The 105670-nt window shown below is 58.4% G+C and overlaps 8 protein-coding genes across 25 annotated transcripts; 1 reads left to right on the plus strand and 7 right to left on the minus strand.

Moving 5' to 3' along the window:
* Positions 1–479: 479 nt before the first annotated feature.
* Positions 480–5363, minus strand: RHBDL1 (rhomboid like 1). Of its 2 annotated transcripts, XM_075059369.1 has the most exons (8): positions 5169–5363; positions 2787–2945; positions 2317–2541; positions 1799–1947; positions 1596–1708; positions 1244–1344; positions 853–913; positions 480–751 (listed from the first exon to the last, which is right to left on the minus strand). In XM_075059369.1, exons 1-8 carry the CDS (start codon positions 5205–5207, stop codon positions 480–482), a joined length of 1119 nt encoding a protein of 372 aa, XP_074915470.1. In that variant the 5' UTR covers positions 5208–5363. The 2 variants fall into 2 exon arrangements, with proteins under 2 accessions (XP_074915470.1, XP_074915471.1); XM_075059370.1 differs by lacking the exon at positions 2317–2541.
* A 2861-nt stretch (positions 5364–8224) lies between these two features.
* RHOT2 (ras homolog family member T2) lies at positions 8225–22031 on the minus strand. Of its 3 annotated transcripts, none has more exons than XM_075018312.1 (19): positions 21919–22031; positions 21345–21403; positions 20070–20151; positions 19902–19945; positions 18543–18596; positions 18058–18110; positions 17396–17504; positions 16831–16932; positions 16278–16376; positions 15716–15824; positions 15312–15432; positions 14357–14441; positions 13090–13235; positions 12901–13001; positions 12698–12828; positions 12156–12236; positions 11826–11948; positions 11518–11720; positions 8225–10129 (listed from the first exon to the last, which is right to left on the minus strand). In XM_075018312.1, the coding sequence occupies exons 1-19, from the start codon at positions 21953–21955 to the stop codon at positions 10012–10014; spliced, it is 1857 nt and encodes a 618-aa protein (XP_074874413.1). In that variant the 5' UTR covers positions 21956–22031; the 3' UTR covers positions 8225–10011. The 3 variants fall into 3 exon arrangements, with proteins under 3 accessions (XP_074874413.1, XP_074874415.1, XP_074874414.1); XM_075018314.1 differs by having other exon boundaries at positions 20070–20169; positions 21919–22029; XM_075018313.1 differs by having other exon boundaries at positions 21345–21398; positions 21919–21988.
* Positions 22032–22106: 75 nt separating this feature from the next.
* On the minus strand, positions 22107–54329 carry WDR90 (WD repeat domain 90). 6 transcript variants are annotated; one of them, XM_075018299.1, is made up of 43 exons: positions 54140–54329; positions 53489–53688; positions 53205–53381; positions 52784–52922; positions 52115–52285; positions 51023–51146; positions 50181–50248; positions 49977–50086; positions 47976–48206; positions 47666–47728; positions 47284–47352; positions 46527–46637; positions 46271–46416; positions 45907–45964; positions 44219–44337; positions 43840–44001; positions 42924–43054; positions 41664–41780; positions 40893–41128; positions 40289–40428; positions 39590–39720; positions 38229–38359; positions 37575–37736; positions 37162–37290; positions 36476–36609; positions 36343–36380; positions 35741–35860; positions 34549–34728; positions 33598–33698; positions 32565–32667; positions 32029–32150; positions 31504–31663; positions 29845–30035; positions 29400–29568; positions 28934–29045; positions 28195–28366; positions 27307–27429; positions 26928–27108; positions 26331–26461; positions 25162–25305; positions 23875–23994; positions 23260–23344; positions 22107–22500 (listed from the first exon to the last, which is right to left on the minus strand). In XM_075018299.1, exons 1-43 carry the CDS (start codon positions 54186–54188, stop codon positions 22268–22270), a joined length of 5793 nt encoding a protein of 1930 aa, XP_074874400.1. In that variant the 5' UTR covers positions 54189–54329; the 3' UTR covers positions 22107–22267. The 6 variants fall into 6 exon arrangements, 5 of the variants coding, with proteins under 5 accessions (XP_074874400.1, XP_074874402.1, XP_074874403.1 ...); XM_075018302.1 differs by having other exon boundaries at positions 22108–22500; positions 29400–29571; positions 53489–53580; XM_075018298.1 differs by having other exon boundaries at positions 22108–22500; positions 29400–29571.
* CFAP70 (cilia and flagella associated protein 70) lies at positions 54317–78014 on the minus strand. Of its 6 annotated transcripts, XM_075018303.1 has the most exons (28): positions 77823–78014; positions 77140–77275; positions 74899–75085; positions 74480–74575; positions 74157–74236; positions 72931–73107; positions 72358–72540; positions 71810–71901; positions 70619–70718; positions 69524–69658; positions 67744–67911; positions 67426–67506; positions 66843–66934; positions 64722–64782; positions 63467–63658; positions 62685–62816; positions 61931–62056; positions 61230–61363; positions 61016–61131; positions 60670–60861; positions 59590–59697; positions 58767–58855; positions 57905–58057; positions 57045–57206; positions 56500–56589; positions 55329–55430; positions 54991–55038; positions 54317–54625 (listed from the first exon to the last, which is right to left on the minus strand). In XM_075018303.1, exons 2-28 carry the CDS (start codon positions 77269–77271, stop codon positions 54470–54472), a joined length of 3384 nt encoding a protein of 1127 aa, XP_074874404.1. In that variant the 5' UTR covers positions 77272–77275; positions 77823–78014; the 3' UTR covers positions 54317–54469. The 6 variants fall into 6 exon arrangements, 5 of the variants coding, with proteins under 5 accessions (XP_074874404.1, XP_074874407.1, XP_074874405.1 ...); XM_075018306.1 differs by lacking the exon at positions 69524–69658; XM_075018304.1 differs by lacking the exon at positions 59590–59697.
* A 678-nt stretch (positions 78015–78692) lies between these two features.
* MSS51 (MSS51 mitochondrial translational activator) lies at positions 78693–81877 on the plus strand. Of its 2 annotated transcripts, XM_075018315.1 has the most exons (6): positions 78701–79088; positions 79435–79590; positions 79819–79943; positions 80169–80732; positions 81234–81327; positions 81406–81877. In XM_075018315.1, exons 1-6 carry the CDS (start codon positions 78721–78723, stop codon positions 81680–81682), a joined length of 1584 nt encoding a protein of 527 aa, XP_074874416.1. In that variant the 5' UTR covers positions 78701–78720; the 3' UTR covers positions 81683–81877. The 2 variants fall into 2 exon arrangements, with proteins under 2 accessions (XP_074874417.1, XP_074874416.1); XM_075018316.1 differs by lacking the exon at positions 81234–81327 and having other exon boundaries at positions 78693–79088; positions 81328–81708.
* A 1-nt stretch (position 81878) lies between these two features.
* LOC142025688 (cytoplasmic phosphatidylinositol transfer protein 1-like) lies at positions 81879–89207 on the minus strand. 2 transcript variants are annotated; one of them, XM_075018321.1, is made up of 9 exons: positions 87822–89207; positions 86379–86527; positions 84847–84935; positions 84653–84660; positions 84307–84378; positions 84108–84203; positions 83850–84005; positions 83701–83764; positions 81879–82793 (listed from the first exon to the last, which is right to left on the minus strand). In XM_075018321.1, exons 1-9 carry the CDS (start codon positions 87867–87869, stop codon positions 82528–82530), a joined length of 948 nt encoding a protein of 315 aa, XP_074874422.1. In that variant the 5' UTR covers positions 87870–89207; the 3' UTR covers positions 81879–82527. The 2 variants fall into 2 exon arrangements, with proteins under 2 accessions (XP_074874422.1, XP_074874423.1); XM_075018322.1 differs by having other exon boundaries at positions 82650–83267.
* Positions 89208–91357: 2150 nt separating this feature from the next.
* On the minus strand, positions 91358–93136 carry LOC142025687 (myeloid-associated differentiation marker-like). The gene has a single exon (XM_075018320.1). It carries the CDS (start codon positions 92485–92487, stop codon positions 91621–91623), a length of 867 nt encoding a protein of 288 aa, XP_074874421.1. The 5' UTR covers positions 92488–93136; the 3' UTR covers positions 91358–91620.
* Positions 93137–93350: 214 nt separating this feature from the next.
* SEPTIN12 (septin 12) lies at positions 93351–104033 on the minus strand. Of its 3 annotated transcripts, none has more exons than XM_075018309.1 (11): positions 101567–101700; positions 100322–101416; positions 95713–95913; positions 95222–95350; positions 95019–95100; positions 94786–94923; positions 94559–94676; positions 94385–94480; positions 94170–94266; positions 93862–93913; positions 93351–93760 (listed from the first exon to the last, which is right to left on the minus strand). In XM_075018309.1, the coding sequence occupies exons 1-11, from the start codon at positions 101667–101669 to the stop codon at positions 93616–93618; spliced, it is 2256 nt and encodes a 751-aa protein (XP_074874410.1). In that variant the 5' UTR covers positions 101670–101700; the 3' UTR covers positions 93351–93615. The 3 variants fall into 3 exon arrangements, with proteins under 3 accessions (XP_074874410.1, XP_074874411.1, XP_074874412.1); XM_075018310.1 differs by lacking the exon at positions 101567–101700 and adding an exon at positions 103964–104033 and having other exon boundaries at positions 93352–93760; XM_075018311.1 differs by lacking the exons at positions 100322–101416; positions 101567–101700 and adding an exon at positions 98750–98767 and having other exon boundaries at positions 93369–93760.
* Between the last annotated feature and the right edge of the window lie 1637 nt (positions 104034–105670).

Below are 105670 nucleotides of genomic sequence, written 5' to 3' on the forward strand. Positions count from 1 at the left end.
TATTTATTTTGGCATAGAAAAATAAATCGCTCCTATTTTGGCACTAGTCCTTCGTGTGAAAGTGCAGGTCCTGGGGGGGGCAACCAGTCGGCCCCCACCCCGGAAAGGGGGTACAGGAGCAAGCGGGGGGGGGGGGGGTCGTCCCCCCCTCCATGGCTCCTTCCCAGGGGGCACATCCTGAGCCCTGCGGACACCCCGGGGGGGTTGGCGATGCCGGGGCAGGGCTGAAGCATCCTTTGGGGGGGGGAGCACAGCACGGGGGGGGGGGGTTGCCAGGGTACATTTGAGGGGGGGGACAGCCCATGGGGGGGTGGGCGGCGCGCTCGCTAGCACCAAGGGGGCAGGGGGGGTTGCCTGTCCCCATGTCACGCGCGGGGACCCCCCCCCCTCACCCTCCACCGGGCTTGGCCAGCGATAGAAAAAAAAAAAAAAAAAAAAAGGCTTGGGGGGGGGTGGGGTGGTGAGATGGAGGGGGTAGGTTATGGCGGGGGGGGGACCTGTGCCCCCAGCAGGTCATAGGCAAAGATGTTCCAGAAGACGGCGAAGAGGAGGAAGGTGCCGTAGGAGAGGAGCAGGACCCACCAGCCGCACTGGTCCTGCAGGCTCTCCTCGTAGCTGCGCAGGATGGTCAGCCCCATGCTGATGCCCACGATGGCCCCTGCCAGGTGGGCCATGAAACTGGGCTGGGGGCCCGAAGCCGGTAATGGCGGGGAGAAGCGGAGCCAGACGGCGCGACCCACCTCCGAGCTCACTGTAAGAGAGCGTCGGGAGGTGCTCAGCTGGCCCCCACCTTCCCCTCGGCCACCCCCAAAACCTCCACCCCCGGGGTGGGGGGCACGGCCGGGTACTCACTGCACACCAGCGCCAGCACCATCCGCAGCAGCTTGTAGGGGCAGCGCATCCCGGCCCAGTTCTGTGGGTGGACGGACAGACAGATGGACGATGCGCCGGCACCGGTGCTGGGGCCCCCAGCGTGCCCCAGCGGAGCTGTGCCCTGGCCCCGTGGAGCCCCACCAGGTCCCTGCTCCCCCCCATGATGCCACCCAAGGTGGTCCCCCCTCCCCAACGGTGCCCACCCCATGATGCCACCCAAGGTGCCCACCCCCTAATGCCACCCCACAACATTCCCCCCCCAATATCACGCCCATGCTGCCCACCCTACAATGCCACCCACCCCCTGGCATCCCCCACCCAATGTCACACCATGCTGCCCACCCCCCAGCACCCCCCCGATGCCGCTGACCATGACGACGTTGGCGAGGTGTGCCGAGCAGAGCGCGTAGACCCCCCCTGAGCCCCCGACCAGGGGGGCCCGCATGTCCGTGATGGAGACGGTAAGGGAGCCTGCGGGCACAGGCAGGGCTCAGTGTGGGGCCTCGCCCCCCCTATTAATTAATTACTGTCCACATTAATTAATTACAGGCTGCATTGCCCCCCAGGGCAAGTGATGCTGGCAGTGCAGGGTGGTACCCAGCGGGCAGTGAGCGAAGCCCCACATCCCCATCAAACTCGGAGTGCATCTCCCCGTGCCCTCCCCGGGGGCTGGTGACGGGGACCGATGGGGACACCCCCTACCACCCCGGGCACGCACCCACCTGCCAGGACACCGGCCAGGTAGAGGAAGCTGATGCGCAGGATGCCGTGCACCATCTCCAGGGGCACCCCGATCATCAGCTGCAGGAGGGCGTTGAACCCCAGCTGCTCCAACCTGCCCGGGCACAGGAGGGGGACATGTGGTGGCTCAGGTCGTGCAGCCCCCCCCTTTGTGTCGTCCCCCCCCTCCCCAGCGGGGACCTACCCCACGTGCATGAACATGTAGGTGAGGAAGCGCCAGGCGCGTGCCCGGTGCCCGGGGTGGTAGACCAGCGGGCTCTTCATGTACTCGGGGTGGTAGGTCTGCAGCACCCACTTGTTCAGCCGGGCCCCGTAGCAGAGAAACACGATGATCTGTGCCAAAACCCATGGCCGTCATCCCCGGCACCGCCGAGACCGCCCCCCCTTGCGTCCTTCTGTCCTGGGGCAGGGTCACCTGGCCCCTCCACCCCAGGTCTGAGCCCCCCATGGCCACCAGGACATCTCAGCTAGAGCCATCCGTCCCCTCTGCCCTGGGTCTGAGCCCTCCCCATGGGCACTGGGACACCACAACAGGGGTCACCCATCCCTTCACCACAAATCTGAGCCCCGCTGTGGGCGCCAGGACATCACAACCAGGGTCACCCACCCTGTCCACCCCAGGGCTGAGCCCCCCAGGGGCACCGAGACACTTCAGCCAGGATCAGCCTGGGCACCGGCCGGCCGCATGCCCCTGCCCCGTACCTGGGTGAGGGTGACGGCTGCCATGAAGACAGGAGGCGGACACGTGCGGTGCTGGTAGAAGTACCAGCGCCGGTCCATCTCACAGGGCAGGATCTCGTAGGCCACGTAGCGGACGAAGCGCTTGTAGAAGCCCAGGCCGGTCTCGTCCAGCAGCACGTCTCGGGGCAGGGCTCGCTGCCCGTTGGCGATGGCGCGCTTGAAGCTGCTCGAGCGCTTGCTGCTGATCTGCGGAGAGAGGCCGTGCCCACGGGGGCCGCAGGGGCAGCTCGGGCCAGTGGGCTTGCGGCCACCCCCTGCCCATCGCCGTCACCCCATGCCACAGCCCATGGGGTGGGACGGGCTGGACAAGCCACCCCAAGGGGACCACCAGTGTCTGCCCCCCTCCCCAGGGACACAGGGAGGTGCCCAGTGCCCGCCCCGGGCTGGCACCCGGCCGCTCGCCCCCGTCCCCGCGGCCCCCCGGCACTGACCAGGTCTACCAGCTCCTGATAGCAGACCTGCCCCTCGTCGTTGCCCTGCGCCAGGGCCACCAGCATGTCCAGCTTGGCGGGGTCCAGGGGCAGCTCATGACTGTGCACGAGGCTGGCGAACGTCTCCACCCCGATGAAGCCGGTGTTTTCGGGGTCGAGCTGCAGGGCAAGGCAGAGAACAGCACCTGGATGCCAGGGCTGTGGCTCCCTGATGACCTGGGGAGACCTTCTGGTGCCCCTCACCGTGGTCTCAAGCCTGGTGGTATCACGTGCTGCTCCATGACAAGAGCCTCTGCCTCTGTGGTGGAGGCGACAACCCACAGGCACCCAGTACCCTGCACTGCGTGGGTGCCCTGTGCTATGTGGGTGCCCCGTGCCGTGCGGGTGCCCCGTGCCGTGCCGGCGTCCCCGTCTCCCTGCGGCGCAGCCAACACTCTCCCACTCAGTTATTTCTTGCCGCCAGCAGCCTGCCAGCCAGGAAGCCACGAAGCTAAACACACGCGCAGCCCTGGCACCAGCCTCCTCCTCCTCCTCCTCCTCCCACTCCTCCCGCACACCCTCGCCGTCGGGTGCTGGGCTCCACCACGCTGGGCACCCTGCACCATCCCCAGGGCTCCCAGCACTGACCAGGCACCCTGAGCCCTCCAGGCACCGTGCACCATCAAGTACCCAGCACCATCGGGCACCCAGCACCATGGGGTTCCCGACATGGTCCTGCTTGCAGAGACGAGGAGCCTGGGGTGGCACAAGGAGGATGGAGACAGGGAGAGGGGACCGATGGCTGGAGCACAGCTCGAGCCCTGCCGAGGGTGGTCGGGACCCTGCACCCCGGAGAATCGCCCTGCAAATGGTGTTGGGTTTGTTCCTTTCTTGGGCAGGGAATGAAATGCAGGAGAGGAAACTCGTCCTCATGGGCCGGGCAGGAGAGGGAGTACTGGGGGCATGGGATCGTACCTCAACTCCGGCATGCACCCCATCCCTCCAGCCCTGGCAGGGAACAGCCAGAGCTGCTTTCCCAAGGGGGGGTCCGGCTGCCTGGAGCCTCTGCCTGAGGCAGGCGTGGGTGCAGGGTGGGGAGCAGGGTGGGATGCAGGGTGTGGGTGTGGAGTGCCGGGTGCTGATGCGGGGTGCAGGCAATCCTTCCATCCTCACAGCAGCCCATGAGAGCAGCCCCAGCCATCGGGGTGCAGGAGCACCCCGGCGCTACCCGTCCCCCATGCCCCACGTGCGTGTGCCACGCCGGGACCTGGCACACGCCGTCCCCACGCGCTGGCGCACGCCGAGCTCACCGGCCCCCAGAGAGCCACGGCAGCAGGCGGCAAGCCTCTCTCTGCTTTCAGGGTGCATTCTCCCCACACCCCCAACCCCACTGGCCCCCTACAGCCCCCCGGAGGGACCCAGTGCCAGCACCCCCAGCCCCTCAGCCCTGCTGGATTCTCCCAAGTCCTGCTCTCTCCCGGAGAAGATGCTGCTCATCCCCGAAGGGCTCGGAGGCGCACGGAGCCCCCGCACCTGAGGGTGGGGTGACACGGGGGACGGCACCGCAGCTCCCGGGCAGGGGAGGCTGGGGGACTCGGCCAAGGTCACGGAGCCACCCGGGGGGTGAGGGGGGACCGTTAATATTCCTGACCCCCCAATAAATTCCCTCCCCATCCCCAGGGGAGAGCTGCCAGCTGGGCCCAGGGCGGGTGGGGATGGAGGGACGAGGCGGCCGAGCGCAAGGGGAGCTGCTCGGGGCCGAGCACCGGGCAGGGCCGGGGTGCAGCGGGTGCTAACGCATCGGGGCCTGATCCTGCCAACGGAGCGGAGCCCAACGCTACGCAGCGTTAATGCTCCACGGCCTGATCCTGCAATCGGGTCACGAGGCTGGATGCAGCCCCCCATGAAGGTGAGAGCCTCGCCGGGGTGACCGAACCCCACGACAGCCCCGGGTCCCCATCCTGCACCCAGCGCTGGGGCTCGGCACCACCGCAGGCATTGGGGTTCGGCTGCCCAGCACCCCTCGTCCTTGAGGGTGCACCCGGCAGGATCCGACCCGGGGCCGGACGGAGCGGAGAGCGCCGGGGCGAGGAGGAGGCCACAAGTGAGCTGAGTTGCGGGGTCTCAGCGGCGCAAGGGGGGACCCGGGTCCCCCGGGGCAGTGATGGGGGGGTACCGGGGGATGCTCGAACGCGGGGGCAGCGGCCGCGGTAGCCGCCCTGGGCAAAGGCAGCGCTGCCCGGTGCCTGCCAGCCCCGCGGGCAGCCCTGCCCGCTGCGCGGCAGCCGTGCCCGGTGCGTGCGAGCATCCCCCCCCCCCCCCCCCCCGACCCCGCCACCTCCGGTAGCGCTGCCCGGTGCCCGGCGGTGTCCCCCGTTCCCCCCCCCCACCCCCGGTTCTCACCTGCTCCTGGATGAGCTGGAGCAGGGAGCTCCTGTCCATGCACTCGGCGGGCGGCGGGCTCCGCCGCTCCCCCGCGCCCGGGGCCGGCGAACCGGGCAGGGGAGCGGCGCGGGCGGCGGGGGCGGCGGGGGGGGGGGCGGCTCTCCCCGCCAGCCCCGCGTTGCGGCGGGCCCCGGGAGCGAGCTGCGAGCGGCGGCGCCGGGAGCCGCCGATGGCAGCGGGGCGGCGGCGGCGGCGGCGGCGGCGGGGGCGGGAGCGGAGCCGAACGGAGCCGCCCCCGCCGCAGCGCACGGCGCAGCGCTCCCCCCCCCCCCCCCGCCCCGGCTTCCCCCCCCCCCTCCGCCTCCTTCCCCCCGCTCCCGCCGCCGCACGGGGAACCGGGATCCGCCCCGCTCCGCCCCACCGGCAGCCCCGGCCCCGAGACGCGGCACGGGGAGGGAACCGGTACCGGGCACCGGCAGCCCGGGACGGGACCTGCATCCCAGTACGGCTACCTGCATCCCGGTACTGGTACTCGTATCCTGGTATGGTACACGCATCCCGGTACTGGTACCCACATCCCGGTATGGTACCTGCATCCCGGTACTGGTACGGACATCCTGGTACGGTGCCTACATCCCAGTATGGGTATCTGCATCCTGGTATGGTACACGCATCCCGGTACTGGTACCCACATCCCAGTATGGTACCTGCATCCCAGTACTGGTACGGACATCCTGGTACGGTACCTACATCTCAGCATGGGTATCTGCATCCTGGTATGGTACAAGCATCCCAGTACGGGTACCCGCATCCTGGTACGGTATGGGCATCCCACTACAGTACCCGCATCCGGGTACAGTACCTCCATCCCAGTACTGGTACCCACATCTCAGTACAGTAACTGCATCCCAGTACTGGAACTCACATTCAGTTTACAGTACCTGCATCCCAGTATGGCTACCTGCATCCTGGTATGGGTAGCTGCATCCTGGTACTGGTACTCGTATCCTGGTATGGTACACGCATCCCGGTACTGGTACTCACATCCCAGTATGGTACCTGCATCCCAGTACTGGTACGGACATCCTGGTATGGTACCTACATCCCAGTATGGGTATCTGCATCCTGGTATGGTATGAGCATCCCAGTACTGGTACCCACATCCCAATAGGGTACCCACATCCTGGTACAATACCCGCATCCTGGTACGGTATGGGCATCCCACTACAGGTACCCGCATCCCAGTACAGTACCTCCATCCCAGTACTGGTACCCACATCTCAGTACAGTAACTGCATCCCAGTACTGGAACTCACATTCAGTTTACAGTACCTGCATCCCAGTACGGCTACCTGCATCCCGGTATGGGTAGCTGCATCCTGGTACTGGTACTCGTATCCTGGTATGGTACATGCATCCCGGTACTGGTACCCACATCCCAGTATGGTACCTGCATCCCAGTACTGGAACTCACATTCAGTTTACAGTACCTGCATCCCAGCACGAGTACTTTCATCCCAGTACTGGTACCCACGTCCCAGTGCAGTACCTGCCTCCCAGTACAGTACCTGCATCCTGGTATGTGTTTCTGCATCACAGCGTGGTACCTGCCTCCTGCTACAGGAATCTGTATCCTGGTGTGGTACCTCCATCCCAGTATGGATAGCAGCATACCAGCACCAGGTACCTGCTGAATCTGGCACTGGCGACTGCAAACTTTACCTCTATCCCAACCCTGGCACCCGCAGGCCAGCACAGCTCTGGGCACATCCCCCATGGGTCCCCAGTCCCTCCAGCACTGGCACCTGCCGCAGCACAGAGCACATGCTTACCTTGCACTGGCACCGCTTACCTTGAACTGGCACCCTTTACGTGACGTGCACAGCGGCACTCAGGCCAGGCGCTCTGTCCCACAGGGTGGGGTGTCCCCACTCCCCTGGGCCACAGCTCAGCCCCACTCTGAGTGCCAGGGGAGCTCTGGGCTTCACAGCCCTGCCGTGGCATGGGGCTGTCCCCACACCGGGGCAGAGGAGCTGGGAGGCAGCAGGCAGGGCCCTGTGCAGGCCGGCGATGCCGTGGCGATGCCGGCTGGCACGGGGCAGGCAGAGATGCCCAGCAGCGGGGTAATGCCCGGCCTCCTTCCTCAGGGATTGCTTGCGGCCATGGGTGACCTCCCACAGCCCTGCCATGTGCATTGCCTGCCCCACGCCCACCCTGGTACAGCTCCGGCACACCGGCACTATTAATATGCACCGCGGCACCTGGCTTGAACTCACCAGGGAGCACCGTGCATCCCGTCCACCTTGGCATCACCTCCTCCGCCCTGCACAACGGCACCAGCCATGCTCCTTCCCGGTCCCTGCCCCAGCACCCCTGAATGCCCCGGTTTGCCATAGTGGGAAGGATCTCTTCTCCCACCCCGGAGGGACCCCATCGCACACAGGGGAGCAGTCTGGTCCCATCCTGCCTCAAAGCAGAGGCCCTGGAGAGGTGCTGGGAAAAGCCTTTTCCCCAGCTGCGCCTGCGTTCCCAGTGCCCAGCGCCCGCGGCTGAACCTGCAGAGACAGAAATAGCCGAGGGAAAAGCTGCCATGGGTAAACAGGAGCAGGCAGGGGAGGCGGCACAGCCCCGGGAGCTGCAGGCGTACAGCAGGGGGAAGGCAGCTGCAGGGAAGCGGGGACCCCCTAGCCCCACATGGGGATGGGTACACAGAGCCACAGCTCCCCAGGGGCACAGAGGCAGCCAAATCTTCCACTTCCAACTGCCTGCGAGATCCTGCCAGAGCGACACAGGGAGCCACCACCTCCTTCCCTGCCTCTCCCCGCTGGCTGGCACTTGTTGCAGAGGCATCCATGTCCCCTAGCACCAAGGATCCCTGGGCCAGTCCTGAGCCTTGGCCCCCAGGACCAGGCTTCAGCTCCTGTCCAAAATCCCTGTAACTGCCCACAAACGGGATGGGCAGCCCGGGCCCTTGGGTTCTCCTCGCTCACAACGCAGCCAAGGGAGGCCCCAGGCTTTGTGCAGCCCCGGCAGGGGCAAGGGGTCCCGCTCCCCAGGAGACGCAGGAGACGGTGTGCAAGCAGAAGGTGTGTAAAAATTTATTTTGATGTAGAGAACAAACCTCCTAAAACGGTATGGCTTTACCAGACATGGACTGGTGCCGGGAGTGGGGTCAGACCACCAGACACGGGCCTGGCTAGCAGAGCCACGCGTGGTGGGCTTGGGCACGGAGAAGGGATACAGGAACACCAGAGATGTGGCCTTGGCAGTGCCATGAACCACGGGCCAGCAGCGGGTGCCTGACTGGCAGAGCGGCTCCAGCACAGGCAGGGACCCCCTCATCCGGCCAGCGCTGGGGACCAGGCACCGGCAGGATAGAGGCACCACCCTGGGACTGCCCCCATAAGATGCTGACTGCTGCCCAGCAACTTCTCAACCCCCTCACTGGCTCCAGGCCACAATAAAAAGTTTAAATAGACAAAACATAGAGAAAAGCAGCTCCAGCTGTTACCTCAGTGCTGCCCCACCAGCTGCCTGCAAAGAAACCTACCCTGAGTGTGCTCAAAAAGCCTAAGAGCTACTGTTACTGAGCCAGGACCTGACCCGGGCTCCCCCCTGGAAGGATGGGAGCCCAGGGATGGGTGTGAGCTGTGTAGGGGCCAGCACAGGCTGGCCTTACTCTTTGGGACTCGGAGACAGGGACATGGTGGGACTCTGGCCCCAGATTTGCGCTGAGCTGAACTCACAGCAGCTGCCTGGCAGCTAATGCCGGCTCGGGGCAGGGGACAGGGGAGGAAAGAGCTTCCAGTCGTACCAGGAGATGCAACACCCAGAGCCTCGCACTCTGGGACAGCCTCAGTGCGGCCAGGGCGCTGTGGAGGGGACAGCAGGACAAGGGGCATATGCCGGCGTGTGGCACAGCGTGGCACCAGCTCAGGGATGGCACTGCCAGGAAAGGACTGCAGCCTGACACCCTCACAGCCCTCCCCAGCTTACCAGGGCTCCTGGGGCCCTGAGAATACTGGCGGCCGTGAATACTGGTGACGCAGGGAGGGGACAGGCCACGCAGCCAGGCAGGGGAGGAGGGCAGATGGGCCGAGAGACTAGCACACTGCAGGACTCCGAGTATTTTTGTGCAGAAACAAGAAAGAGAAGGAGCCTGGGACAAGACCCTGGTATCACTCCCTCCCCTTGCAGCCCGGGGCTGGGGGCTGCAGCCACAGTGTCCCAGCAGGAGGGGCCAGGAGTGACTCCAAAAACACAGGGGCTTTGGGGGGGGTCTAAGCACCTGGCCCTCCACGGCTGCCTTTCCCAGCTCTAGCTGAGGGAAACAGGGACAGGGGATGGAGGTGTGCCCCAGGGGGGTGAAGCCACGAGCCCATTCGACAGCTCTGCTGCTGCTGGAGGCACGAGGGGCTGCGGGAGTGCTGCCCCCCAGAATTGAGGGCACCAGCACAGCCCTCCGGGGAAGGGATGTGCCCGGCCCAACAGATACTGAAACACTCAATGTTTGAGCTTAAAAACAAACGTTAAAAAAATTTAACAGAATAAAAGATGAGGGTGATCCTCCAGCTGCCGGTGAGGTGGAGCCCCCAGGCAGAGCTGCCTGGCCCCTGCTGCCACGGCTGGGCAGGAGCCATGTGGGTGAGGAGGCTGCAGAGGCCGGCAGGGTTAGGCTGGCCAGTGCCGGGGGATCTATCCTGCTGGTGCTGGGAAGTCCGGTTTCACTGGTCCTGCAATCCAGGCTGGGGGAAAAGGAGGATTTCCCACCAGGGACCAGCTTGAGGCAGGGCCCCTCACCGGGTCGTCATTTGGGACGGGGAGGCTGGTGTCACAGGGAGGACGGGGTGGAGAGCGACTCTCATTTGTTCTTGGCTAGCACGCGGTACAGCGTGAACCCTACCAGAGCAGTCACCGTGGCCCCCAGAGCCACCCGGAGCCAGAAGGATGCGGCTCCCAGCTCCACGGCGTTCAAGTGGCTGCAAGGAAAGAGAGAAGAGGCCAGTGAGTGAGGTGGACAGAGACGGCTGTACAAACGTCAAGCTCCCCCACAGCCCAGAGCGCTTCCACCCCAAGCAGGGAGGTTGGGGTGTCCCTGGGGGGATGGACGGTGACCACAGCACAGCTCCAGGCTGGGGGATACAGCCCGGCTGAAGGTAGAGAGCCCCAAGAGGCTCCCCGGCCCTGCAAGCCAGAGCACCCACTGCCCAGCATCATCATCAAACCAAATGAAGGCTCCCTGCCCTGCTGGTGGGACGGATGTGGCTTTACCCTCCTATGGTATGGAAATAGCACACCAACACCTAAATAATTAGTACGAGCAAGGAGGTATGTATCTTCCTTTCTAGGTCAAGCTGCTTTTACAACTCCAAGTGCACTGAGACCCAGAAGTGGATGTGGGTGGAGACGCTGGCACAGCCAGGGACACCGACCTAAGGGCAGTAAGGGAAGGGGACTAGTGCTGCCCGAGCGTACACATTCACTTCCTAAACACACGCTGTCCTGCATCAACGTGCTCCTCTCCAAGGAAGAAAGACATATCCATTATTCATTCTCCACTAAATCAGGGGAGAACAGCCAATCCCTGGCCCTCCATTACGCTGTTATTTATTTATACCACATACCCTAAGATATATTAAGAATATTTAAATTTTAATACTGCAGAAGAGAAAAAAAAAAAGTGTCAGCTCTAAAAATAAAGTTGTTTATTGAAAAGAAGCTAGAGGGAAAACCACTCACTAGTAATCCCATCCTGTCTTCCAGCGCACCCACACGTTCTCCCCGGGAGAGCTCTGCCCCCAGCATTGCATCGACCCTCAGCTTTCAGCCCCCTTCGCCCCTCAAGCAGAGCGATGCCACATGCAGACATGTTCTCCTTCCCAGATGTCCCCTCACTGCCCATGACCAGCCTGGCTGCCTCCCTGTCCTGTTACCCAGCCCCTTTCAGGTGCTGTTCCTTCCCAAAGGGAGGCTGTGCGAACAGAGGTCTTGCTTCACTGACCTCTTTTTCAGTCTGATCCATCTCATCAGGAGAAAATAGCTGCCACCCCGCCTCTGCAGGCCTCGGCAAACTAGGCTGGCTACTCCCCTTCAGCATTTTTTTATCTTAGGCTTCAAAAATAAAAACTCCTGTGGCAAGATCTAATAAATCTGCCAGAGACACACACAAGGCAGAAGAGAGCCTCCACCCTCTCCAAGCAGGGGAAGAAGTGGCCTTTTTGTTTCAATTACTTGCATGAGCAGATGACACCAAGAGCTACAGAGAAACCAAACCAAAAGCAACGTGGCAGAGGCACAGTTCGGACACAGCCCCCCTCCCCAAGCTCTGCTCCCAGCCAAGAGCCCCCTCCGCGGGAAGGATACTAACGGGAAGGTGGCGGCGGTGGCCAGCTTGGTGTAGACGGTGGTGCTGGGCGGACCCTGGCTGTGGCAGGAGAAGAGGAAGGGCGGCGGGAGGCAGTGCTTGTAGCAGAACTCAGCAGGGGAGAGTCCAGGCTGCTGACTTGCTTCTGGCAGGTCTGTCTTGGAGGCCACGAAGACGCAGGGGATCTGGCTGTCCATGTAGTGTTGCTGCAGAGACAGGGAGAAGTCCCAGAGAGGAGTAAGCAACCAGCCGCCGGGAGATGCGGGGCTGGCACGCGAAGGCTGAAGTCCCATAGGGCCCCTGCCAGCTACCTTATAAATACTGGCACAGTAGCTGAAGGATCTGGGGTCACTCAGGTCATAGATGAAGCAGGCGACATCGCAGGCTGTGTCCGACGGCTTCACAAACTTCGTGTCGGCACTGACCTCATACAGCTGGGGCAGGAGGGGAAAGGATGCGTGGCACAGCACCGTCTCAAGGAGACTGGCTGTTTCTCACACCAGCACACAGACTGTGCCGGCGTGACTGGAGCCACAGCCCAGCCCAGGGTGACGGGATGGCACTGCAGCAATATGGGGGGACACAGCCCTGCCCTGCTGCGAGCCAGACACAGCAGCGATTCCCTCCTCTCCCTGACTTACTATAAGGTACTTTTCCTGGCCGTTGACCTGCACCGTGTTGATCACGTAGAGGGATGGCTCTCCTGGGTTCTCCCTCTGGGCCTGCCACCGAAAAAAACACTGTCTCAGACAGCAGGGAGCGAGAGCAGTGCTTGGGGGAGGGAGAGCATTTCACACTGCCCCGAGCGCCTGTGGTGTAACAGCCACCTGAAGGCCAGCTGGTGCCTGCCACGAAATGCGGGGCTGTTCATAAGAAGCAGGGAAAGCCAGCATCACCTCAGGGAGATACAGCTGCCCAGGAAAGGCATAGACCCTCCAGATCCTCGGGACAAGCTGAGGGAGTGGGCATGCTGCCTTAGGCAAAATTAAGGATGCAAGTGCCACAGCAACCGGCACCACTGGCATGGAGTGGGGTGTGAAGCCCTTTGCTGGGACGCTGGGGCCTGGCCATGGGCAGGGAGGTGCCATCACGCGGCAGATCACTCAACAGCCTCACGGCTCTGCCTCCTGCTCCGCCAGGACACCCTGCCGCAGCGTGGCCGGAGAGGGGAGCAGCGACTCACCGCGAGGCTCCTGCCGAGGAAGGCCTGCAGGAAGGCAGACTTGCCTGCACCCCTGGCTCCCAGCACCTTGCAGAGGAAGACGTTTCTCTGGGTCTGGCCTTTCTCCAGGTCAATCCTCTTCTCCCGGGTCACTGGCAGGAGAGAGGCTGGGTGAGTGAGAGGAGGGACCTGAGCCGTGACAGGAGGGGAGGGCATGGCCGTACCCGTGAGGGCTTGTGTCTGGGAGTCCTGCTCCGAGAGAATGGGGTAGCCCAGGTAGCCCAGGCACTCCAGGCAGTGCCGCACATCCAGGTAAGCCACAAGCCTGAAGAGACAGAGTGCACCGGGAAGCCAAAAAGGTCAGCAAGGGCTAAGCGATGTGACTACAGGCGAGGGAGAGGGACTGAGCTTACGTCCACTGGCAGAGGAATCCATGCAGGGAAAGCAGGCCTTTATCAGTGGTGCATACCGTGTTGTAGAGCTCGGGGCCCCAGGGCACACAGGGGAAGACACTGAAGAAGTTCTGCAGCTCTATGGGTGACAGGGCTCCATCCTGGTCCTGCCGAAACAAAGGGGAGTCAGCAGGTGAGGCAGGACACAGCCCGTGATGCAGCAGTAGCTCTCTGCAGTCATACCAAGGATCGGGGTCCAGAGAGGGTCCCCGGCACACAAGCCACCCTGCTCGCTGCTGCAGAACGTCACAGGGATGCTTTCAATGGCAGAAATCAATTGCGAGCAAGCCCAGAGCTGCATGAGTGTGCAGAGAGCCTGTGCCCCAGGGACTCCCATCACTGCACAAGAGACCAGCCAATCCTGCTCTACAATTGCAGTTGGAACCAGTGCCAGCCCTGCTACCGGGCAGGTCCTGTCCACACTCACCCTGCAGCCCTGAGCTTCCCTGGGGCCAGCCACCCCGCACCAGCCTGCATCGATCCAGCCTGGCCTTCCACACTGCAGGGTAACTAACCCAAGGTCTGTGTGTGGCTGCCGGGCTACTGGCCGCCAGCTAGCAACATGCCAAGTCAGCATCTTCATGCTGGTGTGCCACAGGGCCATGACACAAAGGATCTGCCAGCATCTGGGCACACAGGGATGGGCATCAACTCTGTGCTGCAATTCCCTGTGGCCACAGAGTTGCCGTATCCCAGGTGCACACCAACATCTGAATAACTAGTCCAAGCAGGTGCATGCTGATCCAATACATTCCCTTCTCCCACTCTCCAAAGAACCAGAGTATGGCACTAATCAGTTGCTTTCTCTCCCTCTCTCCAGCCTGGCACCCCCTCCACAGGGCTGGCAGCCGTGCGGATGCTTGTGCTTGGTCATGGCTGCAGGCCAGCAGCTGTGCCTGCTTTCCCTGCCATCCTGCGTGCTGCAGCCAGGCACTACGAGGGGCTACGCTGGTTTGATGTTAACTCAGACCCATCCCCTGAAGGCACAAACTTATGGGCTGCCCTTTGGTCAAGGGTAGTGACCACAACCCCATGCCCTCGACACCCTGCTACCATCAGACCACGTACAGCTCGCTGTGACCACCTGCTGCTCCCAAAGCCTCAGCAAGAAGCTGCAAAAGGAGCGCTCCCTGGAACAGAGGGGCGGACAGGAGAGCAGCTACGCCCAAGCATGCAGCCCTAGCAGAAAGTGTCCCCTCTCCAGGCAGCTCCACCGCACACTGCCTACCTTGTCATGCTTCTCAAACAGCCGCTGCAGGAACTGGTAGCCCAAGTGGTTGAGCTCTGTGGAGCAGCCAGGGGGAAGGCGGAACCTGTTGGAAGAGACCCAAGTGAGCCTCCTGAAGCCCCGAACAAAGGGCAGTGTGTGAGTGGGTCTTTGGCCAACCCACATCTCGCCCAGAGGACAGAGCTCCCCACTCCCTCCCTGCTCAAGGCCAGCAGTTGTCTGCAGGCCTGGCTATTCCTTGACACAGCCCCCTTGTTTTGGGGAGAAGCCCTCAAGAATGCACAGTGGCCTCTCCTTGGTACATCCACACTGCCCAAGAAGCCAGAGAGATGATGTAGCCCTCGCTCTGTCTCGTGCCCAGGGCCTCAGTAGGGCACAGCACTACCCCCGGGGTGCTTTCCACCAGCACGGGTCCTGTCGCCTCCCCATGCAGCCTTCTTGCTGCCTGGGGAGAGGACGAGGCAGCTCACAAGCCAAACCCTTTCATTACTGCCAGATCACCACCTCCAGGGTGGCAGGGAGGAGAGAAGAGACAGCAGCTGCAGAATCAGCCGGGAGGGCTATGCTGACAGCTCGTTGCTCCCAACAGAGTCATTCTGCCTCAGCTCAGGCAGAGACAGAACAGCCTTCAAAAACCCCTTGCTGATGTCAAGGGAAGTCAGGGACAGTCCTTCATTCCCCACCTCTTTGCCCGCCTACATCAGAGCCAACAGCACAGACAGCAGCTCCAAGGCCCATTGTATTCGTCGCCAACCCCACGTGTTAGCTTCTGCCCACAGGGGAAGATGAGGAGCATGAACCTGACCATGAGCTAAGGGTGAGGATTCAGCCTCAGCTGAGGAATGCAGTAGACCCCAGGGTGCAGAAAGGAGCCAGCAAAGGTGCTGGGGAGCCCAAGCTGCACACCACAGGGATATCACACCTTGCCCGCCCCACTCCATGGCAGGATACGCACTGTGGGTAGAGATAGTCATCTGTCAGTGCCAGCTCATCATCGTAGCCAAAACGGCGAAGGATGGTCCAGGTGGTCTCGTGCCGGCCCCTCTGGATGAAGAGTGTGTTGAGGAAAAGGAAGCCTGCAGGAGAGATCAGGCGGCTCAGACACAGTGGGGCCAACCAAGCACTCAGCCTCAGGGATCCACTGCTCAGGACCACGCTTTCCCTGGGAAAACAGGCTGCTTGGACAGGGAGCTCTAGTAGCCACAGCAGGCTCAGGCTTGCTTTGACAAGAGGGACTAATTAGGCTTGGAATGAGAGCCGAGAGGCTCTGCCCAAAGACAGGGCCCCTCACAATGTGCTGAAGGAGATGGGTCCCTCCATCCCTTGCTGGGAAGGAGCATGGAGCCCTTGTGCCATTACCATTCAATGTCAAGCCGTTGTCCTGCACCCCGTCTGTGGTGTTCTTCCACACAACCATCTTTACGTCCTCTAGGGCTTGGGGAGCCAGTGGGTTTCCAAAGCAGGACTTCTACCTCCCAGAAGAAAGAATGTCATTGTCAGCAAAGCATATAGACAGCGCAACTCTCTGTCTCTGCCAGCATCCCTCTCCCCTGGCAAGGAGACAGCGTTTCTAGGAGAGAAAATCCACCCAGCTCAGGGATTACTTCCTTAGACCCTGACCAAACTCCTGTTCCTCAGCATCCCAATGAAGTATGACTCTCAACATCTCCAGAGCCTCCTCCTCTTCCTACAGCAGAGCAAACTCGGCCCAAGCTTAGTGAAAATGGAAGACCTGTGGATCCCCACATGCTCAGAGATGCACTCTGTGGTGCTTCAGCTGTGCAACAGCAGATGTACTGAATGCAAACAGGACAGCTGTGCCAGGACAGGGCAGCCTTTCTGCCTGGTATTGGAAGGAAAAGGGACCCCAGGGGCTTTCCACAAGGGACTGGGGAATACTTAGCTCCGCAGCCAGCCCTACCTGGAAGTAGTTGAGTTCATCATCGCTAAGGATCTGGTTGTTATCTTGGTCCGAGAGGTTGAAAATCCGGGTCAACGCTCGTGCACACGCAGGTTTCAGCTGCAAGGGACCAACCACGGTGACAAAAACAGGGCATCACCTTCAGCCTGGCTCTTCCTCCTGCCTCCTGAAACCCCATGCGCAGAGGGGTTCCCTTCCTGCACTGGCTGGGAACACAGTCCAGCTAGGCCAGTACCACAGCCACCTTGGAGGTGGGAGTCAGAAGCAGGACAGCCCACAGAGAAGTTTTCTCCTGGACCCTTCCCACCATGGCTAACACATGGTCTGGAGCATGAGGGCTTCTGCCCCAACGTGCCCCCAGTCCTTGCAGATCTCTCTGGCCTGGATATGCTCGCTGGCTGCTCTGAGCACAGGAGATGGGTGCTTTCGCCTTGTTCTGGCTGCATCGGCCCAAACTCTCCACCCTCCTACCCAGGGGCAAAAGCACAGCAAGAGACCAGAGCGCTGTGAGGGGAAGGAGACTCCTCCAGGGGCTGTGAGCAGTGCTTCCTACCTGCTTCTCCTCTGGGTCGTAGAGGGGAGCGGTGGGGTGCAGCACTGCTTTCTGGGCATAGTAGAAGAGCTCAGAGATGTTCTTGAGGTTCTTGGCAGAGCACTAGGGATTCAAAGGAAGAGACAGCCCTGTGAGTGGGGACACGCAATGGTCTTGTGACAAGGGGCAGAAGGAAGATGATATGAGCTCCCTGAGTCAGACAAGTTGCTCATCAAAGCACAGAGCAATGTCTGTCCACCATTAGGAAAAAACAAAACGGAAATCTGCTCATGCTCTGGCTTTGCTGTGCCTGTTCCACAGCCCCAGACCCAACAAGGGCTGCAGGTAGCTCCAAGACCAGTTACAGCTAGAGAGCCAGAGTGGGCAGACACTGAAACCCACTCCCTGCAAGGAAGGCAAAGGACAGAAAGCCTAAAGCACAGGCCTTCAAGACCCAGACAGGGGTTCTTCTGCAGAGTGCCATTAGCAGGGCAGCTCTCCACAAGCACAAAGGCTCCCTGGCTTACACCAGACAAGTGCTCCTACCCCTCAGGAAGGCTTTGCAGAAACCCTCCAGTCCCCTCACCTCCACACAGGTCTCGATCTCTGAGAACTGGTTCATGATGGGCAGGATGACATCCATGGAGCTCCCCACCTGCAGGTCAGACTTGTTTCCCACTAAAATAATGGGGATCCTGGGGAAGAAAGACAGTGTCAGAGAGCACGAGTGAAGCCACCCCTCTCTCGATCTCAGCGCTGCCCCAGCCACACATACTCCAAGGTAGCAGGCTGAGGAGCCTCCCCACCCTCCTCCACAAGGTCCACAGCAGCTTTCCTGCCTCCCACGGCTGGGAGCATCCATCTGGAGAAACAGACTGCCTGATCCCGCTTACGCTTTCACCCAGCAACAGTACGTTCACAAGCCTTTAATCCAGCACAGCAGCCTTCTGCCTAAGTGATGCACACAAAGATTATGGCTTCTGTACTCCCGTATTCCCTGGGCAGCTTCCTCTCCCTGCCTGGCTGAGAAGTGTACAAGGGAGGAACAAACCCTCTCCCATGGCCCTCTGCCTTGGCTAGATCTGCAAGGGAGAAAAGTCCCCATGTTCTTCTGCTACAAGTGGTCTAGGCACAAGCCACAAAGTTGGTTTGACCTCAGTAACCTCAGGAGGAGGCAGGGGTGGTGGGCACCCTGTGCCCTCCTAAATCCCCCAATTCTGCATCCACAGACCACGCCGCACACGGTACCTGGAGCCCTTTTCAACTCCCCCGTTCACCATGGGGATCCACTTTGTGCGAATCTGAAAGGCGAGCACAGGAAAAGGCCTGTCAGCGCAGCCTGGGGAGGGAGAGGCAGCTCCCAGCACAGCTCCCAGCGCAGGCGCCGCAGCAGTCAGCAGGGCCCTGCAGCCATCTGCTCCCCGGCATTCCCCCGCACCAGCAGGCAGAGCAGACCCAGGGATGCTGGATGCCAGCAGAAAGATGTGACAAGCCTGCTGCCCCCCAGCACGTGACGACAACAGCCGACGTGGCAGCAAGCTTGGACTGCGCTCAGCCTGCCTCTGCTTGCAGGGGTCTGGAACCCCAAATCCTCTGCAGGGTTGGGGGGCATCAGTACTCGCCCACACCAAAAAACCCAGGCAGCCAGTTAGGACCCAGCGCTGGGAACCTCTTCCCCTCTGGTGCTGCTGCCGGAGCGGAGCTGCTCAGGGCTACAGTGGGGGACCCATTACCTTCTCGATCGTGGCCTCCTTGGTGACATCGTAAACCACGCAGACCACGTTAGCCTGCAAGAGAGAAGCGGCAGAGTTTGGTGAGTGAGGGTCCCTGTGGTGCACCCACCGCAGCGGGGAGGCAGTCTGAGCCTGAGGCACAGCCCTGCCACAGCCATCAGGCCGGCCCCGCGGCCAGGCAGCTCCAGCCCCACGTGCCGCTGTCATGCTTGCACTGAAACCCGGCAGTAGCGGCTGAGCGCGCGTGAGCGTGCACACGTACACACAGCCCTCCAACAGCAACGACTCGCCTGCTGTCAACACGAGCTCTACAACGGGCTGCTTGAAGCAAAGACTAGCTCCTCTGCTTCCGGAGCTGCCACGAGCACATCTGCCTCCACGCCTGACACCCCGGTTCGCCGCTCCCACACCTCACTGTCCCCCTCGCGATGGCTCTGCCCGTGCCCTGTGCTGGGCCGGCGGCCGCTGCCCTCCTCCCCTCCCTGACCCCGTGCAGACAGCGCTGACACCAATGCTTTATTTGAAGCAGACAGGAGGGATCACTGGCCCTTTCAGGAGAGAGTTTAGTGCTAATCCCGACGACACACAAGGGTTTAGGCAGGATTTCCCGGAGCCATTTTAAGCTTCTGTATACTCTTACTGTCTGGGTGGAGGGAGCAGGACCCCCGTGCCCACCAGCCCACCTCCTTGGCCCTTAGCCACCGAGGTGGAGAGATTAAATAGCTTTGCTCCCATGAGATGCACAGAGGAGAGACAGTTTTATTATCCACAATCAAGAGGTCCTCCTCTGCACAGACCCGAGGTTAATCCCACGGCAGAGAAGAGCAGCTGGGTCCACCACAGCCGGACGGCTGGATTATTCCTCCATAGCTGCTCTGAGGGATGTGGGAGCCCTCATCCCTCCCTGTCCAGCACTCCAGCTTCCAAACCAACTCCTCTGTGCCACTGCTTCATCAGGCAGCCACAGGGACCTAATGTAGGGAGCAGGGGGGTCTCGCCCAAGCTCAGCAACTGCTTCTCCCCTCTTCTGAGCTTGTTGGGAACATCCCGAGGCTAAGAGCACATCATCTGCTCAGCAGCCTCCTCCACCTCCTGGTGGGCAGCAAGCTGCCCCCCACCGCTCTCCTTCTGGAGGCTCCCCGGAGGACCAGGACAAGCCACATACAACAGCTTACAAGACAGAGAAGGATTAAACAAACCTCTAAACAAACCGATAGCACTAATCCACAGATAACCAATTGCCTGCACATCTCCAGGCAGCTAATGGGGAGTGCAAGAAGCCACACGTCACTCACTGGCTGCAGGGCTACAGGCACCATAGCCTCCTGCCCCGCAACACCCCCGTCCAGCCCCACTCACCTTAGCGATCTCCTCCTGCAGCTCATCCTCCGTCTGCTCTGACTCTGGATGGAGAAGAGAGCTGTCACCAACCGTCCCCAGCAGCGAGGACCCCTTCCCGTTCCCCTCAGCTAGGGAGAGAAGGGGAAAAACGAGGCCGGCAGGGAGCGAGGAGGGACAGGGCCCTACCTGAGTAGTCCACTATGTGTGTGGGGACCTTCTCAGGGGTGACATCAGCCGGGATCGTGATCTCCTCTGCTCGAGGAGGCACCTGCAAAGCCAGCAGACTCTGGTCCAGCCAGCCGTGCCAAACGCAACCGAGAGGATGGGTGACAAGGGACTTCAGATCCCAGCATGACCACTACCCGGCACCCTCCCCTGCCAGGGTGGGATGAGCTCCAGACCACAGATCGCTCTTGGCCCACTGGGCTGCAGCCGCTGCTGTGGCTCACTACAGTATATCCAGCGTCCCCGCGGTGAAACCTCCAACTGCCTCCCAGCCCCAAGCCCCTCCTCGAGACAGAGCTCTTGATGGCACCAAGTCCTGCCGGGGTAGCCATCTTTCAGACAAGTCAGCGCTGCCGCCCCTGCTACAGCTCTGGAGATAAGCCCTCATCACTCCCCCAGCTCTCTGGCCTGACCTCTTGGCAGCTGGGAGAAGCACTAAGCTGATTGTCCAGGCTTTGCTGTGAGAGCACGGGAAGGTGTGTGGAGCCGATCCTCCCCCAGGCGCCCAGAGCTGATGCTTCCCAGTGCAAACGTCACAGAGGGCACCATCTGCTCATGGGCAGCGGGAGAAGCCACCTAACAGCACAGGGTAAACATGCCCAGCCAGACCAATCCCATTTCCCTATCCAAACTATGATGGGACTGTGAGCCACTGAGATGGAGGCTCCAAAGGGCATGCGCAGGCAGGCTGGATGCTGCTCCTCACAGATAGCCCAGCTCAAAGCACCAAGCCCATCTCCAGATGGGCACAGAAGGGCAGGAAACTTGGCTCAACCCCTTCCAAGGGCTCTGTGCCAATACCACTGTAGCGAGGCCAGAGCTGGGGAGCAAACGGCCTTGCCGTGCGAGGCAAGGCTGGGCCCCACGGCCCCGCTATGCTGGTGGACACAGAGACCCCCAACTGCAGCACGCTGGCTGCGGCTGTGGGGAGCAGGGCCCTGGGAGGTACCTACGCCCCTTGCCAGGGCAGACAGGGCCCCAACTCAGGGACCAAAGCCCAAACTGGAAAAAAAACCATTTCAGCAGAAGTTCCACATGGTCCTCACAGGCTTAAAATCACACGAACCAGCCCCATGCCTGTCACCAGTCCCCAGGGAGCTGTGTGCACCTCCCAAACACCTCGCCTCTGGGGTGCCACTCGGGACAGAGCTGTCCCACAGATGCCTGGTCCCACAGATGCCTGGCCGGGCACTCAGCGAGGGGGCACAGGTGTGTCTTCGTCCCCCTCACACTCACCTCTTCAGGAAATTCCTCGCCCACCAGAGCCATGATCAGAGATGTCTTCCCCACCTGGGCTAGGAAAGTAAGGGAAGACGTTGGCACCGGCTCGGCAGAGCCTGAGCGGGCCGCGGGCAGTGGCCGGCCTCAATCACACCCGTGGAACCCGGGGCGGCTCGGTCCGAGGGTGAAGGGGATGTCGGTGTCCTTGCCCTGCGGGAGACCTCGGGGCGGAGGCCGGTAAAGCGGTACGGCGCTTCAGCCCGACTCGCCCGCGGCGAGGAGCCCGGGGCTGCTGGAGGGAGCCCACGGCAAGGGCCTCGCCCGCAGTAGCCGCCAGAAACGGGAGCCCGCGGGGCTGGCAACGGCGGCCGCAGGGCACTGCCACCGTCCACAGCGGGCGACACGTCTCCCGCGCCGCCAGCTCCCGCGCCGCCAGCTCCCCCCCCACCCCGGGGACCGGGACCACGGGCAGGCCCGGCCGTTCCCCCCGGCCTCCCCCGCAGGTGAAGCCCTCCCGGTGCCCGGTGGCACCCTACGGGTCCCGGGCCGCCCGGAGGGGCACAGGAACCCACCCCCCCGCCCGCCTTACCCTCCCCCAGCAGGAGGATGCGCACGTCCCGCTTCATGGCGGCGCCGCCGCCGCTGCTCCCGGGGCCGCCGCCGCCGTTCCCCCCCCCCACTTCCGGCCACACCAGCGAGCGGCGGCGCAGAGCGGCGCGGGGAGAATAGCGCCCCCTGCCGAGCGGGGGCGACGCGCAGCACTCCCAGACCTCCTGCCTTCCGCTTTCGATGTTTTATTAACAAGAAACAAAAACAACAAAAAAAAAAACAAACCAAAGGGAAAAAAAAAAAAAAATCCGCATCCCGCAACCGCCCTGGCCTGCGGGCCCGCCGCCGCGTCCCGCCCCAGCAACCCGCGGCTGGGGCCTGGTTGAGGCCTAAGCCGGGGCCTTGCCTAGGAGCTCGGGCCTGGCCCCAGCCTTCCTCCCGCGCTGGAGAATTGCCGCTGGTCCAGGGGGGCCTGCGAGCTCCCAGACGAGGACGGCGCTGTGGGAGGCCGTGAGGAGTCGGCGGCCGGAGGGGGAGAAGCGGCAGAGGTGGACTGCGTCATCATGGCCAGCGTAGTCCTGTGCATCGCTGGCGGGGCAGTGCAGCAGCCTGAGGAGCCGTTCTGTGAGGAAAGGAGGCGGCTTGGTGCCAGGGGAAGGAGGCTCCACGGCCATGGGGCTTGTCCCTGCCAGGAGCACCATTCCCAGTTATGCCCCTGGGCCCTCTCGCCCCTGCTGAGCTGCGAGTCAACAAGCTGAGCAACAGGGGACAGTTTCTTGCCAAAGCAAGCAGGCAATTAACAGCAGCTCTGATGTCTCACACCCACCCAAAGCACCTGGTCCTGGGCTCAGCAGGTGCCCCACAGCTCTGGGGCAGGTGTGGAGCTCACCCTGCTCTCGAGAGCCGCTGTCAGAGCAGGATGGACATAAGTGCTGCCTCCCCAGGCAGACACAAACAGCTACAGGAGCAAGATGCCCTTGACAGAAGGGTGCTGATTGTCCCCGTGCTGTGGGAAGGTCCCTTCTGCCTCTCAGGCTGTAGCTCACACAGCCACAGAGATGAAGACAGCCCATAACCCCAGGAAGTCATTCGAGTGACAAATCCTGCTCATTGACAAACACGATTGAGCTCATGCATCTCATTTCTGACCTATGAGTCTCCCGGAGCTTTCTCCTTGCCTGACACATACCCTGCCCACAGTCCCAGAACCACAGCTCCCAGGGTCCAAGGATATGGGCTGGTGTGTGTGCACATTAAAGGAAAAAGTACACTTGGTTCCCACCCCCACTAGCAGGAAGAAGGGGAGATCCCTCCCAACCAAAGGTGACCTGGAGACAAGGAAGCCTGGGCAACAGAGCCCACGGCACCCTCCAGTACTCACCGCCGAAGCCGACAGCCATGAAGCGCGCTGCCGGAGACAGGCTGAGCGATGTGGCAAAGTACGGCAACGAGATCTTCTCAACTACCTATGCTCCAGCAAGAGATACACACCAACACCTCAGAAATGAGAAGGTGGGAGACCAGAGCTGCTGCAGTGACAGTTGTTAGGAGGCTAAAGGGCTCCTCTCAAAGGGGAGGCTAACATGCACAACACGCCTCTCAGAGCTCGGAAACCTGCCAAAGGCATTGAGTTTCCAGAGGAGACTCGACTCAGTGATTTAGAGACTGTTAGTGCTCCTGAAAGCAAACGCCTTCCCTTCCAGTCGGATGGAAAGGCAGCAGGGCAGCAGAAGGGACTGGCAGCCTGCCCAGACCCAGCCAGAGGCAGGGGCAGGGCCCTGCCGCTCACCAGTTACCTGGGCTAGACTCTGGAGTTTCTGAAATGAAAAGCTGTTGCCCTGAGCAGCTGCTTGCCTGAGCCCACCCCAAACCTTCAGGCTTGGCTTTACACACAGAGCAGCACTGCCTCCCCTCCACTGCACCTCGTTGGACTTGGCCACAGCCCTGCAGCGGCAGAGGAGGGTTCGCACCGCCCTGGCAGGGCACAGGCGAGTACCTGTTTCTTGCGCAGACTGTAAAACAAGGCTTCTTTCTGCATCCCAAAGCCAATGTAGACGAGGGTACCGTGTTCCCAAGGGCAGAAGGCAGCCAGGCTGGGCGGGAGGCTGCCGAGACCCTGGTGGGGGAAACCAAAGGGGACAAAATTGAGGCTAGCTTCTGCAGCTCGACCCAACAGTGAGGGACAAAAGGACAGCACGGAGGGACACCAGCCCTTAGGCTGCAGGTATCAGAGCAGTGGCAAATTAGTATGATGGAGGCTGTTTCCTCCCTCTTGCATTGCCATCTCAGACGTGGTCATGGAAAAGCAAGGAGCAACCACACACTGCCATGGAAACCTGAAGCAAATTGTTTGCTGTCATAGGAGCACAACACATGAGGGTCCAACAGGCTGAATTTCCACCGAGGCATTATTGCTACGTGGGCCTGAAGGTGAGATTGGGTTATGGACTGGTTTAACACAAGAGAATAGGGCCCAGAAGATAGATCTTTAGTAGTGAATGCAAGATCAATCCTTCCCCTGTTCACTGTGGGGAGACCTGTAGTGAGTTTTCTTCATGGAGAGGAAATCCATCGTTTTGGAAACAAACAGAAAACCGTTGACAGAACCCAACTGCTGTATGGGCCTGGATGGTGCTTGGCCTTGAGGGTGGCAGGCTGAGGCACCACTGCTTGCCCCCCAAAAAGACCCAGCTCCCTTCTGCATGCCATTGTCATGTGTACTGGGGACCATCTCCATGTCCTCTCCGATACAGACCCTCCTCCCTTTCTAGCAGATGTCCTGCAGCCCAAATCTCACACCTGGGTTGGAGCCAAAGAGTTTTGCAAAGCATCACAGATACACAGGGCTAGAGTACTTGGCTCTATGAACCTGTCACTGGGCTCCTGGCTCTGAATATTCATGCTCTTTGGGAGTGTCAAAGTTAGCAGCGTGCTCATAATTAGGTCTCTCTTCCGCGTACTGTGCTCACTGCTGCCTGTGCTCTGTTTTGCATAGCACAGGGGTGTCAGCTCTTTGCAGATGCAGTTTTTGACTCCTCACACTTACAAAGTCAGTGCTTCCCAGTGGTAAGGCATTGCTATGATTCCCGCTGCCTTTCAACATGCAAGAAGGTGCATTAACAAGATACTCTACAAGCAGCAGAACTAACGACGATGACTTTCCTAAGCACACACTTTGTCTTTGGCCCCGTCCCACTCAGAGCCTTGAGGCATCCTCTTCCAGCTCAGCTAGTGCAGAGACCCATGCCACAAGCAGGCAGGGGCTGGCAGGTATCATGCTCACCTTGGGGCCAGCGGGAGCTGGGAAGCTGAGCCAGTCAAGGAGTTCGCACTTGTCCTTCAGCCAGTCGGAGGCCCAGACGCTGACCCGCCGGTCTGAGCTGGTGGCCAGCCAGAGCTCACCTCCTTCCACCCCAAAGTCACGGTACTATGGAAGATAAACGCAACACTGTGACTCTGGCAGTACAGAAGCTTTAGAGAAAGCTGCCACTAGAGCTAGTGTGGGGCAGGAGCTTGTGGGAACACAGGCCTTATGCCATAGGGGATCGATGCCAGGATTAACCTCCATTTGGACAGTGCTTAAAGTCACTTATCACAATAAAATAGGACAAGGAAGCTGTGGTACCGGAACCAGTGGCACGCTCCAGGCTGAAAGCCTCGGTGGAAGAGGCTGCTGGGGGAGGGGTGAGTGCCTAGCCTGAATGACACAGATCTCTTCCCTGGCCACCCTCTGGATCTGTACATCTCCTAGGGGAGTGCTTGCAGATACTACATGTCCCCTAATGATGTCCTTCACCTACAACCAAGGAGGATCTCCTAATTCTAGAATTACCAGGGAACATAGCCTTGCAGCGTGGATGATTTCAAAGCCCGAGAACTTTGGCAAAATTATTCTTATTTCTGCTGCGCAAAGGAAGAAGACTCTCCATGAAGAGAAGGACAAAGGAGATGCTAAAACCATCACACTGCTGCACAACCAAGTCTTCCTAGCTCCACAGAGGAACTGTACAAAGAGCCAGATACACAGGAGGCCAGGCTGCCAAGGACCAAAGCAGGGAAAGCACACTGAGCCCTTTCTCAGGGTCACAGGGACTGAAAGCTCAAAGCCTGAGCTGCTCTCAAGGGATGCTGCTCTCCAAGAGCCTGCGACACAGGCATACATCACATCTGTGTGCAGTGCAGTGTGTCTACAACAGCCACCAAAGGTCCCCCCGCCCACAGGCACAGCCTTGCTCAGGGTTGCACCTGCAACGCCTGCGGCTTTACCCCACTAAAGACATCCCTAGAAAAACTGAACAGAATTTACTGGAGGGGACGGGGGCCCGAAGAGGAAAACCAAGGGACACAGAAGCAAACTCACTGAGCGACCCAGGCATGCTGCTTCCCACAGCTGTGCAGTGACACATGGGGACTCGCTCCTGCACAGCACCAGGACAGAGGGTGAGACCTCACCTGCTTCCTGGTGCACTGGAGAACAGTGATGGGGGAGCCTTTGTGGTCAGCGAGGATGCGGATAGTCATTCCGGTTCTAGGGCTGCTGACAGCAACAAGCCCATCCTTGCCCCCCGATAAGATCATTTCTCCTGTGGGCAGAGTAGAGAAAAGAATGGGACACTTCTTGTAGGAGAAGAAAAAGCCCATAAAAGAAAGGTCCAAGATCATGGGATACCAGTGTCCCAAAACACCCTGAAAGGCTGGGACCATCTCAGTCAAGGGCTGGGTAAGATGAGATGCCTTAGACACTCACTAAAACACCACACCGAAGAACAGCCACTGCAGATTGTAAGCAGGAGGACACAAAGGAATGATGCTTGTACCTGAACCCCTTTGCTATACCATTACCAATATACTTCCCGTGTCCCATTTACCACATGCTCAGCTGGCAGAGCTACCAAAGCTCATCAATACGAGTTCTCTGGCTCTCCCTGGCCCCAGGTTTTCAGGCAGGTCACCAATACGCAGTGTGGCTGGAGGTCAGGGTAACCCAGGCACAACCAAGCCATGCTCCCTGAGGAAATGTCTCCCTGCTGTTATAACAGGCAGCCTCACCGTCTGTGGAGTAGGCAATTGCCGTCAGTGCAACGGCATGGGGGTGCATTTTCAGCTCCATCTCTGTCCTGGAAATGCTGAACACGCGGATGGTGCCATCGCTGTACCCTGCCACTACATGCTGGCTCTCAGCTCCCCACATAACGATGGGACGAGGCTTCCAGGCCAGGCACTGACAGCTCTGCAAAGGAACCAGGGCAGAGACCAAATGACACAGTGAAGACAGCAGGATTGTGCAATCGAGTGCACCAAAAGTTCCACCTGCAAGTATTTCTCCAGCTTTAGTCTACTCTGCGAGGACACAGCAGTCCTTGCAATCCCAAGCAGTGGACTGTGCCCTCTGCCAAGAGGAAGAGATTGACATACTACAAACAATTACCTGGTTGAGCACCTGGAACTGTACCACCAGCTCCATGCTGCCCAGAGACCAAATCCTCACACTGCCATCTTCCCCGCATGTTGCGCAGTGAGTCTCGTCAGGACTGAAGCACACTTCGGTCACCTGCACCGAGAACGGAGATGGGGAACAGCGGCCCTACAAATGCCACAGCCTAGAGGATATCAGCTCCTCTGCCTTCTCATCCCACAGGACCCCTCTCATGGGAGACACCAGACAAGAAGCCCCAGATGTAAAGGAAGGTGGGGTGCTTCAGTTTTGTCCTTAAATCTTGGGCTGACAACTAGGCTTGTAATGGAAGCCAGTAAACCTAACCCCAAAGCTAGGAACCAGGCACTACACAATGTAGGTGTAAGTAAAATACCTTCTCCTGTACCATTTGAAATCTTTTTTCTGTAGCATAAAGATACCCCAAAACAACAGCAAAATTCGAAACAGTCATTCTTCACCTGTTTGGTTTGGGGTTTTTTTTAGGCAAAGAAAATATTATCTAATATGAATGCCCAGCTAGCAAATGGAAGGCAGGCAGAAGTCGCAAGCACTCAGGAATGAAGCCTTAGCGATTGCAAACCACATTCTTCTGCTCCAGCAGAAAGGCCCACAGCTGCTCCCAGACTGAGGCTGTTAAACACCTAATGCTAGAGTGGATGAGCTCAGACTTCTTGATGTTGGACTCCTCAGTGTGCACATTTCTCTCTATAATCCCCCACGTCATCCCATCAGCGCTAGCGAGGCCTGCAGCTCCCTGACCTCTCCCATGGCCAGACCAGGGAATGCTTCTGCAGCCCACACATGTTTCCCAGGGCATGGACAGCACACACAGCACTCGCTGCTCTGTGGGACAAACCACTCCAGCCCAGCCCCTCTAACCTTGTTCTTGTGGCCGCTGATTAGTCGGATGCTTGTGCTCTCTGTCCAGTTGATGTACCACAGGGTTCCTGCCGTGGTGCCCACAATTCCCATTTCTAGAGAGTCATCAAAGGCTGCACTGACTATTGTCCCGTCAAGGGTGATCTCATATTCTAGCAGGACTGAGCTAGACCTGGAGGAAAGGAGGATGTGAGAAGGACTGGCTCAACTGTTAGAACAGCCACTCTGTCTCCTTTAAATGTAATTTTCTAATGAGCCCAGTCATATATTTGCAGCTAAATGGTACAACGAGTGGCTCCTGTACATTGAACAGTGACTACCGTTGCATTTGCACTGCAACCATCTTTTTATAGGAAAGAAAGAAAACGGGATGCAATAGCGCAAGAAACAAAGGCAATGTATTTTCCCCAGTTCTCTTAAAGGAGTTCCTACAAATCACTGACACAAACTTCAGGCATGATAAACTCCACTCATTTCCAGTATTAAGAGGGTTCAGCTACCTGTGGCAAAAATTCAGTAAAAAGATCCAGACAGAAAGAATCAGTAGTCACAGGATGGAGAGGAAAGCTAAGGATGAAGAGCAACAGGAGCAGCGTGGTTGCAGGCACAGCCGATGTCTGTCCATGAAAAGCCACCTCTCAACAGGTCCTGGGAGCTGCCAGATGAGGGGAAGAGCATCTCAAGAGCACGGTGAGATGGGCGCGAGCACAGCGGGTACACTGGGGCCATGACCTCCTACCTGGCATCAGGACCTTTCAGCCTCAGCTCCTGCACGGCGGCCACTGCCCACAGGCGGATGCGTTTCGTGTTGCTGCCGCTCACCAGCCTGTTGCGCCGACACACCAGCACACCTGGGAGGCCACAGGGGAACATGAAGGGCACCCATGAATATCCACCGCTCTCAGCCACCACCCAAGGTGTGCTCCTGACAGCCAGGCCACTGATTCATTCGGGCAGGGCAGTCAGGGTCTTCTACAGCCCCATACCCAGCGTTTTTACAGACTAGAGGTAAATGCCCCAGGAAATCCAGGACACCAAGGAAACCCAGGTCACAGATCCATTGCCACCCCATGCATCTTGCATCCAACACAGCAAACTGGTTTTCTGAGCACAGCTGAAATCAGAGGTCTGCAAGCTCATTGCTCGTCTTTCCTAATGAGTTCCCTGTTACAGCCCTGACAAATACTCAGGGCATCTGCACCTACCAATCTCGCCCTCGTCAGCCTCCCACATCATGAAGCAGCAATTAGTCTCAGTGTCCCACACACAGATCTGGCCTGAGTTGGTGCCACTATAAAGAAGAGTGTCGGCACCATAACAGAGAGAGGTCAGCTCCACCAGCCCTAACATGTCCGGGGCAGGGGCCTGATGAACCTGCTGGAGCACATAAAACAGAAATGTCAAAGAGAATATGGTGCTTACCTACCTCAGAAAAAAAACCAAACCCTCCTCCTACCCTCAATTCATGCAGTTAATGCCTCAAATACAACTGAAAGCCACTCACAGCCAGCCAACATCATCCCACCAAGAGAAATCATCAGCTCTTACAGACCTGCAGGGGCAGAGCCTCCATTGTACTCACCACGGGCTTGGAAAAGAAGTCAGAGATGCTGAACAGAAATTTTAAAAGAAGGTAAAACTGAGGTTTACCTTGAGGTTGACATCAGATTCCTGCTGCTCCAACAGCCAAAATATCACGGCTCCCTTCCCCACACAGGCCAGTTCTCTGTGAGAAAGAGGACTAAAAGCCACGTCATGGACTGGCTCCGAGATACAAGTCGATGACATGAGTTCATAAGTGTAGGTATTCCACAGAGCAATGGTTTGATCACTGTAGTCCCCTAGGTAGAACATGAAAGACAGCAGGAGGAAACTCTGCAGCCTCAGGATGCTTGCAAGCATACACACTACACACACACATCAACCGAATCACTCCCTTGTCCAGTTGTTTGGAGACAACTGCGGTGAACACCATCCCAGGCATGGACATGGCTCCTTGCACGCTCAGCAAAAGCTGCACACGATGGGTCCTCATCTGAGCTGACATAACTGGCCCAATGCTTCATGCTAGAGGTTGTAGCAAATCTGGCCCTGCAGCGGGGTCTGCAGCCAGTGTTTGGACCAGCCAATGGCTGGCATGGTAGGGATTTCAGCAGGCAGAGCAGGTTTTCTGCTGTTTCTACATCCTTAGGTGCTACTGCAAACCTCAACTAACACCCCACACAAGCCCTCCAGTGATACCGTGCACTCGAATAAGGAAGGGATGTTACCTCTGCTGAGGTCAAAGCTGAGATGGGAGCTGACGTTAATGGAAGCCACCATATCTGGTTGGCAGCAGAAGGCACTGGCCTTGGTGATGGCAAACATCCCCAGCTCCCAGATGGCTCCAGAGGACAGTGCTGTCCTGCTGCCTTTCCTAGGCTCCACAAGCTCAGTGGAGACTTTCAGCTTCTCTCTTCTCTGCAGCCCAGACCGGAGCTGAAGGAGGGCTTCTCTCCCACGCTGCTCCATGGAGAGCACAAAGCTCTCTTTCTCTCCAGCAAAGCTTGCTTTTTTCCAAGGGCAGACTCACCAGCCCAGAGAGAGTGTATCGCCTGCTCCACAGGTCCTCTCTCATGCAAAACAAGAACTTACTAATTGCATATTTGTCCTTTAAATGTCCCCTGCCTAAACAAAACAGACAGCTTGAGCATCCGTCTTGTGCTGGCATCGCTGCCTGGCAGGAGGCTCACAGTTTGAAGCCTGGCTACTTCTATGCAATTCCACCTAAGCAGCAATAAGAAGTCCAGAAGAAGGCTTTTCCCTTTGGACACTATATATAGTAACTGAACACTATTTAGACGGGCTTAACAAGCACTAGTGAGCCAGGAGAAGCAAGCTGTAACTTCAAGATAAACAAGCTAGCTGGGGCAATGAGAAAGAACTGAAAGGGAGCTGGGGGGACCCCAGCGTTCATGCCTGTGCCCGAGATGTACAGGGTGCATGCTTCCCCTCAAAACCCTGCCAACAGTGCCCTGGAAACACGCTCAGCTGTATAGGGTGCCTGCTTCCTCTTGAAATGCTGCCAACAGTGCCCTAGAAGTATGCTTAGCTGTAAAGGGTACCTCTGCAGGCAGTCACTCCCAGGAGGACCCGAGATCACTTGCAGTTTTACACGCTGGATTATCCATTGCCCCAAAGCTACCAAGCAACAGCTTCATACCCACAAGCCTGGTATGTATCTCGCAAGTATTACACATCTACCTCCCATGAGCTGCCCACCCTAGGGTGTACTCCTGCACCCACACCTGGTGTTATGAGTGTACTCACCTAGGGTAACAAGGAATCTATCATCCCGAGAGAATGCCATGGCTTGTACTTGTGTCTTGTGATGGAAGAGACTTGCTGTGCAAACCCCATCCTGGACATTCCAGATGCAGATCTGACAACAGGAGTCTCCATTCTTCTTTCCCGAGGCAGAGGCAAGAACCTAACAGAACAATATGTTGTCACTGATACCTTGGTAAGTAGAGAACACTTCACTAGTTAGTCTTAGCAACTATTAGTCTCAAATTAAAGTGGTGTGGTTGGCAAATGGAAAATTCTGTGAGAACCATCAGCTGACAGCAGGAGGGAATGGTAGCACCACCCAGAGGAAGGGAGCAGCCTTTACTGTCACACTGAACCAGCACAATGGATAGCTAGGCTCCAAAACCATTTATTGTATTTCCCTAAGCCCAGGTCTCCATGCAGCAGGCAGAAGGAACAGACAATTGGGATTTTAGTCTGTGATATTCCTTTAGCCCAAAGTGACACAGACAAAACCCAGCCTGGAGCAGCAGAAATCTGCCCCACCTGGGCATCATGGCTGACAGCAAGTGTAGAGATCTCCTCTGCATGGCCAAGCCAGTGATTCTGTGATCCCGAGTGCAGGTCTTCAACCACGATGATGCAGCCACAGGTGTAGGCAAAGAAGCCTAACAGAAAAGGAGGAGACGGGATGTTTTCAGGTAAAGGCTTCACATACTGCACCCCCTACCTACCTACAATTCCTACAATTCAGGAAAGTTCTTTTTTTCAGTAATATGTAAAAACGGACTCTTCTACACAGCTTGTCAGCATCCTTCCCATCAGGTCAAGAGTGGAGTAAAATCTCGCTTCCCTTAACCTGAGCAAAGCAAGGCTGTTGGGCACTACTCCAGTCTGGAAAAAGGCGGCAAGATGGCCTTTGTGAGAGCTTTCCCTTCTGCTCTATCCACTCAGCTGAAGGCCGAGTCTGCCCATATCAAGTAATGTTTGCCAATAGCAAAGAAGCGTTACTGAATTTTACCAATGCAAAGAACCTGCTCTGTACGTGCACCTCCCGCCCCTCCAGAGCCTTCCCGGTGTACCTGTGTCTGGGTTCCACACCATATTGCCTCTGCCATTCCCATTGTAGCCGATCACTGCTTTCAGCTTCAAGACCTCACTACCAGCTGGAGGACGTAAGAAACTCTGCAAGAAAAATAGACACTGGCTTAAAATAAGCTCTAGAAGGATGGCCCAGTCAGGTGCATTCAATGCCCACGTAAGAAGCGTGCGTGCAAGCACACGCACATCCTCACACACACAACACACAAATACATGCCAATACTCACACAATTCCAGTTCAACACATCAACAGATGAATACCAAAGCACACACTTATACACACAGAAGAGAAACTGCACCAGCAAAACCAGGCACAGATGCTTTCAGATGGGGCACAAAACAGGCTGGCAGCAACTGCCCAGCCGATGAGCAGCTGCTAATCCTGCTGGGAGAGAGTTCAATGGGTTTTGCTGACTTTGTAGATGTTTCAATAGGAAAGACACTGGGGGGTGAAAATTCTACCAGGTGGAGGGACAGAGGAGAGAATTGAGGATGCAAGCTGAATGTAGCTTTTCTCCCAGCACCATGAACAGCAGAGCTTAGGAAAATGTTGAGTTAAGTTTCTGTTTTATTATTGCTCTGTTTGTTAACAGAGCGAAGGCTGTGCCTTGACTGTCTTCACTGTGCTCGATGGATTGCCTTCCCCAGCTGCTCTGCCAACGCATCTGCTCGCAAATATGGGTGCACAATGAATCACTCCATTGCTCACTCGTCTTTCACTTTCAACAGCACATGCCATTTCCATTTCTTTTGAATAAAAATGTATGCAGATTTGCTGAACAGAAAAAGAGTTGATCACAACTCACTTTTTACTAGTCTGGAAAGAGCTGCATGTAGAGGAGAAAGGGGAACTAATGTTAGGAGTTTCTAAATGAACATCAGGCCCGGGGTATATTTCACAAATTGCTTTCAAACAGAGAATAAAATGGAAACAATTTGGAAAATCCACCTACCCCAGCCCCAAAATGCCCGTTTGCCATCTGCCCAGGTAATCAGCCCTGGCACAACTCTTACCTGGGGGAGCACCGATGCCTTAAAGCGAGGATTGAAATGGCGGTAGGAATCTGGGCGGACGGAGCATTGGGACTTGGGACTTTGGGTCTCCTTTCTGGGTTCTGCCATACAAAGAAGAAAAGAGTACCTATGGGATGCTGCTCCTGGGAACAGTTTGGGAGCAGCAGCAGCTAGGCTGTGGCTTGCTGTCTCTTCAGATGCCACATACGTGCATGCATACACACACACACGGCAAAAATCAGACTGCAGCATCATGTGTGCTCCTACACAATTGGCCATAGGAAAACCATCAGCTTCTCAGCAGAAAAGGAGGAACATCCATCTCCTCCCATCATCCCGCTCAGCCACACCACACTGCAAACAGCCTAAGGCATCCATGCTGCATGCCCTGGGCATCGCTGCGAAAGCATAAGCCACACAGCTAGAAAGAGGTCTTTAACGAGAGCAGCAGAGGCACAGTTTTATGTTGAAGCTTTCCAACAAGTCCTGCCTGGGGCTGAGTGCTGGCAGCTGCCTGCTTCTGGCAGCTCGCCACAAACTGCTGCAGCTTTGAGGCTGTGCATCTATTAATAGAGACATTGGGAGCTTTAATTTCAGCCGGGTTTAATAGAACGTGCCACTTGGAGATGATATTGGCTCCAAGCTGAAGAGGGGCTTCTGATGTGCCTAGAAGCAGCAGCAGGGAAAGAGCCAGAAAAACAAGCAGTCTTGGGGACCAACGTGAGTTTACCTCAATACTGACTTCCCTTGTGATCACAACCAAGGGAAGAGCCCCAAGGAACACATCGCTGCCCTTCGTCTCACATCTCAGAGCACATGTCCACATCTATCTGTACCATATTAATAATGATCTTTATTTTTCAGGGGTAGACCAAGCTGCCATGCAGGCCTGCACACATCATGCTCCAAAGGAGCCAAGCTCTGTACAAGAAGGGAATACTCCTGATTTACCATTTGCTGATTCTCCAGAAGACCTCGAGCTCTCCTGCCTTACTTTGGGCCTCACAACAAGCTCCTCATTTCTGACCGACTCCACCACAAGGACCGAGGCATCTTCGTCTCCATTTGCCACCATCCTGCCGCTGCCTGGCAGGCCTGCTTCCTCCTCTTTGTCTGACTCGGAGAAAATACCTGAAGAGAAAAGTTAGTGGGAGGACAGAGCCATCCGTGTCCTTCAGGACTGCTTCATGTGTGACCAACCCTTTGATTCTGGCAGTGTCATTCTCCTGCTCTGTGTAACACCCCATCTGTTAGGTGGAGGGTAAAGCAGATATTTCCTCCTGGTGTGCTGGTTTTGGTTGGGATAGTTAATTTTCTTCATAGTAGCTGGTAAGGGGCTATGTTTTGGATTTGTGCTCAAAACAGTGTTGATAACACAGGGATGTTTTCATTATTGCTGAGCAGGGCTCACACAGAGTCAAGGCCTTTTCTGCTTCTCACCCCACCCCACCAGTGAATAGTCTGGGGGTGCACAAGAAGTTGGGAGGGGACACAGCTGTCCCCAGCTGACCCAAGGGATATTCCAGACCATCTGACATCAAACTCAGCATATAAAGCTGGGGGAAGAAGAAAGAAAGGGGTTACATTCGGAGTGGTGGCATTTGTCTTCCCAAGTAACTGTTATGCATGATGGAGCCCTGCTTTCCTGGAGATGGCTGAACACCTGCCTGCCCATGGGAAGTGGTGAATGAATTCCTTGTTTTGCTTTGCTTGCGTGCGCAGCTTTTGCTTTACCTATTAAACTGTCTTTATCTCAGCCCACGAGTTTTCTCACTTTTACCCTTCTGATTCTCTCCCCCATCCCACTGGGGAGGAGTGAGCGAGCAGCTGCATGGGGCTTAGTTGCTGGCTGGGGTTAAACCACAACACCTGGGTATGTCCAGCAAGGTATTTACCATAGCCCTCAGAGCAGCTGTACCAGCAGCTTAGTCTACACAGGAGGGCAGAGGATAAAGTGGTGCTGAACCCCAACACCTTTGGCTGGCTTTGTCCACGTTAGGGGAAGGAAAGTGCAGACTGGTCTGTCAGTCTGCTGGAAGGGGATTACAGGCAGGGACGGCTCCAAGGATGCCGCTGAAGTAGGCAAGGAGTTTTCCCTAAAACAAGATTAATTTTCCCCTTTCCTACAAGCAGTTCCTCTTACTTTGACATCCTGCTTGGTGGACAGAGCTGACATCCAAACATGGTGGCGAGGACAACAATGGAAGAGGCACTGTCTGCCGAGGTGTCTCAGAGGCATCCTTTAGCTTCTCAGAGCTCCCTTCTGTGAAAAGAAAATGGTTTGTGTAACTTCCTTCATCCCTTAAAATCCTCTCATCCTCCTGGGTCGATCGATAGTAATACCTCCAAGCTCATTTCTCCAGCTTCCTCCTACACACAAGAAGCCACTTCTCCTCTGTCCTTCAAGATAAGGAAGGACAGATGGAGAGAGGGACAGTGAGGGGAGGGAAAAAGAAGACAGAAGAGATGGAAGCAGGGAAAGACAGAAGGCAAAAGCTGAAAGACCTACCAGAAAAAACAGAGTGGCTCTGCTCAGAACATCCCCTCCCTGGCAGACTCCCACTGAGAGGTGCTAGTTAATTGGAGACGGTCCTTTGGGGCTAATTAGCTGGTTAGCCCCTCGCTATGTGACTCCCTCAGGGAAGGAACCAAAAACCCCCAACCCCTACCCTCTGCCATGAAGAGCAGAGGTGGAAGAGCTGCCAACCTGCTGGCCAGCGCAACTCACAGGAGAGGCAAACTCACCTGCTCCCAGCAGCAGAGCAGACTCAGAGGAATGAGCCCTGGAAAGGCAGAGACCAGCGTTACACCAGGAGGGGATGGGGCAGAGAAGGTAAGGGGAAGCAGGGGAAGGCACTGCCCAGCACTGTGCACTTACCTGGCTGGGAGTGACCTCTCTGCGGGCAGAGCCAGGAAATCCCAGAGGAAGATGGCATCTCCCACGCTGATGACGTGCTGTTGGTCTGGGGTGAAAGCCACCTGGCGCACTGGCTCCGAGTGGCCGATGTACACCTGGGAGAAAGCATGCCTTGAACTTCTCCACCACCATGCCTGTCCGATCAGGACGGTCGTTACTCCACTCCCTGCCCAGCATAGCCAGTGTCTACACGCCTCAGCAGAAGGTCCTCTTGGAGGCCAGCACCACACCTACAGTGCTCAGACCCAGGGTTGATCAACCTAGGGTTGACCTTCACCACACTGATCTGGAGAAGAAAGCAGAAGCTGAAAACCCCCAAGGTCTTATCCTAGCTCTCAATACCTCTGAAACTCTGGGTGAGCCATTTTCTTCTCTGGGTGGCTCTGTCCCTAGCACAGAGGCAATACCTACCTCTGTCCTTCACAGAGGGTCTCACTACGCACGGTGCTTTGGCAGCCCCAGCCCGTGCTCAGTGCGTGGCATTATTACAATGTGGGAATAGGGCTGCATTTCTCAGCTGCTGGGCAGACTGGGACTGGGGACCCTGCGCCAAGTCACACAGGGCATTTGCTGCTCTCTTCTCCAGGGATTCAGAAATGCTTGATCAGGGCAACACCAACCTCCTTCCCTCCCCTTGTGGGCAGTACCTGGAAGTTGATCTCAAAGCGCATCTGATAGTCCCACACTTTGATAACTTTGTCACCAGCAGTGAGCAGGTACCTGCCATCTTTGCTCAGCGCCAAGGAAGAACAGGACAGCTTGTGCACGGGAGACACCTGAGGACAAGAAATGGCACCAGCAGCATTAACTGAGCTAGTTCGCGTCCTTACTTATGCTTCAGCAAGAGGACACGAGTGTGACAGCACAGAAAACAAAGACAAGCTCAGGCTCACCCTGAGCACAACCACACCAGGATAGCTACAGGCTTGCCACTTGAGTTTCTTTGAAGGCTGTGAACTCCAGGAAGAGCTCTTCTCTCATTTAGCCTCCTACAGTGACATGAGGTGCCCAAACCCCACATGACACAAGACGTCAGTGCATGAATTTCATAGTGTCCTACCTCTCGCACCAGTCGTCCTGTTTTTGCAGCAAGCACAAGGATTTTATTGGAAGAAGTAGATACCAGGAGCTCGCCTTGAGGCACAGGAGCAAAGCAGACTTTCACTGCAGAGTCCAAGGCCGTGCTGTTCAAATCGAGGATGCTGATGTCCACCCTCAGCAGCTGTAAAACAAGGAGCTACTGAAAAAATGTCCTGGAACAAATACTGCAGAAGCCTCAGGATTGCTCTTGTGGTTCTCCTAACACGAGGCTAAGGAGCCCCCCAGACTCTTCCCTTCCCAGCTAATGAGGGGCTGCAGGGTCCAGGCAATGTCCCCTACCGCCTAGGAGAGCAGCTCACAAAGAGAGGTCAGAGCTGACAGTCTACACTTCTCCAAATTATCTTTCTAGAGGGGAATGAAGCTGAAGAAGAAGAAACCTTGACTTTGTTGTTTCTGTCTCACAGAATGGAAAACAAACCTCATTGTAAGCACCCTGAGCAAGTGTCTGCTATGCAGGGAAGGGCCCTCTCCAACACTGCTGGTGCTCAACACCCTTGATCTCTCACATTTGATGCAGCTTACGGGAGTTGCCCCTCCAGCCCACAGCACCCTGCAGCCCATGATCCCTCCCCTCCCCACCCTCCCCCAGGAAGAAGGGGAGCCTGCTGGGTACCTCATCGAGAGAGCAGGCCTCCATCACAGTCACAATGTACTTGGAGGGACCCACGAAGGCCAAGAGACGGCTGTCCCCACTGACCACCAAAGCATCCGGGCCACTCCCGGCATCCTGGGCTACCACATTGCCTGAGGGCCACAGCAAGAGAGAGAGTGAAGAGAGGAGAAAAGTCCACGCTGCAGCCAGCTCACTCTGTGATGGTGCTGCTGACTGGTAGCTGCAGCTTCTCCTGCCTTCGAATCAGCCTTGGACTAACATTCTGGCCTGAGAAAGAAGCAACCTCTGTCATAGAAGATGCTACGAATTTTATCTGCAACACCTAAAGCATGCAGGGAACCACCTCAAAGACAAGGTCTACATACATGGCTCATGGCCTGACTGAACGTGCGGTGTTTTCAAGGAGAGCAGAACAAAGTCAAGGGAATAAAATTGATCTCAGTGTTTATTTTTAACATTACAAGAAGCTGTGACAAGGAGCTATGAATGCGAGATCTCAGCTGCAGCCTGGGTGTCAGAACCCTGCACAGAATGAAGTCAGTGCCGAACGCCACCACACTGATGTCAGTCTGGTAGGCAGATAGACCCAAAGGTCTAAAAATCACAGAAATCACAGCAATTCTCTGTATTTATTCCACTACCAAAATTCCACTGTTCTGTCCCTGGACTATGGCCAGGCAATGAACACAGGTTCAGAGCAGAGTCAAAATGGGAAGGTCCAGCTGCAGCACTGACACCAAACTTGGGTGATTTTGGACAAATCCCCTGATGTCTCTGAGCCCCTATTCTTTCTCCACCTACTTCAATTGCACATTTCTTGGGGCAAGATCCTCCTCTTTGTACTGTATTGCATAACGGAGCTCCCTTTCCCTGCCCAAGCTTGTGCTGCCACAGCTCATTTCAAAAGCATACATTAAATGCGACATTGACGTTTTCAAGCTGCCTTGCCCCTGCACTGCTTCCCCTGCCTGCGGCTCTCCACCTTCTCCATTCACCAGCATAGCTCTTTGCGCAGCTGTGCTGCAGGCAGGATTAGGGAAATGATCCAGTTTAAACAAATTAAACTCCACATCCACAGAATAGAAAGAGTCAGGGCTTGGGCATAAATAAGTCTCTGCGATTCCAGCCCATTCATGAAATCATAACACCAAGCAAGGTGAGAGCATTTGAACCAGGATGGGTAGGGAAGGGTTGGCAGTCACTAGGGTTTGCTCACACATACCGTATAAACACAAATGACACAGCTCAGAAGGTTCGTCAGAAAATATCTCTGAGTAGGCTGAGTCTGGTTTGGCTTTGGTGCTAGGATGTCTGTGCTAATAAAAAAAGAAAAAAGGCAACCCAGAACCCCAGAGTCTTACCCAGGACTCTCAGGACATGGCTTTTCTGCACCATACAGCTGTAAAGAGCCAGAGTTCCCTGCAAACAGGAGCTGAACATGAAATTGCCATCTGGTGAGAAGGTCAGTCCAGTGATCGCAGTGCGGTGCTGCCTGAAAGAATGCAGAAGACATGAAAAAGAGGAGAAAAAAACCCACCCACAAACCTCCCTCCAGAAAGCAGTAGCAACATTGAGTGCAACATGGTGAAGAACCCAGGAGAACAAAACAATCAGGGACAGGCAGAGGACCCCACCATGCTCACGCCTGCAGCAGCCCAGGACAATCGACACTCCAACTTTTTGGAAAACTGAGCAGCAAGCGCAGCACTCCAGCTGTCCCTGGATGGGACATGCTGCCTCTCCCTTTGGAGCATCTTCTGCTTCCCATGCCGAGGCTCACAAGGGCTCCCTGTTCAGCTGCTCTCTAGGACAAGCTCTTTCCTACTGTTGGTCAACTGTGCACCGGGAAGTCATACAGAAAGCCCTCACAGCCTTCACAGTTTGGACTTTTACCACCCAGAGCCTTGGCACAGCAGGCCTTCTCTGCCTGCAAACCACTCAGCTGGGACATGAGGATTGCTGAGCTCAAGAAAAGCACTTTTCTCACCTCCATGTTTATCACTGTGGCACTTGCCAGAACACCCAGTTAGACCCATACCTGCCCTGGTGCAAGCGCTTACTTGTGCTCTACCAGGAGATCGGAGGCGGCCAAGCTGAAGGTCCGCACCATTCCGCTGTCAAAGCCACAGGCCAGGATCTGCTGGGTAGGGTGAAAGGCCACAGCACACGGCATTTCGTCTGCAGCTGTGAAGTCATACAGCTGCGGGGAAGAGACACACTGCAGGCACAAAGCTGGATAAAGCTCTACCTGGCACCCATACCTAACAACAAAACAGCCTCAGACCTCCACCGCAAGCGTGGCCCCCAGTAGAAATCTGATCTTGCCTCAATGGATCTAAAGCCCAGTGAAATCCTGGGTCTTTGGGCATTTAGATAAAGCCCTTGGATATTATGTTTTGTATTAAAAAGCAATATTCAAAAGATGGAGGAAAATAAAATATTTCTGTTTAACAATACCTTTAGAAGCTAAGGCCAAATTATGCATTACGCTAAAATGCTCAGACCTCCATACTTCCAAAGAATTTCTTGCCCATGGTACCCCCCTATGCTTCAGGGAGGATATTTAAGGGCCCTTGAACTGTGGAGCTTTGATAACCAGACCGAACAGAGACTAGGCAGACTATTAATAAATGCGAAACACCTACTGACTCTCATCTCACCTACCTGCTGCATGGAAACAAGGTCCCAGACTCGGATGGTATTGTCCTGAGACACCGTTGCCATCTGCTTCCAAATGCCCTCCACTGAGAATGCCAAAACAGAGTCCTCGTGAGAGCGCATGAGGGTGTTATAGTCCCGGGACTGGATATCCAGGTAGCCCAGATTCCCAGCAGCGGTTGTGCACAGGACTTTGTGGCTGTCCGGGCTGATGCAGACAGAACTTACTGGAGCCTCGTGCTCTGGGGAAAGACACAGGAATCAGCAAACTCCCCTGGAAAAGGAGCAGCAGCAGCTGGAACACAGCTACCGAACCAGATTCGCATTTAGGAAAGTAATGCACATAAGGAATAAGCATTCCACGACCTGAAGATTGAACGCTTGCAGGTTTGAGTTTAGTGACAAGTTAGTCTCTGCCCTTTCTAGAAGTCCCCAGGCTCTGCTGTTATGGTGATTGTTTCAAAAAGAGTGAAAAACTGCTCAACTTCTCCCCTAATTTTTCATGGACAGATCAGCCATGGATACGAGGGCACAGAAATCAAGATGGAGTGCCTGCTCTCACCCAGGAGATCCTCCTTTTCTCCTACAAGAATGAACATGAATAATTGTCGTTGAAGTAGAAGACTTCCAAGTCAGTCACCCCTAGAGACAGCAAGCATAAAAGATGGCCTTGTTCATGAGAATTGCTTTAGGAGACGTGGCAGTGGAGCTCTGGTTTCACAGCAAGAGGCTGATGGAGATGTGGAGCTCAGAAGGGCCGCTCCCAGCTCTACTCACCTGCCTCTAAGACAACAGCTGAGAAGTCCAGTGGCCACAGCCGCAGGTAGCCATCTTCTGAACCCGTGGCACAGAAGGTTGAGGAGATGCTAATACTGTTTATAGCGATCCCAGGGCCTGAAAACCCAAAAAATGACACTACCTTGTACAGTTGAAACAAGAAAACTCAAACTGAGGGTTACCTCATCCAAGAGCCGAGTCCAGTGGTCCACCCACACCAGTGGCTGAAGTCTCAGAAGCAGCAGCCAGGAATCCCACGGTGACTGACAGTAGAGGCTGAAGAGTCTCAGCTAGCCCTTCTCAGGACTCAAAACATGTTCAGTCCCTGTCCCTTTCCAGCACTCCTCTTCACCACTGTGCAACTCTCGCCAGGCACAGAAAATTCTTATCACTCATTAAACCGTGCCATATTTTTGCCTTGAACAGGATCTTGTGGCAAGGGATGTCCTAGATAACTGCCTGAGATACAAACCCCTTTCATTTCCATGTCTCACATCCTCTCTGCAGTGTAGTGAGAAGGGAGAGAGCATACAGATCTATGGAAACTGGGATTTTTTGATTCAGGTATAAAGTCCATTTTGATTCAGATATAAAGTCCATCCTGAGAGCCAGCACTGCTACCAGGAGGACACCCAAGGACATCGTTTCATCTCCTCTTGGGTATTTTCTCGCCCATGAAGCGAGAACCAGAGTTACATACCTCTCAAAGGGGCATGCTCTAGATTAATTAGCTCAATTTGCCGAAGTAAACTATGCACTAAGTTTTAAGATATCAGAGCAATCACACTTGAAAGTGAATTCTTCCCGCTGTTAAAATTAATGGAAGAGCTGAAAGCTGTACTACTTAGTATACAGCAACAAAGATTTCCCAAACACTCTGCACAGGCTGAATAATGAAAAAAGCCCCGAATTCATCTTTTTCGTTGGTCTGCTTAGCTTTCTTTCCATCTCTACATTAAGACTCCCATCAGCAAATTAAGACCTTGTTTCATGTTTCTAAAAGTAGTGTTTCTCTGAAAGTGCAATCAGCATTTAAAATGCTAAAATTCTTTCTTAAAATGATACTTTGCTGTACTAAGATTATTTGCAGTACTTGAGGCAAATAGCTAGCAATGATCTAATCAACCCAAAATAATCCTTAGCAGTAGGTAAATAGCTGGTTTATTTTACCAGAGATTTGTTTGAGTTCATTTCTGCCCCTGACAATGGTTGAGGTACTCCCCTGCCAGCCCCCTCCTCCCTGCCTGCAGATACTCCTACCTGTGCCGCTGCTTGCCTTGTCCTGCCACTGGCAGCCCTGGGGCTGTGCGGGCAGGAGCCGCCGTACGCTCTTCATGCAGACATTCTTGTAGTCCACCTCCAGGACGTGGCCGCTCTTGCTGCAGACAAAGCTGTAAAGGAAAGAGAGCCTTGCTCTGGCATGCCAGGGTTAAGAGGGGCTGTGCTGGTGTGGTTTAGTAAAAACCCTTGGTTTACGCATTAAACTGTTTGCCTGATGGAAAGCAATTCTGGTTCACAGTAACCTAACAGGTCAACGAGGTGTCCAAAGGCACCTTTCCATGCACTAGCCTACAAATCTACAACCAAGTCAGAGCTTCCTATTTCATGTCTTGTCCCTTTGAAACATTAATTAGCAAAAGAGCTAAAAGCTTGGCATAGACTTCAGAAAGGAACCTCTCTGCCACAGGACACAGCCCAGGGGAATGCAGGGCCAGCTGAGCTGACAGCTCTGCCTTTATGGAACAGTATGCGGTAGCAACAAAGGTCTGGCTTTGACAATTAAAATAAAACAACAAATAAAAGTGTGTATCTATCTATATGCGAGAGGATATGCACCACACTCCTCCCGCTGCCAAAAGAAAGCTAACCACAAGCCTCAGGTTGGGGAGAGATTCACTAAATACAGCAAAACACTAGTACAGTAAGAGGAAAGACCCATTTCTTGGGCTATTCTGCAAGCAGCTGAATCTCTTTTGGGAAGTAAAGCATGCTGAGGAGGGGAGAGGCTCTCCCAGCTTCAGGAAGCACCTCTATTTTGCAGGGAAAACCCAAACAAAATGCCATACTCCTGCAGAGGAGGGGGAAGGAGGCTGCTAAAGGCAGCCGAGAGCCGTAGAACTCCCTCCTAGCAGGCTGCCCTGTGGATGGATGACAGCGGAGCCCAGCAGCCCCTTACAGTGTGCGGTCCTCAGGTTCCCGCTCAGCCGTGTGCCCCTCCTCGAAGGCCAGGTCTGTGAACTCCAGGGAATGGTACTCGCCCAGATTGATGGGACACGAGCGCAACGCTCCACTCCGCACTCGCCACAGCCTGACGTTGTCCCGGCCGCATGATACCATCCTGTCCCGGGAGAGACTGTGTGAGGACCAGGGCAGGACTCTCCAAGCCCCTGGTGAAAGATCAGTGCCCCAAGGTCCACCACCTGACAGCAAGGACTGAGAACAGGAACGGTAACCGTAGCAGCCTACTCCTGCAAGCCTGGACGGCTGCAACAGCACAATTACCCCCGCAGCCATGCCAGAACCAATGCTTTTGATTTATTTTCTTTGCATGCTACCTGGTATCATCAAAAAAAGCAATCTTCAAGGCCTGGATGTCCACATCCGTGTGCGCTTTGGCCAGCACAGCCACCTCTCTGCCATGGGTCACCTGAGCGGCATTCCATACCACCACCATCTGAAGCAAGAAAACATGATAGCAGAGCTCCTCAAACATGGCAGCAAGAGCTTTTCATCACAGCAGCTGACCAGCTGCACATATGGGAGCCTGCTTTGGAGCCAGGCACAAAGTATCGATAACAGTCGAAGCAGGGGAAAAAAAAAAACAACCCTCTTGCACAGAGTGTTTAGGAAAGTCCAACAGCTTTGCAAAGCTTCGTGGCAATATACTTGTCTGGCATCCGTAATTATAGGTTCTAAACCCCAGGGCTGCCTGGCAACAGGGCTCAGACTTGGAAAGAAAATCCACAGAGGAGTGGGAACCCTGCCTGCTGAGATATAAGAGCCGTACCAGGGCTGAGCTGGTCTGCAAGAGCTGGAGGTAGCACGTGTCTGGCTGCACTGGCTCTCACAGCACTTTGCTCCAATGCAGGTTTGAGTGCTGGCAGTGCCCATCATGAGGGGCAAGAGAGTCAAACCCTTTCCCCAAAGGAAAGGGGGAGATGGGTGAAGAAATGCAGGTGATTTGATGCTCTGCATTTCAGAACAGTATTAAAAACAGACACAGAATCACCTCAGAGGCTGGGATGGGCTGAGGCATCACCCAGAGAGAGGTGCTCCTGGCCAGCCCCCCAGCCTGCCCCGTTCTCCCATTCTGCTTTCACCCTATTGATCCCCCTCCCCAGTTTCAGCTCCTCAGCTCCCACCCGGATCACAGACTGCTGCTGCGTGCTGGGAAAAAAACAGAGCACTGTTTGTTTTTTCCTGCAGGCAGTACACAGTTAGTGATGGCACAGCTAATTGCTGGTGGTCGTCAATAAGGGATCAGTGGATGAAAACAGTTCCACAGATAAAGCAAAACCCCCAGTCCCATGAAACAATTTTATTTTTGACTGCTACACATGGGATCTGCGTCATCCCCTAGCTACACTGGTGGGCGGTAGCTTCAGTGCCCAGCATCCCTTCCAGCAGCGATGCCTGCAATGCTCAGAACTGAAAGATTAAACCTTGCATCTTGCCCTAAATGCTATAAAAAAAAGGGGGGGTTGGGGCTCCAGTCAGTGCCGAACCTCCCATTTCAATTCCCATTCCTTCACTACGTGCTTGCAAGCCTTCCAGCTTGAAATGCCACACAAAGACGCGTCACCCTCAGCCTGGTGGGCCAGAACGGCTGCGGAGGCAGGCAGCACTGCTGCTCCTGAGCCTGCAGCGATCCCCGTAGGGTGCAGGCAGAATCACACAGCCACCTTCATCACCCTGCCTGGGCTTATAGCTGGGACCACACCAGGGACAGAAACAGCCCCAAAGCTCAACCCCAGCAGGTCTCTCGAGCTGCTTCCAAAAGGATTTGTTTGCTTGCAGCTGAGGAACGTGCATACAAACACTAATAAGCATCAGGTAGAAGGAAAGTATTTTCTAAGCAGCTAATGAGAAAGGGATCTCTCTCTGACTACAATGAAGAACACGTCTAGGAAAGCCCAGAGCAGAGGTCTGTCTGCAAAATAACTACATAATCTGGGAGAACAGCCATCTCATGTCACTTGTTCACAGGGCAGGGAAACCTCCAAAACCAAGTTTCAGTTCTCACCGTTTTGCCGTGCCCATCCTTTCCGACGCCACACAGAACAGCTCCGCTGTAGGAAAAGCTGCAAGAAGAGGCCACCTGCTGAAATGGAGCTCCTTGTACCCCAAGTGCATCTCAGTGAGGAATAAAAAGGGACAAGTTCAGGGTATGGGGAGACAGCAAGACCTGAGGGATAAGCTCAGGAGGCAACTGGCAGGGTATCAGCTGTTCTGGGCCAGCTGCCAGCATGTCTCAGTGATAAACAGAGGCAGCTGAAGGAGAGCTATAACTCACCCCTGGTTTATCACACACAAATAGCACAGAAAAGCTGCCATGCAGCAACACTTAACCCACCTGAACACATCCCTGCGCCCAGGCTGAAACCCACCTCAGGGACGAGAGGGAGTGGACGTGGGTTTTAAACACTGAGAGGCAGCTGCCTGTCGGGAAGTCCCAGAGGCGCACCACACTCAGGGAACCAGCCTGCGCGGAAGCCAGCAAGGTGCTGTTCCCATTGAAGGCCAGCGCCGACACCTGTGGGAAGCACCAGTTTAGAGGCTCTCAAGGAGAGCTGGGACCAGGGGTACATCTGGGGTAACAAGGACAGCGCTGCCGCAGGGCTTGGTAAGGAGACTTACGCTCACCTTATCTGTGTGTCCAGTGAAGAACCTCTGCTCTCCGGTCTGGATCTGCAGGGTCACTATAACAGCATGGCAGGGGTAGACCACTGCAGCGTTGTTCTGAGTCCACAGCACCTGCAGCACCGAGACAGGAATGAGAGGGCTGCAGATCCTCCAGAGGTGCCTCAGGTCCTAGGCTGGGCCCACAGAGATTTCTGCAACAGGAGATCTGCTGTACGTGTGCAGGTGAGAGGATGCTCTCCCATACAACAAGTACTCTTCTAACTCGCGAAGGAAAACTACGAGCCCAGTCAACATCCTACTTAATTCAGTGGATTATCATACCAATCAGGTCTACTACATGAACAGCAGATACAAGGAAAATGATGTTGTTGGCAGAACCTTGAACTGGCTGAACCAAAATGACCCTTTCTTTACCCTAACACAGACTGCAAGCTGGGCTCCTGCAAGACACAGTGTCTCATGGAAACAATCCAAAACACAGCCCTTCCTTTCCAGACTCCTACAGAGCAGCTCTAATTTTAACATGTTAAAACACAGAAACCATGAGATCTAAAAGGCCCCCATAATTTCTAATTCATCATTGTAACAATGGAAGACCCATGCACAAACACAAGCTCATGCCCATCTGCTTTGGGGTCATTTTCCCCATCAAGAAGTGCAGGAAGGGTGGCACTTAGCTGCCTTTCATGCCTCCAAAAAATCAATACCCTGGCCACATGATTACAGATCAACTCCCGAAACTGTTTAAGCTACCGACCCATTTGGTGCTGTAGCCTCCAAAGCCAATAATCATTCTCAGCTTCAGGATGGGATCTGGTAAGAGCCTCTGGAAAAAAAAAAACAGACAGCACTGTCACACTTAAGAGCTGGACTGAAGTCCTCCACCCACGGGGCCCCTCTGTCCCCATTGCTAGTTTCTCTCTAAAGCACAGAGGCAGCTTTGGGTTCTCTCCCGGTAGAGGGAATGGCTTTAAAGTATTTAACCTGGCAGAAGTCAAATCTGGCAGGAAGGAGGAACTGGGATTTCCCAGTGTTAAGCAGCTCTCCCACCCAGGCTGGGAGGTTACAACCAGCCCTTCCCAGTGCCCTGGGGATGCCCAGAGAGCCAACGGCTGCTGTGGGAAAGGCTGTCCTCTTACCCTGCAGGCAGAGGCTCTCCTGCCGGATGGCACGCCTGGTCCGGGCCCCTTCCTGTACACGCTCTGGGCAAATTAGTAAACATATATTATTGGCTTAAGGTCAGTTCATTTGAACACAGGGTCCCTCTTTCAAGACAAGTAAGATACTAGTGGAAAGGAGAACTGCTAGTCAGAAAAATGCCAGCAAAAGGACTCCATAGAATTAACTGAAACTCCAGCCTGAAGCTTGCATTGCTGGGTTCAGAAGCATCAGCTGTAAGTGTCCCAAAGCCACCCTTGCGCTGCTGTGACACCTCAGCGCTTCACCCACCTCCTCTGAGCTGCTGTGGACAGCTCGGATGGTTTGTTTGCTCCTGTGGTGAGCATACACGTGGATGCCACCGTCACTGACTACCGGTGACTGCCCAGTGTCCCCTGCACTGTGAGGTCTCTGGTTCTTCTCTAGTTCCTGGTCTGCAGCAGGCACGGCTCTTGGAAGCCCCGGGGCTGTCAAGTTAACCTCAGGGATGCTTTTTGTAATTACAGGACACCGGCGCGGCATCTGAGAAAGAGCAAAGCCTCAGACAGATCAGCCCTCCTCCCAGCACTTTCCACCCACCGCAAAGGCAGAGGCAGGGAGACACCCGCGTCTCTTCCTGAGTGACTCTTCACAGCGATACAGACAAGGATGGAGCAACATGGAGGGCGAGCCTGCGGCCAGGTCTGTTAATCAGCCACTCTCATAGAATCACAGAATCATAGAATCATTTAGGTTGGAAAAGACCTTCAAGATCATCGAGTCCAACCATCAACCATGCCCACTAAACCATGTCCTGAAGTACCCTGTCTACTCGCTTTTTGAATACCTCCAGGGATGGCGACTCAACTGCTTCCCTGGGCAGCCTATTCCAATGTCTGACAACCCTCTCAGTAAAGAAATTTTTCCTAATATCTAACCTAAACCTCTCTCGCCTCAACTTGAGGCCATTTCTTCTTGTCCTATCTCCAGCCACCTGACAGAAGAGACCAGCACCCACCTCACTACAACCCCCCTTTAGGTAGTTGTAGAGAGCGATAAGGTCTCCCCTCAGCCTCCTTTTCTCCAGACTAAACAGCCCCAGTTCCCTCAGCTGCTCCTCATAAGACTTGTGCTCCAGGCCCCTCACCAACTCGGTTGCCCTTCTCTGAACCCACTCCAGCACCTCAATGTCTTTCTTGTAGCGAGGGGCCCAAAACTGAACACAGGACTTGAGGTGCAGCCTCACCAGTGCCAAGTACAGGGGAACAACCACCTCCCTGCTCCTGCTGGCCACACTATTTCTGATACAGGCCAGGATGCCGTTGGCCTTCTTGGCCACCTGGACACACTGCTGGCTCATATTGAGCCGGCTGTCACCAACACCCCCAGGTCCTTTTCCGCTGGGCAGCTTTCCAGCCACTCTTCCCCAAGCCTGTAGCACTGCATGGGGTTGCTGTGACCGAAGTGCAGGACTCAGCACTTGGCCTTGTTGAACTTCATACGATTGGCCTCAGCCCATCGATCCAGCCTGTCCAGATCTCTTTGTAGACCCTCTCTACACTCAAGCAGATTGACCCTGCCTCCCAACTTGGTGTCATCTCTCCCTACACTCCCAGTGTTGTCCGTGCACAGTTCACCTCCTCCAGACAGCAAACCAGAGCCCCAGGAAAGATCCAGCCTTGAACAGTCTCTACAAGAGCTGCCCTCTCTCCGGTGAGCAGAGGAGCCTAAAAGCACCTGGCCAGCTGGCTCAGCACATCCCAGTTCAGAACAGCAAAGTGGTTGCGCTCCTCGTTTTCACCCCCTCCACAGTGTGAGAAGGATGGCATCCCCCAGTCCCTCTCCAAAAGCCCATCACCATGTTGTCTGGTAAGCCAGTCCGAGCACCAGCTCCCACATCACCACCAGAAGGGAAGGAGAAATCAGGGGTGAGGGCAGCTGCCTGCAATCCAGACTCCACACACTGCTCTGCTCCCTGAGGGCACCTGATCAAGTTCTTTAGTCTCCAGTCCTCATTTCCTATCTATAATTTGAAGACATAACTATTTGCTGCCTCAGCTGAGACAGGGAGGATAGATGTCTGGAGATTATGAGGTACTTGGCATTTATCTTGTCTCTGCTCTGTGCTACGCCAGACTGAACCACCCAGTCATTAACTGCAGGACTGCGGTCAACAGACCATACCCAGATCAGCTGCAAATGACAACAAGCAGCTTCTATGTCTTAAATAAAGGGACTCAAAGACAAGATGTGGGGAAAACTCCATGGGAGGCAGAAAGGAAGAAGTTGCAGGCTCTTCCACAGTGCACTTACAGCTTTGGGACTGGTTATCTGATGGATGAGGGACAGTCGGTCACGGACTGCTTTGGTGAGTGTCACCGGCTGGGGCAGCTGGCAGAGAGGGTCCCCTGAGACTTGGTCACCTGCGTAACATGAGGAGTGGGTTGGGCTCTTTTGGAAACCCAAGGCATCCACCCAGGGTGGCACAGCCTGGGCTGCTGTCCCCAGCCTTCCCACCTGCCACATGACCAGCACAGCTCTTCTGGATGGAGTCGTACGGCACCTTGGACCCTTCGGATGGGAACCTGAGCAAAATCAGAGGAAAGCGCCATGTAATGGGGATATTGCACTGGCACCTAGGAATCCCACTTGATAACTCACTGTTATCAAGCCTCTTCACTGTCTCCTGTAAGATTCCCCCTTTTGCCCCATCCTCCCCCAAATACAGGGATACTAAAGCCTCCCCCAGGTCTGATCTACACCATTACTTTCCAGAGGTTAACTTGGCACTGCACGCTTCAGGCAACACGGCTACGCTGATGACTGCAATGAGCTGCAATTTATGACCGATGTGGTTCTCTGGCAAAAACCTCAACACGGATGGGAGCCCAGCACCGAAGCTGAGGAAAGTACGCTTACAACTGCCCCCCGAAGAGGCATTACGGTCGATGACAGCTCAGCAGCCCCTATCAGACTACCCTTTAACTTAGCAAGAGGCTGAAGTGCTCCCTAGGAACAGAACACACAGAAGAAATGCTTGCATTATGCTAAGTTAGCCACAGGAGCAATCCCAGCAAGAGACCATTGAGAGAAAGGGCTGGTGTTAACGCCAGGCACGGGAGTGCTCTACAGCCTTTTTCCTGCCCCGAAACATCACCAATCAGCAATTAAGCTGACGAGGGTAGATGTGTTAATGACACCTAAATGCTGGAGTTGTGGTGACCAAAATGTTTCCACTCAAGCTCCAGGTTTGTCTGGATCTGTCATTCTTAAGCGGCGTTACCTGTCCTGCTTTCTCCTGGGGAACAGGGAGGTCTCAGAGCCGCAGTGGGTTCAAGTGCAGCTGGGAGCAGCCATACCTGATGTAGTCATAGAGGTCATGCCACTTCTCTCCCTTCGGGACAGGGAAAGTCATTTCCCGCGGCATGGGAGCGACCCCGCGGCAGGCCAGGTCAGCTTGCCGGGCCTCGGAGAAGGTCACACCTGGCAGTACAGAGACAAAGAGAGTGAATTCTCCAAGGCTCATGGAGCTAACTGAAATCATGTTTCCTGTGGGACATAGGCACAAACCACTTCCCTCGTTGAGAACACCCGAAAAACAAAAATTACAACCCTGAAGTCTATTATAAACTAACACACCTTTGCACAGGAGTATTCCTGAAAATATCAACCTCCAAAGAAGACCCCAGAGCATAAACCCTTGGTATCGAGTTATAAATCCCCCAGGCCCAAGATCCACTTAGTTTTCTATTCAGTGATTCAGCAGTTTCATGTGATTTGTGTTAAGGCTCTGTTCTCATTTTCCTGTCTTATTTCCTTCATGTGTTTGTAACTTCATGGAAGTCTTCAAGATATAAGAAATTTCAGGAATCAGAAAGCAGCATCTATAACTTCCTCCTCACTGATGCTTTCCAGCAGGCTAGTCGGTTCGGGCAGATTTCCAGCACAAAAAAAGAAAGGCAGAAACAAAGGTTTTGACTGAAGCGCCTCTGCCACACTGAGCAGGTGGATAAAAAAAGTAGGTTGGAAGATTTCTGAGACAGAAAAAGCCACAGGCCCTTCCGGCAGATAAAAGCACAGGCCTTGGAAAAGCGAGGCTTGGTAACACCTTTAATTTTTTTCCCCTGAAAAAAAATCCTAACCTTGGTAAGATATTTAACTTTGCTTTTCTCGTTCACTTTTACAGCTGGAAAATGAGAGGATGCTTTCCTCTAAAGGTCGGGAGATTGTATTCACCAGCACACATGGAAACTTAACATCATACCAAGTATTTTGCCCTTTCTGCTTCATATCGTACTGCTCCAGTAACGGCAGCCTAGCGCTCTGCCAGGGCTAACGCCCCTGCTGGCACCACACCTGCAAAAACAGCTTTAAACCCCCATGGGTTCCATCCAGGCTGGGTTGGCGTCACAGGAGAAACTGGAGGCCACCCTGAGGTCTCAGCTCCTCACCTGGATCGAACACCAAGTCGCTCGTGCAGAGGTTTTTCACCAGCAGGTTGGAGCAGAGCTTGATGCTCTTCAGGTGGCTGTAATGGCGGTTGAGGTAGAGGGAGAGGATGGAGTGCAGGTCAAGCACCAGGCAGGTCCAGCGCACATCAGCAGGGGCTGATCCCACGAGATCTGGGGAGGAGAGCAGCAGGTGGCAAAAGGGAAGATGGGAAAAGATGCTACAGACCTTGGCCTGCGGACCTTGCGGAATGGGAGACGCAAGATTTAACATGGTTAAGTAAAAAGTATTTACTAGGCAAGACTCCCAGCAGGCTTGGCTTGTCTGTGCCAAGATGGGAAATCACGCCTCATAGCTTGCTACTGTGGCGCAGGGGTGGGGAAGGACAGGCAAGCAGCCCCACTGCCTCTGTGGACCTGCACCCAGCCTGACAGTGCACCCCACTGCTTGGGAGAATGGGGATGGGGGACATCCCTCCTGGGAGCTACCGCTCCGACCTTCCAGCTGCTGAGGTTCTCCTGCTCAGGACCGCCACTCTTCACCTTCCTCAAACGCATCAAGTCAACTTCTGAACTCTATTTATTTCCTAACAATTTATTTCGGTAGTGACGTGCCAGCCTGGTCCCAACTGGGCCGCAAGCAGCAGCGCCTGCACCGCGCACGCTCCTCACCCCGCCTGGACGCCCTGGCCGTGCAGTCGTACACCGAGCCCTTGGCTGCTCCACAGATGAAGGGGAACTGCAGCCAGGTGGCTGTGGATTTGAACTCCTTAAAGAGGTTGGAGAAAGAGATGCGAACCACCTGGTTTTCCTGAGAAGACAGACACACGCACAGAGCTTTAGTCACCCTGGTGGCTTCGGCAGGGAAATGCTGTAGAGGAGAAGGCGCCTGGCCATGTCCCCTGTCCCCACTAGAGATGCCACGAGGATGGAAACCATCTCCAGCCTGGGGTAACCCACCAGCAGCAACAAAGACCAACCAAGTTCCGCACTCCCCGAGCACAGAAGACCACCGCTGCCACCCACCCTGGTCCTCCAATCGGGCCACGACGCTAACGACGGTGATTTAACGAGGCCGCCACGCGTCATGTACCTCGGTGGCGACGTCCAGGTGGACGACGAAGTGCTTGCGGGGCATGGGCTTGAAGAGCAGGTAGAGGTAGCGCCCTGCCAGCCCCAGCGACTGCGTCCCCGTCCGGGGCAGCTGCAGGTAGCTGCTGGTGGGGACGGAGCCCCGGATCCGGTAGACGGTTCCCTTCAGCCTCGCATCCTTCCGAAACCACAGAAAGGGGTGATCGGGGGGCGGGGGGAGTGTCAGCGCTGCCCCCCTGCAACCGGTCCCCCCCCCCTACCCCGTGGTGCCGGTGCCCCCGTTACCGTGAGGGCGGCCACGTCCCCCTCCCTGGCGGAACGCTTCCACTCCTCCACGCGGAAATGCTTGAAGATGTTCAGGTAGGGACGCTGCCAGGCTGCCGGTACCGGGATCGGCGGGGGAACGGTACCCCCGCCCGGACGCCTCCTGTTACCCCCTGTACCGGGGACCCCGCCGATGTCCCTGTATCCCGAGGTCCCCTGCCCTGTTGACACCGCGTTATCTCCGTCTCCCGAGTCCCCCCAGCCCCGGTATCGCCCTCGTGCCCCAAGCCTGGTGATGCCGCCGGTACGTCCGTGCTCCGAGCCCCCCACCAGCCCCGGTGACGGGCCCACGACCTCCGTGCCCCGAGTCTCCCCGGCCCTGGTGACGCCCCCGTTACCTCCACACCCCGAGTCCCGCCAGCCCCGGTATCGCCCCTACGCCCCCAGCCCGGTGACGGCCCCGGTAACCCCGTGCTCCGAGTCCTCCCGCCCCGGTGTCGCCCCCCTTACCCCCATGCTCCGAGTCCCCCCCCCCCCCAGCCCCGGTGACGCCTCCGGTATCTCCGTACTCCGACTCCCCCCAGATCCAGTATCGCCCCCCCTCGAGCCCGGCGACGCCTCCGTTATCTCCGTGTCCCGAGCACCCGCCGCCCTCGGTGACGACCCCGGTACCTCCGTGCCCCGAGAACGCCGCCCCCGGCCCGCCGCTCCCTGCCGCCATGGCGCGCGCCGCCGGCTCAACCGTCCCGCGCGCGCCGCCCGCCGCCACGCCCCGCCACGCCCCGCCACGCCCCGCCGAGGGGAGCGCCGGAGGCGCGTCACGTGGCCCCGCCCCCTCGGACGCGCGGGGAATGGCGGCCGGCCGCCGTCCTCCGTCCTGTCCCGTCCCGTCCCCCCGCGGCCTCCGGGGCGGGCGAACGGCGGTACCCCCGCTCCCGGCGCTCTGGGACCGCGGGGCGATCGCGGTAGAGACGGAAAAGGAACCCTCGGGTCGCGGGGAGTTTATGTAGAACGGGGGTCCCGGCTGGCGGGAGTGGGCCGGGAGCGGCGGGGCGGCCCCTTTCCGGAGGGGGTGTTCGGGGGGGGCGGGTTGCCGAAGCCGAGCCGCTGCTGGGCGGCGCGGATCTCCCGCAGCAACGCGTCGTTCCTCAGGCCCAGCTGGAGGAAAAAGGGGGGGGGGGTGTCAGGCAAGTCCAAGGGCCCCCCCACACCCCTGGGGGCTGCACCCCACCGATCCCCCCCCCCCCCCCGGGACTCCCCGGGAAACAGAAAGGGCCATTTCTGCACTCTGCCGGTATCGGCCGTGAGCCGGGACACCGTGGGGAGGGCAGCAGCAGAGGGCAAGAGCTCCGAAAGGGCAGCTTTTCCAGTGCCACGTCTTCTGATGTCAGATCTGCTACCCCACATCGTCCAACTCAACTTGCAGGTTAAAAGGGAACGCTCCGGGCCGGCTTCCTTCCCGCTCACCGGCAGCCCACGTGCTGCCTGCCCTGCCTGCCCCACAGCAGTGCAGAGACACAAACCTTGACGGTGTATTTGTAGCACTGCTCTGCCTCCAGCTGCCGTCCTCCCTGGAGAAAGGACACACGAGCAACCAGTGAGGAAATCATCCCGCAGGTTCTCAGTGAAATAACGTATCATAAGAAAGCTCAGCACGAAGGACATGCCCCAGGGGAATACGCACATCGGGCAACAACAAGCAGTGAGGAAGGACACTGCTTTTGCCATCCGAGCGCAGCCCCCAAACTATTTTTACCACCGAGATCTACAACATGTTCTTCAGGCTCGCAAACAGATGCCAATAAAACAACCCCCCCTGCTCTATCAGGCTGGCAGCAGGAGTTGCTGGCTGGGCACTCACTTGCAGGCAGATGAGGGCGAGATATCCCCACACTTCAGCGTTGGTGTTACTTAGGGCATTTGCTTCAGAGAGAGCATCCTCGGCTTCCACCATCTCTTCCAGCTTGAGAGAGAGGAGGAGAGGTGTGGACAAAAGGCAAATAGCAGGCAGAAAGGTCTTCAGAACCGAATGGGCATCTGCTCTAACAGCAGAAGAAATTAGTGCAACAAAAGTGTCTAGCAGGGTTTCCCTGATAGGGATGCAGGGACAGGGTTTAGGGCAGAGACAACCAGTTATCCTCAGTGCCAGCACCCAGCTCTCTGGTCTGGAGGGCAAGCCTCTCATCGCTGCCTCCCGACCCCTGTGGGAGCACACACTTTATTTACATATCAGCCCCCCACTGCAAGGAAAGCAGCACAAATGCCTTCACCTCCGCCGCTGGGAACCGAGTGGTCCAGCTCGACGAGGAAACATGACTCTGGTCCTGATCCCTGTTCCCGCTGCACAGTGGCTCCCGGGAGGCAGGAGGGCTGGCTGGTGCCTGGTGGGCTGCAGCCAGCTCCCAGGCCACCATTCACCTCCCCAGCTTGAGTCCGCAGCCTCCCAGGAGGTGTATGTTTGGCCAAGGGGGAAACAGGAGTTCAAATTCCTTCCCTGTTTGCATGCCTCAGCCAAACTCCCTTGGAGGAACCTCATGAGGTGTACCTCTGGGAGATACCGCGCTGCTGGTGGCTGGGTGTCCTTGGCAGCCCTGCAGAGGTGCTGGATTCCTTTGGGCAGGGAAAGCACCGAGATTCCTCTCTGCTGACATTCTGCTCAATTCCTTCGTGGTGACATGCAGGTCATGTGCAGGCAGGCACTCAGAGCAAAGCCCGGACCCAGATTATGTGCTTGCCATGACAGCCTGGGGAAGGAGGTGCTGGCAGGCCCTGGCAGTGGGATGAGGGGGGGAAGGATTGGTGCTCCCAGAGCAGCTGCTGAGGGTGACCGGCCTCTGACATCTCCCGTACGAGCAGCCCAGGGTGCCACGCTGGGACTGTGACAGCACATGGCACATGATAGCCTTCAGGAGCATTGCTTTCACAGGCAGCCAAGCTTTACTTTATTAAAGGGGATCATGCAAAAGCAAGTCCTGCATCCCATGCCACAGAGCCAATTAAAGCACAGATGACTTGAAGGTAATTGCACTTACCCTGTAGCAGGCGATTCCCACCCCCAGCCAGGTGAGACAGGATGCAGAGTTCTTGCAGGCAAGCAGGTAGGTCTGCTTCGCCCGGCCGTACTGCCAGGAGAGAGACGATCATGTTTCTCTCTGCATCAAACGCATCACTCTGCAGATGGCCCCCCCCTCCTCAGGAATTTGCCAAACACTCCATCTCCAGTAGGGCTCAGACACCATCTCCACCACTGCTGCAGGGGCTGAGAGCTGCCCACTGCCCCCGACACAGCGGCTCTGTGCTGGCAGGTACTAATGCAGTGATGTAAAAGTCACCCTCATTGCTAGGGTGATGAGAAATGGCTCAGCAGCACCCTGAGACATTGCAACTGGGACTTGGGACTGACACAAAGGAACAGGGCAGATCCATGCTCCAAGAAGTTGAGCACTCCAGAAGGGTTTGCTGTGTTGTGAGGTCTTGGCTATAGCTAGAGAAAATCACGTCTTGTACCTGGGGTCTAGAATCTCCTGCTATTTGATTTGTGGCAAATTCCTTTCCACCACTCCTGCTGGCTCCTCACCTCTTTCTCTTCCAGGTAGATGGAGCCCAGGCGCAGATAGACGAAGTGCATATCTGCAGCATCCTCCACAAAATTGATGGTTCGCTCGTAGCACTCCTTTGCCTCACCAAAGTCCCTCTTCAGGTAGCACAGGTGCCCTTTCTGAGCCCAGACATTTGGATTCTGTGCACACAAAACCAGGAGTGAGACATGGCTGGGAGATGGGAGGGAGAGAGACCTGGGAGAGAGGCAGGGACCCCTGTAGTCAGCAGAAAGGAAGAGCTGGCCAGTGTTTGATTATAGCAGGGCAGATTTTACGTACATAATTAAAATCAAGTCAAGGGCTGCCTGCATAACACCAGCAATGGGAGGCCCCTCCAGCCTTTCCCTGCATGGTGTCCTGGCTCATGCAAGGCTCCCCAGGTGAGTACGCAAACAGCATTTTGAGATGTCAGCTTCACTGCCCTCTCTGCCTTCCATTCAACCTGACTCTCCAAAGCCGCCTTCCCTCTCTGCTGAATAGCAAGCTTGTTTCTCATGAAACTGAGCCTGACTCACCCACAGAGGGAAAGAAGATCAGGATATACACGTTCAGAGGAAAAAGAAAGGCAGACGCTGCAGAGTCCTCACTCACAAATGCCACCTGTCTGTGCAGGAGATGACAGAAGGCAAGTAATAAGTGAGGTAATGAGGAGGGCAGTGCTGCAGCCACAGCCTGATGTAGTTCATCAGCTATGATTGTCCTCGCGTTAGAATTGCTCAAGTGGAAACAAAGCATGGGCTCTAGGTTCACACACAGGAACAATACAGGCAGGGTCTGCTGCGGCATTTGTCCTGCTTCGAGACACCATATTGCACCCCAGGAACACACACAGAATTACCATGTAGTCAATCCTAATGGCCTCGCAGAGACATTCTTCGCATTTGGAGAGATCTTCCTTCAGCAAGTAAGTCTGGGCCAGCGCCAGGTAGTATGCACAGGAGGGACCTCCCTGAAGGCTCAGCAGCTCATGGGCAAGTGCCCTGTGAACAAACTGTGGAGGAACGGCACACCAGCGTGGTTAGGAGAGCAGGCAAACCATGGGCACCTCCAGAAGGACAAGGCAGGAGGACTGACTCGCACCTATTTGACTTCCATGAACAGAAAACAGACAGAAGATTTTTTTTCCCCCTCCTTTGAATGTTTACCTCCATTACTTCTAGTGCTGTTTTGCTTTAAGCAACTCTTTCTGCCATGTAAAATTAAGGCAGGCAGCATAATGTGGCAGTCAGAGAGATTCCTCAGAGACGACTGTGTGGGACAGGGACATTTCACAGGTGACACAAAAATTACTCTGACATACACACGTGTCTGAAACAAGAAGGGAGTACTGGTGCCTTGGAAGCATCACAATAATGCATCTCATCTCCGAACATACAAAGAGCACATCTGCACCATTTCTGACTTGGCTGTTCCCTCCACAGCAGGCAGTACTGAGCTGAGGCACCCCGAGAACCTCGCCTGCCTGAGATGACTGTGTCCCCAACCAGCATTTTGGTCTGAATACTCTGCCTGGCCACAGTTTTGTATTTCTGGGCAGTGGTGGTTTTGCTCCCTCTTGCGCTCAGCATCTGGGGTAGCCACAGCTTGTTCTTTGAGCCCAAGAAGGGGGCTTGCTGAAGCTTGCCACCAGCTCTCTGGTAATAACCCAGGGAAGGAGACCAAACCTCCCTTCCCACTCCTCCACTCCACGTTGAGCTGACCTGGATAGCATTGACTTTCATCAGGAATTCCACTGCCTTCATGAAGATTGTGCAGGGAGGTCGGCTAAGTCCTGAAACAGGGGATGGTGCTGCAAGAAAATGTGTCTCCATCAGTCCCAGAGTGAGCTTTTTATTCCTGAAGCAAGAGCAGGGACTGAGACCCTGGTAGGGACAGAGGAATCCCAGCAACACGGTGTAAAACCCAGGAGGTGGCAGGGGAGGCTGAAGTAGAGATTAATTCAACATTTCTTTCTGAAGGGCTTAAGTTTTGTAAGAGATGTAAAAAGAAATGATGCTCTTGACCCACAAATTTTCCAGTCCAGAGGAAGAAAAGGTAGGAATTTATGATTGAAGCTTGTCAGAGTTATCTACAGTGAGGCTCCTGCCTCCCAAAATCAACCCAGCAGGACCTGAAGCACCCAGCACTGCCATCTCTGCCACCCATTGGAGAGTGGAGCTGTAGAGGAGGCAGATCACACAACACATGACCAGAGGAGATCCGTAGGGACAGTTTAAGAGCTGGCATCTCAGGAGACAGACATCTGAGCAGCCGGACGAAGGCCGCCGGGTGCAGTGACACATAGGGAGGGAGCTGCATTCACCCGCCTGCTGTCCATCCTGAGATGTGCTGCTCTGAGAATCAGGATGAACCTGCTTTGCCTGGAGATTCCCCAGCTAGGGAGAGAGAACAAGCCTTGATGCCTTGCCTTGGCATCAGGATGGCCATGGCTCAGTGCTCCCAAGTTACTCCCCTCCCCACTGATCACGAGGCCATCTCCCAGCACTGGGCTCTCCCTTACACACCAGGCCTCCATCCCCTAACCTTTCAGGGCTGCCTCCAGTGCAGTAGCCTCTTCCTCAGGTGCCACACAGACCAGGGCAGGCTCCACCACCTCTGACAGTTTGTCAGCTGAGCCATCTGGAACCTTCTCTGGAATGAAAAACCCCAAGAACCATTAGGTGCAAACAAAGAGTTTGCCATAAACTGTCCAGTTTGGAGCATGATTCCACAGAAATAGGGAAGAGAGAAAATATAAAAGATCTATCAGATTTTCAGAACTGGCAAGAAATTTCTTTGCAGGAGGCAATACCTGGGTCTGGGGTTTTGAGTGCAAGATTACCATGTGAAGCTAGAAACAGGTATAAATGAGGCAATATCCCTTCCCTCATAATCAGAAAGAACAAAAAAAGGCATATGACACAAGGCCTGACTGCCTGAGGCACTTTGCATGGAGTGGTGATAACGTTAAAAATAAAGCCAGACAACATTTCCCACAGCTTGGCCAAATATTTGGGACTCGGGACAGAAAGTCTTGGCTCAGGGTGAGGCTGGACTCAGTGAGGCTCCAAAGGAAGCCTTCAGTTCAGGGTCACCACCAAGCAGCTGTTTTGCCCTTTGAATTGGTGAGGCAGTGCTTTCCAAGCTGTGTTGGGAAGTCACAGCAACAGCTTTTATGATAGCTAAACCTGGATGACCCTAATGTGTGACTGTCACAGGGGCAGCTCTGCCCTCCCAAAGCCTCAAAAAGCACGCTCGCTTCCTCCAGCCACCCTGGCCACTGCCCACACATCGGTATATCAGCGGCACTGGCCTGGGGCAGAAAAATAAAAGCAAAGACTGGTCCATCGCTAGGCTGCGGGTAAGAGGAGGCATCAGCTGTGCTGCTATCAGAAAGCTTCATCATTTAAAGCAGCACACTTGCTGCTGTTGTCTCTCACTGGTGTAGTTTGTGGTCAGTCTATTCTAGCTCACAGTCCACATGTCCTTCCTTTACCCTTTGTATTTCTCCTCTTAGAAATACTCAGAAATTTCTCCTCTCCTTCCACACTTCACCATCTCCCACACTGCTCCGTGCCCCCTCCTTGCTGATGCTAGGGCACCTCCTGGTTTTGCCTGTGTTACCTGGCAAGCACTCTCCTGGGCCTGGGCTGGGAGACCTCACACACCCAGCAGAAATATGCTTTTTCCCTTCTTCTCCCTCAGCAGCCTCAGGGATGCTCCTCTCCTGGGCAATCTGTGCTTGCAGTAGCTTCTTAGCCTCACGGAAGGCCATTTCTGCCTGAATATTATTATTCTGCAGCTCATAAAACAAACCTATGGGCGACAGGAAAACCAGCATAAGCAGACATCCGACCCTTAGCAAAGTCCTTCCCTTAGTCCTCAGATTAGAGCAGGGAGAAGAGGAGCAGGGGCAGAAGCAATGCTTGTCAGGAACTCCTTGAGCACACAGACTGGCTTGCTTTTGTACCTGAAAGCGTCCAGGCTACAATGCTGGATGGCTCCAAGCAGCAGGCATCCTCAAAGAAAATCTCTGCCTCTTCATAGTGCTCCAGCATGACAGCCACAATCCCGCACAGCAGCAAGCTGGGGACAGGGTTGGACAAGTTAGCCTTGCAGGCCCCAGGCAGTGGTGTGGGGGACACCCCCTACCCTCCCACCCACCCAGCAGGAGCACACAGCACCTTTGGATGTGATGGGGGTCCAGAGAAAGAGCCTGCTGGAAGCACTCCTGGGCTTTGGTTGTTTCCTCGAGCAGGAGGCAGAACGCCCCATAGTCCAGCCAGTACTGGATGTTGCGCTGGTCCTGAGCTACCCTCTAGACAAAAAAGATCATCGCTGGAGTGAGGACTGCTGCAATCATGCTCAGCACATACAACGGACTGGGAAGACAACTCTGAAATAACCCCAGTTTTCCTCTGGTCACCCCAGCCCAGTTTAGCAACAATCAAGCCCTTGTCTATCACATGCTAGGGTTTCCCTTAACTGGGATCGTGCTGGGCTTCCTCTAAGCCTCCCTCACCTAACACACGTCCTCCAGCTTCAGCTGACCTCCTCCTAGCCTCCTGTTAGAGGGCTCAGTGTCCCCAGTGCTGACCCAGCACGCCTTTTGGACCAACTCATCCCATTTCCCCAGCCTCGAGGCTGAAGTCCTCAGTGACCTGGCCAGGCTCTGTCTCACATCCTCCAGAGAGCAGCATCTCCCTAGAAAATCCCTCACACATTCAGCCTGAGTACCCTGGTCACGTTCATCTCCTTCCTCCCTACACAACAGTCAGGACTGGCTGAGCTGTCAGCAACACAGGCCCCATGCGGCTGCAATGGCGTGCTGGCTGCCAGCCCAGACACACGGGAGACGGGCAGGAAAGAACAGGGGCTCCTTTACCTGCTGGTGGTAGAGAGATGCCAGCTTGTAGTCCTTGTTGACTTCAGCTTCGCGAGCAAAGAGCCAGAGCTGCTCTTCAGTCGTGCGGGACAGAGGGGCAGGAGAAGCAGCTTCCTCAGACAGTAGCTGGTAGGGAGTGAGACAGAGTGTTAGCCCTGGGGAGGGTAAGAACGGTTCACATGGTCCCAGTACAGCAGCAGTCCCCAGTCCAGCACTGTGCCGAGTACAGCCTGGTATGGCTGGGGCTGGGTGGGTTGGAAAGGCAAGCTGTTCCACTCCTGTTTGTGGTGGGACACATTCCTGTCATCCCAGGTACCTCTGCCAAACGGGGACAAGGCAATATCCATTATTTGCAGTTGTGACAAGTAAAAGCATCCCCTAGATCAAGACCACGTCAAACTTCTGTGGTGTCACTTACTGGGGACCCCAGCTCGTGCTGGAAGGTCTGTGCTCTGCCCGGGTGACGGGCAGATGGCACAAACCCAGTCACCTTCACCACGAACCAGTTACAGCAGCTTTTACTAGTGGCATCTCACACATATCCCACCATCAGGATTTTGTAGCAGAAGGATACAGATGCGCTGGACTCTGCCTCTGAGTGTGGCTTGGGGCCCACATGTGATAACTGCAGCAAATGAAAGCATGAGCCTCCTTCTGTCTTGAAGGCAAAAGTCCCCCTGCCTTCATTAGATGCTGTGTCTAGCCCTGGATCCACGGTGAAGTCATGTCCCGAGTCACTGAGGTTTCTCCCTACCTGGTTCAGGGCAATGTGCATCTCGTCCATGAGGTACACGTAGAGCTCACTGAGAAATGACTGGAACTGCTCCTGGGTCTCAAATGCCGTGGTCTTCAGGTATTTCTCCCTCACAATCTTCACTACAGCATACTGTGGAGACATGCGACTGTTGGACAAGGCAGGTCCCCCCTGCACCCCCCACCAGCTCCCTAATCACACAGAGCCAGAACACACTGACTTTGCCTGAAGCTCCAGCTTGGTTCTGAGGAAGAAATCCAGCCCAGCACTGATAAAAGTAAAAAAAGTAAGCAGGGGTGAATTCCTTTCCCACCTCCCAGCCCTGGGTCTCCCTTACACCGGTGCCCCTTTAGGGTCAACATGTGGGAAGGCTCATCCCCTCGGCACAGAGAGGGGATCTCCAGGCAGAGCATGGCCAAGGCCAACCAGCTGAGAGAGGGGAACCCCCTTTTTCTGCCAGGGTGGACTGTGAGTGTGCAAGATCAGTCAGCTGTGCCTTCCTCAGGCTATAAGCATGGGGCAAATGGATGTGACCAGCTTTGGAGTTTCTCCCCATTGACAAGAAAAGTTCTCCTGGTGTGTAATGAAAGCAGCTTGGTGTCTGGTCCATTAAGAGGAAAAACCTGTTCCCCCACATGCCCGCTGTGACAGCCCCGGGTGGCAGGAAGGGATTCTGGAGTAACACATGATCCTAAGTTACCACCATGGAGCAGCAGTTCCTCACTGAGAAATTGCCAAGACAAAACAAGTAGGGAAGTGAAAAGCACAAATGGTCTCTTTACCTTTAGCTGTTCCTTAAAAGCAAAATATTTCCCAGAGCTATTGAGCTCAAAGTTGAGCTGACGCTTCTGTTCCTCCAGGGTTTGGTGGTCTATTGCTCCCTGGTCAGGCAGCTGCTTCCCAAAGAGCTCATGGTATTCACTTAGGATGGCAACGGCAATGCTCGTGATATGGTTGTGATAATCTTCTACGGCCTAGGAAATAAATAAATAAATACTGAAACTTCACAAGTCACTTATGCCATCAACCTTGAAACGTATTTTATTTGCCAGAGCCCACACCTCCCATAAACTCCACCTGACTCAAGTCTCAATTAGTCTGTCAGGCATCCTTTCCTGACCACACCCAAGGGCTACAAAAATATTGACAAGTAAATATGAAAGACTTCCTTCATAATTAGATATTGCTCCTACTATATCTTTCAATCAGAACCCAATATTTCAGTCATCATTGTCTTTTCTATAGCAGTATCATTGACTGTGACTAAAATATAACTCATTTGCTGGGACCCTTTAAACCCATGGGCCAGCCCTCCTCAGCAGAGCCTGTAATCTCCATAATCTCGGTGACAGAAGCTTCTATGCACTGTGATAATCAAAATGTATCACTTTGTGCACTCCAGACAGTCCAGCATAAATCAATTCTGCAGCAGCACTGGGGTCAGTTATTGAAGTGCTGCTTCTTCCCTCACTGCTGCTTTGAATTTACCATTAGCCAGGGGCCATCCGAGGACATTCTTCTTTGACGGCTGCTTGGTACCCACAGAAGGCAAGCCAGCACTCTCAGACCATTTTCTGAGGACGTCACACACACAAAAGTCCTCAAAAATTCTGGGTGACCTGAGAGTGGTCAGGGCTGATTCTGTCCACGTTTGTCTGGGTCTGATGAGGCACACGGGCTAGTCTGAGACAAGAAACTGTTGGGACTGCCCAGGGTAAACATAAGGTTCTGGCAACCTCTTTCCCCAGCACTCCATTTCGTTCCAAACACCCCCACACTGCTGCCTTCCCTGCCTTTGCTACATCTCTCCCCTTCGTATGGGCTGCGAACATGAGCGACACTGCCCAGGAATGATTTCCCAAGGCATACTACTGTGAAGATAACACATCCAGAAGTTTTCTTTTCTGTGTATTTCCTCTTCAAACCTCATCTACATGTTGCTGTGTGGCTGAGATTGAGAATGAAATTCTCATGTGAGAGGGATGAGGGCAGGGTGAGGTGGCAGAGAGGTGGAAGGCCGCAGGCTGTTGCTCGTACCTTCTTGGCTCCTGCAGTCCGGGGAGGCAATGGAGGGCGAGGAGGAATCATCTGCTTGACCCTGTCAACAAGAGGACAGAAGAGATCACCCAGATACACTGCCAGCAACGTTGGCTTGTCTTGGGCAGAGGCAGCTTGTAGTGCGAGGGGTCCAGCCTGTCATCGTACCCCTGAGACACCTCACAGGCGGGGGAAAATGAAGTTGCAGACCACGGATGAACTGTAAAGACCAGGCACCTACATTCAATGCTTGTAGCTCATCATAATAGGGTTAACATTTGATATTGCTAGCAATCAAAAACACTCTCCTAGAGAAGCAGATCTTTAACTCACAGCCTCCTGGGTCTGCCAGAAGAGCTGTAAGAAAGGAACAAACCTGAGGAAAGCTCTGAAGAATTTTATCACTGTAAACCCCAGGCCACCTGATCCATCGGTTCCCAACATCGCACAGTGCAGCTGTGGCACCTCATCTCTTGGCCATGCATTGACCCCTAGACACCATACCAACCCTGTTTGTACCACTACTAGGGTTACAATGACCTTTCAAATATGGATCAAAAGCCCTTAGGATTACCATAATTTTTTCTAAGATTTTATTAAAATCCTTGGTGTCAAAACAGCCTTAATTCATTGAGATTTTTATCAAGATTTCCTACTTGCTGGTACCAAAACACCTTCAGTCCTTATAACACAATCCGGCCCACCAAGCAAAGGTGTCACATCCCTGTGATGGCTCCTACTCAATTAGCAAATTGCTTATTCCCCACCAAATGTAAACCACTCCTGTAGCTGTTCTGCCAGCTTACAGAGCCCCTGACCAGCTACCTTCTCCAGGTCCCAAGCCCTGGCCGCTTCTTCCACACAAAGCCATCTTGCACTCTCTGCTGTGCGGTCTCGTGTCATTGGCTCTGAGTGGTCCCCTTGCTCTGCAGAGACCCGTCACTGCTGCTTGGGAAGCCAAAAAACCTGAACAAGTGGGCAGCACTCCCATGCTCACAATCCTACCCTCACCCAGCCTCAGAACAGCACCCATCACTGACGTGTTACCTCCACCAGTGGTACTGATGAAGACCTAACTGCTTTGCTTTCAGATGAGAAAAAGAAAACCATCAACAACCTGGGGAAATCACTGTTGAACTCATCTGCCAGGACACGTGTCATCAGCTGGAGCTCCCCAAAACAGAGCCTTTCCCATGACTCAGGAGGGCTGATTTTTCAGGTCTGATATCTGCAGCTGCGCATGGCAGGTGAACGAGGAGGATTTACGCCTAATTCACACAAGTTGCAGTAGAGTAGAAATGGTATAAAAAGTGCCAGGAGAAGGTCCATTCTAAGGGAGAGTTTGCCTTCCTTAACCTGTTCTTCCTAGAATACAGCTGGCAGCACAGAAGACAACACACATACTTTCCCTTCAAAGAATGGCTGCTACTTATATTTCTGTTTGAGAGAGACATACCACCTGCACTTGTTATTCGTTTGCTGCATTTTCTCTTTTTTATTCAATAAATTATACACGCTAGGCCCTTCTTAGACTGTGACACAGCAGGGCTACCACTGGACAAGAAGAAACTGCCTCAAATCAAGCAGACAGTGGAAGACTCAAAGCAGCAGAGATGAGAGAGCAGCTCTACAGTGGAAAGATGTGAAAACTAATGTAAGAGCTGAGGAATAGGTAGAAGATAGTGAGAAAACTTCCAAAAAGGAAAAAAGTGACAGAATGCTATGGTGAAGTTACAGCAGTGCTACCCAGGGCAGTCCACACTGGTGGCCAGTCCTGACCAAGCAACTGAACATCACATGCAAGAGGCAAGCCCAGGGGGATTAATGGGAAACAAAGCCTGGACGGGAACGCAGACACTGTTGTGCTGCTCCAGTGTCTCTCTTTTTGAGAGGAATGGCAGGGAGATGCCAGCTCGGATGAACGCAAGTGTTTTCCCAACACACCAGATGCTAGCTCTTAAGCAGTCTGGCCAAATCCTCCTCCTGATTCCAGTGGGCTTTGGCTCAGGCCCTCAGCTGGTCCTTACAGAGCACTCCAAAGGGGTGGCTTGCTGTACAGCCCTGTTTCTATGCTGCAGAAATGAGCTGTCAGCTCCAGAATTACAGCACACCTTTACGCACCGTCTGGTGAGCTCCTCTCGCAATCGCTTTGGTACCAAGGCCTTGTCCAGCTTTATCTCCATCACCAGGAACGTTCCTGCTTCAACGTATTGCTGTGAAGATAAACATTGCTCTCTCAGTGTTGTGCTGTCTAGAGCCCTTACTGGCATGATGAAAGACTGAGCATATAGCTACAGATCATCAGCAAATCCACTTCAAACTGCAGAAATACAGCTTGTTTATAACCTGCCCTCAGAATGATTTACAGCAGCAAAATTCAGCTCAAGAAACCAGTCTAGGAAAAAGGAAAAAACCCAGATAATCAATCTGTTTGCAGAATGAATATGCATTCTGGACATTTTGAGGAAGAAGCCAAGTATGAAGGAACCCTTTTAAATAAATGCCTAATTATTTACGGAGACCTTCTAGCTCAACGCTAGACTGCCCTCCAGCTGGACGTCACTGGAAGAACTCCAGGACAGCATCTACGTAAAACATCCCTTGTCCAAATCACTCTTGAAGAATTTAATTGCGTGAAAGGTGTGAGACAGTGGCGCAGTGATGGTCTAGCAGTCTTTTCTTCTCTTTGGAGATACATAATTACCTGTCCATCAAGGCTGAGATATGTGACATTTTCGGCTTCTACAGTGGCATCTGACAACTGGATTTTGGGTGCGTTGGACATCTATTGAAGAAAAAGGAAAGACATCTCTTGTTTCAGATTCAATAAACCTCACACCTTCGCAAGTTCAGGATGTGAGTTGTACATTTTTTCAGGCAGCATGTACTAAAATGTCAAGATAATTAGTATCTCTCAGTTGGCTGATGCAACACAGCATCAGTCCCTGCTTTCTGTATGCCCCAACTACCTCTGATGTAGAAATGGAGCAACTGTGTTGCAATATGCCTCTCTAGACCTTACCCTTCTGTTGGAATCCTTATCTTTGGTGATTTTCTCTTTGTCTTCCTTCCGTGTCTTGCTGGGAACAGCTCTGGAAAGGGGAGTACTGATTCCTGGGGTCCATGACCCTTCCTTACTCAGACTGAGCTGCGTTCTGAGATCCCGGAGAACACTGTGCTGACTTTTGGTCTGAAAAAAAGACGTAACAGAGGGAATGAAAGGACAAACTAGGCTTCCCCACCCCTTTGCCTCAACTTCCCACATCGCAAAACACATTGTCAGGGTCCTAAATGCATTAAGAAGCTATGCAAGCTCATCCTCCCCTCCTAGGAGTTTAGCTGCCGGTGCTCAAGGCCAGCTGTGATACTGTATAGCTGTGAAGCCTCAGGTTAGGCTAAGAAAAGAGCTGCCTGAGAAAGCCTCAGTAGGGTCTCCCTGTCTTCTCTCAAGAGCTGCATTTTTACTGAGGCACTGGCCCTTGATTCTTGCCTGAGCTATGTGGTAGATATGCTGGAACCCAGCCCCGTGCTGCCCTGATCCTGACCTGCTGACCTGAATTCCTGGCTTGATCCTGGACCTGCCTCCCGGCTATGGACTTGCCTGGTGATGTGGACCGTTAGGTGAATCTGGCTACCCTCACCAGGTCTGCTCTGCAATTTCTTGGGTGCCCCCTCCTGTCCTGCAATGACTCGCAGCTCCTGGCTCACCTTCTGGTGTGGAGCAGCTTCTCTGACACATATCAGTGAATTGCAAGGAACAGGTTTTTCACATTGTCTGTTTAGACACCATTTGACCACCTAGACAGGTGGCTCCCTCCCAGCCATCACTGTTATATGAGTTGGACTAGCAAGAACTGAGGGGATCCTGGGGAGAGGACGGAGCAGCTCTACTGAGACTGTCTAGACCAAGGCCAAGGAGCAGCCCAAAGCATCTACAAAACCAGAGAATGAGAACGACAGAGAGAGCATGTGTCACTTCACTTGCAACAGATAAATGCTACAGGACAAGAAGTACCATGCAGTCAAGAGGCTGTTAATCACGGTGGCAAAGCAGAGACCAGCAAACAACTGTCTGCCTAGCCCTGCTCTGCAACAGACAGCAGAAGCATGGAGGCAGGGAGAAGGGCTGTAATTCACCCGGCTCCTGCGGCCTGGACAGCAGCGCTATGGGGGCTGTGGGCAGAAAAACCAGGCTGTGCATCTGCCCTCCTGAAACAAGCTCAGGTCTGTTCTGGGAGTACTGTGGGAAAATGGAGATGTAACTGTCACTCTTAGTAACAGAGGGGGGAGAAACTCAAAGACAAATAAACCTCCATGAGCTACAGCTGAAAGAGCTCCAGTGACAGCTTTTTTGGTTGTTGCCTGGGGTAACGCTATCCTTTTAGAGCTACTGTTTGCTCTTCCCAGCAATGCAGTTCTGTTGCCCATGTTCCAGACTGCAGAGAGAGGAGCGTTCTCACAGCTCTCCCTGCTCAGCTGCTGGCAGAGAAGGGAGTGGAGTGAGATTCAGAGCCTCTCTCAGCCCCCAAACCTGCTCCCGCATGCTCAAAAATCCCCTGCCTTTGAGAAGTCTGCATCTAAAAGCTTGTCTCATTATTTTTCTCCACCACCAGAAGGGCGCTGAAGTTTCAGAGCCAGCCTCCAAGTACTACACTGCCCATGCTGCCTGCTCCCAAACACCACACTGCCCATGCTGCCTGCTCCCAAATACCACGCTGCCCATGCTGCCTGCTCCCAACCCCACTCTGTGCAAACACAGCTGCAGAGCTGGAGCAGAGCCTGGCTGTCTGGTCTGCTCTCACCTTCTCGAATACCTCGCTGTCTTGGTAAGTAAAGACACGAAAAGCGCCTCGGATCTGCTTCACACCAGGACACAGCAAAGGCACCATGTTGACATATGCCACGCCATGGAAGAAAATCTGCTTGTCCTCATCTCCCTGGAAACGCAGAGCAAGGGACTGAGATACTGAACGGACTGTTATTCTCTTTAAGGAAACAAGGTCACCGATCCCATTAAGAAGAGGCCACACAGAAAACTGATGCACTTGATGAGCCGGGGGCTCTCTGTCACTGGCACACAGCCAAGACAACCTGGACGAATACACTGGAGTCATTCGATATGTAGAATATCAATTTTATCCCAATCCCTGCAGGGCAGCTTTTCTCTCTAATGCCCACATTGTGCCATTCCTCAGGATGGTCTTTTTGAGATGCAGTTGCAAAATTATCAACTGTGTGGTTAGAAATCCAAGTGACCCTATCAGAGCTGTGCATCTCGGGTTTGACAGAAATCAGGTAGCTAAGGAGGTCTGAGAGTCCGGGCTAGCAGCAGACTGGTGAGAGTAAGGGATAGGGATCTCCATCAGAGCTGCAAAATCCTGGCACCAGTGAGTGCTGAAAGGAATTTATACCAACTTATATGACTTTGCCCTGGAACAGATTAGGAGCTCTTACACGACCAGCTGCCAGGAACAGAACCATTAGCTAAGGAGCTGTTTCTTTGTTAAACCACCCCAGTTTATGTGCAAAAGCATAACTTATTTACACTCTGAGAAAGAAGGCATGAATTTCTTCAAGACGTTCCAAAACCCCATTGGCCGAAGATAAGCTCAGTGAACTACCTTATTTCTAAAAAAATACCCTCTCCCTGACCCCTTTCCACAAAGCTACCACAGACTGTCAGCAAGAGCTCTGTATGCCAGAAGGAAAAAATATTTTCCTTTGTCTATTTAACAGCTCTATAAGACTGATTAATCCCTTTACAAAGCTTCTAGCCCTCTGACTCGCTTTGGCTGGTTCAAGGCTGGGTTCGGTATTACAAAGGCATTGAAAGGAAAATGCTCGATAACGCAATGCTGCTCCACAAGCCAGAACAACATATCCCTCCCCACTTTTACCTTGTCGGCTTTGCTAGTTTTCCCTTTGCTGGACGAGGCCACAGACATCCCGCAGACCTCCATGGGCCAGTACTGGCACTCCGCAATGCACTTCTGCAGGCTGAACAAAATGGAGAGCACTGAGAAGATGCGGAAACCAAGCTGGAGAGCCACACCGCCCTCCTTTCTGCTCCAGCAGCCCCAAAACATCCCCCCTTGGGTTTGCTCCGACCCACTCCCATGAGACACAGCAAGCACCTTCAGGCCACTGGGACACGTATGCTTTGGGGCAGGCTTGGTACATTTTCTCCATCTACCTCTGTGTGGATTTATGGCACAACCAGCTATAAAACAATTGTGAGAGCAACACACCAGGTTTTCTCTCTTTCCTGGTTACTTCAGAAATGAAATGAATAAGAAGGAACATGATTAACTTTGGTATAAATCCTGAATTGCACAGAGCGAGTGGACCCTGAGCTCCCATTCCATGTGCCCGGTAACTCTGAAAACAGCAGGCAGGCTGATGAAAGTGTAGGGGGGGGGGATTTCAAAATCAAACCAGATAGAGGGGAGTATTTCCACACACGGAGCAATTTGGCTGTGAAACTACAGCCATGATGCAGCTGAGGCCAAGAACATAGCAGGATTTGAAGAGAAATGGGATACTCATCCTGATCTTGAGCATATCTGGAGCCATTAAAGGTAATGTTTATCCAATAAAAAAGCAAATGAAGAGTGCCCACATGGAGTGAAAGTATTTTAATGTATTGGAAATTCAGCAAAATTTAATTAGCAGCTCAGAGGAGAGCTGTGTGGGCCACTCCACTCCATGTCTGCTCACCGTAACTCTGCTGCCCCTTCCTTCAAACTGTGGAGGCAACAGCCACCAGCTCCAGTTACTGGCAGCATGCGCGAGCATTTATGGCCTGGAGACAGCAGCTACAGCCAATTCACCTTCTCCCACCATAGCAGAACTAAGCTGCTGCCAGCACTTAAAGGCAGTTAGCTGCTCCCTTGCTTATGTGAACACCTTTGGCCAACAGCCAGCCATAGGAGCCAGGGAGGTGAGGCAGAGCCACAGTTTAACCACGTAAGAGGTCTGAGAGCACCTGCATGTTGCTGCCCCCTGCCTTAGGTCACTCAGCTGAGTGCATTCTGGGGTGGCTTCTTCCCACTACTCTGTGCTGGAAGGGAGGTTCTCAGGTCCCTTACATGACTACTGCAGCAGGATCCAGGTAACAACGCCTTTCCATGTCCCATACAATTCTCTTCGTGCTTTCTGCTTGGATCCTAAATTCCTTGTCCTGTGAGAAGTAGTGCACGGTCAGAGCCAGGACAGCAATCTCCACAGCCTGCATCATCCCCGAATCATCCCCCAAAATGTTCCCTGGGAGAGAATGGGAGTCAGATAGAGGTGTCCAACTCACCATACCCAGGCCATCCTAGCAGAGTAAGTTAGCAGCCCTCCCCGCCCATTAGTATTGAGCCTGGCTCACAAGGAGATAATACAACTCCCAGCCCAGCAGCTCAGGAGTGGGTAGCTTTCTGGGGATGGGACCTGCCACATGCACCCTAGGGAACTCTCCTGCGGTGAGTTAGCATGCCCACTGTCCCAGGGGAACCATCTCTGTGTCTGGACACTGCGCAGAGGACTGACCACCTGCCTTCCTCCCGTAACAAGTCTCTGCAAGTCTTTCTCAGTCCCTTCAGTGAGACCTGCTGGTTCTCTTCCGGCCATGACGCTGTCAGTCCTTCCTCACCTCTCTTTTATTGAGCTCTCCATCCTCATCCTCATAGGGACCACCAACAATGAAGGAGTTGGGTATGTTCAGAGCGCCAGGGGCCATGATGTTAGCAAGGGGCCATTTTTTGGGCCGGGGTAATGGCTCTTTTTCACCAGCTAGCTTCAGGATGCCATTCTTGAAGAGCAAGGAGAATTCCTTCTGCACAGACATGGGAATGAAAGGACTTGCATTTCCACCATGAGCAGGAGCAAGTGCCAGGTGCTCCGAACTGGGTCTAACAAAGCAAAGCATCAGTGCAGGGGCCTGGCTTGGAAAATGCACTCCACCACAAGCATACAAAGAATGGAGAAAAAATAAATAGCCGTGTGCAAAAAACCCTGCCAGTTTCCATCCAGACCTTCGTTTGTGTTAAAGAAATATGTCATGCCACAGAGACCCTGAGCACTCGCAACAAAGGCTGCTGTTACACAAGCACAGGAGCTGTACACCCCACAGGCCTGGACATTTGTTCTTCAGTGCATAGTGTGGGAGAACAATCCATTTTGTAGCAGCCAAAACCCATCTCACCATGCCTGGACCAATCCTCACCTCCCCAGCTGCTGGTACTTGCAAGCAAGCCATGTAGTTTTGCAGGGGTCCAGTGGCAGCAAACGCTTCAGGGAGAGAATAAGCTGCCTCCAGCGTGACACTCAGGAGGTTACCATTTGAAAGCTGCGCTGCAGAAAGCAGGGGCTCTTTGGTGCACACTGTCACTTCAAGGCCACCCTGTGAGAAAAGGATAAAATAGAGCCAGTAACTAGACAATTACAACTCTCCTGCACTTGAGGGAGAAGCAAGCAGAAACCCTAGGCCAGAATGTATAATGTTACCTTATTCCTCACCTCAGACGTAAAAGAAAACAGACCAGCATAGGAAAGGAATTTCATGATCAATTTGTCTGAATTGTGATTCTTGTTTGTTTAAATCAAAGCCTGCTCGGGGCATGGCATATGCCCCAAGGGTTTCATAAAACAAGCCAGGGAGAAAGAGTCAGGGTCTCATAAAATGAGCCACGGAGAAAGTACATCAGGGATGGAAAATAATTATTTTCCTCTGGTGATTCAGAGCATGCCAAGCTAGGGCCACACTTTGACTCTGCCCTATCTCCATGCTCTGTGTGCAGCCTTTAATTACCTGTCCCAACCCTGGATGGATGGTGTGCAACGAAAAACCAGCTGGTCAGCATTTATTAAATCTCCTCCCTAATGAGTGCCCCCCTGCCTTGCTTACTATGTAACACCTCTTAAACACAGAAAAGTTAATGCAATATCCGCCCCTCCAATACATTCCCAGTGCTAACTGCAGGCAGACTCAGGAGCAAAATGAGACACATTTTCCCAGTCTCATACTTCATTCCCTGCTTTATTCACTGGGTACTTCTCAGCCAGCTGAATGAATAAGGACCTTGCAGGAAAGGCAGTCAAAGCTTCTACAATAACGGCCTCAGACATTCTATCCACAGAAAGGAAGACTAATAAAGTTGGGCAGGTAATCCTGCCTTTGTCTTTTTCTGTTTTTTTCAGCACTATGCTCTCCATCTTGAATATTTTTTCCAGAGCAATTTGGTAGCTGCACACATTAACATTTCCTAGCATGATCTCACCTATCATAGGCGACTAGGGACAGACGTCAATAGTAGGAAAGGCCTCCAAGCTTGTAACATATAGGGCCGTAACATATCCGTGATGAGCTATGTGGCTGAGTCATGCTCGCCTTCCCATTAAAAAGCAGCAGAGAGCCGAATGAGCGAAGGAACAGTTCCAAATTCCACATACCTTGGCCTCCGGGTGAAGGCTTTCTAACGGAGAGGTAGGCACTGCATACAAAGGAGCCGAGACCTTAAATGAACACTGTCCTGGGAAGAAACAGGAATGAGAACAGCATAAAGTGAGACCCTCTGTAGAGAAATCATGGTCTAACTCCTAACGCTGAGCTACTGATGTCACCCCCTCATCCCCTGGACCCAGCTTTCTACAGATGCTATGAAGTGCATTTTGTCAAAAGCAGGTTAAGTTATAGTCAGGGGTCCATAAGCAAAGACCAAAAAGTGCCAGGGAGTAAGAATTGGTTATGGAGGCTGTGGAAGTCAATGTTGTACCTTGCAGCAGAGGTAGAAGGTCCACCACAGCTTGGCCAAGAGGCACAGTCTTCTCCTTCTGTTTCTGGTCCCTTTGCAACACTTCTATCACTGTCACTAGAGAGATAAAAAGAGAGCTGGCAGAGTTTCTCAGACAGCTTCAGACCAGCAGTTCAGGGGCTGCAAAGGGTCTGTGTCAGCTCTGGCACATGCTCCTACTTCATATCACAAGGCTGACAAGAGCAGCCAAGCCAAGGAGCACAGGCCAACATGAAAGGGGATTCTTCCAGCGGGCAGAGACGGAACAGAAGTGCTGAGACCCCCCCACTGCTGCTGCTGAAGTGCTATTCTTGAATGAGTGACTCCTGCAGCAGGCAGGCAGAGCAGAGCAGCTGACAGCACCCACCTCCAAGGAGAGAGATTCAGCGTCAGGTACTTACAGAGCACAGGTTTTTGCACAATGTCATCCAAGGAGTTGGGCCCATCAGGGCTACACTCAAAGCTGGTCGTGAAATTATAGTTCGCTGTCCCATCTGGCAAGACATCAGTCTTGGAGGAGTCTCCCAAGATCACTCCATTGAACTCTGCATGCACCAAAGTAACTGACACGTTGCTTTTGATAGTTTTCTGTCAAACAAACAGCACATTGTGCAGTTGGCTCTGCAGCAACAGGCCCAGGATCAAAGTTGCCTCTGGCAGGCAGCTCAGTTCAGTGCCCAGGACAGGGTTCACTGGTCAGGTCTTTAGCTGTTCTACCACAGGAATGGGGAAGAGGAGCAGAGCTTGGCTGTGCTGAGACCTCACCCTTCCCTGTCTTTAGGAGGGAAATTTCCTGCTCCACTATGCTGTGATGCCCCAGTGATTATCAAGACCAGCTGCTGGCAGGGCAGGGGAGATGGAGAGGTCCAGGCTTCAGCCCAGGAAAGGCAACTAAAGACACATCTAAAGCTAATCCAAAAATACTCCAATGATATTTTTGTGCTTCCAGGAAGCTTGAGACTTTTGTCGCCTCCTAAGAAAGTAGCTCCTGAGCTACATGGCTGAGCTCACAGGACACTTGTGTATATCGTCTGGCTGCAGAATGCCCTGAAATCAAAGAAGGGCTCCAGCAAGCTATTTGGGGAGCTCTGCGATTTGTTGTTACACCACCTTCATATCACTTGCTTTAAGCAGAGATGAGGAGGTTCAAATTTTAAAATGTCTCTGCAGAGGGGCTTAAACATGGGTGACCAGGGATGGTGAGAGCACAGCACATGGCAGCGGAGATCCGCATGCCCGGGCAGCCCTGGCCAAGCAGGCAGCACCAGGCACCTCCACAGCAGCACAAGAAGTGCTGAGACAGACAGTTACCGAAGAGCCTCCCTGCAGGAGAAACACGGTTTACTTTATCCAGGGAAGAGCGGCTGCCGCCCTGACCACAAGGACTGTTGCACCCAAACCCAGCTTGTCTTTAGTCCTGAGCCACAGGGATGCCTAACCTCCACAGGCCTCTCCCTCAGCTCCCTCTCTCCATGTCACTGGGGTAATTAGTTCCATATTGGCTCTAACACAAAAGGAGATTTCATTCACTTGGTTTTAATTTTCAGTCCTTCCGTCTCCTTGAGCATATATTCTATGAATGGCTAAACAGAAGAATCCAATTAACCTTTCTCTGTACCATTAATTATCCTAGACTCTTGTCTCATCCTTCTCTACATTACCTCTAATTAAGCAGATTCCACACTCTTATAGCTGGAATTTTTTTCATATTGTTGCTCTTATTATTGCACTTTTGTAACCCTCTCTCCTTTTGCCATAGCCTTTTCTAAGATGGAGCAATCAGAACCACAAAGCAACATTCCGGATGCAATCAGTCCACTGGTCTATTATTTTCAGCACTGTTTTCCCTTCTCTTACCTTCTACTTCTCACCTAAGATGATGCTGTTTGCTGAATCTATCGCTGTGAGAGGTACTCAAATACTACAATGTAAAAATGTGAAAAAAACAGGCAGGTGCTTTTGTTTTGCTTTTTTTTTTTGTCTGCTGCTAGAGCAGAAGCAGGGATTTGCATTTTTCTGCTTGCAGCAGTAGCTGAGCTTCTCCTCTGCATTCCCTGCTAAATGCCAGTTCCTCTAGAAGACTTTAAGGACAGCTGGGTGTATCACGCAGCACGTGGAAATCACAGTAGTCATGGTTTGATTGGAATCAGCTCATAGTCTTGCGCCATGACTGCACTGGAGCCACTGCCTTTTTAAAAAACTAGAGCCACCCTTTTGGTTTCAATACAATTTAAACCACTGTAGCCAGGATGAAAATCTGACTTTATATCTGAGGTGAGATCTTTTTTAGAAGTATTTGTCTCACTGATACATGTTTTCACTGTGTTTTGCTTTAAAAAGCTGCCATTTACATACAGTTAGGCAGAGAAGGCAGAGAGATACATTTCAACACAGCATCTCTGGACTGCTGCTGAGGAGGTGCATTCCCCAATCTACCTGAATGACAAGCCTTTACTCCGTGCAAACAAGCCCTCAGCGGGGAGGAGGAAGCCACAGCGTGGCATCACTGAAATTCCAATATTCTCACCACTCCTTCCTACAGCCTTATCACCTCACACCTGGTCTCGAATGGGATCACAGCACACAGAATCGTTCTGGCCTTGTTTATTAAACCAGTAGAGACATTTTCAGAAGAACTTTACCAGGTCCTGCGCCTTCAGTACTGTGATCTGTACTGGTGTTGCTGGTGTTGGTTGTGACTCGTTGGGAAGAGCTGCAGCAGCGGGCAAGGCAGAGGACTCCTTTCCAGCAGACAGCCCTGCAGGGACCTCCATGGCTCTGCAGGAAAAAGAACGAGGAAAGAAACCTGAAACTGCTCTATTCCTCTCCCAGAAACATCTGCAGGACACAGCAGCCGTGGTTGCTAGCATTATTCAGGGCTTGGCTGTCAAAACACCATTGAAAGCACACAGCTTTGTCAGTGACGAATCTCTCACGAGGAGCAGGGGGGAGGACAGGGAGAAACATAACGTGAAAATTATCCGGCTCTGTAAATTTAACCCAGCTGCAGCTCTCGGCTCCTCCGTGCACATGGGAAGGGTTCGGTGTGACAGGCTGCTCTCGGCGGGGCTCTCCCCACCACAGGGTATGGCCCTGGGCTCTCTTTCCCTTCTTGTTTAACTTAAACGAGGGCCTGCGGGGTCGAAGGCCTGTGGCTACCAGCCCATGCCCAAGCGGCTCCCACGCACGCCCAGAGGACCTGGCTCCATCCCTCACCACAGGTTTGTCTGCGGACCCTCCGCCCCGGCGGGCGTGAAATTCCTCTGGGGGACACGGCTGGGCCGAGGACAGCCCCCCCCCCCACGGTTGCCTCACGCTCCCTCACCTCCAGCTACCCCAGCCAGGGTGTGGGGTATCGGCGTCTGCCCTGAGGCTGGCAGCCCCCTCAGCGCTGCCTCTCTGCCGCGACCGACGGGTCCGGGGGCCCTCACGCCTCGGGGTGCGGCCTGCAGCCCCTCACCGGCCCCAGAAAGCCGCCGGGGACGCGGGACGGCGGCGGCGGGACGCGAACCCGCCACCTCCCTGCCTGAGGGGGGGGGAGGCCGGGCCCCGCGTCGCGTAACCGTGGCGACGCGGCTGCTCCCGCGAGGCCTCGAAGCCTCGCGAGACCCCGGCCGTTGGAGGGGCGTGTCCGCGAAGCCCCCGCCGCCGCCATGATGGGTGTGGGCAGCCCTTACCTGGGGGGCTTCCCCCCCGACCCCACCCGTAGCGGCTGGGTCGGGGGGGGTGCTGCAGGGGCACCGTGTCCTCCCTGCGGCCTGGCGTGCCCCTGGGGAGCCCAGCTGGTGCCCCAGCCCTACTGCTGGCAGAGGCCGCAGTGCCCACCCAGCCGCTCGCTCACGCCCCAGTGAGGGCCCTGAGGGAGAGGGGGGGGGTCCCCACAGGCCGGGATGGGGTAGGGGCCTCACGGCGGGGGGCTGGCAGGCCCCATGGGGACAGAGGGGAATGGACCCAGGGGCTTGGGCAGCCACCCCAGCTCCCCCCAGGGGTGCGGTGAAGGTGTAGCTCCAGGGAAGAAGGGGTTTCGGGGGACCCCACCGCCACCACCGGCGGCTTTCGGGGCGGGTGCCGGACCCCCGGAGCGGGTTGGCCCGTTCCCTGGGAGGGGATGACCAGAATAGCTCCGCTATCTGATTCCTGGCAGAGGGGCCGCGGCCGCTCTCCTCCGCTGCTATCTTTTTGGGGCTGACATTTGAGCCCAGCCCTCCCTCGTTGGCAGCGGGATGTGCACCAGAGCTGCCCGGCATCAACCGGCTCCTCCGTCCTCCCCGCCGCCACAGCCGGGGACGAGCAGCGGGATGGCAGGCGGGAGGCGGCGCGGGGGCGGCGGGCGGCGTGGGGGACCCCGGCAGCACCCAGGGAACCAAGAGCCGACCCCCTCGCCCGCTTCCCGCTCTCCCGCAACCACCATGGCCCAGCAAAAGGCAGGCACTGCCCCCAAAACCGGCCGCCCCAAGAAGCCCGCGGAGGAGCCGGTGGCGAGGGCACCCGATGTGGACTCACTGGGCTTCCAGGCCATGGACCGCAACGTGCCAGGGCTGTCCCACGTCATCCTCCAGAAGCTCAACATGAAGAGCTACGAGGACTACAAGTGAGTGAGTGAGCACCCATGGGGGCATGTTCCTCCCCCCCCCAGCCAAAGCATCCCATATGTGCCCCCCCCCCGGTAGCTGGAGCATCTCCCCTGGCTCATCCCAGTCTCCCAGCTCAGCTCGCATGCAGGGTGCTCTGACAGAGCTCCTGGGTACACCCCTCCACCAGCCCATTCCCCAGCTCCCTTCAGGGAGCCCAGCTCCCCATCCCCACCCAGTCTGGGCCAGGGTGCTTTTGACCAGAGCTAAAAATCCTGGCAGCCTTGGAGGGAGGACATCAGCCCCGCGATGATGGCAGAGCAGTGTGGGCCGGATCCTGCTCATCAGCCCCCATGACATCTGCAGGTCTGCCATGGATGGGAGGAAGAGTGGCAGCGATTTCGGCATCCGGACTTACTTCGACATGTTCCAGAAGATGGAGGACACCTTCAAGTTTTGTGCCGAGTGCAAGAAGCTCCCCAATGCCCTCCCCGACCCCAAAAGCCTCCGACGATGCAAGAGGTATGGGGCCGGGGGAGGTGGTCTGATGGCATGGGGCTGGATCCATCCCCTCGCTTCCAGCCCAGTGGCCAGGGTGAAACTGGGGGTGTCTGGCCCTGATGCCCAACCTCCAGCCCCAGGGCACCCGCAAAACAGCAATGCAGCCCTGGGAGGGGGTGGCAGGGAGCCAGGCTCAGCAGACTGGATCCTGCCCCCCCCCGCAGCTGGGCACGCTGCCTCTCTCCCCAGGTGCCAAAATGTGTACTACTGCGGCGTGGCATGCCAGCGTGCCAACTGGCCACTGCACAAGAAGTTCTGCAAGAAGCTGAAGCTGGTGGCCCTAGATAGGCTGGTGGAGTGGCTCGTCTTCACAGGTAGGGCAGGGGATGCTGCTCCCATGCTGTGTGTCCTCCCTCCAACCTGCCTGATCCCCGCCCTGCCCCAGGCTGCATAGGTCCTGTGAAGGGATGTGGGGTCCCTCCTCCTGGCTCCAGCCCCTGTGGCTGGGTCCAGCACCCCCACAGCCCATGTGGGACAGGCAGCCTGGGCTGTGGGGCCACCACTGCGACCTCCAACACTTCTCCCTATCCCCCCCCCAGGAGACATCCCCTTCCCCACAGAGACCTGGACAAAACCTGCCCAGGATGTGAAGGGCTGGGACGACTGGTTCTCCATGCAGGGGCAGCTGGAGGAGAAGCTGGGCGCCATCCTGGCCGGGCGGTACATGACCCTCCTCTGGGCCAACGCTGGGAAGCCCCGGCCAGAGGATGGGGAGCTGCGTGAATCTGTCCGGCGGCTGGTCACTGACTTCCACTCACGGCCACTCACCATCGGATTGGGGCTGCAGCTTTTTGGCATCGACCCCCTCGCCAAGGCCCTCACTGTGCATGTAGTGGGGGCATCCCACGTCGAGACCCTCAATGCCCGGCTGACGGACTACGACGAGCTGACGCACATGTTCCCGGGGCACCAGGGCATGGAGGTGGTGATGGTGGGGGTGGACGTGGTCGATGGACCCATCATGAGGCCACCCCTGGCCACGCCGGCGCCCCAGGGAAGGGTCTATCTCAGCAGCTACAAGGGACTCTACCACGACTTCTGGGAGAGCCACGTGGAGACCAAGCTGGCCGCCCGCCCTGATTTGGTGGTGGGCTTTCACCCGGGTGAGTGACCAAGCTGGCCGCCCAGCCCCTTGCCACCCCACTGCCTAGAGCAGGACGTCCCTGGCAGGGTAGTCCCTGAGCACCCTGGCAGCACCTGGGGCCGAGCCTGCTGGTGGCTTGGGTCATGCCCAGGCCTTTGCACCAAGCCGCAACAGGCAGCCGGAGCAGCCAGGGTGACCCCCTGGGGCTTGGCTGCCTTGTCCCACCACACACTCAGCGTCCTGCCTGTGTCACCCACCTGCCAGTCAGCAGGTACAAGCAGCACCCAAAGGGGTCTCTGCCTTCAGGTCTTGGTGTGGTGGCTCAGCCCAGGACCCAGGGCTGGGACTGCCCCCATGGTGGTGGGGAGATGGGACCCACCTTGCTGCCAAACCCTATTGCCAGCATCACCCACACACCCTGCGGTTCTCCAGGGCGGAGTGGGTGCTGTTAGAGCTGCCTTTCCCCAGGGCCGGGGTGGGCCAGGAGGGAGGTGGGACCCTCACTGCTGTGTCCCCACAGGTTTCCATGCCTGTCCAGACTTGCTGGCGGGCTGGCTGCCCACCCTGCTGCTGCTGCGGGACTACCGCCTGCCTGTCCTCTTCACCGTTTACAGGTGAGCGTGGCCCCGCTGCCCCCAGCATACTGGCACAGCTGGCCAGTAACGGGGCCCATCCTCCCCCTCTCCCGGCAGCGAGCAGGAGCTGAAGTCCTCCCTGCAGATCCTGGTGGAGCTCGAGATGCACATCATGGGCTACGCCACCAACCCCTTCGCCTCGCTCCGGCCAGAGCAGGTCTACTCCAGTCCCAACAAGGCACCCGTCTACTGCAGCTCTTACTACATCACCCTGCTGGGGCCAGTGACATTGGCTGTGCCGGGTGCTGAGGAGCTGGAGGATGGTGATGGCTGGCAGGGAGGGGAGCCCAGTGCTGCTGGTGCAGCTGGGAGCATCGCCCCAGGGCTGGGCTGACCCCATGCAGCCAGTGTTGCCCTGCCTACCCGACCCCCAGCCCCTCGTGGCCCCATCCCAGGAACCCGTCTCTCGGTACACGGATCAGCGATCCAGCCATCCTTTGCTGCACACGTCCAGTCCCGGGGAACACAGCATGCTGGCACAGGCATGGCACCCCTCCATGGCACTGAATAAACCACCACCGGCAGCCGGCTGCCGTGTCTTGAGCTTTATTTCCAAAAAGGCCTTTGTTTTCCCAAAGAAAACAGAGGGCTGAGCCTGTCCCAGCCCCACTTGGGTGGCCATGGCCTCTGGAGGGATGACGAAGGGGACCCCAACTGTGGGACCTGCCATCCAACGGGGCTGTGCAACCCCCGGGGTCCCACAGGGAGCCCCAGCCCAGCACCCGGCTGTCACCATCACTGTCACACATGCTGTGCCCCTCTGCCGGTGCCTACCCTGCAGGGTGGTGCTCCAGCATCGCTCGCCAAGCACCGCAGCTGCTCAGACTGGCACCAGCACCCAGCCCGGCCATGGCACACGGGTACCGGCTGCCGCAGCCCTGCTGCTCATCAGGCTCGGTGGCCCCTGAGGAAACCAGGGCGGGTGGCGCTGAGCGAACCAGCCCCTGCAGCATCTGCCGGGGACCCACGCTGGCCTGGCATCCCCTCCCTGTGCAGCCAGCGGGCCTGGCCCAGCGATGGTGGCAATGTCCCACATGGGCACCCACGATGGCTCAGGGAGGCTGGTATCCCCCTGGGGCTCCCCACGCCCCGACAGCGGGTCCCTCTCTGAGGTTGGCACCCGTCGGAGGGGCCGTGGCAGTCTGGCCAGGAAGGTGGCACGGTGCGGCACCGCCAGCATCACTCGGCACTGGCGCGTTCCCGCAGCGCAGGCAACGTCAGGGTCTCCGGCGCCGACTTCTTGCGCGGGCGAGTCTTGGGGGGAGCGAGGAAATCGGGGGGCTCGTCGCTGAGGGGGGTGGAGGGGGCGCTGGCGGGGGCCGAGTGCGTGGCCGTGGGCTGCCCCACCTCGCTGACCGAGATGGCGGGTGCCACCAGGCCGATGAGCTCGTTGGTGGCCTCCTGCGTCTCCCGCTCGTAGCGCCGCACCTCCTCCATTGTCATCCCTGCCGAGCACAGCCGGGCTTGGGGCCGCTCAGCACGGCCGCATCCTGCACCCCACACACCGGCTCCCCCCGAAGCTGGGTGCCGGCAAAGGGACAAGGACTGGGGACAGACAGAGGGGCAGGGAGGGGGACGCTGGGCAGTGCAGCCAGCCCCCCGCTCCGGCACCAGCCCAGCCAGCAGCGGGGAAGGGATAGACAGACAGCGCAGGCAGGGGATGCACGGGGAGGACGGCCAGGCGGGGGGGAACCCTCCGCCACGGGGTGCAGGGGGGGCTCGGTGTGCACCGTGCACAAGCCCCCCTGCCTGCACCCGCCTGCGGGCAGCGCAGCAGGGTCTGGGGTCTCCGTCCCCTGCAGGCAGCGTGCGGCAGGGCTGCCCACGCGGCGGGGTTTAGGGGTGCTGACTCCCCAGCTTTTGGTTTGTGGCCACTTGCATCTGAGTCTCGAAGGCCCGGACCTCTTCCAGGGACATGTCTGGAAGGCAGAGAGCCGCTCGCCGGCACGACCCCGCGCCCGCTGCCGGCCATCGCCAAACCCGGGGTTCCCGTCCCCACGTCCGCACGTGGCAGCTGCCTGCAGCGTGTCTCCCTGCCAGACCGGGGGTGCAGGCAGCGCAGGCAGGGATGCTGGGGCTCCTCTCCCCACCCCTTGCTTCATCCAAGCCTTCCCCAGGCGTGCGGCGGAGCAGGCAGCGTGCGGGGGTGCAGGCAGGCGTGAGGGCAGGGGGAGCGGAGCAGAGCAAGCGATGCAGGCAGCAGGTTTGCCAGGGAGGAAGAGCGGGAGCTGCCCGTGGGGTTAGTGGCATCGGCGGTTAAACCCGTAGCCCCCTCCCACCCTGGGGGTTCGGGGTCACCCCGAGGACCGTGTCTCCCACCCTCACCCCCTGGGGGCAGCCCCGCGGACTCACCGCACCACTCGTCCACCCAGGCGAAAGCCTGCCGGTGTCCGATCAGCAGGATGTCCCGGATCACCTGTGATGCACTACGGGGGTCAGGATCCTGTCACCGTCCCCCCAATGTTCCCCCTACCCCGGCCTCGGCCCCCCACCCCCCTCACCTTGTGCACAAACTGCTCCACCCGCGTCTGCAGCCCCCACACCTCGAACTTGACGCTCACCAGCTTGTAGGAGCACATGATGGGCTTGGTGTGCTGACGCCAGCCCTCCCGCAGCGGCCCCCGGCCCGTCTTGGCCGAGCTGAAGAAACGGGGGTCCTGCGGGGGGGGGCGGCAGAACGGGGCTGTGAAGCCACCCCCGGAGATGGGGGGACAAGGGGATGGCCCCGGGGAACTCCCCTTCGTCCCCACGCGTGCTACCTCCAAGCTGCGGTAGTAACGCTCGGGGATCTCGTCGAAGGCGATGTCCAGGAAGGAGACCTCGTGGTCGCCCAGGATTTTATCGCTGCGGAAGATCTGGGGAGGGGAGGGAGGGTGAGAGGCACCGGCCACGTGTATGTGTGTGTGTCCCCCACCCCGCAATGAGTTTGCCAAGGTCTCAGCTGCGGCACCGACTCACATTCTCGCTGTCACCGCAGTTGTCCTCGTACTTGGTCTCGATGTAGATGGAGAACTTGGGCAGGAAGGAGCACTGCAGGGAGCAGCCGTCAGCCGGCCCCTGAGGGATGCCTGTCCCGAGGGATGCCCACCCCCAAAGGACACCCAGCCGCAAGGATGCTGATCCCCAAGGGATGTCCGTCCCCAAGGACACCCACTCTGAGGGATGCCCACGCTCAGGGATGCCCACCCCGAGGGATGCCCACCCTTAAAGATGCTGACCCCAAGGGACACCCACTCCAGTGCCCCCTCCTCAGCCATGCCAGGTGCTGGGGAAGGGGCCAGGTCCCCCCATACCATCTCCTTACCGTGTACTCTGCAGGAACACCGTGGCACAGCAGCACCGTGGGGTGGCATCGCCGGGTGGCATCACAGGGGAGAGAGGGAGCGGTGAGACCGGGAAGTGGCCACGGCCGGGCTCTCCCGGCAGCCCACCGCTGTCACCACCGGAGAGGGGCAGGGTGCCCGGTGGTGCCCGTCCCCAGCCCTGCCCGGGGCTCACCAGTGATGGTGTAGGGGTAGTAGTTCCAGGCCTTCTCCGTGATGTAGAAGATGCGGGGGGTCACCGCCCGTGCCCAGCTCGGCAGTTTGCTGCGGGGGGACCGCAGCGGCGGGGGGGACTCCGCTCAGGGCAGAATACGGCTGGCGGGCACAGCCCTGCCCAGTGCCACCCGGCCCTGCTCCACTGAATGCAGCCCCCCACAGCACGGCCCCAGCTCTGGGACCCCCATCCTCTCCCCGGGGACCCCACCTGCTCCCCAGGACCCTCACTTCCACCCCAGCGCCCCTCCTGCACCCTCACCTCCACATCCAGGATCCCCCCAGGGACCCTCGCCTGCACCCCATCACTCCCCAGGGACACCTGCCGCCTCCCCAGCACCCTCATCTGCACCCCAGCACACATCCCCCCAGGGACCCCTGCCACCTCCCCAAGACCCTCATCTGCACCCCAGGACCCTCACCTGCACCTCAGGACCCCCCCAGGGACCCCTGCCACCTCTCCAGGACCCTTACCTCTACCCCAGTGCCCCCATCCTCTCCCCAGGACCCCCACCTCCTCCCCAGGCACCCTTACCACCTCCCCGGGCACCCCCACCCCTTCCCCAGGACCTCTTCCACCTTCCCAGGACCAGGACCCCAGGATGCCCCCATTGCCCCCAGGCACCCCTGTCCACCCTACCCAGCACCCCATGGCTGCCCACGCTCCCAGGGCAGGATCAGGCCCGCAGGGGAGCGGGGAGGTGAGTTTTGATTCATTTGCAGGCGTTATAAATACCATCCCCGAGAGGGGAATCGTGAGTGCTATGGCTAAAAATAGCCCGTCTCACGCCAGCGACTCCCTGGGCGGGGGAGCAGCCGATGCCCGCACCGCGGTGTGCCGCAGCCAGTGGCGGGGACACGGGGACAGCAGCACTGGGTGCCAGCGGCTGCTCAACGGGCACCCAGGGCTGCGCATGGGACACCCCGAGGGATGGGCTGAGCAGCAGCCTGGGCATCCCCGCCGAGCCCCGCGCCGCAGCTCCGATATCCGGAGATGGGTGCCCACCAGGAGACGCAAGATGGGTGCATGCCCTGAAGCTGGGTGCACCCCAGGAGATAAGTGTGGCCCCCAGCGAGAGGCGCACCCCATGGAAGATGGGTGCACCCTGGGAGAGAGCCCCCACAGATGGGTGCAGCCCCTGAAGATGGGTGCAGCTCCTCAGGATAAGCGCACCCCAGGAGATGGGTACACCCTGAGACATAGGTGCAGCCCCCAAAGTTGGGCGCAGCCCCCAAAGACGGGTGCACTCCAGGATTTGGGTACACCCCTGGGAGACAGGGACAGTCCCTGAAGATGGATGCAACCCTGGGAGATAGGTGCAGCCACACTGCAGGGTGTCATCGACCCAGAAAAGGATGTTCCCCAGGAATTTTGGAGGGAGGGATGGAGCCACCCCGATGCCTCCATGTTCCCCACCGTGGTGTTGCCGCACAGAGCCGGTGCACCAGGGCCCCCTCCCCACCCAGCACCCCTTGCCGGAGCTGCAGCCTCACCTGGAGAGGTGGACGCGCTTCTCGGTGAACTGGCCGGGACCGTGGATGGGGTCCTCGTGGGGCTCGTTCTTCACCACCTCCACACCCTCGCCCTTCTCGCTCTCCTGGTGACTGTGCTTGCTGATGGTGTAGAGCTGCCCTACGCGGTACTGGAACCACAGCGCCCAGTCTCAGCGCTGCCATCCCCTGCCCCGGCACCCTCCCAGCAGAGCCGGTGCCTGGGATGGGCTTCTCTTTGCCGGGCTAACAGGTTTCCAGCTGCACCACTGAGAGGGGAAACTGAGGCACGGAGCAAAGGGGTGACAGACCCTGAGCTGGGCAGTGGGCAGGGGTCTCCCAGGGCACCCTGTTTGACGCCCCCTGCCCCTGGGCTGCTCCAGCACCCGGGCGAGGGCCAGATGCTGCCCTCCTGGCTCTTCCCCAGTGTCTGAGTGCCTTGCAGAGTGCCTGGAGGCTTTCTGCTCAGCAAGCTACCTGGGAGCCAGAGAAAACTATATATATATATATATAGAGAGAGATGTATATGAATATATATGTGTGTGCATGTGTATTTGATGACGCAGCCACGCAATAAGTGTTTTATTGTTCCGCTGAAGATCCCATCCATCATCCTAACTGCCAGCGGGATCTTATTGCCCCTCTCTGCCTAATTGAAAACCTTCCCCAGGTGCGAACACAAAACCGGTGCCTGGGGAGTGCTGGTGCTGCCCAGCGTGGGCACCACCACCGCGGCTCCCCGCTCCCTGAAACGGCCCCGTTGGAACCAGGCGCTCAGGAGCGACCTTTGGCCGGGGATGCCACCAGCTGCCGGCTATCGCTGCTGTTTGCCGACAGGGATTCAGGCTCCCTGCTGGAGCTGGGATTGAGCCTGTGTTCCCCATCAGAGTAGCCGCCCCAAGTGCTGCGGTGCCAGGGCCACCCAAACCCCCGGTGCCCTTCGCCTGCCGGCTCATCCCATGGTCCTGCGACTGGGCTGCCCCTGAGCAGCCCCCAGTGCTGCCATTGGGCTCCATGCCCCAAGGTCACCCTGCCCAGGGATGGGACACCCCCCCTGTCTGCACCCCAAAACACATCTCAGCACCCGGCACAAAGCATCCTGAGCCCAATGGCCGTGGCCAAAGCACACCTTGGCAGCTCAGCCAAGGCAGATGTTCCCTGCCACAAACAGTGCCACGAGAGGACGGCAAAGGGGGCCGCCGTGTCCCCCAGCCCCTTGCCGGGCAGGGACCCAATCCCCTGGCACCCCACTGCTGTGGGTACAGGACCCCCACCCGCAGCCCCCTCCATCGGTGGGTCCCTGCAGCCGAGCTGTCCCTGGCACCCATGGCTGGGGGCTCAGGGCTCCCCCTGCCTCTGCACCCCTCTTCCCAACCGACACCCCCCTTTCCTGCCTGGCCCCAGGGGCACAGGCAGCCTTGGCCCCCCCCACTGCCCCCCACTCACCTCCTCGGTGGTGAGCGGCATGCAGATGCGGTACTCCTTGATGAGCATGGTGGCACGGGCAGGGCAGGCAGGGCAAGCAGGGAAGGGGTCAGGCGTCGGCGGGGGCACAGCTCATTCTGGGGGGACCCGGAGGGTGCGGTGAGAGTGGGGGGACAGCGCTCGGCAGCCTCCCACGCTCCCATCCCATCACCCCACGCTCGAGGCGGCTCTCGGCACCGGTGACTTCATGAGCTGTTGCCATGGCAGTGGCGTGAGGTCACCGGTGTGAGAAGCAGCCTGGGTGTACCCGGCTGGGGACTCCCCAGCACCCTGAAACTCCCCTGGCGTTAACCTCTTCCCTGCCAGGCCGTCACCCACTCCCCTAGGCAGCTGCCTTGGTGCATGGGTGTCCCTGCAAAATACGGTGCCATCCTTTCGAGATGCCACATCCACGCCCGACCGAGGCGGCCGGCGCAGCGAGAGGGTTGCAGGGACGCCGGGATGGGATCAGACCTGCCGATGCTCGCGGGGACCCCCGCCATGGGCTCCCACGCTCCGGCCTGCCCCGGGGACCTGCTTCTGGGGAGCACCCAGGTCATGTCCCTGGTGTGGGACATCCCTTCCCAGGGCAGGAGCTGGAGCCCCCACCCCGGGGCTGACCCCAGCACCCATCCCAGCCAGCAGCGCTGCCGGGCTGCCCCGCTCACCCTCGCTCCAGCTGCGGCTGGGGATGCTCAGGATGGGTGATGGAGCAGCTCAGGGGGCTCCTGACCGTGGCCCCCAGCCCCGAGGGGCAGGGAGGGGATGTGACCCCCCCCAGGCAGTCACCCTGAATGAGGGATCAGGCCTTGGAGGGGGCAGATGGGGGCTCGCAGGGGGTCTTGTCTGGGGGGGGCAGCTTGTCCAGCTGGGGACACAGGGGCGTCCCTGGGGGCACAGGGGCACCCTACTGACAAGGGAGAGGGCTGGGTGCTGGTACCGGGCTGCGGGAAGCCGTAAGCCCCCCCGGGGTGCTCCTCGCCCAGCCCTGGGACCCCGCTGTCCCGGGCCGGGGGGCAGAGGCGGCCCCGGCATACGGCAGGGCGTGGTGAGGGAGGGGGCACCCCTGGGACCCCGGGACCGGGGACCACGGGGCACCCCAGGGGCACCGCGTCCTCTGCCCCAGCCCGGCACTGGGGGGGGGGAGCTCAAACCGGCCCGGGGGGGTCCGGGGCTGTCCCGGGGCGGGTGGCGGACGTCCCGTCCGAAGCCGAGGTGGGCTCGGGGGCTGCCCGGGGACTCCGACCGGCCGTGCTGCCGGGACGAACGGGCGATGCCCGGGCGGCGGCAGGCTCCGGGCACCGCGGGGCCAGCACCGGCGGCACCGGCACCGCTCCCCCCCCCCCCCTCCCGCCCCGGCCCGGGCTCCGCCGTCCCCCTCCCCACCGCTCCCCTCCCGCCCGGCCCAACTCCGCCGCATCCCCCCGCGGGGCCGGGGCTGCCGCCGCCGCCCCCCGTCCCGGCCGCACTCACCCGGGCCCCCCGGCGGTGCCCGTTCCCCGCCGCCGCCGCCGCCGCCGCCGTGCCCCGGCCGCCCCGGGCCGTGCGCAGGAGCGCACCGCCTCCCGCACCGCCTCCCGCGCCGCGGCACACCGACCCCTAGGGGGAGGAATGCACCGGCACCGGCACCGCACCGGCATTGCACCGCACCGGCACCGGCACGGGCATCGCACCGGCACCGCACTGCACCGGCACCGGCACCGCACTTAGCACCGGCACCGGCTCCGCACCGGCACTGGCAGCGGTGCACCGCACCGGCACCGGTGCTCCCCAGCACGGCACGGCACTGGGACTCCCTCCGCAGGGCACGGCACGGCACGGCACCGGGGTCCCGGCTGCTCCCGGGGACCCTCAGCAGCCACCGTGTGCCCCGGCTGGGGGTTACCCCCAGGATCAAAGCCCCGACGGGGCTCCCAGGCTGGGCTCTCCCGGACTGGGCTGGTCCCCCCCCCCAGCTGAAACCCCCCAAACTTCCTCCTGCACCCCTACTCCTCCACCCACTCACCTGCACCCCACTGCCAGCCCGGCCCCCTGCACCCCAGCCTCACCGTACTCCATGTGCCAGCACCGCCCGCATGCCATCCAGAGCCAAACACGTTACCGGCACGAAGCGCCACAACTCCTAACCGGCGACAGCCACCGCCGTCACCGCGCTTCCCCTGCCTCTTTCCTCCATGAATTTCAATCAACCCGGGCACTAAAAATAGCTGCGCTTGGGCGCTGGGCAGGGCTGCAGCCGGCCGGTGTGGTTTTCTCTTTATTTGCTCCAAAAATTCTGCCTTGGAGGCTGCGAGTGCCTCCCACGGCACTGCCAGGAGCGCAAAGGCTGAGCCGTGCTGCTTGGTGTGATGGTAGCGCCACGGCACGCTCCAGCCTTGCTGCCCGGGGTGCTGGGGAGCAGCCCATCCGGTGCCAGGGTGCCATGGTCCCGGGGTGATGGCCACCACGGGGACACGGACTGGGTGAAGGGGACACCCACCAAGCCACCCTGCAGCCTGTGGCACTGCCATCACCGGCGCTGCTGGGACCCCCCACCGTGGTGGCCCTGGCACAGGGCATGGAGGTCGCACTCACCCGAGCACCATGGCACCCATGGGTGCCGTGCAGTGTCCAAGGCTGGGTCCGGGCTCTTTCATCGCCTTCCCCCATTGCAGCCACCATGGCAGCCAGTTTGTGCCATCTTGTGGTGCTGGGGACCCCGCTCCGTAGCCCCCAGGGAGCCCTGAGGGAGCAGGGATGGCCCCAGGCTGTGGCTAGGGCCGGGGCAAGCAGCGGTGGAGGGAGCAGCGTGGGCTGGGGACGGTGGCCCCAAAACCCGCTGGCGTGCCCTGCGGGGCACCCATCCCACATCCGGGAGCACCGTGCCAGGAGCTCTGCCTGCTGGGCACACCTTCCCCTGCCTGCACCGGTCCCTATCTGCCTATACCGCTCTGCTGCCTTCTTCCTGGTATACCAGCCTGCGGTGCCACCGTTCTCCCGGTGCCACTCTGGTGGCACTGGGTGACAGCCCCCCCCCCCGTGTCCCCCCCAGGCAGGGGACTCCCTGGCAGCCCCCGAAGGGTAAAGCAGCAGGCACGGGGCTCCTGCCAGCATGGTTCGGACCAAACCCAGCTGGGCTCTTGCTGGGGTCACAGTGGTGGTGATGAGGACCTGGTGGGTTCTCAGTGCCACCCCCCCACCCTCCCCACCCCGCCAGCAGCCACATTCCTCCTGAACCCGTTTGGCAGGGTCCTGTGCCGCTGCCAAGGCAAAGGCATCCGGGTTGGGTTTTTCCTGGTCATGCCCTGCTTCACTCCGGTGCCGAGTCAACAAGGAGGAGAAAAGAGGATTTGTTGAAGCCCGATGCCCCACCCCGTGCCACTGCCAGTGTCCCCATGCGGCTGCCAGCACCCCCTCACCAATGCCGGTGTCCCCCCCCGGTTTCTCACCCCCAAGCCCCCCGTGCCACCGGGGAGGATCCCACAGAAAGCCAGGAAGGGGAAGAAAGGAGGCAGAAGCAAGTGAAAAATAATCCAATTTAATATCCCAAAGCCCCCCCGGCTCCAGGGTTTCAGGAGCACGCTGGTGTGCCCCTCCCGGACCCCCTGCTCCCCGCAGCCAGGCAGCCCATGGGGCACCAGGCCGAGCACACCCCCAGGAGCACCCCACGGCTCTCTGCTCCAGCGTGGGGAGAAGGAGCTTTCCGAGGCGTCTGGCCTCTTCCTCAGCTCCGCCGGCAGCCCTGCACCAGCACCCAACAGCATCCCACCACCGCTCGCCCCACCGGCGTCACCCGGAGCCCTTAGGGAGGTGCCCTGATGAAGACCATCCTGGTAGAGTAGATCAGGTCCACCAAGTAGGCGACGAGGTTGAAGATGGTGAGGAAGGTGACCCCCAGGTACTTGTCCCACCAGCAGTTCCTGCCGCAGGGGTCAGGGCGCCTCCTCCCCCTGAAGCTGTAGAGGGGCCAGAGGACGGTGGCGGTGATGTACATCACCAGGGCCAAGGCATTGTAGCCCACCAGCATCTTCTCCAGCGGGCAAGGCATGTAGGCGAGGCACCGGCCGATGGTGAAGATGATGATGAGGAAGGTGACGATGAAGCAGATGGAGTAGACGGCCACGCACCACTGCAGGCCGGCTTCCGAACTGTAGTTATCCAGCAAGGAGAAGGTGAGACAAGCCACGTAGGCCTCGAAGACCTTGAGGAGCCCCGGCACGGTGGAGAGGAAGCTGCTGATGTCCCCTGGCTTGGCGCGGGTGAGCCCCACCTCGAGGGCGTAGGCAAGGAAGCAGAGGCAGGAGGCGGTGGTGGCCACGGCCTGCCGGGCACACTTGCTGCTGCTGCAGGGGCTGCTGATGAAGGTTGAGGGGAAGACCACCGAGGTGGTGAAGACCATCAACGCTGCCAGCATGGAGAAAGCCGAGGTGAAGTCGTCCCAGGAGAGCGGCAGCTTGGGGTAGAGCTCCAGCAGCTCCAGCACCAGCACCAGCAGCGTCACGGCGAAGCAGAAGCACCAGGTGAACATGCACCACGTCCCGTAGGGACCCATGAAGTCCCTGGTGGAGGCCACCAAGCTGAAGGCGACGCAGGACAGCACGATGGCAAAGAGCCGGGCGATGCCCACCCAGGAGGTCACGGCGCGGAGGTTCACCGTCGCCACAGCCATGGTCCCGGCCAGCTCTCCCACCCACGCCGTGCACTCGGAAATGGGTGCTGCCAGCAGCCGCTCTTATCTGGGTGCTGAGACGGAGGGGTGGGGCGCGGGGCAGGGAGCTGCCGGCCCCCCGAGGACCCCCGGCTCTGCCGCCACCGCCACCACTGCCGGGCACGGCTCGCCGGGGCGGCTGCTGGGGGCTCGAGGCGGCAGCGGCACGGGCAGGTGGATCATTAACGTGGGGCCGGGCGAAGGGTGCCGGCGCTCGCGGTGACGCTGAGCCCTGCGGCAGGGCTGGGGCAAGGTGGCGGGGGGGGGGGCAGGGAGGCAACCGTGTGCCACCATCCTGGCCACCGCACCCCAGTCCTGCCTGCGGCGGGAGGCACAAAGGGGCCTTTCATGCACCCCCGGGGGGGGGCTGCCCCAGCACCTCCATCCCCACACCGTGCCAGGGCCAGCAGCCAGCACCCGTGGGGTCTGCCCAAGGGGTTTGGGGGACTGCACCCAGTGCTGGGTGCCCCTGACAGGGGGGTGCCACAGCGGGGAGCGGTCAGGTGTAGCCCCCCCACACGCTTGCGGGCGGCACATCCGCACCCCTCCCGGCACCTCCGCCACCTGATAAGCGGCTCAAAGTCCGGCTGTACCAGCTGCCGTCACCGGGCAGGGCGGGGGGGGGTGACTGTGGGGAGCGGACCCGCACCCTTCCTGCCCCGGCCACCCACGGCACCACCAGCACCCTGCCGGCAGCACCGCCACTTCCCCGGGGTGCCCGGCCGGTGCTGGCACCGGGCATCCTGGCAGCACTGTGGGGGGGGATCTCACCCCATGGCCCCAGCGGCTGGAGCAGCATAGGAGGGTGGCGGCATGTCAGAAGCGGGGGGTCCAGCAGAAGGATGATGATGGCGAAGGCTGAAGGCTCTGGGTCGATCTTTAATGCTGTGCAGAGTCCAGGGGGTCTGTGCCCATGGTGGAGCTTGGGGACGAGGGCTCGGGGAACCCAACCTGGGGCAGCCTGGCACTCTCAGGAGGCTCCTCACCCCAGGCAGGGTCCAGGCACAGCCACTGGTGGGCAGGGGACAGGCACTGCCACAGGGGTCCAGCGGTGACTCTGGGGAGGGGGGGACACGGGGACATGGTGGCTCAGAGGTTGCTGCTGCCCTCACCCTTGCCGGGCAGCCCGTTGAGGGGGCTCAGCGCTGCCCGGTTGCTCTCGTTCAGCCGCCGCACGCGGTAGCTCTCGTAATGGACGTTGTGGGTGATGTCCTTCAGGTCCTGCAGGTGAGACCTGCCGGGGGAGGAAGGGTGTCAAATCACTGCCCCCCAACCCTCGCCGCCGCCCCCCCCCCCCGTAGGGTGCCAGCACCCCCCACCCCATCCCCCTCTCACCGGATCAGCAGGTCCCGCAGGAGGGGGAACTCGCAGTGTGCCGGATTCTCCACTGCAAAGCAAGGCAGAGCGGGCAGCAGGGCTGGCAGGGTGCAGGCAGGAGGGCAGGGCGGCGGAGGGATGCCTGGGAAACGCATCCCGGCAGGCTCCGGGTACCACCGGAGCACCGGCACAGCTCCATGCCACCATCTGCACCCCCCAGCACCCACTCAGGCAGGGATGTGCCCACGGGTGCTGCTTCCCACACCCCTGTCGGCCCCCCCCCCCCATACCAGGGGAGGGCTGGGGGTGCAAGGGGCTCCGCTCACCTTCAATGATGCCCCACTTGGTCTTGCGGCCCAGCACTCGCTTGCCGTTCACCTGGTGCTCCTGGTCCGCCCCCACCACGGCGAAGGGGATCTTCTCCTGCCGGCACAGAGGAGCGTGCTCACCCGGGGTGCTGCTGGGCTCCTCCAGGGGCCACCTCTCCCCCAGGGTGGTCCCCAGGGGCCGGCATTCCCAATCCCGGCATCCTGACACTCACCCGAATCCTGTCGTTCAGCAGCCGGTCATCTGGGTCCTGGTCGAAGTCCTCCTGTGGGTACACGCTGATGGCGTGGGTCTTCAGGTCCTCCTGGATCTGTGGGATACGAGGCTTGAGCTGGGGTTGGGGGCGGACACGGGGCACCCTGGGAGCCCCTCGGGCACCTGCCCTCACCCGTTGCTTGAACTCTGCCCGTTCCTCCAGGGTGAGCGTGTCGGCTTTGGCGATCACCGGCACCACGTTGACGATCTTACTGAGCCGCTGCATGAACTCCAGGTCCAGTGGGCGCAGCCTGCCAGGGACCACCATCATCCTGGGGTGACCCGCACCACCATCATCCCCCCAGGGTGACCCCACCACCAAGCAGGGAGCACCCACGGGTACTGTGAGTGGGGACTCACCAGTGACCCGTGGGGGGGACAAAGTAGACACATCCATGGACCCGGGTGTCCGGGATCTTCCTCTTGCGGGTGATGAGGACCTCCTCGCGCAGGTACCTCTCGTACTGCTCGTTGATGTATTTGATGATGGGGTCCCAGCTGAGGATGAGGAGTTGGGGGACAGCATCTGAGCTCAATCCCCACCCCAAATCGCCACCCACCAAGCTGGGATGCTGCACCCCGTTGTGTCCTACCAGTTCTCGTTGTTGATCTGGTCCCCAAACCCTGGCGTGTCCGTCACTGTCAGCTTCATCTTCACACCCTTCTCCTCGATGACTACGGGGCAGAGATGTGGGTCAGCAGGGACCAAACATTGGGGAGAAGCAAGGGACCGAGGAGGGGTCTGAGGCCGCATCCGTAGGGTTGGTGGGACACAACCCCATGGTGGTGACCTTACCGTGGGTGACGGACTGCACCTGCACCGTCTTGGGGATTCGTTCCTCCTGGCCGGGCTGTGAGGCTTTGCGGCTCACCTTGGACTTGAAGAGCGTGTTCACCATCGTTGACTTCCCCAGCCCACTTTGCCCTGTGGAGACGCCAGCAGCTCCAGTTTGTCCCCCCCCCGATAGACTAATTCCCCCAGGGCGATAACAACTCAGTATCCATTTGGGAGCATCCCAGAGGTTGGGATAGCTCTGGTTTGCACCTCCAATAAATTTATTCCCCCAAGGCGATAACCTCTCGGTACCCACTTGGGAGCATCCCGGAGGTCGAGATGAGCTCACCCATCAGCATCGCTATGTTATGGATACGGGATGTTGCTCCTCTCCAATTTATTGCTGCTTAAATCCCTTTAAATCTCTTAAAAGCATGATTTCCCCTGGCACGGTGGCATGGCAGACAGGATTCCTGCCCCAATCAGAACCAAACCCCGCGTCCGGTGCTCACCCACAACCATGATGTTGAACTCGAAGCCCGTCTTCATGGTTTTGATTTTCATCTGATCGAGCACAGCTTCGATTCCCACGTAACCGAAGAGCTGGCAACCCGCCGGGCCGGACGCCGCCGTGAGGGGCATCTCCTCCTCCTCCTCTTCCTCTGCCGCAGCCGACGGCTCCATGCTGTGCTCCTCAGACTCCAGGCTGCTCCCTACACGGGTGGGCAAAGGCGGCTGAGCCCGGACCCCCCCGGTGCCCACCCCCTCCGCCAGCACCGTTGCCCCAGCAGCAGCCACCCCGGCGGGCACGCAGCCCTGGCACATTCCTGGCAGCCGGCGAAGCTCCGCACGGCAACGGGGCACGCCGCCCCCCCCCCCCGGGCACCCCACGGGCGAAGGGGGACCGGGGAGATGCCACAGCGGCATCCTTGGGGCTGCCGTGCCCGTCCCCTGCCGTGCCACCTCCCGCCGCATCCCCTCCGGCGCACCCGGGGGCTCCGGGACGTGCCCCCCCCCCCCCCCAAATACCTCGTCCCCTGCCGGGGCGAGGGGCACCATCCTGCCGCCCCGGGTGGGGGGTGCTGGGGAGGGGCAGCCCGAGCCCCGGCACAACCCGCAGCCCCGGGAACGCGTAGGGTTTGCCCGGGTTGGGGGGGGGGACGATGCCCGGAGCATGCCCCAACCTGGGGGCCAGCAGAGCCCCACACCCGCCCCAACCCTTTGTGTGGCAGCCTGGGGGGGGGCCCCGAGCCCTTTCTTCCTCCTCCTCCTCCTCCTCCTGCTGCCCGGCACGGCCATGGTTCAGGTCCTACCTCAGCGGCGCGGTGGCCTCGCTCAGCACCCCGCTACAGTCGGGGGGGGGGGTCCCCTGGGTGCCATCCCCATCCCCAGCATCAGCGCCGCAGCCCGGCCCCCTCTCCTCCGCCAGCCCCCGGCTGGCACCAAACCCAGCGCCGGCGAGGCTGCTGCTCCCACACATGACCAGCATGGCAATATTCCCCCCCCCCCCCCTTTCCCCATCAACCCCCTCCCCGCCACAGCCAAGCCCCTGCGCCAAGTTTGCCGGTTGCCCGGTGAGGTGGGGAAGGTGCCCACCCGGCTGTGCCCACCCAGCACCGCTCGGCCTCCAGCCAGGTCGGCGCGGACGGGGACCCCCAGCACAGGGATACCCCCCCCCATGGCACCCATCACCCCCATGAGTAGCTGCGGTGGCACCAAAGGGGAGCGGGAGCGTTCGGCTGCGGGCATCATCCCCGCTGGCGCCCACTGGCTCTCTGGCACCAGGGACCACCCTGCATTGTGTCCCCCCGAGCAGCACCCGTGCCCAGCCGCAGCACGGGCATGGCACGGCGAGGTGAAGGGTGGTGGTCCCGCCGCCCACCCCGCTGCCGCAGTGCCCCACGGCGCCTGCGTCCCCCCCGCACCGCAGCCTCCCCACCTGCCACATATGTGCCAGCCAGTTCTTGGCGTCGGCGATGCTCGAGCGGCAGCTTGCCGATGGCCGAGGCTGCCGAGCCACCCTGCCGAGGCCGCGGCCGTACGCCATGCAGCCTGGGGACGAAGGACATGCAGGCAGGATCTGGCCTGAGCCAGCCTGGGGGGTACCAGGTGGTGATGGAGCCGAACAAACCCGTTGCCACGGCAACAGCATCCTGGTGCGGGGAGCACCCAGCACCCTGTGCCCACTGGTGGGTGCAAACCCACCGCCTCGCCTGTTCCCGTGGGTCGGGTTGTTCCTCGGAAGTGGCGAAAGAGCTGGGGACTTCCTGGTGACAGCAGTGACACCCAGCCGGGGGGGCCGAGGGGACGCAGGGGGCCTGCTCCTGCCGGGACCCACTCGCCGGGGTGCTCCACATGCAGGCAAGGAGGTGGCACCCCCCCAATGCTCACCTGGGCACGCCACCGCTCTGGGGGGACACTGGCCCCCCTGCACCCCCACCCCGCTCCCCGCCAGCCCCCGGCAGTGGGACAGATCCAGAACCAAGTGATGCAGCAGCTGCCTGGAGCCACCCAGGGTGGCCGGCCAGCACAGGCTGGGTGCAGGCAGGACGTGGTTCTTGCACACCCCCCCCCCCCAGCTCCCCAGGGTGCTCCTGGGGTGCAGCACCCACACAGGGGCTTGGCTGTCACCCACCACCTCGTGCAGCACCGAGCACACACAAAGAGCCGGAGGGAGCAGCGGATGGGGCCGTGGCACGCGTGGCTGCACTGGGTGCTGCACCCACAACCACCTCCCCTGTGGGGCTGGAGCCCCCCTCCCGTGTCCCTGCCCTCGCTGCCGAAAAGACCCATTGGCGATGGCCGGCAGCCGGGCGGCCACGTGGAAGCTCTTCGGCATCACCACACAGCTCCCGGGCTAATGGCTCCTGCAGCCAGACCTGTTCGAGGACTTATTAAAGATGCTCTTATTTTCCAGGCAGGGACGAGTAATCCCGGGTCCGTGGTCTCCTCCATGGATTTAATTACTGATGCGGGGCTAATTAGCCAGTTCCCTGGGGAAGCCTGTAATAAGGCTCCGAGGGTGGAGGGTGCTGGGAGAGGATGAGCTGGGAGAGGAGCTCCCAGCCTGGCCACTCGCCGTCGCGCCGAACTGGCCATCGGATGGGGAGAGCGTGGCTCCGGATCGGGTGGGCAAGAGGGAGCTGACCCATCCGGCAAAGGGATGGCGGATTTGGGGGATGCAGAGGGAGAGATGCCCATCAGGCTGGCGAGGAGCTCACCGCGGCTCTACCTGCCCGGCCGAGTGTGACCCAGAAATGCCAGCACCTCTCCCAGCACCAAACGCGACCCAAGGGGACAGCAGTGACAATCCCCATCCGCGGCCGGACCCGGAGCCATCCTGCCTGGCTGGCTGTGACACGGGTGGGAGCCACGGCACGGGACCGGGGGCCACTGCGTGCCGGCACTGAGCAGAAGCAGAAGTGAGCCAGCGGGCGAAACCCTGTGCCTGCCCGCAGGGACCAGGGACCGAGGGGCTCACCCTGCCCTGACGGCAGCACCCCCCTGCCCACACGCTCCCCTACCCGCCGCCACCGCGGCCGTCCCTACCTGGGCGAGCTGGCCAGAGCTGGGGCTGCTCCCGCCGCCGAGAGCTGGTCACCGGGGCCAAATGGCTCCTGGGGTGCAAGGCGAGGAGGACGGCTGCAGCCCACGGCTCCTCCTCCGCTGCTCCTCCTCCTCCTCCTCCTCCTCTTCGCCCGGGGCCTTGCGTGGGCGACCCGGGTGCTCGCTCGGCATGGAAGTGAAACACGGCGGTCGCCGGCTTGCTTGGCGCTTCCTCCCACGGGGTGTGGGACCGAGGGTGCCACGGCTGCCCCAGGGCCACCCATGGGTGCCACCGGCTGAGGGCCGTGGTGGCCTCCCGGGAAAGGAAACGGCGCATCCCCACCTCTTCCTGGCAGACAAACCGCTGCGCCTGAGCAGCGCCCGCCAGTCCCAAGCCATCTGCAGGGCAACCGGTGCCCACGCGCTGCCCGCCGGCTCGCGCCCTGCTCCGCAGCCTGGGCGCGCCACGCTCGGTAGCCCCGCCGTCCCCCCGGCTCATCCCCGAGCGCCGTGTCCCGCCGTGTCCCCGTCACCCCGCCTCGGCCTTTAGCACCGTCCCCTCCACCCCGGCCAGATGCCGCGGGGCAGCGACGGGTCGGACGGGCAGCTGGGCTGGCTGGGCAGCGCGGCCACAGGCATTGCTGGGGGATGATTCACCCCAGCCCGCAGCAGATGTATGGATGCCTTCGCCGGCGTCAGTACTTAGAGCCCGGCGACGGCGGCTCTCATGACACCCCAGCGAGACGGGCAATGAGCCCCAAGCAACTAAACAGGGAGCACCGGCAGTGGCGGCCGTCTCCCGGCCACCCCGGCGCCCTCCAGCCTCCCTCGGAGCAGCCGCCGGGAAGGGGGACGCTGGGGGTCCCCCGCCCTGTGCTTAGGGACGGGCACGGGCTCGGCGGCGCCCATGCCGGCGCGGTGGGAGCCGAAGGCACGGCTGTGCCGGGGAGCCCCGCGTCCTTCCCGCCGGCACGAGGCACGCGCTGAGCACGCCCGAGCGCATCTTGGCCCCCCGCCACCTCCTCCGCCCGCACGGGAAAGGGAGGAACAGGATCCATCCCCGTGCCAAGGCAAGAGGGGACGAGAGGGGAAGAAAGTGCTGGATGCGGGACAAGATCGCAGCGATAGCCGGCACGCGCAGGGCCCCGGCGCTCGGCGCTGCCGCCGATGGGGCACATGTGTCCCGACCTGTCTCCCCACGCCGAGGAAAACAATTAGTGCCGGGGCGGCGCGGGAAGCTCGCCAGGCACCCCGGGGCCGGGCGGGCCGGGAGTGCTGCCAGCGCCGCGCCGGGCTCCGCGCTGTACAGCCCCCCCTCCGCTACGCGCCACGCACCGCGCCGTGCCGGGCGGCATAAAACGCGCCCCGTGGCCTCCGGCACCGGTGGGGAGTAGCGAGGCGGCGCAGCTCGTTCCGTCCCCAGCATCACCATCACCCTGCACCAATGCTCTCCCCGGCATCGGCAGCGCCGGGGCGGCTGAAGGCAGCGGGGCTCAGCGGGGAGGTTTGGCAACACCACACCCGGCAAGGGGGTCCCGGTGGGAAGAGAGGAGAAGGGACAGGAGCGAGTCCTACCGTGCTCCGGCGTCACCGCAGCCCAGCCGCCGTCTGCAGCCTCGCCAGGAACCGCTGCCACCGTGCAGGGTCCCCACGGCCCCGCCAGCCCGGCGCTGGGGGTGTTCGCCCCGACTCCACCGGTCGGTGCCAGGGTGCCCAGGGCGGGCACCAGCACCAGCCCCCCGAGGAAGGCAGGCTGGGAGCTCACTTGCACCGTCTGCGGCTGGGACACCAGCTTGAAGGGAGCAGCTTGGGGGGCCGGCGGCGGCGGCAGCCCCTCAGCCCTCCCCGGGGAAGGGGCGGCGGGGGCCGGGGCTGCCTCCCCCTGGCCCCGGGGCAGCGGCGGGGGCCGGTGGGCCAGGCCAGGGCTGGCACCGAGGCTGACCCTCAGCTGCGGCCGGGGCAGCGCGCGGGGGGGGGCAGCGTCCCACCCCTCCGGCAACCGCCCCCCCGGCCCCTCGGGGAGCGTGGGCAGCCCCAGGGCTGCCTCGGTGCCATCGTATGGGGCCGGGGAGGAGGAGGAGAAGGAGGAAGGCTGGCGAGCTCGAGGCTGGGTCGCAGGGCTCCGGGTGCCCCATGGCGAGGGGTCCGGCGGGGGGGTCCCCATCCCCGGCTCCTCGGCAATGTGCAGGTCCAGCGCCGGCAGCGAGCCGTGGCTGGCGGCGGCCCCACGGAGGGGATGCTCCACCTCCGCCGGGAAAACGCTGCTGTGGGACGGGATCTTCTTCAGGCCGGGGTTGGTGGCCGGGGGGGTGCCCGGTGGCTGGGGGGGCCCGGTGGGCGCAGGGCTCTCCAGGCTGGAGGATGAGCTGCGGAGGCTCTCGCCGTCGCTGCCCGGCCCCGCGGCAAAGCCCCGGTGGGTCTGGAAGGAGGTGACGCGGGCGATGCCGGTGCCAGCAGTGCCGTTGGCTCGGCCGGCGGAGAGGCTGGTGCCGAGCCGGCTGCGCAGCACGGGGCTGGGAGCTGGGCTGGGGCTGGTGGCGGTGCCCGAGCAGGGTGGGTGGCTGGGCTGCAGTGGCCGGTGACTGTCGCCGGTGCCCGAGGGCAGCAGGGACACCGGTGGGGAGCCGGGCGCCTCGTCCCCATCCTCCACCTCAAACGACTTCTTGAGCGCTGGGGACAGAGAAAGAGAGAGACGGCGGCATGAGAGTGGCACCCAATGGCACCCGTGGCCGGGCACCCGCCAGGCTCTGCCCCCTCCCCAGCCGACCCCACGGCCAGCCCCATGCATGGACCCCCAGCCGTGCCGTGCCGCGCCAGCACCTGGAGGTGCCCCCCGCACAGCCAGGGGGGCAAAGAGCCGTTTGTGAACCCATCCCACATGGGAAACCAGCTCGGCACTGGCGGCCTCCTGGCCCTGTCGCATTGTTCGCTGCGGTTTTTATCATTGTTCCCCGTGGTTTATCTGCACCCGGCCAGCCGGTGCCGCCGGCTCCCTGTGCAGCACACTGCCCGCTTTATTCCCCCTGTAAGGGATCCGGCCCCGAGTAACCGGATCCCCGCCTGACCCTCTTCTCCCCCTGCATCCATCCAAACAGCCATGCTGGGAAGGATTCCTGCCCCCTTAACAAGGCATTAACCCTGAAGCCTACTGATGCTGAGGCAGGCCAGAGCTATCGCTACACACAGCAGTAACATCACAGTCCACGCTGGAGGCTGCAGCCAGGCCTCCCACGCGGCTGTGACAGCAACCAGGAGCTCACGCCGCAGCCCCGGGGTTGCTGGTGGTGAGAATGTGCCCCCCCCCCCCGCGGACCACCCCGCCACCCCGTGGGTATCACAGTGCCTGGCTCCGGTGCAAAGCCTCCTGGGGGAGCAGCCACCGGGCACTTGGCAGCAGTGGGGGCCCCTCTCCCTCTGGGTACCTTGGCCCGGCCGGGCACCGCCGTGGCAGGTCTGAGCAGCTGGGACCCCCGCGAAGCCCCCGCGGGAAGGAAGCGCCTTTGCCATGCAGCCGCCCCCTCCCTCCCTCCCTCCCTCCCGCCGCGGTGCGAGGCCCCCCCAGAAGCCGTGCTCCTGCCAGCTCTGCCAAAGCGGCACCGTTTGGTGCCGCCAGCTGATTTCCCGGCCCCCCGGAGCGTGCGGGGGGGGGAGCCCAGGCCCCCACCGGGCAGCCTTCCTCACCCCCTCTGCCAAGCGGGGCGGGTGGCTGCCTCCGGCGGGGAGGCTGCGGGGGGGGGGGGTGGCCCACGCTGCACCCCTTGATCCCTGCCGCGCCAGCATGTGCCCCAGTGTGCCCCGGCATGGCACCCGCCGGCACGAGGCCGCCCTCGCCTTCTTCTTCGTTGGCCTCGTGGCTGCCGCCCTGGCTTGGCCGTGGTGCCGGCAGTGCCGGGGGCAGCAGGGTGGTGGGGGGGCCCGTCCCTGTCCTCTTCCCGGCTCACCTCTGTGCCCGGGGCTGGGCAGGGGTCAGGGGCTGGGGCGCGGGTGCTGCTAATAACAGCTCTCCCCGGGGCAGGTATTTCTCTGGCCGGTCCTGTCCTGATCTGCCGGCCAGGCTGCTGGGGGGGCCACGGGGCCGGCGTCCCCCTCCCCACATCCATCCCGCTGCGTCGGCACCGCCGGGAGCACGCCAAAATGCCTCCTTTCACCCCAAACCTGCCCCTGGCCCTTGACCCCTCCTCACCCAGACCCCAGACCGTGTCTGAAGTGAGGGGCACGGGGGGGGGGAGCAGCAGTGGAAGGGGGGGGGGGTGGGATGCAGGGCAAGATGAGAAGGTGGCAGGGGGTGTGGGGAGATGGGGGGGTGGGAGGGTGGCAGGGGGTTTGGGGGGTGGCAGGGGGTTTAGGAGGGGTGGGGGGATGGGGGGATGGCAGGGATCGGGGAGGGGGTGCAGGGGGTGGGGGGGGGCCCGGCAGCGGCGGGGTTAAGGTGCCCGGGGTAGGTGCACACATTCCTCCCCGGCGAGGGCAGCAGCAGCCCCGGGGTCGGGTTTCGCCGCCCCCCCCCCCCCTTCTCCCGCTGCCCCCCGGCCCCTCCCGCCGCGGCCCCCGGGAAGCGGCCGCCGATAGTGGCGGGGGGGGGGGGGAGAAACCCAAACCCCGGCGTCCCGCTGCCTCCTGCGGCCCGGCCGGCGCGGGGGGAGCGCGGCTGGAGGCGGCTCCCGTCGTCCGTCCCCCCCCCCCACCGCAGCCCCCGGCCGGCTTCGTGCACACGCGGACACGGGGGGGTGTGTGTGGGGGGGTGGAGTGCACACACGCAGCCCCCAGCCTCCCCGGAGCGCTTTGCAGCTCCCCCCCGTGCCCACCCCACGGGCGCATCCCCCCCCCACCCCCCCCGAGAGCACCCACGCTCCCCCCCCATGCGCAGCCCCCCCCCCGGGGGGGGGAAGCGCAGCCCCCCACGATGCCCAGTCCGTGGGGGGGGGGGGGGGGGAGATATCCCGTCTCCCTCCGATGCGCAGCCCCCGGGGGGGGCATCTCTCCCCCCCCCGCTACCCAGCCCCCGGGGGGGGATGAGGGCAGCCCCCCCCCGATGCTCAGCTCCTACCCCCCCCCCGAGCCGAGCCCCAGCAGCATCCCCCCCCCCCCATACCCAGCCCTCGGGGGGCATCCCCCCCCCCCCGATCCCCAGCCCCGAGTGGGGGTCTCGCAGCCCCCGGGGTGTGTGTGGGGGTCACCCACGGTGTGGGGGGGGGGTTCTCGTAGCCCCGGCCGCACCTTCGAAGTCGGAGAGGATCCCGTCCAAGTGCTCCTTGACGGAGAGCCGGGCCATGCCGGGGCGGGGGGGGCCGGCGGCTGCCGCCCACCCGGGACACCCGCATGGGCAGGCGGCGGCAGCGCCGGGATGGTGGAGGGGGGGGGGGGGGGGGGGGGGGAGCGGAGCGGAGCCGCGGCTCAACCCCCCGAGCCCCGGACCGGGACGGGACGGCGCCGGCTGCCCTCGGCGGGGAGGGGAAGGAGGAGGGGACCGGCTCGGGGGGAGGGGAAGCGAAGGGAAGGAGGGAAGGGGATGGAAGGGGGGAGGTGCTGCCCGCGCCCCCGCCCTGGCTGGACCCCCCCCCCCCACTCGGCTCCCCCGGGCCCGGCCCCCGGAGCTCCGCCGGCCCCGCCGCCAGCCCCCCCGGGCCCGTCCCGGATTCCCGGGGGGAGGCCGGCAGCGATGGCCGGAGCTGGGGACCCCACGCTCCTGCGCAGGGCAAAGGAGGGGGCTCGCCTTTTCCCCCCCCCCCCAGTCGCCTATGATTCTGCTCGCTGTGGGTGCTGCTTTTCTGGGGGGGTTGTCCCAGGGAGGCTGGGGGGCTCTGGCCAGGCTCTACACCGCAGGCCCTGCTCCCCCAGGGATTTCCAGGTTGGGGTAAGAGGAGAAAAACGCGCTGGTGCAGGCAGGGCCGCCTGTCGTTGCCTCCCGGGTGGGTGTGGGGGGGGGATTTGCTGGGGCGTTATTGTCCTCTGGCGTGGCTGTCCCTGCCGGGGGGCTGCCCCCCATGCCTGGAGCATCCCTGGGGACCAGCTACAAGGGACCGCGCTCCCCATGAGCATCCCGGGTGCTCCTGCCCCCGGGGTGATGTAGGCAGCACCCCAGGGTGACGGTTTGCACCGGGGCTCCCCCCCACCCTTAGCCCTACAGGATGCTCAGGGTGGGGGGCGTCATCCCTTTCCCTCCCACCCCGGCTGCCAAGGGTTAAACCCCATCCCAGCCCTATCCCAGGATGGGCAGCAGATGTGGAAGGAGCTGGAAATCCCTTCTCCAAACAGGGGTCCCGCAGCGCAAGTTCTGCTCTTCACCACCCTCCAGCCACCCGGCCACGAGTAAACACCCGCCGGCTGGAGCACATTCCTGCGCTGGGCCCCGGCCGGGGGTGCAGCCGGGCCCCAGCCCCACGGGGTCGTGCCGGATGCGGCCCCGCTGCGGCATCCTTGCCAGGGGATGCGGGCCGTGGGCGCGACGGCCACGGTCACGGCCAGGTTTTGAGGGCACGCGGAGGTGCCCGCTGGCTCCCCGGGGAAGGAGCTGGATGGGCTCTCACCAGCTGCCCTGTGGCTTTTTTTGGGTGCAGGGGGAGCCGGGGCAGGAGAGCGCTGCTGCCCTGGGGGTCACAGCGGGTGAGGGTCGGGTTCAGGGGGAGCTGGGGAAGAGCGGCTTTGCTTTCCCGGTGGCTTTGTCCTTTCGTGGCTCGTGCCGGCGCGGTGACGAGCCCGCCGAGCTGGGTGGCAGGGGCTGGCGGCTGGGTCCCGACCCCCTGCCTGCACCGGCACAGCACCCCGTGCCCACCCTGGGGCTCCAACCGCCGAGCACTGCGTGGCCGAGGCCGAGAGGAGCGGGGAGGCACTGGGACCCGACCGGGGGTGGCTGGAACCCCCTGGCACCGCAACCGGGGTCCAACCCTTGCTCGGTGCCTGCTGGTTTCCCATCAGCGGCCAGAG

This window comes from Buteo buteo, chromosome 29 (assembly GCF_964188355.1).
Source record: "Buteo buteo chromosome 29, bButBut1.hap1.1, whole genome shotgun sequence".
In the NCBI taxonomy this organism is placed as follows: domain Eukaryota; kingdom Metazoa; phylum Chordata; class Aves; order Accipitriformes; family Accipitridae; genus Buteo; species Buteo buteo.

Bases quoted from the DNA above. Each gene is read 5' to 3' on its own strand.
- SEPTIN12 (XM_075018309.1), bottom strand. From the start codon at position 101,669: ATGCGACAGGGCCAGGAGGCCGCCAGTGCCGAGCTGGTTTCCCATGTG. The intron at 95,101-95,221 runs GTAAGGTCACCA...TCTGCCCCGTAG, and splicing joins GGTGCAGTCCGTCACCCACG to TCATCGAGGAGAAGGGTGTG. The intron at 94,924-95,018 runs GTAGGACACAAC...CCTCATCCTCAG, and splicing joins CAGATCAACAACGAGAACTG to CTGGGACCCCATCATCAAAT.
- MSS51 (XM_075018315.1), top strand. From the start codon at position 78,721: ATGTGCACCAGAGCTGCCCGGCATCAACCGGCTCCTCCGTCCTCCCCG. The intron at 79,089-79,434 runs GTGAGTGAGTGA...TGACATCTGCAG, and splicing joins AAGAGCTACGAGGACTACAA to GTCTGCCATGGATGGGAGGA. The intron at 80,733-81,233 runs GTGAGTGACCAA...GTGTCCCCACAG, and splicing joins GGTGGTGGGCTTTCACCCGG to GTTTCCATGCCTGTCCAGAC.
- RHBDL1 (XM_075059369.1), bottom strand. From the start codon at position 5,207: ATGGACAGGAGCTCCCTGCTCCAGCTCATCCAGGAGCAG. The intron at 1,345-1,595 runs GTGGGTGCGTGC...CTGTGCCCGCAG, and splicing joins CCTGGCCGGTGTCCTGGCAG to GCTCCCTTACCGTCTCCATC. The intron at 914-1,243 runs GTCAGCGGCATC...GTCCACCCACAG, and splicing joins ACCTCGCCAACGTCGTCATG to AACTGGGCCGGGATGCGCTG.
- CFAP70 (XM_075018303.1), bottom strand. From the start codon at position 77,271: ATGGAGGTCCCTGCAGGGCTGTCTGCTGGAAAGGAGTCCTCTGCCTTG. The intron at 75,086-77,139 runs GTAAAGTTCTTC...TTTGTTTGACAG, and splicing joins TACTGAAGGCGCAGGACCTG to AAAACTATCAAAAGCAACGT. The intron at 59,698-60,669 runs GTAACACAGGCA...TTTTCATTCCAG, and splicing joins CCCAGGAGAGTGCTTGCCAG to AGAAGGTTCCAGATGGCTCA.
- RHOT2 (XM_075018314.1), bottom strand. From the start codon at position 21,955: ATGAAGCGGGACGTGCGCATCCTCCTGCTGGGGGAGG. The intron at 14,442-15,311 runs GTGCGTATCCTG...CTCTTCCAACAG, and splicing joins GATGACTATCTCTACCCACA to GTTCCGCCTTCCCCCTGGCT. The intron at 10,130-11,517 runs GTTAGTATCCTT...CTTTCCTTGCAG, and splicing joins GCCACCGCCGCCACCTTCCC to CCACTTGAACGCCGTGGAGC.
- LOC142025688 (XM_075018321.1), bottom strand. From the start codon at position 87,869: ATGCTCATCAAGGAGTACCGCATCTGCATGCCGCTCACCACCGAGGAG. The intron at 84,204-84,306 runs GTGAGTCGGTGC...TCCCCTCCCCAG, and splicing joins ACTGCGGTGACAGCGAGAAT to ATCTTCCGCAGCGATAAAAT. The intron at 82,794-83,700 runs GTGAGTCCGCGG...TGTGCTCGGCAG, and splicing joins CTGGGTGGACGAGTGGTGCG to GGATGACAATGGAGGAGGTG.
- LOC142025687 (XM_075018320.1), bottom strand. From the start codon at position 92,487: ATGGCTGTGGCGACGGTGAACCTCCGCGCCGTGACCTCCTGGGTGGGC.
- WDR90 (XM_075018298.1), bottom strand. From the start codon at position 54,188: ATGGCGGCAGGGAGCGGCGGGCCGGGGGCGGCGTTCTCGGGGCACGGA. The intron at 41,129-41,663 runs GTGAGTAGAGCT...GTCTTTCCCCAG, and splicing joins AGCTGTTGTCTTAGAGGCAG to AGCACGAGGCTCCAGTAAGT. The intron at 22,501-23,259 runs GTGAGTACTGGA...CTTTCCTCACAG, and splicing joins CATGGCTGTCGGCTTCGGCG to AACGGCTCCTCAGGCTGCTG.